This window comes from Schistocerca nitens, unplaced genomic scaffold, assembly GCF_023898315.1.
Source record: "Schistocerca nitens isolate TAMUIC-IGC-003100 unplaced genomic scaffold, iqSchNite1.1 HiC_scaffold_376, whole genome shotgun sequence".
In the NCBI taxonomy this organism is placed as follows: domain Eukaryota; kingdom Metazoa; phylum Arthropoda; class Insecta; order Orthoptera; family Acrididae; genus Schistocerca; species Schistocerca nitens.
In genome coordinates, this window is record NW_026045910.1 from 2,281,176 (window position 1) to 2,392,127 (window position 110,952).

Below are 110,952 nucleotides of genomic sequence, written 5' to 3' on the forward strand. Positions count from 1 at the left end.
CTCTAATCGGTCTGGAAACCGACAACTCCTAAAGGAAAAGTTACAGATATGGCTGAGTACTGGGCTAACATACATAGAACAATACTTCAGTATTCTGCTAGTTACCCCGTCATATTCATGAGAGTTCTTGGTCTTTAGTGATTTAATTATTAACTCAATCTCCCTCTTGTCAGTATCATGGAGGAGCATTTCAGGTAACAGTCTCGGAACACTTTTTTCTAACAGCGCTATATGATTCCCTGTTGGGACTAGGTTTCTATTTAGTTCACCTGCTATATTCAGAAAGTGATTATTAAATACTGTACATATATGCGACTTATCAGTGACATGGACATTCCCACTACGCACTGATTCTATATCCTCGACCTGTCTCTGCAGACCAGCCACTTCCTTTACGACTGACCATATGGTTTTAATTTTATCCTGAGACTTAGCTATTCTATCTGCATACCACATACTTTTTGCCTTCCTAATAACATTTTTAAGCACCTTACAATACTGTTTGTAATGAGCTGCTGCATTTAGATTCTGACTGTTTCTAACGTATTGATATAATTGCCACTTTGTTCTACAAGATATTCTTATCTCTCTAGTCAGCCACCCAGGCTGCCTGTTTGTGCTAGTACCCTGTTTTGAACGTTCTAACGTAAAGCAACTTTCAAAGAGCACGAGAAAAGTCTTGAGAAAAGCATTATATTTATCGTCTACTGTATCAGCGCTATAAACATCCTGCCACTCTTGTTCCTTGATAAGGTTTACAAAGGTCTCTACAGCAACTGGATCAGCGTTCGTAAAAAGCTGATGACTATATTTAAACACGTGTTGCAGCACAAAAATCTTTTAGAGTTAAAATTTGTGCATCATGATCTGAAAGGCCATTCACCTTTTTCCTAACAGAATGCCCTTCTAGTAATGAGGAATGAACAAAAATGTTGTCTATGGTTGTTCTACTGTTCCCTTGCACTCTCGTTGGAAAAAATACGGTTTGCATAAGATTATATGAATTAAGGAGGTCTACCAACATCCTCTTCCTTGCACAATCACTTATACAATTAATATTGAAGTCACCACATATAACTAACTTTTTGTATTTCCTATAAAGTGAACCAAGAACCTCCTCTAGCTTTAGCAAAAATGTTGTGAAATCAGAGTCTGCGGATCTATAAATAACAACAGTTAGAAGTTTAGCTCCATTAAATTTAACCACACCTGCACAACATTCAAACACCTTTTCAGTGCAGTACTTTGAAACATCAATTGACTCAAATGGGATTCCGTTTTTCACATACATGGCTACTCCCCCACACCGCAAAGAGCTCCTAGAAAAGCTGCCAGCCAACCTGTATCCTGGTAAAGGAAGCCTCTGAATTATCTCCTTATTTAAGAAGTGTTCAGATACACCAATAATTTCAGAGTCAACATCTATAAGAAATTCACTAACATTATCACTAATACCTTGTATATTTTGATGAAATATACTAATTCCCTCATTACTCGGATACCTAAGCTTTGTCAAAAGTGGTTCCTTTGTTAGAGAGACTTCCCTTAAGCAGGAATACCTATCAGCTGACTTCAATCTAAAAAAGGTGCAGCTCTAACACCTACTACTGCAGGAATTTTCCCATGACTGATCCCACCAACCCCACCTATGCTGTCACCTATAAGCTTTGCTAACCTTTCCTTCCCATACCTGTTGAGGTGCAGGCCATGTCTAGTGAAACCCGTCCTGCTGATAGACTCCACCGACACCATTGAAATGTGACCCATGCTTTCTGTCATCAGCGCACCCCCAAGTCTCATGTTATTACGCCTGACGGCTGTATTAAGATGAGGCCGATCGTGACGCTGAAACAGTTCCACGAAATGCACATTCGTGTTGCCAGTGTGAGTGGCTATCTTTTCCAGGTCACCATCTATGTCATACTCCCCATCCATATCAATACTATTACCAGCCCCATCCACAACCACTACCTGATCCTCTTTAGTAAAATCCCTACATAACCCCCCTATGTTAACAGTCACCTGAGCCAATCCTGCATTAGGCTTCACAATGCTGGTGACCTGGTACTCACTCCCCAGCACTTCCTGCAACTGCTGGCCTACACCTCTGCCATGAGAACTACCTAACAGCAGAACCTTCTTCTTTGAGTTTTATGTAAAGATGTTGCTCTTGAGAGGACGTAGAGAGGTGATCAACTCAAGGGTATAGATGTTAACATTCCTTCTACTGAGTAAGATGTTTCTCCAATGTCCCTAACGCCGACTGGCTAACCTGCTGATGCCATCTACAGGGACCCATTGAAACGAATAAGCATTGATATTCAGGAAATGACATGACATTATAATAATATATTTCATTTGATTTATGCTTCATTTATGGATCAGAGGCTCTAAACTTGTTCAGTTTTAGCTTCCTTTTAGCGTGCACATTCTTGTCTCACTCTGTTTTACATTTGGTTAAATAACAAAAAAAATGGTTCAAATGGCTCTGAGCACTATGGGACTTAACTTCTGAGGTCATCAGTCCCCTAGAACTAATAACTACTTAAACCTAACTAACCTAAGGATATGACACACATCCATGCCCGAGGCAGGATTCGAACCTGCGACTGTAGCGCCTAGAACCTCTCGGCCAACCCGGCTGGCGTTAAATAACACACTAACTATGTGTTGGAATAATAATATTTATTTATTTCCATTTACATTATTTTTGCAGTTTTTTACATGAAACATGGACATCAGCGGCGAGTGAATAAGAAACAGCAAAGGAAAAGGTCACTATTATTGATGTATCCAAGCTGATATTACAAGTCTCACATAAATCCACAGTTTTAAATTCAGAAGGAATCCCATTTTATCAACTTAATAGAATATATTTCAGTTAGACACTTCTCTGGCTCATCTTAATATTAAAAAATAAAGTTTTTTCGTAATAATAGATTCTTTTCTATGGCTGTTGTCATCTTAGTGTTGTTGTGAAAGAAATTTACTTAAAAAATTTGTTGCACTTGGAGATCTTTCCTTATCTGTGTGCTGTCTAAATGTTCATTCCTCGAGACATAATTACCACATTTGATGTGTTTTTAGTTTACAAAAATTATTGTGCCTTATTATAATAACACGATTAAATTTTTTCCAGCCAATGATTGCTTACGACAAAACTTGCGGTGTGAGAGGACAGAAGTTTGAACAGAAAACATACATTGTTCTGTTCAAAAATTGGTCAATTGTTGAGCATAATATTACAAATGCTTGAAAACTAGAGTGGCTAATAACCAAACACAAAAAATAATGTTAGTGATAATTTAAATAGTGTAAGGTTGGACCAATAAATTTCTCTGTACAATAATGATGTTCTAGGTGCTATTACTGAGCGCTGGCAAAGGCCTAGAGACCAGGTAGGTGGTTCACAACATTGAAGTAGATATTATTACACCAAAAACGTATTTCTGGCTTCAGTCACAAGAATAAGCCCGCAGAGAGAAGTATGGCGATCGTCGCCTAACGAATATGCAGAAACTTGTTGTGGAAAAGATGTTAACCTCTATATTATATAAGTTATACTTGCCATATTTGTTAAATTATCGCAAAAAACCATATTAAGGTCCGTATTTGCTCACTATTTAATTTCGTGGTGTGGTGGGGGGAGTCATTTTCACAGAATTCTTTTTGTTACTCCCAGCATAAATAAAAACAAAAAAGTGAAAGGAAAAGTAATGCTTTATACTGCTTTTGTATCATATGCAGCATCACAGCTTGGAAAAACTGTAGAATACTATTACGTTAACACATATAATACGGGTCATATAACAAGCTATATCTCTCCTCTGACGAACCGAAAGGAGAAAGTCTTGCGGAAGGTCTTTGACGCACTATGGTTGTGAAGTTTCCGGTACACAACGGCAAGTAAAAATCGTCTGATTGTCGGCGTGGGTTGTGTAGTTATGAGTAAATGGACAAAGTGGAAATTGACCTGTAAATTACACTGAATGAACTGGAGTCTGTGACACAAGAGGAACTCTTGCAGTGCTCGTAGTTGTGGTAGTCATGGTCGAGGTCGACGTCGTGGAGTCCACTGGCGGCAGCGGATGAGCCGTCGTCGTGGTCGTCGTGGTTGCTGAGGATGTAGACTCTGGTGGTGATGCAGTGGGTGGATGCTCTGTTGTTGTTGTTGTTGTGGATGTAGGCTCCGGCGGTTGGACTGTAGATGGGTGCTGCGTTGTTGTGGTTGTGGTTGTCGTTGTCGATGTAGATTCTGGTGGTTGTGCAGTGGGCGGATGCTCTGTTGTTGTTGTTGTGGATGTAGGCTCCGGCGGTAGGACTGTAGATGGGTACTGCGTTGTTGTGGTTGTGGTTGTCGTTGTCGATGTAGATTCTGGTGGTTGTGCAGTGGGCGGATGCTCTGTTGTTGTTGTGGATGTAGGCTCCGGCGGTAGGACTGTAGATGGGTACTGCGTTGTTGTGGTTGTGGTTGTTGTTGTCGATGTAGATTCTGGTGGTGGTGCCGAAGATGGGTGTTGTGTTGTTGTTGTTGTTGCCGGTGTTACCGTCGCCGTCGTCGTCGTCACTTTTGATGTAGACTCCGATGGAAGACCAGTTGTCGTTGGTATTAATGTTGTGATGGTCGTATCTACCGTCCATGTTGCATCTTCCGCCGTTGTCGAATCCAGTATTGTTGTCTCATCAGTCGTCAGTCCCGTCGTACTTATTTCCGATGTATCTTCAGTAGCCATTGTGTCAGTTGTACCTATAGGCTCTTCTGTCGTTTCCGTAGGCGCTTCCGTCTCCAGTGGTGTTGTGTCTATTGTAACTGTAGTATCTTGCATCGGTTCTGTTGTGGTCATATATGTTCTCGACACATCTCCAGGAATCGCCAACTTCTCTGCTGGTCTCTTATTTGTATCTGCATGCTCTGCTGTTTCCGCCATCAATACCATCGTCTCGATCAGCTCGGAAGTACGTCGACTCTGCCAAGAGAAAGAAACTTTTGAATCACCAGTTTATGCACAGCTGTCCTTTTCGAAACATGGGTGGGTAAAGTTGTATAGCCCTGTCGGATGAAAGGCAGCTCAGCTCACTGAAAGAAGATATATGTTTGTGATGTGTTGGCACACAGTTCGTTCTGCTGTTCTGTACAGACAAGCACTGTCAGAAACTACGATAGCGTCTAGCGTATCTCAAGGGCCACTGCTATACACGAGATGTGTAGAAATGTAAATGTAGCCTAAAGAGTTTGTTCGCAGAGGACACAGTTGTGTACCGAGAAGTGACATCGTTAGAAACTTGTCACAGAATACCGACTTGCAGATGATCAGCACCTATACTCCGTTCATCGTAAGAATAAACCTGATGTAAACAAAACACAAACGCGATTATTGGTCATATTCCGTAGCACATGTACACTGGTTTTGTTGCGCTCTTGGAAGTAAGTCCTACTTATGTATTAGCTACCGGGTGATCAAAAAGTCAGTATAAGTTTGAAAACTGAGTAAATCACGGAATTATGTAGATAGAGAGGTACAAATTGAAACATATGCTTGGAATGACATGGGGTTTTATTAGAACTAAAAAAATACAAAAGTTCAAAAAATGTCCGACAGATGGCGCTTCATCTTATCAGAATAGCAATAATTAGCATAACAAAGTAAGACAAAGCAAAGATGATGTTCTTTACAGCAAATGCTCAATATGTCCGCCATCATTCTTCAACAATAGCTGTAGTCGAGGAATAATGTTGTCAACAGCATTGTAAAGCATGTCCGGGGTTATGGTGAGGCATTGGAGTCGGATGTTGTCTTTCAGCATCCCTAGAGATGTCGGTCGATCACGATACACTTGCGACCTCGGGTAACGCCAAAGCCAATAATCGCACGGACTGAGGTCTGGGGACCTGGGAGGCCAAGCATGACGAAAGTGGCGGCTGAGCACACAATCATCACCAAACGACGTGCGCAAGAGATCTTTCATGCGTCTAGCAATATGGGGTGGAGCTCCATCCTGCATAAACATCGTACGTTTCAGCAGGTGTTTATCAGCCAGGCTGGGGATGATGCGATTCTGTAACATATCGGCGTACCTCTCACCCGTCACGGTAGCAGTTACAAAACCAGAATCACGCATTTCCTCGAATAAAAAAGGCCCGATAACGGTAAATGTGGTAAATCCAACCCATACCGTGACTTTCTCGTCGTGCAGTGGAGTTTCCACGACAGTTCTAGGATTTTCGGTAGCCCAAATTCTGCAGTTGTGGGCGTAGACAGACGCTCGGAGCGTGAAATGAGCTTCGTCGGTCCACAACACGTTAGTCAACCAATCGTCATCTTCCACCATCTTTTGAAACGCCCACACAGCAAATGCCTTCCGCTTCACTAAATCGCCAGGTAACAGTTCATGATGCCGATGGATTTTGTACGGATAGCATCGGAGGCTACGCCTCAGTGCCAACCAAACAGTAGTGTATGGAATACCGGTGCGACGTGCGACTGCACGTGCGCTGATTTCCCCGTGCATAGACGAAACCGCTACAGTCTCCATTTCTTCCTGAACTGTCTCAGCAGCATTACGCCTTGTGCTCGGTCGGCCACTACGCGGTCTGTCGTCTAAACAACCCGGGGCTTCGAACTTCGAAATCATTCTCGCCACAGCTGCATTTGTCAACGGACCTTTACCCGTTCGAATCCCCTTCCTATGGCGATAGGATCATAACGCTGAACTAGCACATTCCCCATTCTGATAATACAGCTTGTAGTGGTTAATAAAAAAAAGAAAAGAAAACGAAAAGGTTGAAAATGTTGGGAAGAAATGGTGAATAAAAAGGGGGTTTTAAAATCGTAAATGACCGTGAAAAAGGGAAAGAATGAAAAACAAATCGGACTTCGTATTACAGAAAAGCTATCGGACTTCGTGATTCGGAAAAGCTATTGTTGGGTTGGTCCTTGTGGCGTTTTTGAGCAAAAGTTAAACCAATTTCCACTACAAAAATTATTGAAAAAGAACAGAGACTAACAAAATGTAACTGACAGGGGGGAATGGCGTAGATAAGAGTTCATCCTTTACCAGGTTAAATATCTTCTTTCGTGCGGCGTCCAGGTCTTCAAAAATCTCCTACTTCATTTCTGCGTGAAAAGTCTGCTCCGAAATCTTGCAATAAGTGTCATTGTCCAGCAATTTCTAATGTATACAAAAACCGTCTTGATATTAAATGCAATTTAATTTACTTTGCTACTTCCATCCTCCGAATTTCTTAACAACTTCCACAATATGTCTACACATTAAAATCAGATCAAGACTAGCTAAAAAGTTTTTTTTTTTTTTTTACGTCTTCATCAGATCACGTCTGCCTTAAGCTTCGGCTATCAAGAGACAATCAAGAAACGGATAGAAAACAAAAAAAGAGTTACAACTATACTATTTTTTCTGCCGCCGAGCGCTCATACCGCTGCTACGGGATATTTTTTTATCTGAGGGAACGAGTGTAGCGCGGCGAAATTCAAAGTCCCGCTACAAGCTTCACTAAAAGCGCCTTTTCAGGTATCGTCAACATGCTGCGACTGCTGGCGCATCTGATTCTCTCTCTCATTACAGCTCCTTTTATACACGATTGTTATGCGCAGTCACTGAGTCACTGACGTTTTGCTGTCCAGCGCCATCTGTCGGACATTTTGTGAACTTTGTTTTTTTTGGTTCTAATAAAACCCCATGTCATTCCAAGCATGTGTGTCAATTTTTACCTCTCTATCTACATTATTCCGTGGTTTATTAAGTTTTCAAATTTATACTGACTTTTTGATCACCCGGTATATTATTACTAAGTAACGTAAAATGAAGCTTTAAGACATTCAAATGTATTAGCAGCCATCCATCAACGTTTTTCTTAACCACGCTTTAGTTATGCAGTTTTTATTTTAAAAAATCGTGTATAGTCACAGCCTCTCTACTCTTGTTATCTGATTGTCGGCGCTGTTTATACGCAGTACGAAAATGGTGAGGCTGCTTCCAGTTCCGTAGTGAAACACGCGTGTGGAACAGGGTTAAAAAGTGCCGAGAAATAGGTTTTTTTAATGTTTGTCATAAATTTACAGAGGTAATTAATTAGCTTTGAAGTTTTCCGAGGGACTATATTACATACAGTTGCAACGAAGTTACACATTCGTGTACAGCAGAATCGGTAGCGTAGGAGCTGGTTCAAGTGTCGCACAGCGAAGTTTTTTATCGTTCATTTTGAATTACCTACCTCCCGTAATTCTAAAATTAATCATCATTTTTTATGAATAATGCACGTCTTCTTGCTTTCAATTAGATATTGCACTCGGAATACCTGTTTTCATTTCAAAAATAAATTCTCAACTATCGATATTTTATGAAAAACTTAATAAAGGTTGCTTATATTAATAAAACATGACATTTATTTTTAACGCAAAAATGAAAAACTGATACTCTTTATTTGGGCTATGTCCATTGTTTTATACCACAATTGTAGATAAGTGTCGATATGTGTCGTAGAAACACGAAAAAAAAAATCATTTTCACAGAATCGAGCACACCCAACAGAACCGATCAGGAGCCAAGTTAAGGGATTTGGCTCGAGAAATAACAAGACTGTTAAGCTGCCAGACCTGCTCGAACTGACGCACGCAGCTTTTTCACATGTTACTGCCGAACGTTGGCCGGGATGTAGAATGACACGTCATAAAAGAAGAGGAGAAAATGCGGCACCTGGATGGCTTCGTGGATTCTATTGTTTATCGACTCGTTATAAACGTAGCAGATGACAGTTCTAGTACTGAAATGTAATTTTCGGATTTGGATGAGGAAGGAGCTGAGAGTTTACCAGACGCCTGATTGTAATTAATACTTTCACTGGCTTCAGTATTCAATAGTGCGGTGAAATCCCTGCAGTATGCTTTTGCATCACACATTAGTCGCTCAGAAAAATTACCCCGTGTTTAAATTAGATATTTTCACCACTCTTGTTTGTAATTAGAATACTATTTCAGGTGAGAACGAGAGCATTTTATGCTTTCCGCCAGGTCGCCCTAAAAGGAAGCGGTAGTGCTGGAGTTTTGCCGAATGTTATTTCATTCTGTTTAAAAATTAAATGACATTCGAAACTATATTGTTTCTTTGCCCGCCTCTTTTTATGTCTGAACTGCAACTGCTCACATCATTGCAGGTTTATTGGATTGCTGGTTGGCCAGTGTTGCCCAAGTTCAATGCGCCGGTAAAGCCGTTGTCCCGCACATTATCGCTCAATAGCCTATACGTGCGTGTAATACAGCGTAAAACTTATCTTTGTCATCGTACTTGACTGTACTGGTCACAACATGGCTTCCGCTCCACGTGAGACGAAATCCAATGAGATTCAAGCAAACGCGGAAGAATACACGGCGTAATGTTTACATCAGGTATATTGTTGTGATGAGTAGAGTACGAGCGGCGTTTGGAAAGTCCGTGCAAAGTTTGAGAGATGGCACCACCGGCGCGTATCGAGGTCATGTTTAGTTAGTAGCATCTTTGGAAAGAACGCACACCAAGTTTCATCCATATTGGTCTATTTCTTTGGGTTTGGGATTCGTGTAAAACAAGGAAGTGATTGTCAAAAAATGGACGAAAAATAATTTCGTGTAGTGATTAAACGTTACTTTATGAAAGACTAAACGCCTCAGGAGACTAAAGAGAAGCTTGATAAACATTATGGTGACTCTGCATCTTCGATTAGAACAATTTATAAGTGGTTTCAAAATTTTCGGAGTGACCATATGGGCACAAGTGATTCTGAACGTTCTGGACGCCCTGTGGGGAGGTTACGACTCCAGAAATCCTTGATAAAATGCATGATACGGTGATGGATGACAAAGGAGTTAAGGTGCGTGAGATTGCTAGTGCTGTGGGAATCTTGAGTGAATGGATACATAATATTTTGCATAAGCATTTGGACATGAGAAAGCTATCCGCAAGATGGGTTCTGCGACTGCTCACGCTTGACCAAAAGCGGAATCGTGTGAAGTGTTGCGAGGATGGTTTGCAGTTGTTCAGGAAGAATCCGCAGGACTTAAAGCGTCATTTCGTCTCTGTGGATGAAACATGGATACATTACTATACTCCTGAGACGAAACAACAATCTAAACAATGGGTTACCAAGGGAGAATCTGCTCCAAAAAAGGTGAAGACCATTCCTTGGGCCGAAAAGTTTATGGCGACTGTCTTTTGGGATTCGTAAGGGATAATCCTCATCGACTATCTGGAAAAGGGTAAACCTATTATAGGTGAATATTATTCATCGTTATTGGACCGTTTGAAAACCGAGCTGCAAGAAAAACGCCGACGATTGGACCGCAAAAAAGTCCTTTTCCATCACGAAAATGCACCAGCTCACTCCTCAGCAGCTGTGGTTGCAAAATTAATGGAAATAGGATTCCAACTCGTTTCACATCCTTGGCTCCCTCAGACTTCTATTTGTTCCCCAATTTGAAGAAATGGCTGGCGGGACAAAAATTTTATTCAAACGAGGAGGTGATTGTAGCAACCAATAGCTATTTTGCAGACTTGGACAATTCGTATTATTCGGAAGGGATCAACAAATTAGAACAGCGTTGGACAAAGTGTATAAGTCTAAAGAGAGACTATGTTGAAAAATAAAAAAGGTTTACCCCAAACACGTAAGTAGTTTTTATTTTTGCACGGACTTTTCAAACGACCCTCGTATAGTTCACAGATTGACAGCTGACCCTCAACGTAAGCAAATGTAATGCAACGCTAGTGAAGGGACGAAAAGATGCGACTGCGAGGCAGGATATCAGTCACGACCTTCTCGCATCTAGGAAATCAACCCAGAGTAGTTTAAGATGCAAATTAAATGAATAAGTTTGATCGTAGAGAAGGCAGATGGCAGACTGAGGTTGATTAGAAGAAGCAGAATGAAGTGTAATACACTCATGGAAGAGATTGCTTGCGATATACTCGCTCCAGCAATTTTTGAGTATTGTTCGCCCGTCTGGGACCCTTGCTAGGTTGGTTTCCGTAGCATTAACAGAAGAGAACGCAGAAGTTGATTCGCTGCGACTTTGTTAGGTCAGCGAAATGCTCAACAATCTGTAGTGGAAGACATCACTTGAAAGATGTTGCGCTTCGCGAGTAGCCTTACCTACAAACTTTCGAGAACTCGCTATCGAAAAGGAGTCAAGAAAGAAAGCACTTCCTCCAACGCACGTCCCTCGTAAAGAATACGACGATAAAACTGGATAACTTCGGACTGACACAGAAGGGTACCAACGTTTTTTCTTCCTGTGTACCATCCAAGATCGTGAAAGGTGGCTGCCCTATTCGCTATGGTAATTCTGAGTATGTCATGGTCCATAAATGTGAGTTAATTTGTAAATTTGATAAATGTTTTTGAGCCTTGTAATACCGCTTTAACAATGCCTTTGTAATTACACTGATAAGCCAAAACATTGTGACCTCTGCCCACTCCGACGTTGGATGCTGTCTGGTGGCGTTGCGGCAGCTAAAGTATGTAAGTAGGGCAGTCACGGATGGGGAATCACCCTTGCGGACATGTGGGCTGCAAATGGGCAAATACATTGAGGTAAGTGACTTTGATAAAGGGCAGGTTATTATTACGCAGACCATGGGCGTACACAGCGAGGGGCAGGGGGGGAGCTGCACCCCCCCCCCCCCCCCCCCCGAAGATATTCGAACTCGTTCGCGCAGATCCGGGAGTAATTTTTTCGTCTTCGGCACGTTACTCTCGGCAGGGAAGTTTATAGAAATAATAAATTTAGCGAAAAGCAATCCGCTCTGCTATTCGCGGGCATGTTACGTCGCCAAGGAACAGCGTATTCGCTTGTAGGCAGTAAGGGATCATGACTATGTGAAGTTTCTAACGAACAACATCTGCTCCTAAATTATTAATTTTTTAGTTACAGCTGACGCTAACTCTAGATTAATAGCAGTTGTGCAGGTTATGACAAGCAGTAGATGGCGAGACATTTAGTGCAAGTGATTTATAAAATAATTTTTAGAACGTTCCACAAAACTGGCCATCACCGAAAAAATTACCGGGCACTTCAGTAAAAGCCCCATTAAGGGCTGCCTGAAGCCCTTGCTCACTTGCATAATTTAATGAGTCCATTTTCTGGATTGTTACTATGTGACGAAGAAAGATTATATAACAAGAAATTATCGGCGGCCAAGAGTGCTAGTGGAACGCTCGTTCGGATTTTTGACGAGCAAGTTGCATATTCTCCCAAAGAAAAAAAAACGACTTTAGAACACCAAGATATTGTTATTCAGTGCATCTCCTTCTTTCACAACATATTAATCGATAATGGTAGACCCAAAATCTCCCTTCAGTTGAGTTTTTACCAGGACATAATCGAAAACAGTGCTTTGAAGCATGCTTTCAGAAGCAAACAGTGGAGCTTCAAGAAGGATGAGGAGCGGAGGAGAGGTGTTCAAAACCTGTCAACTGTCATTATTGCAAATTTACCTCATGAATCGTTTATTGAATACTGTAACTACTGGGGCTGTCATTTCTTTATTAAAATGATAAAATTTGTACGTAACTCAGATATGATAATATACCAAAGTTTAAGCGTTTCTTGTCTGTAGTATTTTTGGTAGTTATTTATTTTAATTTTTTATACTTATACAGTTCATTCCAAGCTTGGCACACCAGACCTCTGTCGTGGCAGTGTTTGTTTTTCTGATCCCACAACACGGGATGTTGACGTACTTATGGGACTTTCGATGTCCATCGCATCCAAAGTTGTATTTTTAAACAAGTGCATTCTTATATTTAAAATGTTTATTGAAAGCGGTTTTTCACTAGTCTACTGTTTTATTTAATAAGAACTTCTGCATGTTTTCTCGGATTGTACAAGTGCATTCTTGTGTTTAAAATGTTTATTAAAAGCAGTTTTTCACTGGTTTACTGCTTTATTTAATAAGAAGTGCTGTATGTTGTCTCGAGTCCTCGTTTCCTGAGACTAGTATGACCTGCCCCCCCCCCCCCCCCCCCAATCGCCCAGTTCAGATCCTGGTACGCCCTTGACGCAGACCCTGTGAATGAGGATCTCGAAAACGGCGAAGCTAGTTGAATGTTCACGTGATACTGTCGTGAGCATCTACAGATAGAGGTACAAGGACAGTGGAACTACCACTAGGCGCTAAATGGTTGGACGTCCACGACTCTTCACAGAACGTGGGGTTTGGAGGCTTGTCTGCTCTGTAAAGTGATGGTGATATGTGGCATATCTGCAGAAAGAGCATTATGCTGGTGCATCGCACAATTGTTTCGGAGCACACCGTTCATCGTACACTGTTGAACACGGAGCTCTGCAGCGGACTACCCCTACGCGTTCACATGTTGAGCCAACGACATCGTCAATTGCTATTGCAGTGGGCACGGGGAATTCGTTCTTCGACCGTCGATCAATGGAAACGTGTCGGCTCTTCGAGGGAATCACACTTTTGATACACTGAGTCGATGGTCGTCTTCACAAACGCCGTCGTCAAGGTGAACGGCGGCTCGAAACGTGCAGCCCGCCACGAACGCAGTTTGGTGGGAGCAGTATTATACTATGAGAGACATTCTCCTGCTCTTGCATGGGTAGCAGCCGAAAACCTGCTGACAGCTGCGAACCACTTGCATCCCTTCATATTTGATACTTATATGGATATGGTGTCTGTTCTTTCGGGACTTCTGTAAGAGTTCGGGGAATATGTGTGCATTCCCACAGACGAACAGACACCATATCCATATAAGTATATTGCCAGAACTATATACTTACATGGATATGGGGACTGTTCTTTCGGACATGTCCGAAAGATCAGTCCCCATATCCATGTAAGTATATAGTTCTGGCAATACCGGCCATGACCTTCTTCTTCTGTGGGGATGCACACATATTACCCGAGCTCTTACGGGACTTGGTAAGAATGTCTTCCACGAGTAATGAGTATGTTGGGTAGGGACAAAATGTTCAAATGGGTGTGAAATCTTATGGGACTTAACTGCTAAGGTCATGAGTCCCTAAGCTTACACACTACTTAACCTAAATTGTACTAAGGACAAACACACATACCCATGCCCGAGGGAGGACTCGAACCTCCGCCGGGACCTGCCGCACAGTCCATGACTGCAGCGCCTTAGACCGCTCGGCTGGGTAGGGACACTACGAATGTAATTCTTGAGTTTCTCCCGGCGTATTTGATAATCCAAATATCCACGGGTGTACTGCCGGTCTACAGTGTCCAACGGGCACAATATTTCGGCGATCATACATGTCGCCATCATCAGGTGAACTGACGGACTGAGCTCCTGTGAACGTGCCGGCACGGAGATCCGTACACTATGGCTGCTCAGGGGGAACTGGGTTCGGTCGCGGCAGCGGCCGATTTAAATACCCTCTGGCCACATGGTATGGATAAACTCCTTGACTTCCTTACACATCTAAACTCCATACACCCCAACATCAAATTCACTATGGAGACTGAAACGGAGGGTAAACTACCTTTCCTTGACGTCTTGGTCAAGAGAAGGCCTGACGGCACCCTAGGTCATGGGGTGTATCGGAAGACAACGCACACTGATCTGTATTTGCACGCAGACAGCTGCCACCACCCTTCACAGAGGAATGGGGTGCTTAAAACTCTAGTACATAGGGCGCGCACTATCTCTGACGCAGAGAGTCTACCCCAGGAATTGGAACATCTGAGAACTGTATTTCGAAAAAATGGGTACTCAGAGTGGCAGATTCAACGTGCTCTCCGCCCACCCACTACAGCACAACCTGTGGAGATGGATGAAATCACGAGGGAGGAGGTAGGCACTGCGTTTATCCCATATACAGGCGCACTCTCGGGGAAAATCGCCCGCATTTTGAAGAAACACCGGGTCGGAGCTGTGTTTTGTCCTCCGAATAAAACTCGTGCACTGGTGGGGAGCGCCAAAGATGACCTCGGTTTGAGGAAGGCCGGCGTGTACCAGATTCCGTGTCAATGTGGCAAGTCGTATATTGGTCAGACGATGCGTACCGTCGAGGATCGATGCCGTGAACACCAGAGGCACACTCGACTGATGTATCCGAGCAAGTCGACGGTCGCTGAACATTGTTTGTCGGAAAACCACGCTATGGAGTATGACCGCACGAGGATTCTGGTACAGACGTCGAGATACTGGGACAGCGTTGTTAGAGAGGCCATCGAAATTCGCACCAATGACGACCTCATAAACCGTGACTGTGGCTATAATCTTAGCAAGGCTTGGGAACCAGCGATTGGGTTAATCAAGAGTAAATCGAGCAAATGTATAGTTGTGACGACCACGGCGGACAGAGCCATCACACCGACGTCTTCTCAGACGCCGTCGCAATCTGTTCCACCGCGCGACCGTGGCGCGGGGCGCGGACGGCGGAGTGAGCGCGCCGCGGGCGGAGGGTATTTAAATCGGCCGCCGCCGCGACCGAACCCAGTTCCCCCTGAGCAGCCATAGTGTACGGATCTCCGTGCCGGCACGTTCACAGGAGCTCAGTCCGTCAGTTCACCTGATGATGGCGACATGTATGATCGCCGAAATATTGTGCCCGTTGGACACTGTAGACCGGCAGTACACCCGTGGATATTTGGACTACGAATGTAGTGTGTGGACGTATATGGTGAGAATGTGGGTCGCGCGGGAGGCGTGCGCGAGATAGTCCCTGAAGTCGCATTATCCTCCGTACCCTCGGTGGCTCAGATGGATAGAGCGTCTGCCATCTAAGTAGGAGATCCCATGTTCGAGTCCCGGTCGGGGCACACATTTTCACCTGTCCCCGTTGATATATATGAACGCCCGTCAGCAGCTGGAGGAATTCATATAATTCTAATTTCCTTCATACTTGATGTCTTCACGGACGGCGATGTCTTCTTCCAGCAGTAGAACTGCTCGTGTCGCGGGGCCAGAATCGTGCTACAATGGTTTGAGGAGCATTATAGTGAACTCACGTTCATATCACGGCGACCACATTCGCCTGATGTGACTCCTATGGAACCCATCTGGGTCGTTTTCGGGCGCCATCACAGTGTACGCAAATCAGCTGCAGCGTTATTTACACGAATTACTTGACCAGTGCGTATACATATGTTGCCACATACGGACAAACAAGCAATTAAACAGGTATTTATAATGTTTTGGCCGATCAGTGTAGACACTTTCGAACTGTGTTCAAGACAAGAGATGTTGGACAGAGAGGTTAGCTTTACTTTGTCAGAGTAGACTCATGGTGTGCTAGTAGCAACAGTGTGGTAATGTACTTGGTATGAAATGGACTGAAGCTGGTCTGTCCTGCAGCGGAGGTAACATTATTTGGAGCAATTTTTGTAATATGATGTTTAAAGATAGATATTTAAGCAAAAGGATTATAATATTGAATGAATGAGAAAATGTAACATTTAAAGGTAACGCGGTTTGCCATGTTTGTAATTACTATAGTTCGCTCATTGTTATAACAGTGCTTATGGTTTAGATTTTCTGTAGGGTTTTTTGTAATGAAGTTGGTTTAGATTTTCTGTAAGGATTTTTGTAATGAAGTTATATGGTTCCGTCTTCCAATGCAGTGATAAATGCTAAAGAGACATTTTACAAATTAGTCCGTGTATGCAAAGTGTGGAAAGTTGTATTGTTAGAATGACGTAACGAATACAGTTGAAACTTAAAGCGCCGATTTAATTATTTCTTTGTCGCCGAGATTGGTACCCGATTTTTCATTTGCTGTCATAGTTTTGACTGCACACTCGCATTGCATATCGCGAGTGGTGTGCTGAGTAACATTTTTGAGTATTGACGAAATCCCGTCTCGCACTGCACAACGCCATTAGGGGGAGTGAAACTTAATTCTAATAGTCAGGCCGCTATTTTATGTACATAAAAAATAAAAAAAAAACAAGATCACAGAGCAGATGAGCGATCCATTGCGTAAAGGGAAGCCATAAATTTCATTATCATTGTAGTTCATATTATCAGTTCGCCCCGATAGCTGAGTGGTCAGCACGGCGGTCTGTCACGCCAAGGGGCACGGGTTCGATTCCCGGCTGTATCGGAGATTTTCTCCGCTCAGGGACTGGGTGTTGTGTTGTCCTCATTACTATTTCATCATCGTCAGTGGAAAGTAACGGGAATTCACCACTGGAATCACTTCCCTAGATGCTCATGTGGTGGACCTCTCTGACGAGGCTTTCCCCATGACAAGACCTGCCGTAAGGCAGAACGCAAAGTAAGTTTGCATAATGTCTGAGTGCATTTACGAGAATAATATCAGTAAAAGTTGCAAGGTTTAAGTCGAGTGAAATGTTTTATGAAAGTGCTACACTGCGATTTCACACAGATTTATCAGATAAAGTTGAAAAATGGTTCAAATGGCTCTGAGCACTATGGGACTTAACAGCTGTGGTCATCAGTCCCCTAGAACTTAGAACTACTTAAACCTAACTAACCTAAGGACATCACATACATCCATGCCCGAGGCAGGATTCGAACCTGTGACCGTAGCAGTCGCGCGGTTCCGGACTGCGCGCCTAGAACCACGAGACCACCGCGGCCGGCTATCAGATAAAGTCAAACGCGTTTTATTCAGTGATCATTTGTTGTGTAATTACGTTAGTCCTAGTACAGCAATTGCTTTCTAAATTAATAAATATTCGCGATATTCAGAGTAAACATTTAATACAAAGTCATTTTGTTCCAGAGTCAGGTAGCGTACGTAAATTTGATTGAGAACGGATTTCTTTCTCGCAGTCGTATTGTTAGATAGACTGGTTAATCTGGATTTCCAATCGCATAAGTGGCAGTCTATCTAACAATACGACTGCGAGAAAGAAATCAGTTCTCAATCAAATTTACGTACGCTACCTGACTCTGTAACAAAATTACTTTGTATTAAATGTGGCAGGGGTAAAATACAGGAAGCGCAAGGCAGATGGCAGTTATAACAGTCGAGGGGCATGAAATGGAAGCAGTGGTTGGGAAGGGAGTGAGACACAGGTGTAGCCTCTCCCCGATGCTATTCAAACTGTATATTCAGCAAAAAGTAAAGGAAACATAAGGAAAGTTCGAAGTATGTATTACAATTCATGGAGAAGAAATAAAGACTTTGAGGTTCGCCGATGACATTGTAATTCTGTCAGAGACAGCAAAGGACTTGGAAGAGCAGTTGAACGGAATGGACAGTGTCTTGAAAGGAGGATGTAAGATGAACATCAACAAAAGCAAAACGAGGATAATGGAATGCAGTCGAATTAAGTCGGGCGATGCCGAGGGAATTAGATTAGGAAATGAGACACTTAAGGTAGTAAAGGAGTTTCACTATTTGGGGAGCAAAATAACTGATGATGGTCGAAGTAGAGAAGATATAAAATGTAGACTGGCAATGGGAAGGAAAGCATTTCTGAAGAAGAGAAATTTGTTAACATCGAGTATAGATTTAAGTGTCAGGAAGTCGTTTCTGAAAGTATTTGTATGGAGTGTAGCCATGTATGGAAGTGAAACATGGACGATAAATTGTTTAGACAAGAAGAGAATAGAAGCTTTCGAAATGTGGTGCTACAGAAGAATGCTGAAGACTAGATGGGTAGTTCACATAACTAATGAGTAGGTATTGAATAGAATTGGGGAGGAGTTTGTGGCACAACTTGACTAGAAGAAGGGATCGGTAGGTAGGACATGTTCTGAGGAATCAAGGGATCACCAATTTAGTACTGAAGGGCAGCGTGGAGGGTAAAAATCGTAGAGGGTGACCAAGAGATGAATACACTAAGCAGATTCAGAAGGATGTAGGCTGCAGTAGGTACTGGGAGATGAAGAAGCTTGCACAGGATAGAGTAGCATGGAGACCTGCATCAAACCAGTCTCAGGACTGAAGACCACAACAACAACAGCATGGGCTTCACGTATTTCCATCTCAAATAAGCTTCAGATATTTTCAGTCAACATTTCACAGTTATTAACTTTGCATATTTTACCATCTAGTTTCACAATTATACGAGTGTTACTACATTTGAAAGAATACTTTCAAACGGAATATGAACGGGAAAAATGGTGCTATTGCACCATATGCTGTCTCCAGACACTAAATTGTGGCTTGCCGATAGCAGTTGCAGGTGTGGATGTAGTGCTGTACAGGTGCACCAGGAGAAGTCCCAGCAGCTTGTATAGATCGCGTAGGATACGGTGGATGATGCGCAGTGACCAGTTTCCGACCAAGGTGCTGGGCGAGTTCATTCGTTTGTTTGGACGGGGAGGCCGATAAGTGTTTTCGAGAATCGAGGCTCGCACCCCTCAAACGATTTTACAGAAACTATTCGGTAAAGAAATTTCATTTTTGCTTTACTTACAGCTTTATATGTCGGGCTAATGATGATGTGCCATCATTTCGTTAATGGCCATAGTTAATGTGGTATTTACGTGTAAGTAAGACACTTTGCGAAATTCGGAAAAGTGTGCAGTGAAAAATAGAGGTCGCTATGACTTTGTGTTTGGTGCATATTACGTAGTAACTACTGGCCATTAAAACTGCTACACCAAGAAGAAACGAAGATGATAAACGGGTATTCATTTGACAAATATATTATACTAGAACTGACATGTGATTACATTTTCACGCAATTTGGGTGCATAGATACTGAGAAATCAGTACCCAGAACAACCACCTCTGGCCGTAATGACGCCCTCGATACGCCTGGGTATTGAGCTTGGATGGCGTGAACAGATACAGCTGCCCATGCAGCTTCAACACGATACCACAGTTCATCAAGAGCAGTGACTGGCGTATTGTGACGAGCCAGTTGCTCGACCGCCATTGACCAGACATTTTCAGTTGGTGAGAGATCTGGAGAATGTGCTGGCCAGAGCAGCAGTCGAACCTTTTCTGTATCCAGAAAGGCCCGTACATGACCTGCAACATGCGATCGTGCATTATCCTGCTGAAATGTAGGGTTTCGTAAGGATCGAATGAAGGGTAGAGCCACGGGTCGTAACACATCTGAAATGTAACGTCCACTGTTCAAAGTGCCGTCAAAGCGGTGACCGAGACGTGTAACCAATGGCACCCCATACCATCACGCCGGGTGATACGCCAGTATGGCAATGACGAATACACGCTTTCAATGTGCGTTCACCGTGATGTCGCCAGACACGGATGCGACCATCATGATGCTGTAAACAGAACCTAGATTCATCCGAAAAAATGACGTTTTGCCATTCGTGCACCCAGGTTCGTCGTTGAGTACACCATCGCAGGTGCTCCTGTCTGTGATGCAGCGCCAAGGGTAACCGCAGCCGTGGTCTCCGAGCTCATAGTCTATGCTGCTGGAAACGTCGTCGTCGAACTGTTAGTGCAAATGGTTGTTGTCTTGCAAACGTCTCCATCTGTTGACTCAGGGATCGAGACGTGGCTGCACGATCCGTTACAGCCATGCGGATAAGATGCCTGTCATCTCAACTGCTAGTGATACGAGGCCGTTGGGATCCAGCACGGCGTTCCGTATTACCCTCGTGAACCCACCGATTCCATATTCTGCTAACAGTCATTGGATGTCGACCAACGCGAGCAGCAATGTCGCGATACGATAAACCGATATCGCGATAGGCTACAACCCGACCTTTATCAAAGTCGGAAACGTGATGGTACGGCCGGCCGAAGTGGCCGTGCGGTTAAAGGCGCTGCAGTCTGGAACCGCGAGACCGCTACGGTCGCAGGTTCGAATCCTGCCTCGGGCATGGATGTTTGTGATGTCCTTAGGTTAGTTAGGTTTAACTAGTTCTAAGTTCTAGGGGACTATTGACCTCAGCAGTTGAGTCCCATAGTGCTCAGAGCCATTTTTTTGTGATGGTACGCATTTCTCCTCTTTACACGAGGCATCACAACAACGTTTCACCAGGCGACGCCGGTCAACTGCTGTTTGTGTATGAGAAATCGATTGGAAACTTTCCTCATGTCAGCACGTTGTAGGTGTCGCCACCGGCGCCAACCTTGTGTGAATGCTCTGAAAAGCTAATCATGTGCATATCACAGCATCTTCTTCTTGTCGGTTAAATTTCGCGTCTGTAGCGCGTCATCTTCGTGGTGTAGCAATTTTAATGGCCAATAGTGTATGTTGTTGTGTATGAAATTTAGCTAACATATTGAATTTTTCTTTAGACATGGGTAGATATATCTATCTGTCACCAATCTCGAGAAAATTGATCTGATGTAGCACACCCATTTGCGATCGCGCCGCGCCAGCGATAAAGCCGGAGTGAAAATCCACAACATTCCTCATATTTCATAAATGGTTTCAGATATCGAAATGAGATTTTGGCAAATGATAGCATGCAAAGAGGAGAGTATTTACCATATCATTATTATCTAAAACTTCTTTATTCTAATAACTACGGATTTTTTCGGTGAAAGTATGTTGTTTCTAAGGGCTATCGATAGCTGCGAAACGAGAAATGCTAAGGATTTTGGAACGACATATGTGAAGATGTTACTCGTTTTTTTGTACCTAGGATGTGTCTTTAATTAGCTACTGGCTTTACTTTTCCTCAGTTCATTACTTAATAAACTTAACAAACCACCGTTTCAGAATTGCCCGGCAATTGTGTCTGCACGTGTTAGTGAGAGGAGACAGTGTAAACTCCACTGAGTTTCGGCATAAGGAGCAAATTTTGACATGGCAACCGGAGAAACGTGTAGTAGGTTTTACTCAAAATTCGCCACTCACGACGCTTCCTTAAAGTTACAATAGGTTAACAAGCTAGGTGAAAATAAAACGCTGCATTTTCCGCGGAATTCTTTTTAGATACTAACGAAGGCGGAGGTAACAAGTAAATCGTTTTGAATGATCACTCCGCAAGTGTTGGAGTGGAGGGGCCCCACTTGATTTACAGTGTTCTAAGCCCCCCTCCCCCCACTCTTGCTTCTCTCACCGTGCTACCACAACCGACTTCGCATCCAAAGGCCATGGCATTTTGCACGCACTATACAGTAGGTAGACTAGCTGGAGAAAACATCTCGAACTGCCAACATTGGCGACTTAGCAATGAGACAGCTGATGTTTGTAATTTTTTTTCGCTCATTTGATATTTGCCGCTGAGATTTCGCCATTTGTGCAAAGTCCGGTTCTCACTAGAGAGCGGCGGAATGGCACATGACAGCGGCAGCTGCTAGTGCATCATGGTGGTTGCAGAAGCGTCAAGGTGGCACACGGGATTGGTGATCCCGTCTGAAGCAGCAGCCGCCAGCGGAAATCAGTGACAGACCCGAGCTACCAGGAGGGACCAACGCAAAGAGCTTGGCAACTGACACTTCGGACAGAGCAAATACGCCATTAGGGCTCGGAATGGTGAATTGGTGCCCTTTTTCTAAATGAATCCCTGTTGTCCAGAGATTATATGTTAATCACTGTACCAAGTATGGTAGAACATCTGACTATTTAGTGTACCATGAAACTATATAAAGCAAATATAGATTTTGGTGGAGATATGGCCATTTTTAAAGTTATTTTCTCTATTATAGAGGATGGTCGGAAACAGTCTGAAAAGCTAGTAACGTGGTAGTTGCAGTGAGTGTGTGGTGAGAAATAACTGTTAAGAACAAAGTTCGATACGTTGCGCCGTTTCCAAGTTATTTAGCGTTGAAACTAGCCAACTGGGTCGTCGAACGCGTAAATTCAAGCACTTGCGCCCGCTAAAAAGCGGCAATGTACAGACATCTGTGGATCTGTGAGTTACCACTTGTTCTAATGTTCATTACCAGTTAAAAAGTGCCTTTTTTGTTAGTGATAAATTTAAACTAGACGAGCAGAAGCGAAACGAGGAACAAGCTTGGCGAATCTGTCTTTGGCAGACTTATTGAATCTGCACACGCAACACTGTGATTGGCTAACTTCAATGTCAGATAACCCACAAATGCCGCAGAGTATCGATTTTTTTTCTTAACAATTATTTCTCACAACAATATCCCCTGCAACACCCTTACAAGCTTTGCAGAGTTCTGCTGCTCACCCAGTATATTCCTTCACATATTATTTATGTAGTGTTCTTTTACGATCAGTATCGTTGAGGACCTTCCCCATGAACCATGGACCTTGCCGTTGGTGGGGAGGCTTGCGTGTCTCAGCGATACAGATGGCCGTACCGTAGGTGCAACCACAACGGAGGGGCATCTGTTGAGAGGCCAGACAAACGTGTGGTTCCTGAAGAGGGGCAGCAGCCTTTTCAGTAGTTGCAGGAGCAACAGTGTGGAAGATTGACTGACCTGGCCTTGCAACATTAACCAAAACGGCCTTGCTGTGCCGGTACTGCGAACGGCTGAAAGCAAGGGGAAACTACGGCCGTAATTTTTCCCGAGGGCATGCCGCTTTACTGTATGGATAAATAATGATGGCGTCCTCTTGGGGAAAATATCCCGGAGGTAAAATAGTCCCCCATTCGGATCTCCGGGCGGGGACTACTCAAGAGGACGTCTTATCAGGAGAAAGAAAACTGGCGTTCTACGGATCGGAGCGTGGAATGTCAGATCCCTTAATCGGGCAGGTAGGTGAGAAAATTTAAAAACGGAAATGGATAGGTTAAAGTTAGATATAGTGGGAAATAGTGAAGTTCGGTGGCAGGAGGAACAAGACTTTTGGTCAGGTGAATACAGGGTTATAAACACAACATCAAATAGGGGTAACGCAGGAGTAGGTTTAATAATGAATAGGAAAATAGGAATGCGGGTAAGCTACTTCAAACAGCATAGTGAATGCATTATTGTGGCCAAGATAGACACGAAGCCCACGCCTACTACAGTAGTACAAGTTTATATGCCAAATAGCTCTGCAAATGATGAAGACATTGAAGATATGTATGATGAGATAAAAGAGATTATTCAGGTAGTGAAGGGAGACGAAAATTTAATAGTCATGGGTGACTGGAATTCGAGAGTAGGAAAAGGGAGAGAAGGAAACATAGTAGGTGAATATGGATTGGGGCTAAGAAATGAAAGAGGAAGCCGCCTGGTAGAATTTTGCACAGAGCACAACTTAATCATAGCTAACACTTGGTTCAAGAATCATGAAAGAAGGTTGTATACATGGAAGAATCCTGGAGATACTAGAAGGTATCAGATAGATTATATAATGGTAAGACAGAGATTTAGGAACCAGGTTTTAAATTGTAAGACATTTCCAGGGGCAGATGTGGACTCTGACCACAATCTATTGGTTATGAACTGTAGATTAAAACTGAAGAAACTGCAAAAAGGTGGGAATTTAAGAAAATGGGACCTGGATAAACTGACTAAACCAGAGGTTGTACAGAGTTTCAGGGAGAGCATAAGGGAACAATTGACAGGAATGGTGGAAAGAAGTACAGAAGAAGAAGAATGGGTAGCTCTGAGGGATGAAGTAGTGAAGGCAGCAGAGGATCAAGTAGGTAAAAAGACGAGGGCTAGTAGAAATCCTTGGGTAACAGAAGAAATATTGAACTTAATTGACGAACGGAGAAAATATAAAAATGCAGTAAATGAAGCAGGCAAAAAGGAATACAGACGTCTCAAAAATGAGATCGACAGGAAGTGCAAAATGGCTAAGCAGGGATGGCTAGAGGGCAAATGTAAGAATGTAGAGGCTTATCTCACTAGGGGTAAGATAGATACTGCCTACAGGAAAATTAAAGAGACCTTTGGAGAAAAGAGAGCCACTTGTATGGATATCAAGAGCTCAGATGGAAACCCAGTTCTAAGCAAAGAAGGGAAAGCAGAAAGGTGGAAGGAGTATATAGAGGGTCTATACAATGGCGTTGTACTTGAGGACAATATTATGGAAATGGAAGAGGATGTAGATGAAGATGAAATGGGAGATATGATATTGCGTGAAGAGTTTGACAGAACACTGAAAGACCTGAGTCGAAACAAGGCCCCCAGTGTAGACAACATTCCATTAGAACTACTGACAACCTTTGGAGAGCCAGTCCTGATAAAACTCTACCATCTGGTGAGCAAGATGTATGAGACAGGCGATATGCCCTCAGACTTCAAGAAGAATATAATAATTCCAATCCCAAAGAAAGCAGGTGTTGACAGATGTGAAAATTACCGAACAATCAGTTTAATAAGTCACAGCTGCAAAATACTAACGCGAATTCTTTACAGACGAATGGAAAAACAGGTAGAAGACGACCTCGGGGAACATCAGTTTGGACTCCGTAGAAATATTGGAACACGTGAGGCAATACTGACCCTACGTTTCTAGCATTTGTAGACTTAGAGAAAGCTTTTGACAATGTTGATTGGAATACTCTCTTTCAAATTCTATAGGTGGCAGGGGTAAAATACAGGGAGCGAAAGGCTATTTACAATTTGTACAGAAACCAGATGGCAGTTATAAGAGTTGAGGGGCATGAAAGGGAAGCAATGGTAGGGAAGGGAGTGAGACAGGGCTGTAGCCTCTCCCCGATGTTATTCAATCTGTATATTGAGCAAGCAGTAAAGGAAACAAAAGAAATATTCGGAGTAGGTATTAAAATCCATGGAGAAGAAATAAAAACTTTGAGGTTCGCCGATGACATTGTAATTCTATCAGAGACAGCAAAGGACTTGGAAGAGCAGGTGAACGGAATGGACAGTGTCTTGAAAGGAGGATGTAAGATGAACATCAACTAAAGCAAAACGAGGATAATGGAATGTAGTCGAATTAAGTCGGGTGATGCTGAGGGAATTAGATTAGGAAATGAGACACTTAAAGTAGTAAAGGAGTTTTGCTATTTGCGGAGGAAAACAACTGATGATGGTCGAAGTAGAGAGGATATAAAATGTAGACTGGCAATGGCCACGAAAGCGTTTCTGAAGAAGAGAAATTTGTTAACATCGAGTATAGATTTAAGTGTCAGGAAGTCGTTTCTGAAAGTATTTGTATGGAGTGTAGCCTTGTATGGAAGTGAAGCATGGACGATAAGTAGTTTGGACAAGAAGAGAATAGAAGCTTTCGAAATGTGGTGCTACAGAAGAATGCTGAAGATTACACTCCTGGAAATTGAAATAAGAACACCGTGAATTCATTGTCCCAGGAAGGGGAAACTTTATTGACACATTCCTGGGGTCAGATACATCACATGATCACACTGACAGAACCACAGGCACATAGACACAGGCAACAGAGCATGCACAATGTCGGCACTAGTACAGTGTATATCCACCTTTCGCAGCAATGCAGGCTGCTATTCTCCCATGGAGACGATCGTAGAGATGCTGGATGTAGTCCTGTGGAACGGCCTGCCATGCCATTTCCACCTGGCGCCTCAGTTGGACCAGCGTTCGTGCTGGACGTGCAGACCGCGTGAGACGACGCTTCATCCAGTCCCAAACATGCTCAATGGGGGACAGATCCGGAGATCTTGCTGGCCAGGGTAGTTGACTTACACCTTCTAGAGCACGTTGGGTGGCACGGGATACATGCGGACGTGCATTGTCCTGTTGGAACAGCAAGTTCCCTTGCCGGTCTAGGAATGGTAGAACGATGGGTTCGATGACGGTTTGGATGTACCGTGCACTATTCAGTGTCCCCTCGACGATCACCAGTGGTGTACGGCCAGTGTAGGAGATCGCTCCCCACACCATGATGCCGGGTGTTGGCCCTGTGTGCCTCGGTCGTTTGCAGTCCTGATTGTGGCGCTCACCTGCACGGCGCCAAACACGCATACGACCATCATTGGCACCAAGGCAGAAGCGACTCTCATCGCTGAAGACGACACGTCTCCATTCGTCCCTCCATTCACGCCTGTCGCGACACCACTGGAGGCGGGCTGCACGATGTTGGGGCGTGAGCGGAAGACGGCCTAACGGTGTGCGGGACCGTAGCCCAGCTTCATGGAGACTGTTGCGAATGGTCCTCGCCGATACCCCAGGAGCAACAGGGTCCCTAATTTGCTGGGAAGTGGCGGTGCGGTCCCCTACGGCACTGCGTAGGATCCTACGGTCTTGGCGTGCTTCCGTGCGTCGCTGCGGTCCGGTCCCAGGTCGACGGGCACATGCACCTTCCGCCGACCACTGGCGACAACATCGATGTACTGTGGAGACCTCACGCCCCACGTGTTGAGCAATTCGGTGGTACGTCCACCCGGCCTCCCGCATGCCCACTATACGCCCTCGCTCAAAGTCCGTCAACTGCACATACGGTTCACGTCCACGCTGTCGCGGCATGCTACCAGTGTTAAAGACTGCGATGGAGCTCCGTATGCCACGGCAAACTGGCTGACACTGACGGCGGCGGTGCACAAATGCTGCGCAGCTAGCGCCATTCGACGGCCAACACCGCGGTTCCTGGTGTGTCCGCTGTGCCGTGCGTGTGATCATTGCTTGTACAGCCCTCTCGCAGTGTCCGGAGCAAGTATGGTGGGTCTGACACACCGGTGTCAATGTGTTCTTTTTTCCATTTCCAGGAGTGTAGATGGGTAGATCACATAACTAATGATGAAGTATTGAATAGAATTGGGGAGAAGAGGAGTATGTGGCACAACTTGACAAAAAGAAGGGACCGGTTAGTAGTACATGTTCTGAGGCATCAAGGGATCACAAATTTAGCATTGGAGGGCAGCGTGGAGGGTAAAAATCGTAGAGGGAGACCAAGAGATGAATACACTAAGCAGATTCAGAAGGTTGTGGGTTGCAGTAAGTACTGGGAGAGTCCTGGGAGATGAAGAAGCTTGCACAGGATAGAGTAGCATGGAGAGCTGCATCAAACCAGTCTCAGAACTGAAGACCACAACAACAACAACATCCTTGAGGAACTGTTCACTATCTTGTGAATATTGAAGATGATGTACAGGATATTATGTTCAGGCCGGCCGGAGTGGTCGAGCGGTTCTAGGCGCTACAGTCTGGAACCGCGCGACCGCTACGGTTGCAGGTTCGAGTCCTGCCTTGGGCATGGATGTGTGTGATGTCCTTAGGTTAGTTAGGTTTAAGTAGTTCTAAGTTCTAGGGGACTGATGACCTCAGAAGTTAAGTCTCATAGTGCTCAGAGCCATTTTATTATGTTCAGTACTTAACACTAAGTTGTTCGCAGCCAGCTGAACTCACGTATGTACATCTACATCATACTCCGCAAGCCACCTAATGGTGTGAGGCGGAGATTAGAGGAAAGTTCCCGAAAGCTTACCCCTTCCTAAAGTGGACCCCTAGTTTCCTGGCTCTGCAGTCTCCTGAACTCTAGCGGCACCAAGTGTAAACACTAGGTTACGCTTTTACCCGTCTGTAGTGGAGCGCACCAGTCGCCCACTTCACTCATTGTTCGTCTGTCCGCTATTAGTATTCTGACAGTGATCGAAGTTTTCGCATCGTGCCACATTTTTCATTATTTCTCCAAGATATAGGAAGGTAAGCGTTTCGACCTGTATATATTCTTAAACGGTAAGGTTCAAGGTCTTTGTTTATCACTAAATCGGTTCATTTAGACGTTTGGTTAAAAACTGGTGCCATTAAAAAGATGTAGGCTATAGTTGCAAAAACTGGACCCCACTTGGTTGTCTAAATGGGACCCCTTATACTTTCATCTTTGAAGTCTACCTTTATTTGTGCACACTCTTATTCTCATGGAATTGTGTTTCAGATTCGAAGAGGATAATGGGGAAGGTTGACCAAAGAAAGTGGAGTCCCTCTAAAATGACTAAAGCTATTGACGCAGTTCGGAAAAAGAAGATGGGTTGGAAGAAAGTCAGTAAAGTGTTTAATGTTCCAAAAACAACACTCATGAGGCTGTCCAACATAAAGTACGGCACACCTGAGGAAGCGGCAAAAGCCACAAGAGGTAAAAAACTTGAGGATATGGGCAAAGATAACACCACACTAACACACCAGCTGCTACCATGACGACGGCGTCCTCGCTACACAGGCTAGAGGGCGCCCGATATACCCTTTATAATCCATGGCAACCGCATCCTCACTACAATGAGTAGAGGCTTTGTAGTCCTTCCATATTAGCCGTTTTAGTAAATTTACTCAAATGTTTTCTACGTAAATGTACGAATAGATGTATTATAATACAAGACGACACCAATTTCTGTGTGTCACAAATTGTTTTACTTTATATTATGGCACATAATGTAATATGCTTTCACGAATTTTACGAGTTGACTACGGAACATTTGTTATTTTTTTAATAATTAACACTATAAATGTAACTCTTTTTAAGTGGAATGGTTCCGTTTTCTATTATTTACTGCCACTTAAATTTATGTTAAACCAAGGTGACTAGTAATTACATATAACAAACTATATTAAATGCCATTGATCACCGCGGGGGGTGATCTCAGCACGCTATTTAAGCCCATGTGAAGGGTTAGTCTCGCATAGTTTCCTGCCGTTATGTAGACAGGAGTGACAGCACCAGCAGTCGACCAATGGGTAACATATTTTAAATTTACGTAATTTTAGTCGTTGTATAATAGAGTCTTTCTGACGGATATCTATAATTTCACAGTGTAAACGCCCAGAAGATGACCCCTACGTCGGTTTGAAACCGGTTGGCGATATAATAATAATAAATGCGATTAATACTGTTTTTGAATAACTAACATATTACTTTCACCCAGATTCTTCTCGCGTAATGACGTCGATGACTTGGAAGCCAAATTCGCCTTAACTGAACCCGATGGAACACATCAGGAACGTTAACGGACACGGGCTCTTCGCTCGCAAACAACCAGCCCGTAATTTACGGGAATTGCGTAACCTGATGTGCAAGATGTATGAGACAGGTGAAATACCTTCGGACCTCAAGAAGAACGTAATAATTCGAATTCCAAAGAAACCAGGTGGTGACAGGTGTGAATATTATCGAACTGTGAGTTTAATAAGCAACAGTTGCAAAACGCTAGCACCAATTCATTGAAGAGCAATGGAGAAACTGGTGGAAGCCGACCTCAGGGAAGATCAGTTTGGAATCCGGACAAATTTAGGAACACGAGAAGCGATACTGACTCTACGACTGATCTCAGAAGACTGGTTAAAGAATAGAAAAGCTACTGTTATAGCACTTGTAGTCTTAGAGAAAACTTTTGACATTGTCGACTGGAATAATCTCTCTCAAATTCTGAAGGTGGCAGGGGTAAAATACAGGAAGCAAAACGCTATTTACAATTTGTACAGAAACCAGATGGCAGTTATAAGAGTCGAGTGGCATGAAAGGGAAGCAGTGGTTGGGAAGGGAGTGAGACAGGGCTGCAGCCTATCCCCGATATTGTTCAGTCTGTATATTGAGCAAGCGGGAAAGGAAACAATGAAAGATTTGGAGTAGGTTTGAATGCATTATGGGAACAGCAGTGATCAATGTCTTATAAATAATTACTATTAAAAACAGTCTTGATCACGATTTATTTATCAAGGTGACCGGTTTCGACCACTACCAGAAAGAGGTTCCTACTCAATGGTCTGAAGATGACCACAGTAGTGGTCGAAACCGGTCACGTTAAATAAATCGTGATCAAGATTGTTTTTTATAGTAATTATTTGGAGTAGGATTTAAAATCAATGGGGAATAAATAAAAACATTGAGGTTTGAAGACGGCGCTTGAATTCAGTCAGAGACAGTAAACGACTTGAAAGAGCAGTTGGAGGGAATGGAGAGTGTCTTGAAGGGAGGATATAAGGGGAGCATCAACAAAAGCAAAACAAGGATAATGCAATGTAGTCGAATTAAATCATGTGATGCTGAGGGAATTAGATTAGGAAATGAGACACATAAAGTAGTATATGAGTTTTGCTATTTGCGGAGGAAAACAACAAATGATGGTCGAAGTAGAGAGGATATAAAATGTAGACCGGAAATGTGAAGAGAAGCGTTTCTGACGATTTAAGAGAAATGAAATCTTTTCTGAAAGTGTTTCTATGGAGTGTAGCTATGCATAGAAGTAAAATGTGGACGATAAACGGTTCACGCAAGAAGAGAACAGCTTTTGAAATGTGGTGCTACAGAAGAATGTTGAAGATTGGATGGGTAGATCACGTTAGCTAATGATGAGGAATTGAACAGAACTGGAAAGGAAAGACATTTGTAACGCAACTTGACTAGAAGAAGGGGTCTGTTGATAGGCCACATTCTGAGACATCCTGGGATCACCAATTTAGTACAGGAGGGGGCGCAGGGGATAAAAATGAGTGTAGAGGGAGACCAGGAGATGAATACACTAAGCAGATTCAGTAGGATGTAAGTTGCAGTAGTTATTCGGAGATGAAAAGGCTAACATAGCATAGAGTAGCATGGAGAGCTGCATCAAACCAGTCTTCAGAGTGAAGACCACAACAACAAACAACATGCACAGACATCTGGTGCCACATACCTCCGGAACACTACATAGGATTTGTCGAAACCTTGCCACGCAGAATCGCCTCTGTATTGCGTCTAGGGGTGGGCCAACACGTTATTAAGCAGCTGATCGTAATGTTTTGACTCATCATTGTGCAATTAGATACAATAACATGTCGGAAGTGCACAACAACATCAGAACCACATTTTTGTAGCGCCTGTAACTTTTCTACGGAGACTTCGGCACTTGTCTGTCGCTAGTTTGCACTCGCACCTCACCTTCGGCAGATGTGGACTGTTGGAGGCCTCCTGGTGATGTCTCCCATGAAGTGCCGGCGGCAGCAGCTGGTGAGTGTCGGACGCTGGAGGTCTGGCGGGCAGGGCCACCGCGTCCATCAAGCCGCCAACCAGTAGCAGCAGGAGTGCCACCAGCCCCCTCATGTCGGCGTCTGGAACAGAGTTCCGGCAGGTCAGCCACTTGACCGGGCCAGCAGGTTCTGGACGCGAGACCTGCGCGAGCTCAGCACTCGGAAAACCTGCAACATTTTATACACACGACGGCTCTGTTGCCCCTAAATTTGGATTTTATGCTACCCTCGTTGCCTTCAAAAACCACTGCGAGATTTTAGCACATTTGGTACACATGAACTGTTAGTTGTATAGAAAAAATGAACATTCTCTTGTTCACTACACATGAACTGTTAGCTGCATAGAAAAAAATGAGCAGGACCTTTTAGTAAAAAATTGAATGTAGCTAAGTTTTATACACTACTGGCCATTAAAATTGCTACACCACGAAGATGGCGTGCTACAGACGCTAAATTTAACCGACAGGAAGAAGATGCTGCGATGTGCAAATGATTAGCTTTTCAGAGCATTTACACAAGGTTGGCGCCGGTGGCGACACCTACAACGTGCTGACATGAGGAAAGTTTCCAACCGATTTCTCATACACAAACAGCAGTTGACCGGCGTTGCCTGGTGAAACGTTGTTGTGATGCATCGTGTAAGGAGGAGAAATGCGTACCATCCCGTTTCCGACTTTGAAAAAGGTCGGATTGTAGCCTATCGCGATTACGGTTTATCGTATCGCGACATTGCTGCTCGCGTTGGTCGAGATCCAATGACTGTTAGCAGAATATGGAATCGGTGGCTTCAGGAGGGTAATACGGAAGGCCGTGCTGGATCCCAACGGCCTCGTATCACTAGCAGTCGAGACGACAGGCATCTTATCCACATGGCTGGAAAGGACCGTGCAGCAACGTCTCGATCCCTGAGTCAACAGATGGGGACGTTTGCAAGACAACAACCATCTGCACGAACAGTTCGACGACGTTTGCAGCAGCATGGACTATCAGCTCGAAGACCATGGCTGCGGTTACCCTTGGCGCTGCATCACAGACAGGAGTGCCTGCTATGGTGTTCTCAATGACGAACCTGGGTGCACGAATGGCAAAACGTCATTTTTTCGGATGAATCTAGGTTCTGTTTACAGCGTCATGATGGTCGCGTCCGTGTTTGGCGACATCGCGGTGAACGCACATTGGAAGCGTGTATTCGCCATCGCCATACTGGCATATGACCCGGCGTGATGATATGGGGTCCCATTGGTTACACGTCTCGGTCACCTCTTGTTCGCATTTACAGCACTTTGAACAGTGGACGTTACATTTCAGATGTGTTACGATCCGTGGCTCTACCCTCCATTCGATCTCTGCGAAACCCTACATTTCAGCAGGGTAATGCACGACCGCATGTTGCAGGTCCTGCACGGGCCTTTCTGGATACCGAAAATGTTCGACTGCTGCCCTGGTCAGCACATTCTCCAGATATCTAACCAATTGAAAACGTCTGGTCAATGGTGGCCGAGCAACTGGCTCGTCACAATACGCCAGTCACTACTCTTGATGAACTGTGATATCGTGTTGAAGCTGCATGGGCAGCTGTACCTGTACATGCCTTCCAAGCTCTGTTTGATTCAATGCCCAGGCGTATCAAGGCCGTTGTTACGGCCAGAGGTGGCTGTTCTGGATACTGATTTCTCAGGATCTATGCACCCAAATTGCGTGAAAATGTAATCACATGTCAGTTCCAGTATAATTTATTTGTCCAATGAATACCCATTTATCATCTGCATTTCTTCTTGGTGTAGCAATTTTAATGGCCAGTAGTGTATTAATTTTAATACTTTCTTAGTAGTTTTTATAACGGATCTTTACAGTCTTACAGAAAAGTTCTCTTACAAGCAATTTGGTTTTCAAGCCAAAAACTTCCATCTAGTTCGATGTTGCCACCTATCTCTGCATGTATGACGTGGATAATTTTGTATCCTTACTTTTTCTACTGCGCGTGTATATCAGTTGCCTATCATAGACTTCGTCTCTGAATTCCGATTTTTCCCCTTTCACTGCTTATTCCAAGAACTATTTGACTATTTCTGGAAGCCTCAGGAGATATCTCACTTACCTGTCCCCTCATCGCTCAGGAGATTTCGTCTTCAAGTGCTTCTAGACCCAACGTGCTTCGTGTTTTAGCTGCCCACTTAACGATAAACATCCTCCTGCAGCGCCACATTTCAAATGTTGACAGCTTTTTGCGAACCGTGTTTCCCACTAAGCTCAAGTCACATCGTTGCGATACTCTGATCCAGACTCAATAGTTCTTGAAACCTCTAATTCAGTTCCTATGACGCCATGTTCGACATACGCATCCACAAAGGGGGAGGGAAGCAATAGGCAGAGAGAGAGAGAGAGAGAGAGAGAGAGAGAGAGAGAGACCCTCTACCCTGAAAGGTTTACCAGAAGCAACGTCATCCGGTCGTGAAAGCATTCATTCTATCAAGAAACATGATTCATCCGTCCAAGCGAGATGTTTTCATTGATCCATGGTCCCGGCCACCAATCTGGTGTAACAAGAAATACCTGCTTCAGAGGACGATACACAGCAACGTTCGATGGACGGTGGTTGAGGAGACGCTTATGGTAGCCCCTTGGTTCATCTGGGCAGTCAGTTGCACGTCTATGTGCTTGTAGACATCCGCACTGCCATCGTTCACCTCTGTTGTCTATGGCCTGGCTACCTCTAAAAAAATGTGTGTGAATTCCTAAGGGACCAAACTGCTGAGGTCATCGGTCCCTAGACTTACACACTACTTAAACTAAGTTAAACTTATGCTATGAACAACACTCACACCCATGTTCGAGGGAGGACTCGAACCTCCGGCGGGAGTGGCCGCGCAATCCGTGACATGTGGTTGCCTCTCGAGCCGGTTTTAGATAGTGCCATTTTGCACGCGAACAATTTACAAACTGAGCCATTTCGGAAATGTTTCCACCCTTGACCAGAAAGCCAGAGATCATATCCTTTTGGTTGTCAGATAAATCGCTGTTTCCACGTTACGACGACTGCACTATTTTCAGCGTGCCCCCCTCCCCCCCTCTCCGATAAGACTCGCTTCGTATACCCTCCATTGCTAATGTTGTTACCTGCTGTCTGTGAGTGGTTATTGCACGTTGGCGTAAACATAGGTGGTGGTCACATTAATGTTAAGTGGATAGTGAAGATAAAAATGGCTCTGAGCACTATGGGACTTAACATCTGAGGTCATCAGTCCCCTAGAACTTAGAACTACTTAAACCTAACTAACCTAAGGACATCATACACATCCATGCCCGAGGCAGGATTCGAACCTGCGACCGTAGCGGTCGCGCGGTTCCAGACTGTAGCGCCTAGAACCGCTCGACCACCCCGGCCGGCTAGTGAAGATAACGATGTGACCCAGAGACCTGTTCGTTCTTCTCTTAACAAATAGGTCTACGAATGGCAATTGGCCCTCTTAATCGAGCTCAGTTATGAATTTTATATTGCATTGGATCGGGTTTAAATGTTCCAGGAACTTTGGACCTTTTCCACCACATGTGGTGAAACCATAAAAGTATCGTCCATGTAACGATAGAAATGCGTAGGTTTCAGCTTAGCGGATTCTTGTGCCCTTGCTTCAAAGTGTTCTGTTTATCGCTTCGCCACGACAGGTGATAACAGTCTACCGTCGCAACGCCCTCGATTTGTGCACAATATATTGTATCGAACAGGAGGTGCCTATAAAATTCTGCGAAAGAATCGTGAAACTTTTCTGGAAGAGGGACGGTACATCGAAAATGACCATAATATCCGTTCCCTGGAGCTGCTGTTGACTGAGGCGGTGTACAGACCCAGCGGACTTGCGGACGTGGTGTTCACACTTCCCCCATATTCACTGAGATTGCGTTACAAGTATTATGCCAGCTGGTATGTGGGTGCGTCAATATTTTAACTATGGGTCTTACAGGAATTCTGTCCTTGTGTATCTTAGGACGGCTATATACTCATGGCGTCACCGCCGCCCATGTTTTAAGACCCTTAATGGTAGTACGTAGCAGGCCTGACTCACTCAGAAGAGCCATCATCTTCCTCTCGATTTTATTCGTAGGAGGACATCTATGTGTCTGTATGCAACGTCATTCGAAAAATCGAAAACCTTCCTATTGTAGGACGTTAGGACCACAGTGTTCCCTTGTTGGCTGTGAGAACTCCCGTTTCCTTGTTCTACCGCAGACTTCTCAATGCTTCTCGTTGTCTACTTGATCCTAACATTGGCGCCTTGGTAAGTGCTCTGCAGGTTTCGCGCGAACCTCTTTTGCTTCGCCGTGCGGGAGAGAAGCTACAACATGCTCCATGGAGCTGAGATAATCTGCTACTGGTATCATTTTTGGAGTGGGCACGCCTCCTTACATCTTCTCCCGGATTTTTGAACAGATGACCGTATTCGCTTTCTGGTGAGCACACATCTTCAATTGCTTTGATTCTCCTTGTGACCAGATCGTATTGTCAACTCATTCCTAAGAGCCTGCAGACAATGTAGCCTACATGTGAAGAAGCTCTTTTGAAATAACATCTATCAACCGTTGAGTGTCGCCAATTCCCTCTCACACTGGAGCCTGGTTTGCACCGTGTATAATCCTATTTGCCGCCGACATGCTAATGTAATACTCGTATTTACCTTTAGTGAGCATAAGTACAATTTGTTCGTCTCGACATCTTTTTAGGAAGGTCGACGTACTAAGTCAACCTTTCTGTTGGCCGAGCTTATCCAACTTGTGTAGAGTAATGCGATGTGATGTCTCAGCTTGTTCTCGGCGTCGTTGATAAGTAGTGAGCTTTCGGGTGTTTAGACGATTTGCTTCCATTTTCACGGTTCGAGCCATCACTATCCATCACCAAAAAAATATTCGGCGCTAAAGGCTCTGGTCCATAGAGTTCGAACACTGTCAGGCAAGAAGAGCTTCAGCGAAAATTTGCAACTGCCCACGAATAATGTTCCGAAGAAATGGGTACTCAGATCATCAAATTGAGCGGTCCATGTGTGGTATCACCCTTTTCCTGTCACTTTTTCTCGAGCGGTCCATGTGTGGTATCACCCTTTTCCTGTCACTTTTTCTCCTTTAGTGCAAATGATAAGTCTTAACTGTCCAAGCGGTGTATATGGATCAAAGACTCATTACGACTGCAAGAGAGAGAGAGAGATTATTTCTGACTCGTGATATGAAAACTTTGTGGATGTAAAACATTACGTGTACTATGAACTTACTTACTTCAGATTTAGCAGTTGTGGAGAGGAATCGGATGGCATCATCGCAGCTGAACTGTAATTACCGGCATTGTTGGAAGCTGCCATTCTGAATACGGAATGTAATTTGATTAATTATGATAACATTTCATCTCATACAAGAGGATGATGTATCCTGAAATGCAGCTATGAGGATCATTTATGGAACAATATAATTTCATGAATGGAAAAGGTACGTTTAATTCTTTGGTTATTTTAAGTTCTCCCTTATCTGTGCCTCGGAACATTATTTGGTGTGTCGCAACTCGTAGGGAACTTTGTGTCTTGGGAAATCAGTAAACCCTGTACCACGATCGTGTATGCTCGCTTTTGAGAGATTAATTTCTGGACTTTTGTAGAAATTAATACACAACCTGGACACTGATTCTCACGCTGCAGAGTGAGTACGTCATTGCACCCAAGACGGCTCCCCCACGGCGTACGATTGTGCCTCTGACTATTTTAAGAATTTTTAGAATCGTTAATCGCAGGAATTGTGCAGAGCCATAGAAATTTTATTCCAGGTGCTGACTCCGACGACGAGAGGCAGACGGAATATGATAACGTTCTGTAATTGCCCTTTACAAACCAATGATTTTGCTTTATATACATGAGAATTCAGACAGGAATTAAATTAATAACTGGGAGTGTGAGAGATATTTGTGTAAAAAATATTGAAGCAACTTCTCTCGCACAAAGTTTCCATTCAAGTAACCAGATATTATTCATATGTAATAATTTAACTTCAATTTAATAGGGAGAGAAGTTAAAGATGCAGTCAACACTAAGAACGTCTGAGAAAGAGGTTGCGACTGAGACCTAGGAAGAGAATCGCTTATCTGCCTTACGCTGGCCCAATGCACGGAAAGATCGGTAGACTCTTGGCATCCAGCGTATTTCACTTCCTTCTACGAAGATGAAATGAAATCTTTGTAATGTTAAAGACGATCTAGGTCTCCGAAAGTCGGGTTTGTATCACACTCCATGCGAATGTGGCGTGTACGAGATCTGTTCAAAATATTCCGGAAGATCGTATCTTCGCGTCAGTGGTGTCTTGGAGCGACGTGCGGTTGAGATCCCAGCACGCGCCCATGTTTAATGTGTAACTTCCGGAAGTTTCTCTGTTGTATGTCTGTTAGTTACTGTTCAGTATAGTATTGAGTAGAACGTGGTGTCGCACAGTTTGTGAATATCGAAATGGCAGAGTTAGAGGAGCAATGCTTCTGCACTAAATTTTGCGTGAAACTCAAGAAAATCTTCACAGAGACACACCCATTGATGCAGGAAGCGTACGGTAATGAGTGCTGATGCCGTACTCGGTGTTACGAATGGTTCCCACGGTTTAAAAATGGCCGGACCGGACTTAAGGATGACACTTGTTCAGGACGCCCTCGGACGTCTACCGACGATACTCATGTCGGGAACATCAACGAAATTGTGCGTACCAATCGGGTCGAAGACTGACTGTCCGAGAGATTCCAGAAGAACATAACATTTCAGTTGGACCATGTCATGAAATCCTGAGATGAGGAAACGGCTTGAATTCATGGCTCTTGAATCACAATAAGGCTCCCACACATCATCCCTGTTGGTGCGCAACTATTGCCAAACAAACGAAATCATTATTCTTCCTCATCCTCCGTACTGTCCAGGATTGGCCCCAGCGGATTTTTTTTTATTTCCAGAGTTGAAAACCCCGTTGAAAGGACTAATATTTCCAACGATAGACGAGATAAAAGAAAATTGGCAGACGGCGCTTCGTCCGATCCAGCAAGAGGCGTACTAAGACTGCTTCCGGAAGTGGAAACGGCGTTAGGAGCAGTGTATCAACTGTGGGGCGGGGGGGAAGTATTTCGAAGGAGACGATGCACACTAAGTAAAATGTAAGAAAAAGTTTGTGGACAAAGTTCCGGAATTTTTTGAACGGACTTCGTATTACGTGGGACAGACCATCAGAACAGTCGAGGAGGGATGCAAGGAACATCAGCGGTACACCCATGCAAAGGGACCCGAGTTCGATTCCCGGCTGGTCGGAAATTTTCTCCGCTCAGAGGCTGGGTGTTGTATTGTCTTCCTCATCATTTCATCCTCAATGACACGCATATCGCTGAAGTGGTGGCGTCAACTAAAAAGACTTGCATCAGGCGACCGGTTTACCCGACGGGAGATCGTAGCCACACGTCATTTAAGGGGTCTACCACAATAAAGATGCCAGAAAATCTGATGAACGGGAGCGGCGGTATCAATTTAAATAACGCTTGAAAAACGCTCAGAGAATTTGCGTTACACGGAGTATCAGGACAGTCTAATACACACTACTGGCCACTAAAATTGCTACACCAAGAAGAAATGCAGATGATAAAAGGGTATTCATTGGACAAATATATTATACTAGAACTGACATGTGATTACATTTTCACGCAATTGGGGTGCATAGATCCTGAGAAATCAGTACCCAGAACAACCAACTCTGGCCGTAATAACGGTCTTGATACGCCTGGGTATTCAGTCAGAGCTTGGATGGCGTGTACAGGTACAGCTGCCCATGCAGCTTCAACGCGATACCACAGTTCATCAAGAGCAGTGACTGGCGTATTGTGACGAGCCAGTTCCTCGGCCATCATTGACCAGACGTTTTCAGTTGGTGAGAGATCTGGAAAATGTGTTGGCCAGAGCAGCAGTCGAACCCTTTCTGTATCCAGAAAGGCCCGTACAGGACCTGCAACATGCGGTCGTGCATTATCCTGCTGAAATGTAGGGTTTCGCAGGGATCGAATGAAGGGTAGAGTCACGGGTCGTAACACATCTGAAATGTAACGTCAACTGTTCAAAGTGCCGTAAATGCGAACAAGAGGCGACCGAGACGTGTAACCAATGGCACCCCATACCATCAGGCCGGGTCATATGCCAGTATGGCGATGACGAATACACGCATCCAATGTGCGTTCACCGCGATGTCGCCAAACACGGATGCGATCATCATGATGCTGTAAGCAAAACCTGGATTCATCCGAGAAAATGACGTTTTGCCGCTCGTGCACCCAGGTTCGTCGTTGAGTACACCATCGCAGGCGCTCCCGTCCGTGATACAGCGTCAAGGGTAACTTCAGCCATAGTCTCCGAGCTGATAGTCCATGCTGCTGCAAAAGTCGTCGAACTGTTCGTGCAGATGGTTGTTGTCTTGCAAACCTCCCCATCTGTTGACTCAGGGATCGAGACGTGGCTGCACGATCCGTTACAGCCATGCGGATAAGATGCCTGTCATCTCGACTGCTAGTGATACGAGGCCGTTGGGATCCAGCACGGCGTTCCGTATTACCCTCCTGAACCCACCGATTCCATATTCTGCTAACAGTCATTGGATCTCGACCAACGCTAGCAGCAATGTCGCGATACGATAAACCGCAATCGCGATAGGCTACAATCCGACCTTTATCAAAGTCGGAAACGTGATGGTACGCATTTCTCCTCCTTACACGATGCATCACAACAACGTTTCACCAGGCAACGCCGGTCAACTGCTGTTTGTGTATGAGAAATCGGTTGGAAGCTTTCCTCATGTCAGCACGTTGTAGGTGTCGCCACCGGCGCCAACCTCATGTGAATGCTCTGAAAAGCTAATCATCACAGCATCTTCTTCCTGTCGGTTAAATTTCGCGTCTGTAGCACGTCATCTTCGTGGTGTCGCAATTTTAACGGCCAGAAGTGTAGATGCAGTCATTACACTGTCTGGAGCAAAAGTTGTTACCGTTTGACAGCTAGAGCGACACTAGTGGTCCAAGCGGTGAGAAAGCAGTCACGTACGTCCTAAGGATATTGTATGCTTTAAATTATTTTCCTACTTAATTAAAAAAATAATTGTTACCTTTCTGCGTTCTATGCAATAATAAAGTACCAAGAGACATGAGTTATCGTGAAATAAATGTGAGAACAGTCGAATTTCACTGATCAATAACATATGCTACAACTTATTCATGAAGACGTACTTTCGTAAATGTGTATAGTCGCAACTTACTCCGCTGAAAAGAAGAGAATGTAAACACATATTTCATGCACGAGGAGCATATATTTGTGTTGCTGCCTGGTCTTATTACGATAGCCACATCCTTGACAAGTAAAAATTTTTGTGGAGTCTGATGATTAACCCATTCTTACATATCATTCGAATTTCTAATGCACGAATATTTTTGTATATGTAATTAACTTTGCTTCAAAAGCGAATGTGTTGCAGATTTGTCTATAGTGGGGAGCAGGCGTGGTAATTGCGACGATAAATAATCATCCGCACTCCCACCACTTACTATAAATACTTTTACTCTCGCAGCCTATGCACAATGCCTTTGTCATAGAGCGCCTATTACAGAGAACTAATCTGGCAAAGATCCAGTTGTTCTTGTTGCAGTAGGGCAGTGATATTATTGGGGGGTGGGGGGGGTGGGGGGGGGCTAAAGCCAGTGGTTCTAATATCCGCACATATTCTTGCCGGTTACGACTCAGATGCAGTAACAGTTGAGGGATTGGTTTCATCTGTGATCTGTGTTGGGAAACTGTTTTATTGCTTTTGGCGTGTTTTTTTCACGCCCACGTGGCTTCCCCTTCAGCTACGTGTGTTTTCGCATATTCCCTTCGTTCCACATTCACTGATTTGGCAGAAAGTGTAGCGAACAAGACTTCGCGTTGTTGGGTAGATACACGACGTATTTCTGCAAAAGCTCCGTCCTTCTGGTGTTTGCTAACAATGTTTAGGAAAATTACACCCTTCAGTAAATATCTGTACGTTATTAGAGAATCGTAAATATATTATCCTGTAATGTACTGTTTTATACCGCTCAGGGTCCTTAGGAAACTAAAGAATGACAAATGTGGTATCATTTTTTAATTATTGCCGATCTTTGTGGCACTACATACGCTCTCTGTTGTAAAGACTATGGTACAAATCATTATAAACTGTTGTACTCGCTCTCATCCGATAGCATACTCAGAAGAGTCACTTGCTGGCCGCTTGGTGCGCTGCTATAGCGGTGGTTAAGAAAAAAAGAGACGGAATGTCGCGAATGTTGCGTAAGTCTGTGGTATCAGTGAAAACTCTGAAAAACAAAAAAAGAGCACCAAAAGGTGTGGGGCGCATCGGGAACCGAACTCGGCTATAAACAGCGGCGTAAGTCCGACAGTAGCTTGTTGCCTTGTTGGAATCCGGGCAACGACTACACGTAACAGCACAACTGGTAGCAACCGAAGAAGACGGCTAGGTCGGTTGCGGAAATATTTTGCAAAAAATGGAAACAACAGCTTGACAGAACAACTGGGAGCTCACTATCAATCAATCATGCCGAGAAAACCAGAGAGGTCAGAGACAATCACATTTATAGCATTTGTAGATTTAGATAATGTTGACTGGATTAAACACTTTAATACTCTAAAGTTATCAGGGATAAGATACAGGGATCCAAAGGTTATCTACTGCTGGGAAACAAATCTCACAGCTTAAGAGACAAACGACGGTATGGAGGTGATTAAGAAGGGAGTGAAACATGGTTGTAGCCTATCTCTCACGTTATTCAATCAGCGCAAAGAGCAGACAGAAAAAACAAGTAACGAGACATTTCCAAAGGACAGGAAGAAGAAATAACGACTGTAAGATGGTTGATATTGTAAGATACTGTCAGAGACGGTATGGACTTGGAAGAATAGTTAAGCGGAATGTATAGTGTTTTGAAAAGAGTTTATAAGAGGAAAATCAACAAAAGAAAACCGACGGGGTGTAGACGAATTAAACCAGGTGATACTGGAAGAACTGAATTAAGAAATGAATCGCAAAAGTAATGTGCGAGTTTTGTCTTTTGGACACCAAAATACAGTATGTAGGCGTCGTCGGCAGAAATAAAGAGAGTAAAAAATGGACACTGGCAACAAGAGAAGGACCTGTTCTTAAAAAGAGAAATGTATTGGCAATATAAATGTAAGTCTTGGTCGTTCGCAATAGTAGTTCAAAATGGTTCAAATGGCTCTGAGTACTATGGGACTTAACATCTGAGGTCATCAGTCCCCTAGAACTTAGAACTACTTAAACCAAACTAACCTAAGGACATCACACACATCCATGCCCGAGGCAGGATTCGAACCTGCAACTGTAGAGGTCGCGCGGTTCCAGACTGAAGCGCCTAGAACCACTCGGCCACTTCGGCCGGCTGCAATGGTAGTTGTTGCGAATGTATGCTCCTGTGTAAATCAAACGTGGACGAGAAATAGACTGACGAAAAAAAATCGCATCACCAAGAAGGAAAGATGAGAGAGGGTATTCCAATTTCGCGGCAGTCGCGTAAGTGTGGCACTAGAAGCGCCACTATGAGGGTGCTAATCAGGTTCGCTTTAAATATACGCTGTAACAGTCGTGAGAGTTGATTACGTTTGAGATTCGACGAGGTGTGTTGATGTTAGCCAAGAATGGCGACTAAAGTGCTATTATTAACACCTCACTGAGTTCGTGTAACAGGGTTTCGAGAAGCTGGATGTTCGTTCTGCGATATTGCAGCAACACTTGACAGGAATATAGTCTCTGTAAGTGACTGGTGGCAGTGGTGGTCATTCGAATTTACGGTCGCAATAAGATAGGGATCCGGACGGCAACCGGCCACTACAGAGAGGAAAGACCGTGATGTTCGGTGTACGGTTCTGGCGCATCGTACTGCATCTGCAGCTGCAGTTTCAGCAGAAAGTTGGCACCACAGTGACAGAACGAACTGTTACAAATAGGTTACTTCAACAACAGCTTCGAGCCAGACGCCCTATAATTTGCATTCCACTGATGCTAAGCCACCGGCATCTGTGACTTCAGTTCTGTCAGGGGAGAGACCATTGGGGGGGGGGGGGGGGGGGGGATGTGTCTCCACTGTTGTGTTTCATGATAGATGTTGGTTCTGCTTCGGTGTCACTGATGGCCGTGTGGTGATAGGAGTCCAGATGAGGACCTGCAAAAAAACCTGTCTGCGTGCTAGACATACTGGACGTACACCTGGAACTATGGTCCGGGGTGCGATTTCGTATGACAGCAGGGGCACTCTAGCGGTTATGCCAAACACCCTGGTTGCATATTTGTACATCAGTCTGGTGGTTCGGTCTCTTGTGCTGCCATGCATGAACAGCATTCTAGGGGATGGGGGGGGGGGGCGGTTATAACATCAGCACACATACCGCTGTTGTAACCCAACATGCTCTACTGAGTGTCGACATGTTGCTTTGTCCTGCTCGATCATCACATCTATCTCCAGTCGAGCACATATGGGGCATCATCGGGCGACAACTCCACCGCCATCCACAAACAGCATTATCCGTCCCTATCTGATTTGATCCATTATAAATGGTTTTTGAAAGCCTGCGACTGTAGATACAATAGGTTTGTTTATAAATAAATAATTCTTCTGCTACCAGTCACGATTTTTTCTTTATTTTACGAGGGCAGTTCAATAAGTAATGCAACACATTTTTTTTCTCGGCCAATTTTGGTTGAAAAACCGGAAATTTCTTGTGGAATATTTTCAAACATTCCCGCTTCGTCTCGTATAGTTTCATTGACTTCCGACAGGTGGCAGCGCTGTACGGAGCTGTTAAAATGGCGTCTGTAACGGATGTGCGTTGCAAACAACGGGCAGTGATCGAGTTTCTTTTGGCGGAAAACCAGGGCATCTCAGATATTCATAGGCGCTTGCAGAATGTCTACGGTGATCTGGCAGTGGACAAAAGCACGGTGAGTCGTTGGGCAAAGCGTGTGTCATCATCGCCGCAAGGTCAAGCAAGACTGTCTGATCTCCCGCGTGCGGGCCGGCCGTGCACAGCTGTGACTCCTGCAATGGCGGAGCGTGCGAACACACTCGTTCGAGATGATCGACGGATCACCATCAAACAACTCAGTGCTCAACGTGACAACTCTGTTGGTAGTGCTGTCACAATTGTTCACCAGTTGGGATATTCAAAGGTTTGTTCCCGCTGGGTCCCTCGTTGTCTAACCGAACACCATAAAGAGCAAAGGAGAACCATCTGTGCGGAATTGCTTGCTCGTCATGTGGCTGAGGGTGACAATTTCTTGTCAAAGATTGTTACAGGCGATGAAACATGGGTTCATCACTTCGAACCTGAAACAAAACGGCAATCAATGGAGTGGCGCCACACCCACTCCCCTACCAAGAAAAAGTTTAAAGCCATACCCTCAGCCAGTAAAGTCATGGTTACAGTCTTCTGGGAGGCTGAAGGGGTTATACTGTTCGATGTCCTTCCCCATGGTCAAACGATCAACTCTGAAGTGTATTGTGCTACTCTTCAGAAATTGAAGAAACGACTTCAGCGTGTTCGTAGGCACAAAAATCAGAACGAACTTCTCCTTCTTCATGACAACGCATGACCTCACACAAGTCTTCGCACCCGAGAGGAGCTCACAAAACTTCAGTGGACTGTTCTTCCTCATGCACCCTACAGCCCCGATCTCGCACCGTCGGATTTCCATATGTTTGGCCCAATGAAGGACGCAATCCGTGGGACGCACTACGCGGATGATGAAGAAGTTATTGATGCAGTACGACGTTGGCTCCGACATCGACCAGTGGAATGGTACCGTGCAGGCATACAGGCCCTCATTTCAAGGCCGTAGCATTGAATGGAGCCCGCATCTCGTGGTCGTGCGGTAGCGTTCTCGCTTCCCACGCCCGGGTTCCCGGGTTCGATTCCCGGCGGGGTCAGGGATTTTCTCTGCCTCGTGATGGCTGGGTGTTGTGTGCTGTCCTTAGGTTAGTTAGGTTTAAGTAGTTCTAAGTTCTAGGGGACTTATGACCACAGCAGTTGAGTCCCATAGTGCTCAGAGCCATTTGAACCAACCATTGAATGGAGATTACGTTGAAAAATAGTGTTGTGTAGCTAAAAGACTGGGGAATAACCTGGTGTATTTCAATACTGAATAAAACAACCCCTGTTTCAGAAAAAAAAATGTGTTGCATTACTTATTGAACTGCCCTCGTACTATTCGCACGACGCGTTTCGAGAAATAATTCCCATTTCAAGTGCGTTTTTTGGTGTGTATTAAACCATTTCTTTTGATGTTGTCAGTGTGTGTGAGTCTGCTTCATTTTGTTGACTTTTAAGTTTTCTAATGGTCCATTTGTATAGAGACTCGTGCGAATAGTAAAATAAAGAAAAAATCGTGACTGGTAGCAGAAGAGTTATTTATTTATAAACAAACCTACTTAACCGTCCATATATTGACCGACCAAGGGCCACAGGCATGGAACTCCATCCCATAAACTGACATCTGGCACCTGTGCAACACATTACTTGCACATTTGCGTGTTTGCATTCAACACGCCGGCGTTTACACCGGTTATTGATATACCAGCATTTCACGTTTGCAACGGCTTATCTTGCGCTTGCCTTAACCTGTGACCTTGCAATGTTAATCACTTAAATATGTTACCCAGGCAAACGTATTCCCGAAATTTCATTACTCTACACTAATTATTTTTTGGTGTTGCAGTTTCTTTCCATTATTTTAGCCCAGACGAGAAGAAAATAGGAGACTTTCAAAATAGGTTTTTAATATGGTGTTGGGAAACATAATCAGTTTCAACGTTACGAAATACCTCGGACAAAACGATTTACTAACACATAACCAACACGAATTCAGAAAATGTTCTTCCGAAACACATCAGGCCCTGTGTTCACTAGAAATAATGAGTGCTATCAATTGGAGATCTCACGTATTTCCATATATTTAGGTTTCCAGAAGGCTTTTGATACCGTTCCTCAACGGCAGCTTCTAATCAAATTGCATGTTGTGCGCCTGTTGTGCAACTGGATTTGTGCTTTCCTGTTTGAAAGGTGACAGTTCGTAGTAATAGACAGAAAGTCATGGGGTAAAACAGAAGTCATACGTGGCGTTCTCCAAGGAAATGTTACAGACCTCTTGCTGTTCTTAACCTATATAAACGATTAGGAAATGATCAGAACAGGCTTCTTAGATTGTTTGCGTATAATACTATCGTTTACCGCCTTGTTAAACCATCAGAAGATCAAAACGAATTGCAAAATTATTTAGACAAGGTATCTGCAAGGTACGAACAGTGGCCATTGACAGCAAAAAGTGCGAGAGCTTCCAGATAAGCACTGAAAAACAAATCCGTTAAATTACGATTACACGATGAACCACACAAATCTAAATGGTTGCAGAACCAACTAGATAGCTAGAGATGACAATTATGAACAACTTACATTGGTACCATAACATGGATAATGTTGTGGGGAAGGAAAACCAAAAACTGCGTTATATTCGCAGAACAATAAAAAGATGGAATAAATTCAGTAAAGAGACTGCTTACCCTGTTCTTGTCCGGTCCATTCTCCGCTAGAGTACTGCTGTGCTGTGTGGGGTCCTTACCAGATAGGACTGACGGAGGACGTTGAAAAAGATCAAAGAAGGGCAGCTCGTTTACTATTACCGCGAATAAGGGGAGAGAGTGTCACGGACATGATAAAAAATGAATTGAGGTTACAATCATCATAACAAAGACATTTTTCGTTGCGGTGAGATATTTTAATGAAATTTCGATCAACTTTCTCCTCTGAATGCCAAAACATTTTTTTGCTTTCTACCTACACGGGGAGAAATAATCATCGTAAAAAATTAAGAGAAATTAGAGAACGTTCGAGAAGTATAAGGTTTTCATTTTTTCCATCATTCGTGGGTGGAACGGCAGAGAAATAATGTGAAGGTCATTCGATGAACCCTCTGCCAAGCACTTAAGTGTGAATAGCAGAGCAGTGATGTAGATATGGTTGTAGTGGAGCAATACTGATGAAGAGATTATACAGGACGATCAATATAAACCTGAATTACTCCAATGGGTCATAATTTGGTTTCGAAAGCTCGTAGAAACGGGAAAGTTGTTTTAATGATCTCAGCAGCTGTGGGAGAATCAGAAGTACCGCCCGTTGTTGGAAAGTTGATTACTGTTTCTGCGCTTTAGGTCCTTTGTCCGGTATAATGCTGCTCTTACTCAGCTCGCGTTAGTTAGTTTGAAGCCTCATCAGTGGCGGTTTGTGAAGTCTGTGAGTGTGTAGTTCGGGCCGCGTGGTCACAACGAGCAAATTAGTGACTCGTTCGCAGTCTTAGCTGCCAGAAACATGCAGTACACACTTCGAGAGCGGGTTTTTATTGTGGTAACATATTCAATGAAAGATTTATTGGTTACAGCACAACCGGCATTGTGCGCGATGTTCCAACAAAGGCAACAATTTTGTCGGAGACAAGTGATGTACTAAACAGTGACAGTGGTAAACACAGATCATCATTGATTGCAGATGTTACTGATAATTTTCTAAGATTCTTGGAGAACTATTTGCGTTGACTGAACCGGGAGATAGTCACTTCGTATGCCACATGTCAAAGAGCTACGAAGTAATCAGCGTTGTGGCCTCACAGAGTGCACATGACTCAAGTGCTGCAAGAAACATATCACGAGAAAAGAATACCCCACTGTCGATGGTTTCAGGGGTTTCTTGTTCACCGCCCAGACATTCTGTCTATAATATTTGTTTTGTAAATAAAAAACGCCTTTTCTTGCTGCACTATATTTTATTCTCCCAGACGCGTTTTTCACTCTGGCGAATCGTCAGTGGGATCTACAATGATACAGTTGTGATACACTTTTGTTTTGTTATGTATTATTCGTAGATTATGAAACAGTTCACTTACCGCTTTTTATACACTCCTGGAAATGGAAAAAAGAACACATTGACACCGGTGTGTCAGACCCACCATACTTGCTCCGGACACTGCGAGAGAGCTGTACAAGCAATGATCACACTCACGGCACAGCGGACACACCAGGAACCGCGGTGTTGGCCGTCGAATGGCGCTAGCTGCGCAGCATTTGTGCACCGCCGCCGTCAGTGTCAGCCAGTTTGCCGTGGCATACGGAGCTCCATCGCAGTCTTTAACACTGGTAACATGCCGCGACAGCGTGGACGTGAACCGTATGTGCAGTTGACGGACTTTGAGCGAGGGCGTATAGTGGGCATGCGGGAGGCCGGGTGGACGTACCGCCGAATTGCTCAACACATGGGGCGTGAGGTCTCCACAGTACATCGATGTTGTCGCCAGTGGTCGGCGGAAGGTGCACGTGCCCGTCGACCTGGGACCGGACCGCAGCGACGCACGGATGCACGCCAAGACCGTAGGATCCTACGCAGTGCCGTAGGGGACCGCACCGCCACTTCCCAGCAAATTAGGGACACTGTTGCTCCTGGGGTATCGGCGAGGACCATTCGCAACCGTCTCCATGAAGCTGGGCTACGGTCCCGCACACCGTTAGGCCGTCTTCCGCTCACGCCCCAACATCGTGCAGCCCGCCTCCAGTGGTGTCGCGACAGGCGTGAATGGAGGGACGAATGGAGACGTGTCGTCTTCAGCGATGAGAGTCGCTTCTGCCTTGGTGCCAATGATGGTCGTATGCGTGTTTGGCGCCGTGCAGGTGAGCGCCACAATCAGGACTGCATACGACCGAGGCCAACACCCGGCATCATGGTGTGGGGAGCGATCTCCTATACTGGCCGTACACCACTGGTGATCGTCGAGGGGACACTGAATAGTGCACGGTACATCCAAACCGTCATCGAACCCATCGTTCTACCATTCCTAGACCGGCAAGGGAACTTGCTGTTCCAACAGGACAATGCACGTCCGCATGTATCCCGTGCCACCCAACGTGCTCTAGAAGGTGTAAGTCAACTACCCTGGCCAGCAAGATCTCCGGATCCGTCCCCCATTGAACATGTTTGGGACTGGATGAAGCGTCGTCTCACGCGGTCTGCACGTCCAGCACGAACGCTGGTCCAACTGAGGCGCCAGGTGGAAATGGCATGGCAAGCCGTTCCACAGGACTACATCCAGAATCTCTACGATCGTCTCCATGGGAGAATAGCAGCCTGCATTGCTGCGAAAGGTGGATATACACTGTAGTAGTGCCGACATTGTGCATGCTCTGTTGCCTGTGTCTGTGTGCCTGTGGTTCTGTCAGTGTGATCATGTGATGTATCTGACCCCAGGAATGTGTCAATAAAGTTTCCCCTTCCTGGGACAATGAATTCACGGTGTTCTTATTTCAATTTCCAGGAGTGTATAAAAAAGTGATTACTTACAGTTCTTCAAGTTTTTAGTTGGCATCGGTATTTCCTCTCATCTGGTCACATGGAGGTCTCACTGCTCTATTTACGAAACATAAGCATGTTTTTGCGATTCGAACATTTTTCTTCCAACTTTTCATTTTGTTTGCCCTTGTTGTTGTGATGCACTGTAGGCTCTTTTGCACAGATGCAAGCTTTAACCATACATCTAAACGTGTTAGTGGTTTTCGAGCTTGTTGGAAACATGATCCGAAAGTTTACAATCATGAAACCTCAGAAAACATCAACGTTGTTTTGAAAAATGGAAAACATTAAGAGCCGGCCGGAGTGGCCGAGCGATTAAAGGCGCTACAGTCTGGAACCGCACGACCACTACGGTCGCAGGGTCGAATCCTGCCTCGGGCATGGATGTGTGTGATGTCCTTAGGTTAGTTAGGTCTAAGTAGTTCTAAGTTCTAGGGGACTTATGACCACAGAAGTTGAGTCCCATAGTGCTCAGAGCCATCTGAACCATTTGAAAACATTAAGAACAAGTGTAATTATCAATAGAACAGTTGATAATGTTACCCTGACAATATCTGAAACACAAAAGAGGAAGTGGAGAGATATTTTGAAAAGGCTGTTATAGGTCACTATGTTTTTGATGGAACAATGTCTTCCATTCAATGCCCACATAGAGCATATTCTGGCGGAAAACAGAAATTTTCTGTAGCTGATTAGACTGTCGTTTAAAATATGATGCTGTACTAAGAGGTCATTTCGTCAAGAAAAGAACATACAGAATGAGATTTTCACTCTGCAGCGGAGTGTGCGCTGATATGAAACTTCCTGGCAGATTAAAACTGTGTGCCCGACCGAGACTCGAACTCCTTTGTTTCAGGAGTGCTAGTTCTGCAAGGTTCGCAGGAGAGCTTCTGTAAAGTTTGGAAGGTAGGAGACGACGTACTGGCAGAAGTAAAGCTGTGAGTACCCGGCGTGAGTCGTGCTTCGGTAGCTCAGTTGGTAGAGCTCTTACCCGCGAAAGGCAAAGGTTCCGAGTTAGAGTCTCGGTCGGGCACACAGTTTTAATCTGCCAGGATGTTTCAAGGAACATACAGTTAGTCACGGTCGGGAAAAAGGTTTACAGGTAATTATTCCCCACTACACTAAATGAATTTATCTCACTTTTAAGGCGGAACAGTTAAGAAAACATTTTAAGTGATACATCCTTAAAATTTTTTTAAGTATTTTTGTATCATCTTCGATAGCACGCCGGACATCTCGCACGCAGACCAAATCCAAAAAAATTTTCCAGGCGTGTGTAGGACTCACGCACTGAGGGTTCCATACAAACTCAGTTATGTATATTAACAGTTCGTCCATTCCAGGAATCGCCGATATTTACGATTTTTGCCTATTATAGACATTGATACAGGCAAGAAATCGTCACAGGGATTCCAAGACTTTCGAGAATGTTTTAATTTCGAGTTTGAAGACGGATAACAAATAAGAAAAGAAATATTTTTTTCGTGTGATATAATGACAAATCAACAATTTCTGATTTTTCCTTTCACTTGTATGTGAAACATCGCTTCTTGCCAAATTTCATTATTCTAGGTCAACGGGAAGCACGCTATAGGTTTTGATGAGTGAGTTTTCGAGTATCAAAATATGTCATACATTGCCGAATGTTTTGATTGATCTGACTTTCGAGGTGCGGCAATAAAGTAATGAGACTGATGTGAAGCAAAATGTTGCTTACCGTTTTAGTCAAGTTTAATGTTGCCTCCTTCAAAGTAGTTCTCTTCCGATTGCACACACTTTTTCCAGCGCTTCTGCCATTGGTGGTAACATTTCTGGAACTCATCTTCTGTGATATCCTCTAAGACCCTCGTCACAGCGTTTTGGACATCTTGGGTTGTTTGAAAATGGTGTCCCTTGACCGCTGTTTTGACTCTTGGAAATAGAAAAAAGTCGCACGGAGCGATATGTGCTGAATAAGGTGGCTGTGATAGTACTGAAATTTGTTTTGAGGTTAAAAATTGCTGTATTGACACAGAAGTAATGGATTGCGCATTATCATGATGCAGAATCCAATTATCAGCAATGTTGGCACGGACACGAAGAACTATTTTACGAAGTCTTTGTAAAATTTCTTTGTAGTAATACTGGTTAACTGTTCGTCCAGGAGGCACCCGCTCTTTATGAACAATTCCCTTGGAATCGCTTCACTTGCGATCTTCATCATTCGTTCTGCCTTCACTAAACATTTTATGCCAACGAAAAACTTGAGCTCTTGACATGATCTCCTCTCCAAAAGCCTTCTGAAGCTTACTGTAAGTTGTCGTCGCGTTTTCATCCAATTCAACGCAATAAGAAATGGCATACGTTTGCGCAATATTATGCGGTTAATTTCTGTGACGAGAGACACAAACACGTGTTAACTTATTACAGCACAACTCACGACTGAGCAGTTGCATCGATGTGCCGCTTGGACTAGAAGCAGCTTATAGACCAAGGTCAAAGATATTGTGCCTATGCAAGCCTGCAGAGGTGCCACATCTTGCAAAGAAAATCAGTCTCATTACTTTATTGATGCACCTTGTAGAAGCTAAAATTATTTACATTGTCAAGGGACCACAAACTTTAATACTTGATATAAATTTCAAATTGATACATGAACTCGTTCCTGAGGAAAAGAGTTTGTAGCAGTTCGACAGACAAACGGATGGACGGACCACAAGGCTATCATATAAGAGTTCCGTTTTTAAAGACTGAGACTCGGAACCGGAAAAACAAAAAAGAAGCAGAAGTAAAGGAATCATTTCTAGGCTCTTTTCAGCAATCTGGGAAGAAAGCCGTTAGCATAACACAAGATATTTTTTGGGTCATTGAACAGGATGGTCTGCATATAACAATTTGCCTAGGACAGAAATACAGCAATGCTTCTACAATGGCTGCAGTGCGTTCAGGAGTCCAAGTAAGAATTTTTGTGAACTTTCCTAAGGCATTATTTGTGCCCTATGTAGGCCAGTCTCAATCTGTGCAGATTACACGCTTTTGCAACAGTTCCATCGTGCGCAACTTTTTTGGGGAGCCTCTGAAGATCTGTTAACGTGTTTTACTCACCCTCCACAGACAGATCGACGATACTTCCGAAAAACGTTGGGATTAAAGTTAAACTTTAAGATACACGATGGACTGTTCACTATCAGGCTGTTAAGCCTTTGTTTCTGTGCATTAAATCGATTATCGATGCCACTGAGGAATTGATCCTTGCTCAAACTTTGTCTTCATTGCGTGATCAATCATTTTTATGACAAATTACTTGCTAGCTTTTATCTCGGAGTTCTTCGACCGACGTTTGTTTGATAATTTTTATGACCTTTCGCCGGCAGGAGTTGCTGCCATTGAAGAACCCGAGACGGATGCGACTGGCAATTTGTCAAGAAGTGACCAGTTAAGTCTTAACAATTTTGTAATCATTTCTACGTTTTTTGTGTTTACGGAGTATTGACTTCAAAGAAGACGATCATTCACAAAAGCATTGACAATGTCTTGGTGCCAGCTTCGGAATACGTATCGCTAAGATAAGAGGCCTAAATGCCTTTCTGAAAGGCAAGAGAAATTATAAATAATCATGTTGATAAGACGCACATGTGACAAGATGGGCATTCCAGTAGGAAATAAGGAAAACTATAAAGAAGAAGGGAAAACGCCTGAAGAGAAGGCTGCAGCCAAGACGCTGACCTTGCACCTAGAACAAAGAAGCTCAATCAATGTCAAAAGTGCATATACAGCTGCGAAGTGTATTGAGGGGACGCAACAGAAGCACTGCCTCGGTAACAACAGCTGTAACGATGTATTATGTAACTTCAGTCACGCCGTTATTCAATAATATATACCTGTAGATAAAACCGTCACATTTCTTCGAAAGACGTAACACTAATACGTTCATTACGTCACATTACTGCCCGAACATTGTGTGCCAAGCCGAAGCAATCGTCCTGCACTTCACGGAACAGACAGACAGTTGCGCGTACAGCTCTGAAGACCACGAGCCATTTGCGTGCTTTCCTGCCACAACCGATACTAGCGTCGGACGGGCATATAATACAGAGTAACAGATTGTATCAATAACAGCATGTATTGTATTGCCCAGTATACGGGGTTGACAAATGTGTATGAAAGTATGCAAAGGTGCTAGACAGCATATAGTGATATAATACAGAACTATATGCGTATTACAAAAGAGCTTTTGTCGACGCTGTTTTCTACACATTCTTTCTCAGAAAAACAGGAGATGATTAAACATGGACTACCCAACTTGGTTCAAAAGCCAGTAAATTTAGGAGTGATTTAGGAGTAATCCACTAAATTACATGCCCATATCATTAACGTCGATATGCAGCAGGATTTTGGAACATGTATTGTGTTCAAACAATATGAATTACCTCGAAGAGAGGGTTCCATTGACACACAGTCAACACGGCTTTAGAAAACATCATTCCTGTGAAACACAACTAGCTCTTTATGCACATGAAGTATTGATTGCTATTGACAAGGGATTTCAAATTGATTCCGTATTTCTAGATTCCCAGAAGACTTTTGACACATCACACAAGCGACTTGTAGTGAAATAGCCTGCTTATGGAATATCGTCTCAGTTATGTGACTGGATTCGTGATTTCCTGTCAGAGACGTCACACTAGTAATTGACGGAAAGTCATCGAGTAAAACAGAAGTGATTTCTGGCGTTCCCCAAAGTAGTGTTACAGGCCCTTTGCTGTTCCTTATAATAAACGATTTAGGAGACAATCTGAGCAGCCGTCTTGGGTTGCCTGCAGGTGACGCTGTCGTTTATCGACCAGTAAAGTCATCAGAGGATCAAAACAAAATGCAAAACGATTTAGAAAAGATATAGGAATGGTGCGAAAATTGGCAGTTGAACCTAAATAATGAAAAGCGTGAGGTCATCCACACGATTACACGATAAATCAGTCAATTCTAAAGGCCGTAAAATCAACGAAATACCTATGAATTATAGTTACGAACACTTAAATTGGAAGGAACACATAGAAAATGTTGTTGGGAAGGCTAACCGAAGACTGTGTTTTATTGACAGGACACTTACAAAATGTAACAGATCTACTAAAGAGATTGCCTACACTACGCTTGTCCGTCTCTTTCAGAATACTGCTGCGCGGTGTGGGATCCTTACCAGATAGGATTGACGGAGTACATCGACAAAGTTCGAAGAGGGGAGCATATTTTGTATTATCGCGAAATAGAGGATAGAGTGTCACTGAATAATACAGGATTGGGCGTGGACACCATTAAAACAAACGCGTTTTTCGTTGCAGCAGAAACTTCTCTCGAACTTTCAGCCACCAGTTTTCTCGTCCGAATGCGGAAATATTTTATTGACACAGACCTACATAGGGTGAAACGATCATAGTAAAATAAGAGAAATCATAGCTCTCACGGAAAGACAAAGGTGTTTGTTTTCTCGCGTACTGTACGAGATTCGACTAATAGAGAATTATTGTGAAGGTGGTTCGATGAACCCTCTGCTGGGCACTTAATGTGATTTGCAGAGTATCTATGTAGATACAGATGTATGTTAGACATTTTCACAGTAATACACTTTAAGAAATAAAAAGAAGATGCACCACGAAGCAATTATCCGAATGCGACGTAAATCAGTTCATGTAATGTAGGCCCGCCCGGCTAGCCGCGCGGTCTAACGTGCTGCTTCCCGAGCGGGAAGGCGTGCCCGTCCCGGGCACGAATCCGCAGGGCGGATTAGTGTCGTAGTCCGGTGTGCCGGCCAGTTTGTGGGTGTTTTTTACGGCGGTTTTCCATTGCCTCGGCGATTGCAGGCTGGTTCCCCTTATTCCGCCTCAGTTACACTATGTTGGCGAGTGCTGCGCAAACGGTTTCTCCATGTACGCGTACACCATCATTACCTCGAAAACATTTGGGGTTACACTCCTCTGGTATAAGACGTTCCCACGGGGGTCCACTGGGGGCCGAACCGCACAATAACCCTGGGTTCGGTGTGGGGTGGCAGTGGGGTGGGTGGACTACTGTGGTCTGTTGTGGGGCTGTAAACCACTGAGGGCTACGGCGGGACGAAATCTCTCCGTCGTTTCTTGGTCCCCGGTTCAATACACAATACATACATGTGATGTACATGTAAAGACAAACAAATGGTTACAATCTCAGAAAAATTGGATGATCTATTCAAGAGAAGGACCTTCACAAATTGAGCAAGTCAGTAACCCGTTGGGCCACCTCTGTGCCAAATTCGAGCAGTTATTCTGGTCGTCTTTCCAGACGACTTTACCAGAGCACCATCAGACATGTGAAGCAAGCAGGCAACCATGCAACAGAGACACACCCGTGCTTCCTACAGCCAATTGAGCGAGTTTGAAGGGAGTGGGTTTGTGACCTTACGAGTGGCGGGATGGTCAACTCAGAGAACTGCCACACAAGTTGGATGTGCTTCGCCAGTAGTACAACGAAGCTGGTATCAGTGGTCACTTGAACATTCTCATACCTGTAGACAAGGTTCTGGACGTACACACAGCACACATGCCCGCCGGGGTCGTCGTATTGTTAGGGCAGCAATGGTAGATTGTACAGCTACCACAGCACAGATAAGAGGGTTTGTGGGTGTAGATGTCTGTACACGAACTGACTCATCGTGGAGCTTTGAAAAACTCGTCTTTCATGACGCTACTTGAACACAAAAAGTTAAGCAAATCTTTACGCCAGAATGAGGCTGGGAACGCACTATGAACTGTAAGAATATTAATGATGTCCAGCCAAGAGACTCAATGAATTTTTACAGTTTGCGGGAACCTTCATACACATGAAATTTCTGCAAGGATACTATCCTCAGAAATGTCGTCGTAGTTGTGAATTGAACTTAGAATCCTGGCAAGTTCCGTTTCTGAAATTTTAATCAGACTGCTAGTCTGGTTTTTCAACGTGTCTCGATTTCCTGCAGAAGTTTGTCGATCAGTGGCGTGCTGTGGTCATTCAGATAGCCGGAGCAATGAATACTATAATTATAATATCTTTCTCGTATATTAATTATAATTTTAATATTAATTAATTCATAATTTTAATATTAAAATTTTAAGTAACTAATGGTAAATCAAGTAACAATATTGTCTCCGTTACTCTCACAACGGGGATTAGTTTCAACTGAAAGACTAGATAATGAAATAATTAGACCTAATATCGATTTATATTACTACAATAGTGGAAATCCGTGTAGAGGCAAGGTTCATACGGAAGTAACTATATGTCTGTAGCATACTGTGACGAATCTGTTGTGAAAGTAATACACTACTGGCCATTAAAATTGCAACACCAAGAGGAAATGCAGATGATAAACGGGTATTCATTGGATAAATATATTATGCTAGAACTGACATGTGATTACATTTTCACGCAATTTGGGTGCATAGATCCTGAGAAATCAGTCCCCCAAACAACCACCTCTGGCCGTAATAACGGCCTTGATATGCCTGGGCATTAAGTCAAACAGAGCTTGGATGGCGTGTACAGGTACAGCTGCCCATGCAGCTTCAACACGATACCACAGTTCATCAAGAGTAGTGACTGGCGTACTGTGACGAGCCAGATGCTCGGCCACCATCTAACAGGCGTTTTCAATTGGTGAGAGATATGGAGAATGTATTGGCCAGGGCAGCAGTCGAACATTTCCTGTATCCAGAAAGGCCTTTACAGGACCTGCAACATGCGGTCGTGCATTATCCTGCTGAAATGTAGGGCTTCGCAGGGATCGAATTAAGGGTAGGGCCACGGGTCGTAACGCATCTGAAATGTAACGTCCACTGTTCAAAGAGCCGTCAGTGCGAAGAGGAGGTGACCGAGACGTGTAACCAATGGCACCCCATACCACCACGCCGGGTGATACGCAAGTATGGCGATGACGAATACACGCTTCCAATGTGCGTTCACCACGATGTCGCCAAACACGGATGCGACCATCATGATGCTGTAAACAGAACCTGCATTCATCCGAAAAAACGACGTTTTGCCATCCGTGCACCCAGGTTCGTCGTTGAGTACACCATTCTGTCTGTGATGCAGCGTCAAGGGTAACCGCAGCCATTGTCTCCGAGCTGATAGTCCATGCTGCTGCAAACGTCTTCGAACTGTTCGTGCAGATGGTTGATATCTTGCAAACGTTCCCATCTGTTGACTCAGGGATCGAGACATGTCTGCACGATCCGTTACAGCCATGCGGATAAGATGCCTGTCATCTCGACTGCTAGTGATACGAGGCCGTTCGGATCCGGCATGGCGTTCAGTATTACCCTCCTGAACCTACCGATTCCATATTCTGCTAACAGTCATTGGATCTCGACCAACGCGAGCAGCCATGTTGAGATCCGGTAAACCGCAATCGCGATCGGCTACAATCCGACCTTTGTCAAAGTGGGAAACGTGACCGTACGCATTTCTCCTCCTTATACGAGTCATCACAACGTTTCACCAGGCAACGCCGGCCAACTGCTGTTTGTGTATAAGAAATCGGTTGGAAACTTTCCTCATATCAGCACGTTGTAGGTGTCGCCACCGGCGCCAAACTTGTGTGAGTGCTCTGAAAAGCTAATCACTTGCATATTACAGCATCTTCTTCCTGTCGGTTAAATTTCGCGTCTGTAGCACGTCATCTTCGTGGTGTAGCAATTCTAATGGCCAGTAGTGTACTTACATATAAAACATAAACAGCCCTGAAAGAATTACATAATTTCTTTCATAACACGAGTAACAAAATAAGGCGTTTGCATTTCCTGGATAGAAATTGGTATGAAAGCACTCCCTGTCTTGTCGTGTTATTGCACTGTTAGTACTTTGTCCAGCCTCCGATTTTCCTAATTGCCTCAAAAATTCTTTTCGGCACTGATTTTGATAGGATTTGTAGTTCCTGTGGTGAAATTTTCGCCCCTCTTCTAGTATCTCACTTTTCATTCCAAATACGGGCTCAGTTGTCTTCAACTGCGATAAATACGCCTTTCAAGTATTCCCCAAAGGTTTTTCCACGGGATATATATCCGGGCTACGTGTAGGCCAGGGCAAAAAATGAATATCTTTATCTTCAGTTCACTTTGTGGTTGTAGCAGAAACATGCACAGATGTATCATCATGTTGAAACATTTGACTTTCATTCCGTAGGTCCTCATACATTCTAATCAGTTCTGTCTGTAGCATCCCAGTGTACATGTTAGAATTATTCTAGTGTTCAGCCAAGTATTGCGTGATTTACGTTTAGCACAGAAGGTTGCCCAAATCACAACAGTTCCACCACCATAATTTCTGCTCATTCTTACCTGCAGCTCTATTCTGATATCACGTCAATAATACTGTATTCCATCGGGTCCCTCTAAATTAAACTTCTTCTACGCACTGAAGATCGCTTTATCCCATTCTGAAGTGTATGACAGACGTCTTTCAGCAAACTCCAATCTAGACAGTTTATGTTTGGGTGTTAGAGTAAGTTTCTACAGTTCGTTTCTTGAATGCAAGAAGTTTTTCACTGGCCAAAATTTGTCGTTGAATTATAGCACTTGCTGACAACTGTAAATCTCAAACAAGTTGAGTAGAATAACGGTTTGTGGCCCTCTCTTTGTGCAGAATGAACCGTTTCGATGCATCAGATAACTTTCTATTCAGCCCATATTTTCCCTTCTGTCCATATCATGCGCGCAATCTATCGAAATTATCGACCACTGTATTTGAACTGTCCAAGTTCTCGGCGATTTGACGATTACAGAATTCCATTTCCTTGTACGCATTAATTTTTGCTTTTTCATCTCATGATAAATGTTTTCCGCATAGCACTGTCTTAGTCGTGGTTTATGTACACAACACGCACTCTCACTAATGATGCCTGCTTCCTATCTGCTCCAAGGGCACAAACGCACACATTAACATAACGCAGTGCCGACTGCCCTTACACTGAGTTCCACCCTCTACTACCTGAATCATAGATGTCTTGTTATGCACAGTACTACTGACATAAAATGCGATACCATTTGACTGCATTTCTCAGTATACTGGATCTCACACCATAGCATACACACTGTGCACAACTATTCTAGCCGACAACGTTAATTTTCCCTCAGATATCCATGCCTATATACTGATTTCTACTACTGTACAAGCAAACTTCTACGAAATACAACTACAGTGAATCGGTCAACAAATTGGTATAGGCATGCGTAATATAGAGATATGTAAACAGGTAGAATACGGCACTGCGGTCGGCAACGCCTATGACAAGTGTCTGGCGCAGTTGTTAGATCCGTTACTGCTGCTACAATGGCAGGTTGTCAAGATTTAAGTGAGTTTGAACGTGGCGTTATAGTCGGCGCACGAGCGATGGGACACAGCATTGAACATCAGGCATCCGGTAAAACATCAAATCTCCGACATCACTGCGTCCGGAAAAGATCCTGCAACAACGGGACCAACGACGACTGCAGAGAATCCTTCAACGTGACAGAAGTGCAACCCTTCCGCAAATTGCTGCAGATTTCAATGCTGGGCCATCAACAAGTGTCAGCGTGCGAACCATTCGACGAAACATCATCGATATGGGCTTTCGGAGCCGAAGGCCCACTCGTGTACCCTTGGTGACTGCACGACACAAAGCTTTACTCCTCGCCTGGGCCCGTCAACACCGACATTGAACTGTTGATAACTGGAAACATGTTGCCTGGTCGGACGAGTCTCGTTTCAAATAGTATCGAGTGGATGGACGCGTACGGGTATGGAGACAACCTCATGAATTCACCGATCCTGCATGCCAGCAGGGGACTGTTCAAGCTGGTGGAGGCTTTGTAATTGCATGGGGCGTGTGTAGTTGGAGTGATATGGAACCCCTAACACGTCTAGATACGACTGTGACAGGTGGCATATACGTAATCATCCTGTTTGATCACCTGCACCGATTCGTGTGCATTGTGCATTCCAATTGGCAATTACAGCAGGACGATGCGACGCCTCACATGTCCAGAATTGCTACAGAGTGGCTCCAGAAACACTCTTCTGAGTTTAAACACTTTCGCTGGCCACCAGTCTCCCCAGACATGAACATTAGTAAGCATATCTGGGATGCTTTAGAACGTGCTGTTCAGAAGAGCTCTCCACCGCGTCGTACTCTTACGGATTTATGGACAACCCTGCAGCTATACGGTGTCAGTTCCCTCCAGCACTACTTCAGACATTAGTCGAGTTCATGGCATGTCGTGTTGCGGCACTTCTGCGTGCTCGCGGGGGCCCTACACGATATTAGGCTGGTGTTCCAGTTTGTTTACGTCTTCAATGTATTTTGTGGCTGTTTTGGTGACCACCTTCTCAAAAAAATGTTCCTTCTTTCTGCGTTCTACTAGTAGGCACGCTTCAACTGAACTAATTCCAAGCTGCGACAGTCTCTATTCTCCGGTAGAATTTAGAGAGTAGCTTTTGTTTCTCTTCCACGCTGACAACGACTTTTTCTACTGCCTACTCATAGGAATTGCATACAGTAATGACACTAACATATGAAACTGCTATAGACTTTTATTTTTGAGTTAGAACTCAGTAATGTTGCAAATTCACTCATGGTTTTATCTCTAAGCTGTTCAGTACTGTAAACTACAGTCAGCTAATTTTTCAATCGAAAAGCTTCGAAGAACTCCCTATAAGTATTTGAAAGACTTTGCTAGTTGTTATCGGGAAACTAGTTAGCATACTCTCCGCAGTCGTAACGATAAATTTAAAAATTTCAATTTAGAATAATATTGAAATCTTAAAACCAAGTGACTATCAATGTTATCAGACACTTCGCAGCAGACACGTTTATATTTGATATTTTTCCTCGTACTTGAGACACGGCTTCCTGGAAAACCTGTTCACAGTTGTCAAGTGGCGCGGCTATGGAGCTGCAAGTTTCCTGAATCATCTTGTCACAGTACGAAATAGCACTTCCTTGCTTGTATAGAATGCTGTGGACATCGGTGAAGATAAATACACTTACGAAAAAAATCGCAACATCAAAAACTAATTAATGTAGAGTAACGAAATTTTGCGAATGCAATTGTCTAGGTAACATATTTAAGTGATTAATTTTTACTTATGGACCGTCTGACAGCAACTGAATAAAACACAATTTTAGTGCCATACGCGTTTCGCCTTTATTTTCTGCAAGACATCATCAGTAGCCTGGAATATGTACATATGTTGGCTATTTAATTTACATTTTTGTCACTGTGCCTATAGGTTATAAACAGTTCTGGTGGTTGGTATTTCCTATTAAGTAGTAATGTTTTGAACTGTACTTACAGGTAGCGTGGACAATTTCTTACATATTACGCTCCTGTTGCATTTTTGGCGTTGTTCTTCTTCTTGTGGACACCAATTTGCGTTTTTCCCCACATTCCACAGCACTATGAACTGAACGCTTGTTTTAATGCAATGTTTTGGTTTCTGTTACCGATTGTCAAATGTTTTGCCAAAGATCGAATGTTATTGCCAAACTTATGAATATAATTATTGAAGTATCTGTGGTCTGTTCGTGTATGCATTTGTGTGTGTGTGTGTGTGTGTGTGTCTGTATTTATTGTGATGCAGTATACATAGGCATGACATGCAGGAATTTTGAAACAAGACACAAAGAACATATCAGCTGTTGGAAGTATGAAACAAACCATTCCACATTTGCAGAGCATTTAAAACACCATAACCATCATCCTACAAACATGGAACAAGAAATGAAAATAATGAGAATAAGCAACCATGACAAACATCTTATACAAACGCAAGAAAACTTCCACATCCAGAAAGCCATAGCAGAAAACAAACATGTGATAAATGAACAAACACACATCAGCACAGTCACACAGTCACACACACACAGCCCACAAAAAAAAATTATACCACACCAAAATACAGACACACAAACACACACACACACACAGAGCACAAAAAAATTAATATCACACCAAAACACACACACACACACACACACACACACACACACACACACATACATACACAAACCCACACACAAATGCATACACGAACAGACTACAGATACTTCAATAATTACATTCATAAGTTTGGCAATAACATTCGATCTTTGGCAAAAACATTTGACAGTCTTCAACAGAAACCAAAACATTGCATTAAAACAAGCGTTCAGTTCATAGTGCTGTGGAATGTGGGAAAAAACGCAAATTGGTGTTCATAAGAAGAAGAACAACGCCAAAAATGCAACAGGAGCGTAATATGTAAGAAATTGTCCACGCAACCTGTAAGTACAGTTCAAAACATTACTACTTAATAGGAAATACCAACCACCAGAACTGTTTATAACCTATAAGCACAGTGACAAAAATGTAAATTAAATAGCCAACATATGTACATATTCCAGGCCACTGATGATGCCTTGCAGAAAATAAAGGCGAAACGCGTATGGCACTAAAATTGTGTGTTATTCAGTTGCTGTCAGACGGTCCATAAGTAAAAATTATCAGTATACCGTAATATTACACGCAACTGAGGAAGACAGGACTACAAAAGTTGAAGATGTCAAGTGATTAAGATTGGGAGATCACATGTCAATGCACGCGCAAGATAAGCCATTGAGAACATGAAATGCTGGTACGTTAATAACCGGTGTAAACGCCGCCATGTTGAATGCAAGCATGCAAATGTGCATACATTGTGTTGTACCGGCGCCGGATGTCAGTTTGTGGGATGGAGTTTCATGCCTGTGGCACTTGGTCTTCTAGACAGGGACGATTAATGCTGTTTGTGGATAACTCTGGAGTTATAGTCGGATGATGTCTCGTACGTGCTCGATTGGAGACAGATCTGGTGATCGAGTAGCCTAAGGCAACATGTCGACACTCTAGAGCATGCTGGGTCACAACAGCCGTATGTGGGCGAGCGTTATCCTGTTGGAAAGCACCAACTGGAATCCTGTTCATGAATGGTAGCACAACAGGTTCAATCACCAGACTGAGGTACAAATTGGCAGTCACACGAAATCGCACCTCAGACCATAACTGCAGGTGTAGGTCCAGGGTATGTAGCACGCAGACAGGTTGGTTGCAGGCCCTCAAATGGCCTCCTTCTCACCCAGACACGGTCATCACTGGCACCGAGGCGGAACCAACTTTCTTCAGGAAATACGACAGAGCTCCACCCTGTCCTCCAATGAGGTCTCGCTTAACACGACTAAAGTCGCAAATGGCGGTGGTGTGGAGTCAATGGAATGCACGCTACAAGGCATCTGGCTCGAAGCTGTCCTTTGAGCAACCGATTTGTAACAGTTCGATGAGCTGCTTAAATTGCTAATTGCTGCTGCAGTTGTTGTACGATGTGCCAGAGCCATACGCGGAACACGATGGTCTTTCCTCTCGGTAGAGCCACTAGAGCCACGTGGCCGTCCAGAGCAGGTATGTTTTTTTTTTTTTTTTTCCGGCCGTAGATTGTTGTGACCACCGCTGCCAGCAATCATGTACGGTGGCTACATTCCTGCCCAGTCTTTCTGCAACCGCAGAAGGAACGTCGAGCTTCTCGCAGCCATATTACACGGCCTCGTTCAAACTCAGTGAGGTATTGATAATGGCGTCTTTGTCACGTTAAAGACATTCTTGACTAACATCAACTCATCACCTCCAATCTCAAAGGTAACCATGGCTCTCGACCGTTCCGGCGTGTACTTACAGCAATCCTGATTTGCATCATGATAGTGGCGCTACTAACTTTTCTCTTACGCGACTGGTTGGAAATCTGAATAGACATCAGATTTAGAAACATGCCTACCAACTTTCGTTTATGTCGAACAACTCCTTCTTGGTGTTGCGATTTTTTTCCATCAGCGTATTTTGTGGAAATCGTTCAAGGAAAAAAAACCAATTTGAAGTCTTGTAAAAGTGCCAAAAAGCCATTAATTGGTGCTAAAATATTTGAATTAGTTTCTTTGGTACGTATTGGCATGGCGCTAAACACATCACAAAGATTAATTCTGTTCCTGAACGCAGTGTTCATTAATGTTGATAAGTAATTCCATCTCGTTGGGCAGAGATTTGGAAATCGATGTTGAAGGAATTTATCCAAAAAAAAAAGGCCGCCAGATCATTAACGAATTGTGGTTGTTGTTGTGGTCTTCAGTCCTGAGACTGGTTTGATGCAGCTCTCCATGCTACTCTATCCTGTGCAAGCTTCTTCATCTCCCAGTACCTACTGCAGCCTACATCCTTCTCAATCTGCTTAGTGTATTCATCTCTTGGTCTCCCTCTACGATTTTTACCCTCCACGCTGCCCTCCAGTACTAAATTGGTGATCCCTTGATACCTCAGCACATGTCCTACCAACCGATCCCTTCTTCTAGTTAAGTTGTGCCACAAACTCCTCTTCTCCCCAATTCTATTCAATACCTCCTCATTAGTTATGTGATCTACCCATCTAATCTTCAGCATTCTTCTGTAGCACCACATTTCGAAAGCTTCTATTCTCTTCTTGTCTAAACTATTTATCGTCCATGTTTCATTCCATACATGGCTACACTCCATACAAATACTTTCAGAAACGACTTCCTGACACTTAAATCAATACTCGATGTTAACAAATTTCTCTTCTTCAGAAACGCTTTCCTTGCCATTGCCAGTCTACATTTTATATCCTCTCTACTTCGACCATCATCAGTTATTTTGCTCTCTAAATAGCAAAACTCATTTACTACTTTAAGTGTCTCATTTCCTAATCTAATTCCCTCAGCATCACCCGACTTAATTCGACTACATTCCATTATTCTCGTTTTGCTTTTGTTGATGTTCATCTTATACCCTCCTTTCAACACACTGTCCATTCCGTTCAGCTGCTCTTCCAAGTCCTTTGCTGTCTCTGACAGAATTACAATGTCATCGTCAAACCTCAAAGTTTTTATTTCTTCCCCGTGGATTTTAATACCTACTCCGTACTTTTCTTTTGTTTCTTTTACTGCTTGCTCAATATACAGATTAAATAGCATCGGGAAGAAGCTACAACCCTGTCTCACTCCCTTCCCAACCACTGCTTCCCTTTCATGTCCCTCGACTCTTATAACTGCCATCTGCTTTCTGTACAAATTGTAAATAGCTTTTCGCTCCCTGTATTTTAAACCCTGACACCTTCAGAATTTGAAAGAGAATTATAAATTCAAAATGAGGCTTACTACATGGGAATGAAAAATTTGTCTTCAGGATGTGTGAATTTGATTAGTGCTTGAACTCCATTCAGAAATCCCGCTATAATCGCCGCACCGACGAACATTTGTGCAATCAAATTTGCGTTATTTCCGAAGTCTGATAAGAAGCGCCACATTAGTTCTGCAATATCCCGGTCGTCTTTGTTGTTACTTTTATCACAGAAACACAAGAATCTTTCCTTTATCTCAGTTTCATGTGCATAACGCATCACACCTTAAAACTGAGCTTTGGGTGCCACATAGAAGTTTTGTCAACCATGACGGCTACAGAACGTACATCCGCAATTTACCGCTTTGTAGATGACTAGTTTAGCACCCGTAGCTTCGCTCGTGTTTGCGTAGTAATTACAACAACAATAATTGTACCAACTTATATTAGGCCCACTGAAAAATTATGGTCTTAAAGAGCCGATTCTTTTTCTGTGGAATTCCGACAGAACTGATTTGTCGTTGTGACTGTTAAATAGCTTTCTTCAATTTAGTTTACAAATTGCAACACTTCTGAAACTTTTGAAGTTTATTAAGGCCGTAGAAGCATTGTATTTTCCAAATTTACTTCTGACCAAAGTGCGATTCTGGTACCTGGGCCTGGAGATTTTTGTTACTCCAGCCTTTTGAGTTCTTGTGGTGAAACTTCCATATAAATTTTCATCCCCTGACACATATTTCTTTATTTCTAACCGGGAAGCCAAATGCAAAAATTTCTTAGCTTTAGCTTTAAAAATGCTTTCGTCGTATTTTCATAAAACCTTTCTTCCCTTATCTCACTCCCTTAGGGATTGAATTCCCAAAAACTCTGAAATACATATTCTTTTTTTCCTAACCAAGACCTCAAATACAAATTTTCGTGGATTTAAAAATGCTTTAGTAGTTGTTTAACGATAATTTGTTTCCGAAAAAACCTTTCACCTACTATGACGATTAAACTTCCAAAAATGCTGCAACAGGCATTTCTCGATTTCTCACCGAGACACAGATACAAATTTTCGTAGTTCTAGCTTCAAAATTGCATTAATAGCGACATTTTTCAAAAAATATTTCATCCCCTATTTCACCCCCCTATGAGTGGAATTTCGAAAAATCCCTTGTAAAAGTATGCGTGCAGTATAAGATGAACTCGCTCTCCAACTTTCAAGTTTCTGTCCTTAGCTGTTTTGGGGTCTTGCCTTTCGTATACAGAGGTAAAACGGTCGAACCTACGACTTCTATTAGATTACTTTGAATTCGACTAGAATTTTTTTAGAAACAGCAAAGGTTTCTATAAGCGCCGCTAAGAGAATGTTATACTCTCCAGCGTACCTCAAAAGTTCCACATAGTTTCCCTGATTACATGAATTTGTTTCATCATGTTCTCGAAATACCGACTCTTGTTATCCCACAAAACATACTGCATTAATAAGCCTTCTAAGGATGTCTCTGTACCTCTTCACCTTTTGTTTATGTAGAAATATTTCAATTTTTTAACCTGATCAGCAGCTTAGCTCTTACTCTACTCTGAAGATCCAAAGAAACTGGTACACCTGCCTAATATCGTCTAGGGCCCCCGCGAGAACGCAGAAGTTGGGGTTGGGTTGTTTGGGGAAGGAGACCAGACAGCGAGGTCATCGGTCTCATCGGATTAGGGAAGGATGGAGAAGGAAGTCTACCGTGCCCTTTCAAAGGACCCATCCCGGCATTTGCCTTGAGTGATTTAGGGAAATCACGGGAAACCTAAATCAGTATGGCCGGACCCGGGATTGAACCGTCGTCCTCCCGAACGCGAGCACGCAGAAGTATTGCAACACGACATGCCATGGACTCGACTAATGTCTGAAGTAGTGCTGGAGGGAACTGACACCGTATAGCCTGCAGGGTTGTCCATAAATCCGTAAGAGTACGACGCGGTGGAGAGCTCTTCTGAACAGCACGTTCTAAAGCATCCCAGATATGCTTACTAATGTTCATGTCTGGGGAGACTGGTGGCCAGCGAAAGTGTTTAAACTCAGAAGAGTGTTCCTGGAGCCACTCTCTAGCAATTCTGGACGTGTGGGGCGTCGCATTGTCCTGCTGGAATTGCCCAAGACAGTCGGAATGCACAATGGACACGAATCGATGCAGGTGATTAGACAGGATGCTTACGTATATGCCACCTGTCACAGTCGTATGTAGACGTGTTAGGGGTTCCATATCACTCCACCTACACACGCCCCACGGAAATACAAAGCCTCCACCAGCTTGAACAGTCCCCTGCTGGCATGCAGGATCGGTGAATTCATGAGGTTGTCTCCATACCCGTACGCGGCCACACTCGATGCAATTTGAAACGAGACTCGTTCGACCAGGCCACATGTTTCCAGTTATCAACAGTCCAATGTCGGTGTTGACGGGCCCAGGCGAGGAGTAAAGCTTTGTGTCGTGCAGTCATCAAGGGTACACGAGTTGGCCTTCGGCTCCGAAAGCCCATATCGATGATGTTTCGTCGAATGGTTCGCACGCTGACACTTGTTGATGGCCAAGCATTGAAATCTGCAGCAATTTGCGGAAGGGCTGCACTTCTGTCACGTTGAACGATTCTTTGCAGTCGTCGTTGGTCCCGTTCTTGCAGGATCTTTTTCCGGGCGCAGGGATGTCGGAGATTTGATGTTTTACCGGATTCCTGATAATCACGGGACACTCGTGAAATAGTCGCATGGGAAAATCCCCGCTTCATCGCTACCTCGGAGATGCTGTATCCCATCGCTCGTGCGCCGACTATAGCGCCACGTTCAAACTCACTTTAATCTGGATAACCTACCATTGTAGCGCCAGTAACCGATCTAAGAACTGCGCCAGACACTTGTCTTATATAGGCGTTGCCGACCGCAGCGCCATATTCTGCCTGTTTACATATCTCTGTGTCTGAATACGCATGCCTGTACCAGTTTCTTTGGCGTTTCAGTGTGTATTCCCCCAAAGCGGCTAGAGCTCAAAATGGTTGGAGATGGTTAACAGAAAGTCTGTGCTCGGTTATCGACTACACGAAGTTTCTCAAATGCGTGAAATCAATTTTGATCCAGCTAGTATTTCTATCCTTTCCACAAAACAGAAAAGTATCAGAATAAGACGGCATTAAATCACCACTATCGGCTGAACCGACACATTTGGTGTACACACAATCTAATTCAAAAAAGAAGTTTGTAAGGAGCTTATTCTATTTTCCCCAAAAGGAACTATCCGAATTGGATGCAAATCGTCAGATGTGATGTAAATGTACAAACAAACAAATGATTACAATTTCAGAAGAATTGTCTGAGAAAAAGTTTCAGAGATTGAGCAAGTCAATAACGCGTTCGTCCACCTCTGGCCATTTTGCAAGCAGTTATTCGGCTTGGCATTGATTGGTAGAGGTGTGGACGCTCTCCAGAGAGATATCGTGCACAAATTCTGTGAAATTTCCACGTTATATTGTCAAAATCCCAATCTGATTGGAGGGCCCTGCCTCTAATGCTCCAGAAATTCTCAGTTGTAGAGTGAACCGACGACGTTGCTGGCCAAGCTAGGCTTTGGCAAACAGGAACACAAGCAGTAGAAATACTAGCAGTGTGGGGGTGGGCATTATCTTGCTGAAACGTAAGCCTGCGATGGCTTCCCATGAAGGGCATCAAAACGGCGCGTAGAATATCGTCGACAAACCGGTTTGCTATAAAGTTGTCGTGGATGAGAACCAAAGGGTTCCTGCTTTGTAATGAAATGGCACCCCAGACTGTTGGTTGTGGGGTCGTACGGCGGGCGACAGCCAGGTTGTTACTTGAGTACGGTCCAGAGCTTCTCCAGACACGTCTTCACCCTGGAATGCATTGCCTCTGCAGGGAAGAGTTCCACTTCGAACTGAGCTCCGATGGCCAGAGAAGACGTGCCTGGAGATGCCGTAGACATCGCTGGGATACCAACCAGACTTTCGCCCGCCATACATCCCTACAACGAGAAGTGATGATCTGGGGTGGCATTTATTTTCGTCCAGGTGTACTATTTTTCATTTTTCTTCTTTTTTTCAGCTGTATAGTCAACATTATACTTTGTTTACTCAACCACTTGCATCAATTAATTGCTTCCTCCCACCAAAAAATGAAATGATCGTGTGGCATTGTTGGCCGGGAGACCACGTCCAAGGAAGTTGTACGTTGTCCTCGATGGTGAGTGTTTATCGGAGGTGAGGGTATCATCTGGAGTGCCCCAGGAAAGTGAGGTAGGTCCGCTGTTGTTTTCTATCTACGTAAATGAACTTTTGGATAGGGTGGATAGCAATGTGGGGCTGTTTGCTGATGATGCTGTGGTGTACGGGAAGGTGTCGTTGTTGACTGACTGTAGGAGGATACGAGATGACTTGGACAGGATTTGTGATTAGTGTAAAGAATGGCAGCTAACTCTAAATATAGATAAATGTAAATTAATGTAGATGAATAGGAAAAAGAATCCTGTAATGTTTGAATACCCCATTAGTAGTGTAGCGCTTGACCCAGTCACATCGACTAAATATTTGGGCATAACATTGCAGAGCGATATGAAGTGGGACAAGCATGTAATGGCAGTTGTGGGGAAGGCGGATAGTCGTCTTCGGTTCATTGGTAGAATTTTGGGAAGATGTGGTTCATCTGTAAAGGAGACCGCTTATAAAACACTAATACGACCTATTCTTGAGTACTGCTCGAGTGTTTTGGATCCCTATCAGGTCAGATTGAGGGAGGATATAGAAGCGATTCATAGGCGGGCTGATAGATGTGTTACTGGTAGGTTTGATCATCACGCGAGTGTTACGGAAATGCTTCAGGAACTCGGGTGGGAGTCTCTAGAGGAAAGGAGGCGTTCTTTTCGTGAATCGCTACTGAGGAAATTTAGAGAATCAGCATTTGAGGCTGACTGCAGTACAATTTTACTGCCGCCAACTTACATTTCGCGGAAAGACCACAAAGATAAGATAAGAGAGATTAGGGCTCGTACAGAGGCATATAGGCAGTCATTTTTCCCTCGTTCTGTTTGGGATTGGAACAGGGAGAGAAGATGCTAGTTGTGGTACGATGTACCCTCCGCCACGCACCGTATGGTGGATTGCGGAGTATGTATGTAGATGTAGGTGTAGAAGTTACGCCGCCGGGTGCTGTAAGTCTTATTGCAGGTGACGCCACACTGGGCGACTTGCGCTCCGGTGACGACGATAGAATGACGAGGACAACACGACACACAGTCCACTGGTGGAGAAAATCTCCAACTCGGCCAGGAATCGAACCCGGGCCCGCTGCGTGGTAGGCAAGCCCGTTACTACTCAGCTAAGCAGGCGGTCTCCTCCCCCAAAAAAATTGTGGTTCTGCGGCGTTGGTGTGTGTTTGTGTGTGTGTGTGTGTGTGTGTGTGGTGCGGGAAGGTAGGCGTCAAAACTCCGCACCGAGTGTCATACTACTCATCTACACACTAAGTGATAGGACATACTCCTTCTCAGACGTGTTAACGGAGTGTGCTTCGTGAGCAGCAAAATGATTTACATACGGTTTCAGTGTTGCTGAACAATAATACATCGAGATATTGGAGACATTTCCTCCATCTGGAATTTTTTTTTCCTTTATTGTATTTCAATTCCCCATTGGGGCGGGCTGGCAGCAGCATATGCGCTGCTCTTCAGCCGAAAGACATAGAACAACCAATAGAAGACATTTAAAAATTACAAAGGAGAAGACATGGTGAACATAGATATAAAAATGGGGAGCATCATGGAAGACGATAGACAAAAAAGGGCGACTGTAAAATGGAGAGAAAAACCGTAAAAAAGTAGCGCACACAAAAAACCACACATTGGGTCAATTAAAAGAACACAAGGACAGTATGACTGGAGCATAAAGGTATCGACGGATGGCGTAGCAAATAACAAACACTGATAGTAACACTAAGTACAAGGCCAGCACACAATTAAAATCACACCTCTCGACGCACAGGAGAAACAGCACTAAACACAACACTGATGTGGCACACTGGCGATGATCAAAATGGAGGATCTGCCGGGCACAAGGAGATGAGTGAGGAGGGAAGAAGGGTGAGAGGGGAAGAGAGGGGGTAGATGGGCGGGGGGGGGGGGGGCGCCGAAGAGGGCCAAGTAGAGAGGGATGTGGGAGGGAAAGAGGCAAGGATGGGGTGCAGGGTCTCAGGGGGGTTGGAAGGAGGAAAATCCGCTCTGGGAGAACGAGGGTAGAGGAAAAAGGGGGCCCTGGGCAGGGGGGGGGGGGGGGGTGAACAAGGCCAGAGTATAGTTGGAAGGAAGGATATATGGAGGTGAGGGGTCCAGGTGAGATGACGGTCGAGAGTGAGGCCAAGGTATCTCAGGGTAGGGGTGAGTTGGATGGGACGACCATAAAGGGTGGGGTAGAAATCATGGAGACGGAAGGAGCGGGTGGTGCGGCCTATGATGATTGCCTGGGTTTTGGAGGGATTTAGACAGAGGAACCACTGGTTACACCAACTGGTGAACTGGTTAAAGTGGGTTTGGAGCGTGAGTTGGGACCATTGAAGGGTAGGATAGAGAGCCAGGAAGGCAGACAGGGGGGGGGGGGGTGGCTTGGGCCTGTCAACCGTATATAAGAGATAAAGGAGAGGAGAGAGGACAGAGCCCTGGGGGACGCCAGCAGTGGGATAAAAGATACGGGAGTTGGTGTTGTGGAGGGTGACATGGGAAGGACGGCACGAGAGGAAGGAAGCGACCAGATGGACAAAATTGATAGGCAGGGTGTAGGTTTGGAGTTTAAAGAGGAGACCAGGATGCCATGCACGGTCATAGGCATTTTGGAGGTCGAAGGAAACAAAAATGGTGGAGCGACGGGAGTTGTCCATCTGGAATAAGTGGGAGAGTTGTTATATAAATAGGTATGTCATTGACTTTCGAGTACGAGTGTCGTGTCGCGGAATTTTCCGGAAGACGTGAGCACGTGCAGACTGGATGCGTTCGTGTGACATACCATTGCAAGAGGATGTGTACGCAAAGGCACAATATTTCAAGATTTGTTGAACGTACTCTTTGTTATCATCTCCTGGAGAGTACTTTCGTCCGTGTCGCGACGGTTGGCCGTGTCCCGGTGAACAGAAACTGTGTCCCGCAGTTCATCTACAGGGATTAGACGGAAATATGGTAACCACAAAAGCACCGCACGTTACCATGTGCAATACGGTACAGAGAACCCAATGACATTCAAACCACCTTCCAGTCGTCTCGGAATGTCCTCTGTAGTTTTCAAGGGGATATTGCACTATTCTTCCTGAAAAATAGTGGCAAGTTCAGGAAACGATGATAAAGGTGAATAACGATTAGCATCCTTCTCTTCAAAGCACACCAATAATATTGGCTCTGACTGGTGGCCAGGGGAGAAGTAGATATCCTCGGAATAATAAGGCAACTGAAATCACTTAACAAATGGCTCTGAGCACTATGGGACTTAAGGGGCTCCGGAAAGGCTCAAAATCATGAAAAGTTCAATTTTTACTTTTTTGCGTTTTCTGAATCTGCAGACTATTACCTTTTAATACATATATAATTTATTCAATTCCGAAGACTACAACTATTTTTAAATTTTTTTTTGAAATGTGTTCTACATGGGCGTGACCCACTGTGGCGCTGTTAATCTGCTGTCAAATGGTGTTATTATTAACTTCCGTGTTCATCAGGTACATTTTAGTGATGTGAGATAAAGTATGTGTTGTGGCTAACCTGTGATGGTTCAATATATATCGCTGGTGTGATTGTCGATTGTTTCATGTTTATTTACTCTGTCGTTATCTCGAAAATATTCGTAATTAATTCTGTTTCTTGAGTCTCTGTTTTGTTGAAGTATAATAATGAGTAAAAGTAAAGTTATTAGAAATCCTCTGAAGGCTTTTAAGAAAAGGAGAAATGTTGGAAAGCCAAAGGTATGTGTTATTACTGTAAACAATAAAGACGATGAAAATCCCCAACATAGCTTGTGTCCCAAAGAAGAAGACGGTTGGTGTAAATATAACAAAGGATTGCTAACTGGTGAAGTGTACACTCATAAGCATAGTCTGCCTCATGCAATAATGGAGGTGATAAAACCTATTTTCAGAGACTTAGCAGCACCTGAACTGTTGAAAAAGTGTATTCACGGAAAAACTCAAAACCCCAATGAAAATGTAAATAGTGTTATATGGTCGAGAATCCCCAAGACTGTATTTGTTGGAATAGAAACACTTCACTTTGGTGTGTATGATGCTGTTGCGACTTTCAATGATGGCAACATTGTAAGGTGCAAGGTATTTAGAAATATGGGAATGAAGATAGGTTCTAACATGGTACGAGCGACGCTTGCTTTAGACAAGGAACGCTTTCGGGCTGCAGACAGGGCTGTAAAGAGTCTATAAATAAAAAGCAAGAGTAAACAGGAGGAGGAACAAGAGGAAGCTGGAGGAGGAGTTTGCAGAGGATGAAGATAATCCATCCTATGGACCTGGAATGCACTAAAAAGTTAATCCAATCTTTGTCACTCGATTCCCAAAACTTTTATTTTCTCATACTAATTACATGTTTTCTAAGGATCTTCCAAACATATTTGTTTCAAACTTTCAGTAAATGTTACACAGTACCTTCTGCATAATTTAACACAGCCTTTTTCCAAAAAACTGTATATTTTTGAATATATAAATAAAAAATTGCAAAAAAATGTTGTGAATTTTCATTACAATTGAAAAAAAAAACATCTTTAATAACTGAACCAAAATTTTGTAAAATCCCTGTGTTAAGTTGTAGCCCATTTTCCAATAAATAATCTGTAAAAAGTTCAACTTCCTACCTCAAATACTTTGTGAGGAAAGATGTAATTTATAAGCGTTATTTTAACATTGCAAGTATAGGGCGTTCCGGAGCACCTTAACATCTATGGTCATCAGTCCCCTAGAACTTAGAACTACTTAAACCTAACTAACCTAAGGACATCACACAACACCCAGTCATCACGAGGCAGAGAAAATCCCTGACCCCGCCGGGAATCGAACCCGGGACCCCGTGCTCGGGAAGCGAGAACGCTACCGCGAGACCACGAGCTGCGGACAAATCACTTAACAAAAGCAAGTCTTCCAGTCCACACTCTATACCAGTTAGGTTCCTTTCAGCGTATGCTGATGTAATCGCTGCATACCTAACAATGATGTAAACCGCTCGCTCGACGAAAGATCCGCACCCAGAGACTGGAAAGTTGCACAGGCCACACTGATATTCAAGAAAGGTAGTAGGAGTGATCCACTAAATTACAGGCCTACATCATTAACGTCGCTATGCAGCAGGATCTTGGAACATATATTGTGTTCGAACATTATGAATTACCTCGAAGACCCACATTCATCACGGGTTCAGAAAACAGTATTCTTTTAAAACGCAACTACCTCTTTAATCACGAACTGTTGAGTGCTGTTGAAAAGGGTTTCAAACAGATTCCGTATTTCTAGATTCCCAGAAGATTTTTCACACTGTACCACACAAGCGGCTTGTGGTGAAATTGCGTGCTTACGGAATATCACCTCAGTTATGTGACTGGATTAGTGATTTCCTGTCAGAGAGGTCACAGTTCGTAGTAACTGACGGAAAGTAATCGAGTAAAACAGAAGTGATTTCTGGCGTTCCCCAAGGTAGTGTTAGAGGCCCTTTCCTGTTCCTTATCTACATAAACGATTTAGAAGACAATCTGAGCAGCCGTCTTAGGTTGTTTGTAGATGCCGCTGTCGTTTATCGACTAGTAAAGTCATCAGAAGATCAAAACAAAATGATTTATAAAAGATATCGGTATGGTGCGAAAATTGGCAGTTGACCCTAAATAACGAAAAGTGCGAGGTCATGCACATGAGTGCTAAAAAGAAAACCATTTGTAATGGATCAAATCAGAATCTGTTAAACTTCGGTTACAAAATAAATCAGTCAAATGTAAAGGCAGTAAATTCAACTCAATACCTACGAATTATAGTTACGAACAACTTGAATTGGAAGGAACACACAGAAAATGTTGTGGGGAAGGCTAACCAAAGACTGCGTTTTATTGACAGGACACTTACAAAATGCAACAGATCTACTAAAGAAACCGCCTACACTAAGCTTGTCCGTCCTCTTCTAGAATACTTCTGCGCCGTGTAGGATCCTTACCAGGTAGGATTGACGGAGTGCATCGACTAAGTTCGAAGAGGGACAGCACGTTTCATATTACCGCGAAATATGGGAGAGAGAGTAACTGAAATGATATAGGGTTTGCGGTGGACATCATTAAAACAAGGCGTTTTTCGTTGCGACAGAATCTTCTTACGAAATTTCAATCACCAACTTTCTCCTCTGAATGCGAAAATATTTTGTTGAAGCTGACCTACACATCGAAATACAACCGTCATAACAAAATAAGGGAAATCAGAGCTCGCGCCGTACGAGAGTGGAATAATAGAGAATTATTGTGAAGGTGGTTCGATAAACCACTGCCAGGCACTTAAATGTGATTTGCAGAGTATCGATGCAGATGTAGACAGTTCATCCCCGTGCTCACAAAACTAGTTCTGGACCATGCAAGCTGTGTGAAGATTTGCCTTGTCGTCTTGGAATGAAGCGTCATCCACTGGGGAACAAACATTGTACCATGCGACTCACATGACGGGCCAAAATGATCACATGATTCTTGTCAGTAGTGCTACCTTGCACTATAATAATGTGGCGCGTGGAATACCAGGGTGTGTATGCCAAAATCTTTGCCAGAGGTGGGAAACAGTGTCAAACAACACTCTCCCGGCCAAATTACTTTCTTCCATTGCTGCATAGTCCAGGTTTCATTGGCTTCGGCAGCACACTTTCCCGTTACAGGCATCTGCATCACTGATGAGCGGTTTTACAATAATTCCAACTCGCCCTGCAATTCCCTCTTATTGGACCCCCTCCGTGTTGTTTTGACGCTGACAGGGTTCGCGTCAGTGACCGTCCGCCCCATCACTCAACAAACACTTCCGTCCGCGCTGTGACTTACCGGATGATGTTTTTCCGCTTTCGGTGCATGCGCTGCAAATCTTCAATACGGTGCCTCTTCAAACACCTCGGCTCCCTTGCTTACGGAAGGACCCACCATTAGCGCACCAACAATCTGCCCACGTTCGAATTTACGTAGCTGCGACATAATGCACTCACAAGTACACAGAACGCTGTTCTGATCACAACTGTCACTTGCAACGTGCAGATGGCATTGCACAGGTGTTGTTCGTGGTCTAATGCAACAGTGCAACCAGCAGGCTTGGGTAGCATCTGCATTTATATTCATTTATATTAATTATCGAGGTGTTTGCCTTGTTTTGTCCCATCCCCGTATATCTCGTACTTCGCAAGTTAACTTACGCTGTGTCGCGGGGAGTTCTTTGTGTACAATTGTTAGCTTCCCCTGAGCTTGTTCCAGTCGCGAGTGCTTCGCGGGAAGAGCGATATCTCTTGAGTTCACGTTCACGGAGTTTTCCCGAGATGTACGGAGGAGAAAGCGATATATTGGTTGCTTCTTCTAGGAACATACGCTCTGGACACTGTAACACTGAACCAGCTCGCGATGCTGAACGCCTCTCTTGCAGCGTATGCCCCTAGACTTGGCTCAACATCTGATTACGTTTTCGCACTTACTAAGTGAACCTGTAACGATATGTACTACTCTTCTTCGGATCTTTCCTATTTTCTCTATAAATCCTATATCGTACAGATCCCAGACTGATGAGCAATATTCAGGTATTGGTCGAACGAGTGTTTTGTAAATTATCTCCTTTGTTGATGGAGGATTCTTCGGATGAAACTCAGTCTGTCATCTGCCTTACTCGTGGTTAAATTTGCGTGGTCGTTCCGCTTCAAATCATGCAGTGCACATGCTCCAAAATATTCTACGTAAGTAACTGTTTCCAGTGACTAATGTAAAATTTTGTAATCATAAGATAAAGGTTCTTTCTGCCTGCGTTTTCGCAGTATGTTTTATTTGTTTATTTAGAGGGTCAATTGCCGCTTCCTGCACCTTCTTCTGAAGATCTTCCTGCATTTCACTAAGATTAACTAGCGGCGCCATTTCTCAGTATACAGCAGTATCATCTGTGAAAAGCCTCGCGGAACTTCTGATGTTTTCTACTAGGTCACTTACAGATATTGCGAAAAGTAATGATCCTCTCCCCTGGGACATGCCTGAAGTTACTTTTACGTCTGAATTCTTCTCTCCGATCAAAATGACATGCTGTGTCCAGTTTGCTAGAAACTCGTAAGCCAGTCATTGCAACTGGTCTGATATTCCGTACGCACTTATTTTCTTTTCATTAGGCGACAGAGCGGAACTCTTTCGATCGCCTTTGGAAAGGCAAGGAGCATGGTGTGTACCTGGACACTAGTATCTGCTGATTTTTGGATTTCTTGGACGAACAGAGAGAGTTGAGTTATTGTGAAATGTACGTCTCAGGACAAAATATATATACCAAAACTATATCTCTCAAGCAACATGATTAGTGAATACCAGTTGTCCTTAGAACACGACAGCTATTGCACTTATTTCAAACACGCAGGAAGTCAGCTATCGTGATTTTGATTCATTGTCAACTACTTTCAAGGCAAATGCGCTACAATTTAAATAGTTACTGTTAAATTTCTTCACATGTAATAGTTATGCAGTCAAACAGTGTCTTGTGTTTACCATGTCAACATAAAATTATATGAATTTTTTCTGTTTTTGTCACACTTCTTCCGCTGGAAAGTGAAATATGAAGGTTGGAACTTAAATAGTGGCAACTATATATTCACAACCAATAAAAAAGAGTTAAATGTTTGCACCTATTCTGTCTTTCAAAGTAGTCGCCAGCGTTGTGTAGAACCCGTTGCCAGCGATGTGGAAGGCGTGGTATACAGTTAGCAGAGCCTGTTCTGTTGATGGTGCGAATGGAGCGATCTAAAGTTATGGTGATTCTCGTGTACGACTGTGATTGAGTTATCCTAACAAATTACGTTCCTCCACGGCAGAGTATTACTGTTCGTTTTTGGAGCATCGCCTGTGACCAGGTTTGCGACAGAAGGGGAGACACTTTCTGCGCAATCCCCCATCATTTTGCACGACAATGCGCGGGCGCATACAGCGCAAGCTGTGGCTGCTCTGTTCAATCGATGGGACTGGGAAGTACTGCACTCGTACCATCGACCATACTCCACGGACTTAAGTCCTTGTGACTTTGATTTGATTCCGAAGATGAAGGAACCACTTCGTGGCATTCGCTTCAGAACTGTTCCAGAGATTCGACAGGCAGTAGACCGCTACATGCTCATCATCAACAGAACAGGCTCTGCTGACGGTATACTACGCCTTCCACATCGCTGGCAACAGGTTCTGCACAACGCTGATGGCTACTTAGAAGGACAGTAACAGGTGCAAATATATAATTCTTTTGTATCGGTTGTGAATAAATACACTCCTGGAAATGGAAAAAAGAACACATTGACACCGGTGTGTCAGACCCACCATACTTGCTCCGGACACTGCGAGAGGGCTGTACAAGCAATGATCACACGCACGGCACAGCGGACACACCAGGAACCGCGGTGTTGGCCGTCGAATGGCGCTAGCTGCGCAGCATTTGTGCACCGCCGCCGTCAGTGTCAGCCAGTTTGCCGTGGCATACGGAGCTCCATCGCAGTCATTAACACTGGTAGCATGCCGCGACAGCGTGGACGTGAACCGTATGTGCAGTTGACGGACTTTGAGCGAGGGCGTATAGTGGGCATGCGGGAGGCCGGGTGGACGTACCGCCGAATTGCTCAACACGTGGGGCGTGAGGTCTCCACAGTACATCGATGTTGTCGCCAGTGGTCGGCGGAAGGTGCATGTGCCCGTCGACCTGGGACCGGACCGCAGCGACGCACGGATGCACGCCAAGACCGTAGGATCCTACGCAGTGCCGTAGGGGACCGCACCGCCACTTCCCAGCAAATTAGGGACACTGTTGCTCCTGGGGTATCGGCGAGGACCATTCGCAACCGTCTCCATGAAGCTGGGCTACGGTCCCGCACACCGTTAGGCCGTCTTCCGCTCACGCCCCAACATCGTGCAGCCCGCCTCCAGTGGTGTCGCGACAGGCGTGAATGGAGGGACGAATGGAGACGTGTCGTCTTCAGCGATGAGAGTCGCTTCTGCCTTGGTGCCAATGATGGTCGTATGCGTGTTTGGCGCCGTGCAGGTGAGCGCCACAATCAGGACTGCATACGACCGAGGCACACAGGGCCAACACCCGGCATCATGGTGTGGGGAGCGATCTCCTACACTGGCCGTACACCACTGGTGATCGTCGAGGGGACACTGAATAGTGCACGGTACATCCAAACCGTCATCGAACCCATCGTTCTACCATTCCTAGACCGGCAAGGGAACTTGCTGTTCCAACAGGACAATGCACGTCCGCATGTATCCCGTGCCACCCAACGTGCTCTAGAAGGTGTAAGTCAACTACCCTGGCCAGCAAGATCTCCGGATCTGTCCCCCATTGAGCATGTTTGGGACTGGATGAAGCGTCGTCTCACGCGGTCTGCACGTCCAGCACGAACGCTGGTCCAACTGAGGCGCCAGGTGGAAATGGCATGGCAAGCCGTTCCACAGGACTACATCCAGCATCTCTACGATCGTCTCCATGGGAGAATAGCAGCCTGCATTGCTGCGAAAGGCGGATATACACTGTACTAGTGCCGACATTGTGCATGCTCTGTTGCCTGTGTCTATGTGCCTGTGGTTCTGTCAGTGTGATCATGTGATGTATCTGACCCCAGGAATGTGTCAATAAAGTTTCCCCTTCCTGGGACAATGAATTCACGGTGTTCTTATTTCAATTTCCAGGAGTGTAGTTGCCACTATTTACGTTCCAACCCTCGTAATTTTTAAATTATATAATTAAAAAATGGTTCAAATGACTCTGAGCACTATGGGACTTAACTTCTGAGGTCACCAGTCCCCTAGAACTTAGAACTACTTAAACCTAACTAACCTAAGAACATCACACACATCCATGCCCGAGGCATTCCCTGTTTCACTCGCAACGGGGGATGGGTAAAATGATTGTCGGTAGCCTCTGTACTAGTTCTAATTTCTCGAATTTTCCCGTCGAGACCGCTTCGTGAGACGTATGTGGGCGGTAAATTTATAAAATTGTGGTAAGATCTTATGGGACCAAACTGCTTAGGTTATCGGTCCCTAAGCTTACACACTACTTAAACTAACTTACGCTATGGACAACACACACACGCATGCCCGAGGGAGGACTCGAACCTCCGACGGGGGGAGGGGGGGGGGGGAGCCGCGCTATGTGGGAGGAAGTAATAATATGTTGTCCGACTCCATCCGGAGAGTGCTCTCTCGAAATTTCGATGGTAAATGCACAGCGTCTCGCTTGTATGGCCTGCCACAGGAGTTTGAGCATCTCTATAACGCTCTCGCGCCGACTAAACGATCCAGTGACGTAACGCGCCGCTCTTCGTTGGATCTTCTCTACCTCTTCTATCAGTGCTACCTGGTACGGTACCAGACTGACGAACAATACTCAAGAATCGGTCGAACAAGCTCATCGTAAGCCACTTCGTCCATTGACGAGTCACATTTCCTTAGGTTCTTCCTATGAATCTCAGATTGGCATCTGCTTTTCCTACTACTTATTTTAAGTCGAAAAAAGGCCTCAGGAGTAGAAAACATTCCATTAGAACTACTGACAGCCTTGGGAGAGCCAGGTCTAACAAAACTCTACCATCTAGTGAGCAAGCTGTATGAGACAGGCGAAATACCCTCATACTTCAAGAAGAATATAATAATTCCAATCCCAAAGAAAGCAGGTGTTGACAGATGTGAAAATTACCGAACTATCAGTTTAATAAGTCACAGCTGCAAAATACTAACACGAATTCTTTACAGACGAATGGAAAAACTAGTAGAAGCCAACCTCGGGGAAGATCAGTTTGGATTCCGTAGAAACACTGGAACACGTGAGGCAATACTGACCTTACGACTTATCTTAGAAGAAAGATTAAGGAAAGGCAAACCTACGTTTCTAGCATTTGTAGACTTAGAGAAAGCTTTTGACAATGTTGACTGGAATACTCTCTTTCAAATTCTAAAGGTGGCAGGGGTAAAATACAGGGAGCGAAAGGCTATTTACAATTTGTACAGAAACCAGATGGCAGTTATAAGAGTCGAGGGACATGAAAGGGAAGCAGTGGTTGGGAAGGGAGTAAGACAGGGTTGTAGCCTCTCCCCGATGTTGTTCAATCTGTATATTGAGCAAGCAGTAAAGGAAACAAAAGAAAAATTTGGAGTAGGTATTAAAATTCATGGAGAAGAAATAAAAACTTTGAGGTTCGCCGATGACATTGTAATTCTGTCAGAGACAGCAAAGGACTTGGAAGAGCAGTTGAATGGAATGGACAGTGTCTTGAAAGGAGGATATAAGATGAACATCAACAAAAGCAAAACGAGAGTAATGGAATGTAGTCGAATTAAATCGGGTGATGCTGCGGGAATTAGATTAGGAAATGAGACACTTAAGGTAGTAAAGGAGTTTTGCTATTTGGGGATCAAAATAACTGATGATGGTCGAATTAGAGAAGATATAAAATCTAGACTAGCAATGGCAAGGAAAGCGTTTCTGAAGAAGAGAAATTTGTTAACATCGAGTATAGATTTAAGTGTCAGGAAGTCTTTTCTGAAAGTATTTGTATGGAAGTGAAACATGGACGATAAATAGTTTGGGCAAGAAGAGAATAGAAGCTTTTGAAATGTGGTGCTACAGAAGAATGCTGAAGATTAGATGGGTAGATCATATAACTAATGAGGAGGTACTGAATAGGATTGGGGAGAAGAGGAGTTTGTGGCACAACTTGACTAGAAGAACGGATCGGTTGGTAGGACATGTGTTGAGGCATCAACGGATCACCAGTTTAGTACTGGAGGGAAGCGTGGAGGGTTAAAATCGTAGAGGGCGACCAAGAGAGGAAAACACTAAACAGATTCGGAAGGATGTAGGTTGCAGTAGGTACTGGGAGATGAAGAACTTTGCACACGATAGAGTAGCATGGAGAGCTGCATCAAACCAGTCTGTGGACTGAAGACCACAACATTTTATGTGGTCATTCCACTTAAGGTCGCTCTTACAGTAATTACTGTCTCCAATAGTTGGTCATCAATCGTTTAGTTGCACAGAAGTGGTTTTCTTTTCCTATGTACGTATGTGACACTTCTGTTCGTTGAGTGTCAACTGCCAGAGACTGTACCATTCGTCAGTCTTCGGTAGGTCATTTTGCAAATCGATGCTGTCTTCTGGCGTCGGTACTTTCTTTTAGACAACCGCATCATCTGCGAGCAGTCTTTAAAAGTTTCCGACCCTTTCTACTAGATTACTTACACACACTGAAAACAGAAACGGTTCTATCATACTGCCTTACAGTACTCCCGAAATTACCTTTGCATCTGCCCATTTTATCCCGTTAGGAGCGGCGTGTTGAGTTCTGTCTGCAAGGAACTGTTAAATCCAGTCGCAGATCTACTCCGATAGTCGGCAAGCTCGTACTTTTCTTCACTAAGTGCCACTGGGGGAAAGTGTCAAATGCCTTCCTTTGGTGAACGAACACGGCGTCAACCTAAGCGCCGTTGTCTACGGCGCTATGAATCTCATGGAGGAACGGAGATAAGGGTGTCGTCAAAAGTGCTTCAGGGTGGTGTGACAGGACCGCTCTTATTCCGTATATACTATGACCTGACGGTCAGGGTGGGCACCAATATGCGGCTGTTTGCCGATGAAGCTTTGGTGTAAGGGAAGGTCTTGCTGTTGAGTGACTGTAGGAGGATATAAGATGACGTAGACAAGTTTCTAATTGGAATGGTTAAAGACAGCTAGCTCTAAATGTGGAAAAGTGTGTGTTGATGCAGACAAGCAGAAAATAAATCCCGTCAAGTTCGAGTATAGCACTAGTAATGTTCGGCTTTACGTAGTCACGTCGATTAATTATCTACGCGTAGCGATATGAAGTGGAACGAACACTTAGATCCGTAGTAGGGAAAGCGAATGGTCGACTTCGTTTGGTTGGGGAATTTTAGAAAAGTGTTGTTCATCTGTAAAGGAGGCCGTGTATGGAACACTAGTGCGGCCTATTCTTGAGTACTGCTCGAGTGTTTGGGATCCACACCAGATCGTGTTAAAGGAAGCAGCAGTTCAGAAGCGGGCTGCTAGATTCGTTACCGGTAGGTTCGATCAACACACGAGTGTTGCGGAGATGGTTCATGAACTCAGCTGGGAATCCCCGAAGGGAAGACGACATTCTGTTGGTGGAACAGCGTAGAGAAAATTTAGAGTACCGGCATTTGAAGCTGACTGTAGAACGGTTCTACTGCTACCAGTATACATTACGGGTAAGAACCGCGGAGATAAGGTAGAGAAATTAGAACATAAGACAGTCGTTTTTCCCAGCTCTATTTGCGAATGGAACAGGAAAGGAAATGTCTAGTGGCGGGTACAGGGTTCCCTCCGCCACGCATCATACGATGGCTTGCGGAGTACGTATGCAGGTATATACGTAAAAAGGAACTAATGCCCTAACCTCTAAGTCCACTTCTATACAGATGGTTGCGGGACGTTGAGTGTTCAGTACAAAATGTCAAACTGAAACACCTTCAACCGCCTAAATTTCCATCCTCAGGGATCGCTGTGTTAAGAAGGAATCTACGGATACCAGTCACTGATTGCTGGCCCCTATTCTGATTGGACCAGAGGTGGGATTCTTCCTACAAGTCGGTCAGGGGATCTGAAGATGGCGTAATGTAGCGCTGAAACTGGTTGCTCAAATAAAATAAAAAATGCAAATTTAGACGGCTGAAGGTGTTTTGATTCTTCATTTTAATGTCGTAATGTCTGAGTGGTGGGGGCGTCAAATGATATTTCCCTTTTGTGGAGAAAATGTTATCCAACCTGCTCTGCCAGACAATAGAAAACGGTGCAGACTCAGTACATGCTTATGGCCACACATAAGAAAATCCAGCTGTATTTTTGGGCACTGGACATAGAATTCGCTTGAAAAGGAGGATCGACCATGTCTCTCCACGGCATACCTGGTGGTCCAAACTCGCGAGGTAGAGTTGTTATCCAGAAACTTTGACGAAATGGAGGCGTACCACCCCTGGTACCTACCTCTGGTCACAGTTCAGCACGGTCCAGGACGGAAGGCAATACTGGCCACTCGATCTGTCCGTCCTGTTATGCACTGATTGGCCGGTCTATCTTATCAGCACACGGAGATCTGCGCACAGTTTGTGCAGTGTCACGCGACGGTCGACGCACGTGTAGTTCCGTATTGAGCTGTCACAATCTAAACCGATCCGTCAATTGTGTGATCTTCTCGCCCTCCTGTAGACGAGTTGTAAACATAAGAGGATTACTTTTTTATCTGGCGTCGGCCGTCGTTCACGCGAAAACACTTCTAGCCGGCATTTGCGAGAGGAATTGCTGGTAGCTATTGCCCAAACAATATACTGCTTGCCATCAAAAGTGCCAAGCCAGGGAGGATAGGGAATAACATTGGTTCACGCGCTTATGGAGCGTAGTTGGAAGCTTTGGTGGTGCACAGGGTGCCAACTTTTGTACACAGAGCTGGAAAGTCTGGCGGTAACGACATCTTTAACATGTTTGGACATAAAGCTTGTATGACGGGTGGGGGGTATGTCATTCCACGGTGCTACAATTCTACGCTAGAGTCGGCTGGTAAGTGGCGGCGTGCGAATCCCTCGGGAACCCATGACTAGACTTTTCAGTGGGTGAGAAATCAGGAGAACTTGCTGGCCTGGGCAAGAATCGAACACTATCTGTATTGAGATAGCTCAGCTTCTTGCTGAAGAAGGACATCACAGGGACCTCAGAGGTGGGCACAGTCTTAACTACCCGTCCAAAATGTGACGGCTACTGTCCAAATTACCGGCTACGCGAATCTGACATAATCGTGATCTGGAGCGAGGTCCTCGTGCCTTCGCGTCTGGTGCTAGCCCGTATGATAGTGGTGAATCCGGTGTTTACCAGTGTTGTCAACTTCGTGACACGTATTTCGGATAACCAACTGTAAAAATCTCCTAGAAATCAGCCAGGAAAAAATATTAAATTCACTTATATGTAGAACAGGTACTGCAGGGTCATCCACTTCTTCCACGAATTGCGTCAATGATGAGTGTCTTATGTTATCACTACTAACACCACTAATCTTGCCGTAGGCTTGGATGGTGCCTATGAAACAATCAATATTTATTTTGTAAATGACCTTGCCGCAGTGGTAACACTGGTTCCCGTCAGATCACCATATTTAAGCGCTGTCGGGCTGGGCTAGCACTTGGGTGAGTGACCATCCAAACTGCCGGCCGCTGTTGACAAGTGGGGTGCATTCAGCCCTTATGAGGCAAGAAGAGGAGCTACTTCATTAAGAAGTACCTGCTCCGGTCTCGTAAACTGACATACGGCCAGGAGAGTGGTGTGCTGACCTATCGATATCCGCATCTAGTGACGCCTGTGGCCTGAGGATGACACGGCGGTCGGTCGGCACCGTTGGGCCTTCATGGTTAGTTCAGGCGGACTTTAGTTTTAGTTTTAGCATGATAATGTAGAAAACTCGAACCATTTATACATTTATATGGTTATTCAATTATTTTGAGTCTTACCTATTTTCTTCAGAGCTGCATCTGAAAGTTGAAATTCGTGACAGCACATTCCGAGGCGCCGAAGTCAAGCATGAATCATCAGAGTAGTATTGAGCATGGCCTTACCCATTCTGCTCCTACACGAACGTTTGGCAATATTTATTTCACTGAAGCACGTCTCTACATCTGCATTTGATCAAGGCAGCATTAGAAGTATCTTAGCGAATTTGGAGAATTCACTAAAGGGCTTCTGTCTACTTGCATCCTCATATTTTGATACTTCAGACCAAAATCCAGCCGTGACTGTCACATTCTTCCACTCCACAAACTTGATTTCCTGCAACTGGGGTTCCACGACATACAGTATGGCCGGTTTGATACGTATCTCCAAATATATTGTCCTTTACTCTTCGTAAATATTTTTCTGATGCTATAGGTGATACACTGCAGAGAACTGAAACATTCCTCGGAAGACGGGACCGGATCTCACTTACAGGTCGAAGAATAAAGTTAATGCAAATTTTGTTCTTTCCTATTTCAGCATCCACAATCATCCTGCCGCTGGTGCATAAAGTTACTACTTGCTTTTCAAACTATGAAACCAAATGTGGCTTGGGATGAAGAAAATTCTTAGCATTTACAAAAACCAGATCCTCTTGACAAACTTTTAAGATTACTATTTGGACAAGTGTTTTGATTAAAATAGTGAGATCTTGCCGCAGCTTGGAAAGGTCAGCAGATCTAGACTGGAGCACGTTATTGCACTCTCGCGCAACTGGTCGTAGAAATACGAAAAAAATTATTGTTATTGTCTTTATACATTTTGTATAGTGTCTGAACGGTATAGCACTTTTCACTCATTGGAACTTCCCTGAAGTTCTCTGTTATTGCTTCCCACTGGTCAAGTAAGCGTTCACAGACGGGCTCAATTGTGAGTTATCATGTTCCATTGCTTTGTAGTATCTTCAAAGGATCCTCATCAAAGAGTGTATTACGCAGATCATTATAGGCGTCCTGCGTTCTCGAGGAGGAGTGAAACCAAACGGGCCAACTGAATGGAGTGACAAGAACGTGTCAGGAGGATTAGATGTGGAATTTCTCGCTTAAGTAGAGTATAAATGCCATTATCTTTGCCGACAGATGTGTTAGATGTCGCTATACACGCATTTTCTACAAATTCAGTTCAGAGTACGTTAATACAGCTTTCACAGCTTCAACAATTGTTTTTGCATCACCTGAATCAGACTCTAATAGTCTTAGAAATGTAGAAACTACACATCCTTTGTTTCCAGAGAAATACAAAATAAAAACACCTAGCTGTTTCACAATAGTATTGTTTCTGCTCTAGTCCCCAAGAATGCTATACAAACTGTCACCAACATTTTTCAACAAAACTTTAAACTGTACATGTATTACATTCCTTAACTGCATTTTGTGCGATGTTTAGGTCACTTATCTGGAAACACCGTTTGTTCAGTTCACTTGCTCTGCTAGTCGTTCCGATCAGAATATGGCGGACGGACAGTGTTCGTTTATTCGGACTGAAGGAAACTATAGACCAAAGTGGAAGTGCCTCTGAAAGGTGCTACGGCCATTTGGATCATTGTATGCCGTTTGAAGAAGGAAACACACTGCAGAAGCAGAAAACACATATAGTGGATGCACCCTTGGTGCGGAAAAGAAATACCAGTTGAGCTTTCGTCACATTGTTCAAGGAGTTAAGAAAATATAAAGATAAATTTTTTAACTATCCCAGAACGTCAACATCTGCTTTCCACTGGAATGACGACAAACATGCGCTCACGTGTAGATCCTGAAGAAAAGCTGCTAGTAACAATCAGGTAAGCATACTAGTATACTATTTAAATATGTTAATATAATCAGGTTTGTTATAACTGAATACACATCTAGTAATACACTCATTTTCATTGAAACTTTATATATATATGAAGAGTCCAGGGAAAGAAAGGATGAGGGTCCAGTAAGCAAAGTTTTGAGAAAACAGCGGTTTTAATTAAAAGGGAAATAACTAAATCCTAAACAAAAAACAATAATTGTTGTGATGTTACACTGATAAATAACATACATGGCACATTTTTATTGTGTAGATAGACTTTCTGCATTAATGTAGTATATAAAAATGACATTATAATTGATTCATGTCACAAAAATTTAGGCAAAAAGGATGACTGTCCATTCATTTTAGTCAAATCTATGAATATATTGTTTGTTTGGTAATTTATGAAACACTTAAAATGTCACTTGATATAAATTGGCCTACATCGTTACCTGAAACTAATATTAGGCTTCTTAAATACACTATACTTCACAAATGAGGGAGTAGTGCATAAAATGTTTGGGCTTTGACAGAACAAAATTTTTTCAGGTGCTGAAGGTCATCAAACTTTGCTTTTGGAGTAGGTATAGGTCCATCACATAATAGTTGAGGAAGGTGAAAGCAAGCGTCAGGTAGAGATAAGATTTTCCTCTTCGGTTTGGTGACAACAGTTTCATCACCCATTCCATTGTAGGTTTGCCAGTGTAAGATCATTCTAGGGCCGCGCCTGATTAGCCGAGCGGCCTGAGTCGCTCCAGTCATGGACTGTGAGGCTGCTCCCGGCGGAGGTTCGAGTCCTCCCTCGAGCATCGGTGTGTGTGTTTATCCTTAGGATAATTTAGGTTAAGTAGTGTGTAAGCTTAGGGACTGATGACCTTAGCAGTTAAGTCCCATAAGATTTCACAAACATTTGAACATTTGAACATCATTCTAGGATGATGACAGACTATCTTCAGTTTCCTCGCTGGACGTGTTTTAAACGTACATTGTTTTTATATATAGTGGGGAAAGAAAGATGGTCCACGATATGTATATTTCTTGATTGTCACAAGAAATGACTTTAAATGATCTTGGTTTGTTTCTCGAGTTTCGGAGAACTTCGTCCCACTCAGACGGAACTTCAACCACAGGCGTCTGGTTAACTAAACCCATGTTTTTACCGCATTCTAAATACGAATGTCCCCTTCTTGGTAAAACCATTTGTATTGTATCTAGTCGTTTGGTGCTATGTACAATGTAGTGTAACAGTCTAAACACAGAGTATTTCTTGTTTTGACCACTAAACGAGTCACAAAAAATTGAAAGTTTCTTTACTTCAGAGTCAAGATGATGAAAACTGAAATCCCACAGCATGGAACAAATCTCATCTCCTCCTTTTGTGCAGGAGGTTTGAGGATACGTGTAGAAAATAGCTTCAGAATCTGATAATTGGTGTTTGTTAAACATGTAGACTGATAGTTGCCATCGATGTAAACATCGTTTGTGCAAGAGGCAGGTTTTTCTGAATGTCCATGTTGATTGCTTCTTTGGTATCTTCTTTTTGTGCTGCAAGCCTAGCATTTTTCTTTAGTCTGTAAAAAGTATCAGCTCACTTTAAGTGTAATTTTTTTTTGTAGCTTCATTCTGAGTAGTGGTAGCAGGCTTAGTTTCGAATGAACAGATTCTATTTTCACAGTAAATTCGTCACAGGTGCTACAGGTGTCACACCTTGGATAGCCAAAAGTCAAATTAAATTTGGTGTTAAATATTTCTCTCTACTTTTGCAGTGATAGTTTATTGTCTGGGAAAGACTTTTTTGTAGAGACAAAACATTTTACTCACGATAAGTTCCTCTGGTAGGTAGCGTTTTTGTGATTTAGCTAAGCCATAGTGAGACTTTCTGCTTTTAAAGGACTGCCTGTGTTCAATTAGAGAATTTGTAACATCATCAGGAAGCTGTGTTTTCCTCGCATAACCAATGGTGGTAAACCTGTTGTTTTAAGACTCTGTTGTAGATTTTGCAGCCTTTTAACTGCAATGCCATGAAGTGATAAAAATGATTTGTAATATACAGGGATTTCACAAACCTGTTCATTCCTTATTACTCTCACCTTATAAGAATATGAATATGTGTGAAAGTCAGCCTCATATTCTGGTTTCCTAGGCCGATGACGAGTGTCAGGAGAACACTGTATTAATCCACAAAGAAGCATCGACTGTTTTTCATGTGATTCAATCTGATCAAACTTTAATATAACATCACTTCTTTCACTTGCACTCATGTATTTAAAACACTCTGGTTTTAAGCACTGACAGTCTGGTCCTGTTTCATGGCTACTTAACCTCAACTTTTTCATTACATCTTGCATGTGTATGCGGCCAAAGGATTTTCTTTTCCTTGAACTATTTTCAAAGGTTGTATCCTCTTCATTTTCATACATTTTCATTAATATGTTATAGACCGAACAAGGCACAACAACCAAAGAAACCAACACTGGGGTAACACGCCTCAACGGTTAACACAACATTAAACCACGAATAGCTGGGCGAAATGAAAGCAGAGCACTCTGCAGTCTGCACAGCCAACTAAGTGGACCCTCATCCTTGTAGCTCACATACAATGGCACCTTCATCTTTCTTGCCTAAACCAGATATTTTTGATGGCTGTGTGTCTACAGACATTCATCTTTTTACCCTTCTGGGAGTAGTTCAACTTATTCTGTTGGGGTTAAACTATACAAATTCACTGCAATGTCATTTGTCATAAAAAGTGGACCCTCATCCTTTTTTCCATGGAAAATATATATATATATAAACAAAGATGATGTGACTTACCGAACGAAAGCGCTGGCAGGTCGATAGACACACAAGCAAACACAAACATACACACAAAATTCAAGCTTTCGCAACAAACTGTTGCCTCATCAGGAAAGAGGGAAGGAGAGGGAAAGACGAAAGGATGTGGGTTTTAAGGGAGAGGGTAAGGAGTCATTCCAATCCCGGGAGCGGAAAGACTTACCTTAGGGGAAAAAAGGACGGGTATACATACACTCGCACACACACACACATATCCATCCACACATATACAGATATATATATATATATATATATATATATATATATATATATATATGTGTGTGTGTGTGTGTGTGTGTGTGTGTGTGTGTGTGTGTTTTCTTTCAGTTGTGTCCGAAAGAAGAAACACCAGTTTTCATTCAGCAGCTCAGTTGTGTCCGAAAGAAGAAACACCAGTTTTCATTCAGCAGCTACTATATGTCTGCTTGTGTCTGTATATGTGTGGATGGATATGTGTGTGTGTGCGCGAGTGTATACCCGTCCTTTTTTCCCCCTAAGGTAAGTCTTTCCGCTCCCGGGATTGGAATGACTCCTTACCCTCTCCCTTAAAACCCACATCCTTTCGTCTTTCCCTCTCCTTCCCTCTTTCCTGATGAGGCAACAGTTTGTTGCGAAAGCTTGAATTTTGTGTGTATGTTTGTGTTTGTTTGTGTGTCTATCGACCTGCCAGCGCTTTCGTTCGGTAAGTCACATCATCTTTGTTTTTAGATATATTTTTCCCACGTGGAATGTTTCCCTGTGTTATATATATATATATATATATATATATATATATATATATATATATATATATATATATATATATGTGTGTGTGTGTGTGTGTGTGTGTGTGTGTGTGTGTGTGTTCTTTCAGTTGTGTCCGAAAGAAGAAACACCAGTTTTCATTCAGCAGCTACTATGAATTAAGAAACAAATGAAATGCAGACATTCACTGCATGTGGGTATTGATCGTTAACCAATGGGGAAGGTTGAAAATTTGCTCCAGATCAGGATTCGAACTGAGGTCTCCTGCTTAGTAGGCCATTGCTCTGACGACTAAGAGCTATCCGGTTGCAGTGGTCATCGCAATAGCACGGACACCCAAGGTCTCAACTTATCCACACACGACTAATGTAGTGCCCCTTGCCAGTTACCTTCATTACTCGTAGAAAGAGTTCGAGCCTGGTGTGATCCGCACTGAAGAGATTATTGGCCGTCTTCCCCTTAACTGTATGTATGTGGTGTCTGTTCTTTCGGTGGTGTTAGTATGGATGCACACGAGGCTCAAACTGTTAGGGGAATGGGTGAAATACCGCGAGTAAGGAGGATAACGGGCAAGGGGCACAACATTAGAAGTGCTTGGCTAAGTTGGGTATTTGGGTTTGGCGGGAGACGTGCTACGATAGTCCATGCAGTTGTGATCACCACTGTGTCCGAATGGCCTAGTGGCGGAAGTCGGCGTTCGGCTGTGATGAGGCGGGCACGCCTTGTTTGCATCTCTCCTGTTGTACTGCATGCCAGCGAGTGAGCGTTTGTTTACTTCCGCGTAGCAGCTTGTCTCAGAGTCCGACTTCATCAACCGTCTTACCGCCAAGCCACAATCAAATTAACTTTTCTTTTGGATCGCGAACGACCGAAGGCGTATGAAGCAAAACGTTTTATACGGGATGAAATGCGTCTCCCACTACGAGATGTTCTCGGAATACATTTTTCAGTGCTTAGTACTACTGTGTACATAAAGCTCGCGACTGACGAGTTGTGCGCCGACGTTGTGCTGCGCCATGCTAACGGTCTCGAGTTCCGATACTCTGACGGACATGTAGGGACTGTCGTGGTTGATCACGCTGGTTTTGGCCTCCTAACGTCGCGCGTTTTCGAACTTCCTTTTGAGGTACCGTCGGACGTTGTGGTGGCCGCCTTTAAACCTTACGGCAACGTCGTCAGTCACATTGCAGAAACGTGGAAGACGTTCGAGGCGTACCCTATATTCAGTGGTGTCAGCCTGATAAAAACTGAACTACGGAAACACGTGCCTTCCTGCTTGGTTATTGCCGGCTGCAAGTCTGTCATTATGCATGATGGCCAGCCATGATCCTGTTCAGATTGTGGCCAGGAAGGCTACGTCCATTCTGAATGTTTCCGAGGTAGACTGGTTGTTGTGTCCAGACAAGACAGCCTAGACACAATGAAAGGAAGCCGAAAGGCACGTGCTTAAACTCACGCAGCCTGGCGTGAGGTCTGAAACAGGATACGTAATGAATGCTATAAAGAAAAGTACGTAGCTTCTGGAATAACTTTAATCCACATTTGTAGAACATCGCTCTTGATGATACATTAATAGAATCTCAATATCAATTGAATACGGCGCCTTGCTAGGTCGTAGCAAATGTAGCTGAAGGCTATGCTAAACTGTCGTCTCGGCAAATGAGAGCGTATTTGTCAGTGAACCATTGCTATGAACGTCGGCTGTACAACTGGGGCGAGTGCCAGGACGTCGCTCTAGACCTGCCGTGTGGTGGCGCTCGGTCTGCAATTCCGGACAGTGGCGACACGCGGGTCCGACGTATACTACCGGACCGCGGTCGATTTAAAGGCTACCACCTAGCAAGTGTGGTGTCTGGCGGTGACACCACATTCCTCCCCCGCAAATCGGCGTACGGTTGTGTTATAAGGCTTCCGCCCGCCGTGGGGAGGACACCATGTTGACGTATGCGACGAGGTGGGGAGCCTAACAACAGGCGAGGCTGTGCCACCCGCACCCGGCCATTCGGTCCAAGGGGAGCTAGGAAACGCCTGAAAACCTAGTCCAGGGTGCACGCCAACATGCGGTGTATGCGCCCGTAGAGAGACAGGAGGGGCCGAAGGGTCGACCTCCATCGCGTCGGGGTACCCGACGGGCGAAGACGACATCTGGTCCGGAGCGGGCAAGAGGTCCATGTCGGAGGATAGCTGGTCACGGAAAGCGATCGGCGGCGCGTGACCCAGGGAGGCGCCCGGCGGCTGCAGCGAAGCGTCCACTGCGGGCGGCGCCGGCGGGAGGACCGGCGGCGGCGGCGGCGGCGGCGCGTCGCCATGGGCCAAAATGGAAGGCATCGTCGGTAACACCTGGGGATGAGGCGAGCCAGTAGATGGGTCCCCAGGGCGCTGACCGGACGGCACCGTCGCTGAAAGCAGACGGGGAGCGGCAGAACCCATGCGACGACAGAGGCGCAGCTGATTGAGATGCCGACGCACCTCACCAGAGGCCCCCAAAACCAGATACATAGCGCGGCCGAGGCAGCGAAGAATGCGCCCTTCGAGCCAACGCCGTGAACCTCGATAGGTGCGATAGTATACAACGTCGCCTGGAGCAAAAGCAGGTGGCTGCCGCTGCACAGGAACCTGATGCGGCGGATGCAGCAAAGACATTCAGGTTCGATGAGGACGACCGTGGAGCAACTCAGCCGGCGAGCGACCATCTCGGGGCTGAGAGCGATACGAAGACAAGAAGAGCAATAACGCGTCCTCCCGAGAATGTGACTCTTTCAACTTCAACATCTGGGACTTGAAAGTCCGGACCAATCGTTCAGCGGCACCGTTTGACTGAGGCGAAAACGGCGCGGATGTCAGATGTTGAATACCATTGGCCTTGCAGAATGACTGAAATTCTGCGGACATGAATTGTGGGCCAATGTCGGAAACAATAGTCTGTGGAAGACCTTCGATGCAAAAGATAGCGGATAACGCTTGGATGGTGGCAGATGACGTCGTGGAAGACATCCGTACAACAAAAGGAAAATTACTGAAGGAATCGACCACAACCAACCATCGAGCATTCCAGAATGGACCAGCAAAATCTTTGTGTAAGCGTTGCCAAGGGGAAGCGGCTTTTGGCCATGCAAAGAATTGCCGTGGCGGTGCGGATTGTTGTTCGGCACATGCCATGCAAGAAGAGCACATTTTCGTAATCGCAGCATCGATTCCGAACCAAGTACAGTGCTGACGAGCAAGTTGTTTCGTTCGCACTACACCCCAATGTCCTTGGTGGAGAAGCCGTAATACAGAGGACTGTAACGAACGTGGGACCACGACCCGGGACTGATCAGTATCAGAACGCAACAGCAAAACACCACGTCGTACAAAAAGTCTCTCCTTGTGAGCAAAAAATCGGCGAACCAACGGATCCTCGATCCGAGACTTTGACAAGGGCCATTGCGTAGCAACAAAACGCAAAACGGTAGCAAGGACAGGGTCAGCAGCTGTGGCTGTAGCTACACGACGAAAATCAATCGGAAACGATTCGACCACGTCATCGGTTTCCGCATCAATGAACATGAAAGCAAGTTCGGAAGAATCGAATGCACTATCCTCAGCAACAGGCAAACGGGACAACGCATCAGCGTTGCCGTGCTTAGCAGTGGACCGATACAAGATATCGTAGCGGTACTGCGAGAGGAAAATTGACCAGCGAATGAATTTCTGCGCTGTACGTGGAGGTACAGGCTTGTTCGGATGAAAAAGCGATGTCAATGGTTTGTGGTCTGTGATGATGGTAAAGTGACGACCATACAAGAAATCATGAAACTTTGTAACACCAAATACGAGAGCCAAAGCTTCTTTCTCGATCTGTGAATAATTTCTTTGCGCAGACGAGAGCAATTTGGACGCAAAGGCAATAGGGCGATCATGCGATCCATCTTTGTGCGCAATCACAGCACCGATCCCGAAATCCGATGCATCTACCATCAACAAAAGGGGTTTCTGGGGATCGAATGGCGTAAGGCAAGTATTTGAAAGCAACGCCGATTTCAACTGGCGAAAGGTGCGTTCGCATTCCGTCGTCCAGACGAACGGAACACCTTTACGGCGTAAGCGATGAAGCGGAGCTGAAATGGAAGAGGCATGGGGAACATAGCGATGATAATAGTTAATTTTACCCAAAACACTCCGTAGCTGCTTCAAATTCTGCGGCGAAGGCGAGTCCTGTATGGCACGGAGGTGCTCTGGACTCGGATGTATGCCTTGTGCATTGATTACATGTCCCAAATATGGTAAGTCACGAGCAAAAAACACACATTAGTCCTTCCGCAAGCGAAGACCATTTTGTCGCAAGACCTGAAATAATGTTCTGAGATTGGCTAAATGTTCTTCTTCTGTCTTTCCGGAGATCACAATATCGTCCAGATAGTTTGCTGCCGTAGGGACCGACACACAAACAGTTTGCAGATATTGCTGAAACAATGCAGGGGCGGATGCACACCTGAATGGCAGTCTTTTGAATCGGTACAAACCAAGATGCGTGTTAACCACCAAGACGCGCTGGGATTCGGCGTCCACTGGTATTTGCAAGTACGCATCTGCTAGGTCCAACTTCGAAAAATATTTACCCGGGCACAGTTTGTCAAAAAGATCTTCCGGGCGGGGTAAAGGAAAAGTTGCAATCACTAGTTGTGGATTCACCGTTGCCTTGAAGTCCACACAAAGTCTCAATTTTCCGGAAGGTTTTGGCAAAATGACTAATGGTGATGCCCAGAGAGAAGCCTGCACACGTTCAATCACACCTTGTGATTCCAATTCGTGTAATGTTCGTGCGACCTCATCACGCAATGCATGGGGAACATTGCGCGCTCTGAAAAATTTCGGTTGCGCGCCGACTTTCAGCTCCAAATGTGCTTCATAGTTCTTAGCGCAACCTAGGCCCGGTGCAAAAATGTCTGCAAATTCTTCACATAGACGAGATATACTGGCTGAAGGCACAGTCTGGTTCACTGAGAGGACCTGATTTACTATAGACAAGTTAAACAACTGAAGTAAATCTAAACCAAACAAGTTCACTGCAGAAGGAGAATGAAGGATGTAAAATGGCACAAGTTTTGTTTGTCACTGGTATTTTGCAAGAAGGCTGCACTGTCCTAACACAGGGATATTCTGACCTGAATATGTAGTTAGCTTAACATTGGCGGCACGCAACGGAGATGTGCCCAGTTGTTTGTACGTGTCTTTATTGATCAATGAAACTGCAGCTCCAGTATCGAGCTGGAATGGGACCACGTTGCCATTAATGTCCAAGTCTACAAGAAGTTTACTGTCCTACTGACGACAAGAGCGACTGTCTCGTGCAATTTGAACAGACCCTGGTACAGAATCACTTGCTAATTGACGTGATTTCCGGCGACGTCGACGCACACTTTTTATGGGACGAACACAGTCACTGTTAGAGAGAGCGGCACTGGGCGGAGTGGAATGAACTGCATGAATGTCCATGGGCGAAGGTTCACTAGCCTGAGTATTCTTGGTTCGATTCCGGCGCGAAGCAAAGGGCCTGGAACAGTTGTGAGTGTCCGATCGGAGCTTTTTCTGGCAAACACTCTGAACATGTCCTTTTTTATTACAGCAAAAGCAAATAGCTTGGTGTGACGGGCAATTATCACGCGAATGTCTAGTAGCACACCGCGGGCATGATTTCACTGCATTTGCCTGCTTGCGCGGCACACGTAGAGAGCGAGGCGGCAGCTGCGCGGACGAGCGCGAGGGCTGTTTACTGTTCCGTGCAGCGCGCCCGGCGGGCCGGTTAACGTGACACACTGCTGGCGAAGTTTCAAATGATTCCTGAGCAAAGTCAAGTGTGTCTTGCCTATCCAATATGTCCATCACTTGTTGAAGGGAGGGATTGACCAGTTTCAAAATCTGTTCCCTTATACGAACATCAGAAACGTTCTCTGCAATTGTATCACGTACCATTGTATCTGAATAAGGGAGTCCACATTCACACTCAAAAGCACAATCCCTAGTAAGGCCTTGCAAAGTTGCAACCCACTCCCTATTAGTTTGACCGGATGTACGTTTTGTACGAAAGAACGTATACCGTTTGGCAACGACATTGACTGATTCCTTGAAATAGGCTTCTAATGCCGACAAAATTTCTTCGTAGGACAGAGTTGCTATGTTGCGGCGGGGAAATAATTTCACTATCACACGGTATGTCTGCACCCCTACACACGCCAATAAGTGAGGCTGCCGCTCGTTACCTTGAATTCTGTAGGCGGCGAGATGGAATTCAAATTGGCGTGACCACTCCGTCCAGCTTTCCATTGCCGCATCGAAATGACGAAAAGATGGTGCAACTGCGTGTTGTGGCTGAGGTAGCGGTGGAGCGGCGGCTGCCGCATCGGTTTGCATTGCACGTTGACCCTGGACGAGCTGTCCAAGGGCATCCAATAACGCCTGTGTCTGCTGATTCTGCAAGCGATAAAATTCGGACAGTACATCTGGAGATTGTGGCGAAGCCATGACACAAGTAATCTAAGCAAGTATAAAGAACAAGACCCTGTCTTTACTCGTCGCCAAAAATGTTGTGTCTAGACAAGACAGCCTAGACACAATGAGAGGAAGCCGAAAGGCACGCGCTTAAACTCACGCAGGCTGGCGTGAGGTCTGAAACAGGATACCTAATGGATGCTATAAAGAAAAGTACGTAGCTTCTGGAATACTTAACTTTAATCCACATTTGTAGAACATCGCTCTTGATGATACATTAATAGAATCTCAATATCAAATTGAATACGGCGCCTTGCTAGGTCGTAGCAAATGTAGCTGAAGGCTATGCTAACTATCGTCTCGGCAAATGAGAGCGTATTTGTCAGTGAACCATTGCTATGAACGTCGGCTGTACAACTGGGGCGAGTGCCAGGACGTCGCTCTAGACCTGCCGTGTGGTGGCGCTCGGTCTGCAATTCCGGACAGTGGCGACACGCGGGTCCGACGTATACTACCGGACCGCGGTCGATTTAAAGGCTACCACCTAGCAAGTGTGGTGTCTGGCGGTGACACCACACTGGTTCAGACGCCGATCGGAGACGTCGCTCTCCCTGCAGCACCCACCGTGTTACCTCCATCTTAAACGTCTGCGGTGGTGCTGCCTGCTGTGCCTCCTCTGAATCAGACAGCACCGTAGACGACTCCTTTCAGCGACACGGTGGACATTTCGCCTGTCTCTCCTATTCTCCTGCTGCTGGAGGCAATACAAATAAAAGATGACCTTCAACAGACACAAGCTGTGTGTCCTGACCCTATGGCTGTTGATCACGTAGCTGTACCGACCTCCGCTTTTCTGTCATCTGGCCACAAGTCGGAAGATAGGTGCACGCCATCCGACACGGAACAGCATTTAGGAAGCAAAGTTCAAATGGCTGTGAGAACTATCGGACTTAACATCTGTGGTCATCAGTCCCCTAGAACTTCGAACTACTTAAACCTATCTAACCTAAAGACATCACACACATCCATGCCCGAGGCAGGATTCGAACCTGCGACCGTAGCAGTCGTGCGGTTCCGGACTGAGCGCCTAGAATCGCATGGCCACCGCGGCCGGCTAGGAAGCAAAGGTCGCTCAGGAAATGGAACAGCGTACCCCTTCTGATGACTGCCTCAATCGGATGTGTGCATAAAATGACGACCCTGCTGCTGATGGTGCGCTGTTCTTTGATGCCCTGACACCTGACGACGCGACGTCCTTCACCGCCTCCATCTCCAGTCGGTGTCCACCTCCAGACACCGAACTTCCCCCACATGCGTCTGATGCAGTTGCCTCCCTTCCTGTGTCTGACGCTTCCTCAGATAGCTTTCCACTGAACCGGCCTTGTGCGCCCTGGGCGGACGACGTCGATGCTGTGGATGGCATTCTGGAGGTGTACAGAGCGATGGACCCCCCTTGATGGGGTTTGCTTCCTCCCCATCACAGTGATGTGTCCTTTCACAGAGGCCTAACACGGAGTTCCCTGTGCTTCCTCCGTGTATGAATCGCTTGTCCTTCTAGCGATGCTAGCTTCCCAGCCTTATTCCATAGCCACGGTCAGTATGAATACTGTTGGCGTACAGCAAAAACTCGCTTTAGTCTGCTGTATGCTGTTGATCTTGACATTGCTCTCCTTCAGGAGATGCACATTGCAACTTTCTGTGCTCCCCATGGTTTTACAGCGCATGTTTCTCATGATTCCCGTACTGGTAGTGATTGAGCACAATGCATACTCTCAAAAAAAGTCATTCTTGTCTCAGCTCTGAGTGTTGTGACTGATAGAAGTTTAGGCTGAAAATTCAATTTAGACTGTCCAGTATAAGAAAGTGTTTTCACATACTTGTAGAATTTAGGTTGATCTCTCCTCTTACGTGACAGAATTCTCACTGATGCAGTTGCCTGTCTCCCTGATGCCAGAGGTATGCCTCTCACGTTTAGTGGCGTCAGAATCATCAATGCCTCTCCGCCATCTGGTTTGTGTCGCCGCTATGATCGTTCCACTTTCTCCTCAGAGACAGTCGCGCCTCTTTTCCTGTGTTGGCAGGATTCACTGGTCATGGGAGGTGATTTCAACTGGACCCAGGCACCCAAACATCAACTACTACGCCACTCTCCATGCACGGCGCTATCGACAATTCTCCAGCACCTCAGCCTAGTGGAGTCTTGAGAGCATGTTCATGGCTATCGTCTGTGGTTTACACATTTCACTAGCCATTCTACAGTCGCCTCAATCATGTTTACATCTCCCGCGATATTGTCAGTGGAGTGCAGGCAGCTGAAGTCTGGCCCATCCGCCGGTCGGGGTGGCCAAGCGGTTCTAGGCGCTACAATCTGGACCCGCACGACCGCTACGGTCGCAGGTTCGAATCCTGCCTCACGCATGGATGTGTGTGATGTCCTTAGGTTAGTTAGGTTTAAGTAGTTCTAAGTTCTAGGGGACTGATGACCACAGATGTTAAGTCCCATAGTGCTCAGAGCCATTTGAACAGGTCGCCTGGCCCTGACTCCCTCTGGCCATGCGGTTCTAGGCGCTTCAGTCCGGAACCGTGAGACTGCTACGGTCGCAGGTTCGAATCCTGCCTCGCGCATGGATGTGTGTGATGTCCTTAGGTTAGTTAGGTTTAAGTAGTTCTAAGTTCTAGGGGACTGATGACCTCAGATGTTAAGTCCCATAGTGCTCAGAGCCATTTGAACAGGTCGCCTGGCCCTGACTCCCTCTGGCCATGCGGCTCTAGGCGCTTCAGTCAGGAACCGTGAGACTGCTACGGTCGCAGGTTCGAATCCTGCCTCGGGCATGGATGTGTGTGATGTCCTTAGGTTAGTTAGGTTTAAGTAGTTCTAAGTTCTAGGGGACTGATGACCTCAGATGTTAAGTCCCATAGTGCTCAGAGCCATTTGAACCATTTGAACCTGACGGCCTCCCACTGGAGTTCTATCGGGCATTTCGTCCTCTTCTGGCGACAGTGTGGACAGAAATTTGTCAGGACCTTATCACCTTTCGTGCCCATTCGAGACCGTTCCCAGGAATGTTTCCTCATTCACATCTACCAGCCTCGGGGTACCTCTTGAGCTGACTCAACAGTGACACAGAGATATTTAACCAGCTGTTGGCTGCGAAGCTGAAACGGACGGCACGGTACATGGTTTCCCCTGATCACACTTCTTTGGAAGGTGCCACTAAAACCCCTACTGCACTCTGTCGATATCGGGATATAATCGCTCTTTCTCATACTCAACGTATCACTGGACTTTTGGCAGTTCTTGACTTGAGCCAGTCGTTTGATCAGATCGAACACGACTGCCTGGAAGAGGTGCTTCGCAATATGGGCTACACTGATACCACCCTCCACGTCGTAATGCGTCTCCTTCGTGGACTACGTCTCGTGTACTCTACAGTGGCCGACTTGCTCCTTCCATCTCGATCCGTCGATCAGTGGGTCAAGGCTACCCACTCTCTGCCCTGTTGTTTTCTTTCGCCATGGAACCGTTGTTCTGGAGCCTCCGTCAACGCCTCTCCGGGATATCTCTCGGTGGCCATGTATTCAGCCGCACTGCTTATGCAGACGATCTCGTCATTTTTCTTCGTAGCGATACTGAGGTCAGGGAGTTATTGGCACGGGTTACCACCTATAGGAAGCTTCTGGTAGCTGTCGTAACGTCTGCATATCGTGCGCCATGGCTATAAGTGCGGGGCTTCCCGCAGACAGCGCTGCTCCTTTGCTCAGGACTCGATTTAGCAAGTGATCTGCAGCGTACGATTTCCCTAAACAGCCGGCGCCAACTTTCCCAACTACGAGCTGGGCTTTTAGATCGCAGTTTAGAAGCACTCGATCTTCTGCAACGGATACAGTAGGTAAATATGGCGTCATGTATCCCCCACGTGGCACGGACACTTCCTATTCCGCCATCCACGGCCCGCCTATGCTAGCGGCAATGGGTTCGTTTGTTTGCTACTGCTAGCTGTTCAAGATAAGCAGATTCAGAAGAATGTAGGTTGCAGTAAGTACTGGGAGATGAAGCAGCTTGCACAGGATAGAGTAGCGCGGAGAGCTGCATCAAACCAGTCTCAGGACTGAAGACCACAACAACAACAACAACTTGACATCCACAAAGGCAATCTATGGCTTTCCTCAGCAGCACAGGTCACCGAATTTGGTTGAGGGGAAGCTTCCCTACGTCGACCGGCTGCCGTTTGGCGATCGGTGTGCACTTCTTATCTTGACTCTGACGTCCAGTCTGCATGGTACCTTATGGTCAATGGGAATCAAGTATGCCGGTCACATCTTCACGGGGCTCTCCGCGTAGACACGCCGTTGTGTGTCGCCTGTGATGTTTTGCTCACTCAGACGAGCATCGCCTGGTGTGCAGATCGACAAGAGATGTCTGGTTCTTGGTGCGACAGATGTAGTCCCTATTTACCTGTACGACCTACTCAACTGCTCCTCTTCCCGTACGGGGGATAGTTCCTTCCAACGGAAACGACCTCCTTGAAGTGTATTTGTCGACACGGAGCCCATTCCTTGTTCGCTGATAGAGAGAAAAGCATCCTTCATTTTTGGTAGTTCCTTAATGGACGCCATTGTGCAGTTGTCCGCAATCCAAAATACGGACAATTTTCCTCCAGTTTCCTTTGCAGTGTCTTCCTTAACCCACCCCAGAGCTGAGGTGTTGTTGTCATGAGAAGTTAATCCCCGCCTCTTCCACACTTACAATCGATGTATTCTCTGATCATCGGAATGTTCTTCTCGGAAAAACTATACGTCGATAGTCTCAGTGAGCCTGACGTCTTGCTGAGCCCTCCACCTCGCGACGCCGGTTTCCTGCTATACTCAGTAGTATTAATGTTAAATAAGAAAAATGAAAATAAATAAATAATCAATCGATATTCATTGTAACTCTACTCCACGTTCCCTACGCTTTTCTTGGCCCCTGGAGGGTGGAACGGGACATGGTGTCCATGCCTCGGGATGCGATACCTGCCCGCTTTGGCCCCCACACTTCCCTTTGGGCGCCGGGAAGCTTCCTACGAGAAAGTGGTCAGAGCAACGGCCTAGCAAGCAGAAGAACCGGGTTCGAATCCCTGCTCGGCACAAATTTTCATCTTTGGCCATTAATTTACATCAATGTTCACTCATAGTCCATGTCTGTAATTCATTTGTATCTTAATATTAATTGTTTCTATTATTACACATGTTAAATAATTCGTAATTTTTATGAAATAATATCTACTGCAACAGTGCCTTATTACTAATATTTCATTAGCACGACGCTTTTCAGCGGAATGCTGTCATCATCGGGTACAGTGACAGTTACAGTTACTTTTGCGTTGTAATTCCCTACAAATGATCTGATATCTGAGGTGGAGTTTCTGGAGACGTCACGTTTTCTACATTTTCATACACATTTGTGTGGCCAGTTGACGGCTGGACGGTACTAATCAATTCGGTGTTCCGTGGATTGGTCTCCGATGACGGGTTCAGTTGACAAGAACCATTCATGATCACTTTTATAATGTTAATTTTAGTTACTGCCATTAGTACCTCAGGCCTTCGTCTAAAATCGTTCAGAAATGACAACACAAAGTGAGGATTAGGGTCATCGTCATTTATTACCAGATTTTATTTCAATACCCCATCAAGCTATACTTCTGTGTTCTTCACTAGTGTCAACTTCTATGCCCTGATGTCCAAGTTCAGTTGAATTCAAACTGTCATCAGTACTGTTTCTTGCAACGTCTACAAAAAACATAAACTGGTAGAAGTAGACGTACGTGGATTCCCGTGTAGCACCAGACACTTTTCAAATTGGTGACTTTCCAATATTCCTTAACAAAACTGTCTGTCAGATTTTTCCATTTCTTTTGCAGAGACAGACATGAAAAGAAGAGTATGTTAGATTCTAGGTAATTGGCTTCCGGGTGTTCTTTTGCTGATAATCACTACACCTATTGCTTGGCTCAAGTGCTGAAGTAACGCCATCTGTTAGCGCAATATGAAAATGCAGCCTCAGTTAGTTTTACTTGTATCAACAAGTTTACGTTGAGAAGGTCGTCTCACAGATGGCATTGCACGTTGCGTATCCTGTGTCGATGATACAAGAACCTTCTAGATCTAGCGCCATCATTCGAGAAAATACCAGACTTCTCCGGTAGTACGAGACTGGAACTGTTTAAGCAGCGCTCCGCGGAAGAAACGGGATGTTTCCATTTGAATAACAATCTGATAAGACAGTTCTTTCATTTGAATAACAGTCTGATAAAACGATTGTTTCTAAACGTAATACGAACAACGAATGCAAGTTAGTAATGTTTGAATTGTTTACTGCGGGTATATAGGGCATAAAGCGTATAGCGACGTGTACTTCGATGACTAAAGTGTTATTGTCGACTGTTTACCGTCTAATAAATTTATCACAGCTGACGAAAATGCCTAAGGATGGAAAGAGAAAAAAGTGTCACTTTTCGGATGATTAGACAGAAGAGTGATCTTTTGTCAAGAAAGGACCAGGAAGCATTGTGTGAGGTGTGTAGCTGTTTCATCTCAGTAACTCACGGAGGTAAGGCCGATGTGAGGCATCATGTTTCTACGAAGAATCATAGAAACATATTCGTGGTGGCATCGACATCAAAGCCTGTTTCTACATTCATGGTTAACAAAGATACCCAGGAAGAATTTCTCGTTGATGCCACAGAACTAACAACAGCTTATAAAGTTGTCGAACGTCATCAGTCCTTTAGTTCTCTTGACTGTGCCGTAGAACCGAATGCCGCAATATATTCTGACTCCAAAGACGCCGCAAAGCAGTCTACAGCCAGGACCAAAGCTACAGTGTTTATTAAAAATATTCTCGCACCACACTACATGTAAGAATGCATAAAACAATTGTCAGTTGTAAGAAGTTTCATTTTACGGCGTAGACACCGACTCGTAGAACCACAAGGCTGAAAAGATGTTTCCTTTAGTTGTTCAATACTTTACTGAAACTGACGGAATCCATCAGAAGCTGTTGAAGTCTGATTCGCTGAACAACGAATCATCGGAGACAATTGTGTAGACACTTTAAGGCAACTGCAAATTCCATTACATAAATTAATTGCTTTTTATGGGTACAATACAAATACCAATTTCGGAGGGCTTACATTCTGTCGGAGCCCTGAAATCACGGTAGATTTCAGTGTGTAGCACACCCATTCGCTGGTCGTACCAAGGACCAATTTGACTCACTTGTACGACAGAGCACACAAGGATACCAAACGTCAAGATTGGTAAACCAAAAAACGAATAAGTCTGTCCTCAGCAAACGAGTAGTCCGAGATGTTTGAAGTAACACTGTCGGTACAGTAACAACTTCACCACACGCTCCCCAGTCCAAACAACTCGCAAGTGAAGTCAGTCTCAGGGCAGGCCCCAAGTACCAACCACACATGCCAGAGCATCGACCAGAAGTGCTTGCTTACCAGACCAAAGTCCCGCACCCGTTGCTTCGCACATGTCAGATAAAAAAAAAAATCGTTTTCCCGCAAGGAAGGTGCACGAACGACACCACCTTCACACCATCTTGAGCCAATCGCAGAGCTCTAGAGGTGCTAAATCTCCCCTCCCACACAACAGCACAAACTCATGTTGAACCAGGGCAAGAGTTAAGAAACCTGCGTCGCTGAAAAAAAAATCGCCAGTTACTGCCTGTTTTAAGTTTTTGCCAAGGGAGAAGGGATGATTTTTTTCCGAAGTCGTGTCTCTTCCCACGGCAACAAGCGAACAGATACAATCTCAAAGATATTTATCTAAATCGTCTGTGCCTTGGAGCTTGTTAGTCCTAGCTATGAGGAGTAATAAAGATTCTAGCTCCAAACGTTTCTCAGACGCCAGATTTTTCTTATACAACTGAGGCGGCTGGGGGATGTGGTTCACAGGCCTATTTGCACTATCAGCAAACACGAAAACTTGTGAATTTTTATTACGCGTGGCTCTGCATACAATTTTCTGTATGCGAAAAACAGGTGAGAGAGTAACTTGTCCTCTCTCAAACTCACTTCTATTTCACTCAATGACTTTCCGTTAATTATTATGAACTGTGACCTCTCTGACAGCAAATCACGATCCAGTCGCATAACTGAAACAATATTCCATATGCATGCAATTTGATTACAAGCCGCATGTGAGGTACGGTGTCAAAAGCCTTCTGGAAATCTAGAAATACGAAATAAATTTGAAATCACTTATCGACAGCACTCAACACTTCGTGCGAGGGTTTCACAAGAACGATTTTTCTAAGGCCGTATTGACTGTGTGTCAATAGACCACTTTCTTCGAGGTAATTCATAATGTTCGAACACAATATGTGTTCCAAGATCCTGCTGCCTATCGACGTTAATCATATGGGCCTGTAATTTAGAGGATTACTCCTACTACCTTTCTTGAATATTGGTATGACCTGTGCAACTTCCCAGTCTTTGGGTACGGATGTTTTGTTAAGTATGCAGCTATTGTATCAGCAAACTCTGAAAGTAACCTAACTGGTATACAATCTAGACCTGAAGCCTTGCTTTTTGTAAGTAATTTAAGTTGCTTCATTATTCCGAAGATATCTACTTCTATGTTACTCACGTTGGCAGCTGTTCTCGATTCGAATTCTGGTATATTTACTTCGTCTTCTTTAGTGAAGACATTTCGGAAGGCTGTGCTTAGTAACTCTGCTTTAGCAGCACTGTCGTCGATAGTATCTCCACTGCTATTGCGCAGAGAAGACATTGACTGTGTCTTGCCGCTAGCGTACTTCATATAAGACCAGAATCTCTTTGGATTTTCTGCCAGGTTTCGAGACAAAGTTTAGTTGTGGAAACTATTATAAGCATCTCGCATTGAAGTTAGCGCTAAATTTTGAGCTTCTGTAAAAGATCGCCGATCTTGGAGATTTTGCGTCTGTTTAAATTTGGTATGTTTTTTTCGTTGTTTCTGCAGCAGTGTTCTGACACGTTTTGTGTATCAAGGAGGATCTCCGTCGTTTTTTAATTTATTTGGTATAAATCTCTCAACTGCTGCCGATACTATTTCTTTGAATTCAAGCCACATCTAGTCTACACTCACATTGTTAATGTGGAAGGCGTGGAGATTGTCTCTCAGGAAGACGTCAAGTGAATTTTTATCTTCTTTTTTCGTTTATCTTTGGTGGATTTGGGAGTTAGGGTACTGAGTCTTGCTACGACAACCCCGTGTTCACTAATCCCTGTATCCGTTTCGATGCTCGTTATTAATTCAGGATTATTTGTTGCTAAGACGCCAAGTATGTTTTCACAATTTTTTACTATTCGCGTGGGCTCATGAACTATACGCTCGAAATAATTTTCAGAGAATGCGTTTAGAACAATTACGGATGATGTTTTGTGCTTACCTCCGGAATTAAACATGTATTTTCACCAACATATCGAGGATAAATTAAAGTCACCACCAACTATAATCGTATGACTTGGGTACGTGTTTGAAATCAAACTCAAGTTTTTTTGAAGCTTTCAGCAAATGTATCATCTAAGTTGGGAGTTCGGTAAAAGGACCTAATTATTATTTTATTCCGGTTGCCAAGAATGACCTCTGCCCATACTAACTTACAGGAACTATTACTTCAGCTTCGCGAAAAGATAAACTGCTTCCAACAGCAACAAACACGCCACCACCAACTGTGTTTAGCCTATCCTTTCGTAACACCGTTAGGTTCTTCCCAAAAATTTCGGCTGAGCTTATATCCGGCTTTAGCCAGCTTTCAGTGCCTATAACGATTTGAGCATCAGTGCTTTCTATTAGCGCTGGTACTTTCCCACCACGCCGGCCGCGGTGGCCGGTCCGTAACCGCGCGACTGCTGCGGTCGCAGGTTCGAATCCTGCCTCAGGCATGGATGAGTGTGATGTCCTTAGGTTAGTTAGGTTTAAGTAGTTCTAAGTTCTAGGGGACTGTTGACCTCATATGTTAGGTCCCATAGTGCTCAGAGCCATTTCCCACCACAGCTACGACAGTTTACAACTGTTATACAGATGGTTCCTGTGTCTACGTTCTTCCTGTATTCGGCCTGCACTCTTTGTGACTGAAGCCCTTTTTATGTTTTCCGAGACCCTCTAACCTAAAAAACCGCCCAGTCCACGCCACACAGCCCCTACTACCCGCGTAGCCGCCTCCTGCCTGTAGTGGACTCCTCATCTATTCAGCGGAACCCGAAACCCAACCACCGTATGGAGCAAGTCGAGGCATCTGCAGTCTACACGGTCGCAGAACCACCTGAACCTCTGATTCAGACCTTCCACTCGGCTCTGTACCAGAGGTCCGCAATCGGTCCTGTCGACTAGGCAGCAAATGTTGAGCTTTGTTTTCATCTCGCAAGCAAGACTGGCAGCCTTTACCAGTTGATAAGAAGGGTTTCAGTCAACTATCTAGCCAGTCAGATAAACTGTGAACCTCTAGTAGTGTGTAGAAAGATACACAGCTTCACAAAAGTTATTTATAGGCAGCGACGATCAGGCTTGGCCGAGGAACAAAGCCGGCAGATGTTGGCCAGTCTGCCTCAATTATTTATCAGAACTTTCTCACCTGTGTGTTTCCTACCTCGCTGAATGGAGCTGTGATTCATGGGCAATGACGGACCAGCACACAGTCGCAGCAGTACTGCTAAACATGTGATTCTGACTTTGCAGGACCACTGGACTGGTCACTGACGACTAAGACCTTGGCCTCTTTGTTCCCTAGTCCTCAATCCCTTAGACATGCGGTTACCAGAGGCCACATGGTGGAACTGGCCTACCCTTCTCCACTCAGTGATGTGTAGAAGTACACAATCATGTCTTCAGCCCATGTCACAACATGAAAGAAAAATATTTGAATGCATGGTGTAACATTATGTTACTGTATTCATCTCTTGGCCTCGCTCCACGGTTTTTACCCTGCACGCTTTCCTCCAGTAGTAAATTAATGATCCCTTCTTCTGGTCAGGTTGTGCCAAATATTTCTCTTCTCCCCAATTCTATTCAATACCTCCTCATTAGTTATGTGATCTACCCATCTAATCTTCAGCATTCTTCTGTAGCACCACATTTCGAAAGCTTCTATTCGCTTCTTGTCCAAACTAGTTATCATCCATGTTTCACTTCCATACATGGCTACGCTCCATACAAATACTTTCAGAAACGACTTCCTGACACTTAAATCTATACTCGATGTTAACAAATTTCTCTTCTTCAGAAACGCTTTCCTTGCCATTGCCAGTCTACATTTTATATCCTCTCTACTTCGACCATCATCAGTTATTTTGCTCCCCAAATAGCAAAACTCCTCTACTACTTTAAGTGTCTCATTTCCTAATCTAATTCCCTCAGCATCACTCGACTTAATTCGACTACATTCGATTATCCTGGTTTTGCTTTTGTTGATGTTCATCTTATACCCTCCTTTCAAGACACTGTCCATTCCGTTCAACTGCTCTTCCAAGTCCTTTGCTGTCTCTGACAGAATTACAATGTCATCGGCGAACCTCAAAGTTTTTATTTCTTCTCCATGGATTTTAATACCTACTCCGAATTTTTCTTTTGTTTCCTTCACTGCTTGCTCAATATACAGATTGAATAACATCGGGGAGAGGCTACAACCCTGTCTCACTCCCTTCCCAACCACTGCTTCCCTTTATGCCCATCGACTCGTATAACTGCCGTTTGTTTTCTGTGCAAGTTGTAAATAGCCTGTCGCCCCGTGCATTTTACCCCTGCTACCTCCAGAATTTCAAAGAGAGTATTCCAGTCAACATTGTCAAAAGCTTTCTCTAAGTATACAAATGCTTCAAACGTAGATTTGCCTCTCCTTGACGTCTCTTCTAAGACAAGTCGTAGGGTCAGTACTGCCTTGCGTGTTCCTACATTTCTCCAGAATCGAAACTGATCTTCCCAGAGGTCGGCTTCGACCAGTTTTTCGATACTTCTGTTAAGAGTTCTAGTTAGTATTTTGGCTTCGTTAC

At 44.4% G+C, this 110,952-nt stretch overlaps 1 protein-coding gene across 1 annotated transcript; it reads right to left on the bottom strand.

Annotated features, from left to right (window-relative positions):
* Positions 1–3,574: 3,574 nt before the first annotated feature.
* LOC126229619 (mucin-2-like) lies at positions 3,575–85,576 on the bottom strand. Its single transcript, XM_049942364.1, has 3 exons — positions 85,550–85,576; positions 31,576–31,745; positions 3,575–4,967 (listed from the first exon to the last, which is right to left on the bottom strand). Exons 2-3 carry the CDS (start codon positions 31,735–31,737, stop codon positions 3,981–3,983), a joined length of 1,149 nt encoding a protein of 382 aa, XP_049798321.1. The 5' UTR covers positions 31,738–31,745; positions 85,550–85,576; the 3' UTR covers positions 3,575–3,980.
* Between the last annotated feature and the right edge of the window lie 25,376 nt (positions 85,577–110,952).

Bases quoted from the DNA above. Each gene is read 5' to 3' on its own strand.
- LOC126229619 (XM_049942364.1), bottom strand. From the start codon at position 31,737: ATGAGGGGGCTGGTGGCACTCCTGCTGCTACTGGTTGGCGGCTTGATG. The intron at 4,968-31,575 runs GTGAGGTGCGAG...TTCTCTTGGCAG, and splicing joins ACAGTCCACATCTGCCGAAG to AGTCGACGTACTTCCGAGCT.